The 112,785-nt window shown below is 46.5% G+C and overlaps 3 protein-coding genes, 1 long non-coding RNA gene and 6 other non-coding genes across 19 annotated transcripts; 7 read left to right on the forward strand and 3 right to left on the reverse strand.

Moving 5' to 3' along the window:
• Positions 1-18,596: 18,596 nt before the first annotated feature.
• Positions 18,597-40,067, reverse strand: BRI3BP (BRI3 binding protein). 4 transcript variants are annotated; one of them, XM_086347276.1, is made up of 4 exons: positions 39,751-40,067; positions 27,506-27,608; positions 19,808-19,891; positions 18,597-19,408 (listed from the first exon to the last, which is right to left on the reverse strand). In XM_086347276.1, the coding sequence occupies exons 1-4, from the start codon at positions 39,952-39,954 to the stop codon at positions 18,987-18,989; spliced, it is 813 nt and encodes a 270-aa protein (XP_086203402.1). In that variant the 5' UTR covers positions 39,955-40,067; the 3' UTR covers positions 18,597-18,986. The 4 variants fall into 4 exon arrangements, with proteins under 4 accessions (XP_086203402.1, XP_086203405.1, XP_086203403.1 ...); XM_086347279.1 differs by lacking the exon at positions 39,751-40,067 and adding an exon at positions 38,802-39,378; XM_086347277.1 differs by lacking the exon at positions 19,808-19,891.
• Positions 40,068-43,750: 3,683 nt separating this feature from the next.
• On the forward strand, positions 43,751-74,637 carry DHX37 (DEAH-box helicase 37). 7 transcript variants are annotated; one of them, XR_015144427.1, is made up of 28 exons: positions 43,751-43,964; positions 46,983-47,152; positions 50,088-50,200; positions 51,492-51,834; positions 54,913-55,061; positions 55,904-55,996; positions 57,178-57,274; positions 58,157-58,270; positions 61,074-61,175; positions 61,361-61,475; positions 62,080-62,175; positions 62,380-62,462; positions 63,291-63,438; positions 63,872-63,948; positions 64,274-64,506; positions 65,078-65,154; positions 66,311-66,422; positions 67,883-67,989; positions 68,080-68,268; positions 68,729-68,853; positions 68,948-69,064; positions 70,321-70,493; positions 71,405-71,519; positions 71,643-71,780; positions 71,978-72,072; positions 72,166-72,239; positions 73,868-73,965; positions 74,121-74,637. XR_015144427.1 is itself a non-coding variant. In XM_086347274.1 (27 exons), exons 1-27 carry the CDS (start codon positions 43,859-43,861, stop codon positions 74,204-74,206), a joined length of 3,468 nt encoding a protein of 1,155 aa, XP_086203400.1. In that variant the 5' UTR covers positions 43,751-43,858; the 3' UTR covers positions 74,207-74,637. The 7 variants fall into 7 exon arrangements, 2 of the variants coding, with proteins under 2 accessions (XP_086203400.1, XP_086203401.1); XR_015144423.1 differs by lacking the exon at positions 65,078-65,154 and having other exon boundaries at positions 71,964-72,072; XM_086347274.1 differs by lacking the exon at positions 65,078-65,154.
• TRNAR-UCU (transfer RNA arginine (anticodon UCU)) lies at positions 60,712-60,784 on the reverse strand. Its single transcript has one exon. It is a non-coding gene; the product is annotated as a tRNA-Arg (tRNA).
• A 5,021-nt stretch (positions 74,638-79,658) lies between the features above and the next one.
• Positions 79,659-79,730, reverse strand: TRNAA-UGC (transfer RNA alanine (anticodon UGC)). Its single transcript has one exon. It is a non-coding gene; the product is annotated as a tRNA-Ala (tRNA).
• A 259-nt stretch (positions 79,731-79,989) lies between these two features.
• On the forward strand, positions 79,990-80,061 carry TRNAD-GUC (transfer RNA aspartic acid (anticodon GUC)). The gene has a single exon. It is a non-coding gene; the product is annotated as a tRNA-Asp (tRNA).
• A 916-nt stretch (positions 80,062-80,977) lies between these two features.
• Positions 80,978-82,700, forward strand: LOC147355326 (uncharacterized). The gene is made up of 2 exons (XR_015144428.1): positions 80,978-81,993; positions 82,571-82,700. It is a non-coding gene; the product is annotated as an uncharacterized LOC147355326 (long non-coding RNA).
• On the forward strand, positions 82,384-82,456 carry TRNAF-GAA (transfer RNA phenylalanine (anticodon GAA)). Its single transcript has one exon. It is a non-coding gene; the product is annotated as a tRNA-Phe (tRNA).
• Positions 82,701-82,960: 260 nt separating the features above from the next.
• On the forward strand, positions 82,961-83,032 carry TRNAD-GUC (transfer RNA aspartic acid (anticodon GUC)). Its single transcript has one exon. It is a non-coding gene; the product is annotated as a tRNA-Asp (tRNA).
• Positions 83,033-86,465: 3,433 nt separating this feature from the next.
• Positions 86,466-86,537, forward strand: TRNAA-UGC (transfer RNA alanine (anticodon UGC)). Its single transcript has one exon. It is a non-coding gene; the product is annotated as a tRNA-Ala (tRNA).
• A 6,724-nt stretch (positions 86,538-93,261) lies between these two features.
• On the forward strand, positions 93,262-96,382 carry UBC (ubiquitin C). The gene is made up of 2 exons (XM_086347281.1): positions 93,262-93,328; positions 94,253-96,382. The coding sequence occupies exon 2, from the start codon at positions 94,256-94,258 to the stop codon at positions 96,326-96,328; it is 2,073 nt and encodes a 690-aa protein (XP_086203407.1). The 5' UTR covers positions 93,262-93,328; positions 94,253-94,255; the 3' UTR covers positions 96,329-96,382.
• The last annotated feature ends 16,403 nt before the right edge of the window (positions 96,383-112,785 follow it).

Raw genomic sequence — 112,785 nt, forward strand, 5'->3', positions numbered from 1 at the left:
TTTGCCAAGAGAATGCACTGGTCATAGCAAACGCCCTCTTCCAACAACACAAGAGAAGACTCTACACATGGACATCACCAGATGGTCGACACTGAAATCACATTGATTATATTCTTTGCAGCCAAAGATGGAGAAGCTCTATACAGTCAGCAAAAACAAGACTGGGAGCTGACTGTGGCTCAGATCATGAACTCCTTATTGCCAAATTCAGACTGAAATTGAAGAAAGTGGAGAAAACCACTAGACCATTCAGTATGACCTAAATCAAATCCCTTATAATTATACAATGGAAGTGAGAAATAGATTTAAGGGACTAGATCTGATAGACAGAGTGCCTGATGAACTATGGACGGAGGTTCGTGACATTGTACAGGAGACAGGAATCAAGACCATCCCCAAGAAAAAGAAATGCAAAAAAAAAAAAAAAAAAAAGGCTGTCTGGGGAGGCCTTACAAATAGCTGTGAAAAGAAGGGAAGTGAAAAGTAAAGGAGGAAAGGAAAGATATAAACATCTGAATGCAGAGTTCCAAAGAATAGCAAGGAGAGATAAGAAAGCCTTCCTCAGAGATCAATGCAAAGAAATAGAGGAAAATAACAGAATGGGAAAGACTAGAAATCTCTTCAGGAAAATTAGAGATACCAAGGGAACATTTCATGCAAAGATGGGCTCGATAAAGGACAGAAAAGGTAGGGACCTAACAGAAGCAGAGGGTATTAAAAAGAGGTGGCAAGAATACACAGACTGTACAAAAAAGATCTTCACGACCCAGAAAATCACGATAGTGTGATCACTCACCTAAAGCCAGATATCCTAGAATGTGAAGTCAATTGGGCCTTAGGAAGCATCACTACGAACAAAGCTATTGGAGGTGATGGAATTCCAGTTGAGCTATTTCAAATCCTGAAAGATGATGCTGTGAAAGTGCTGCACTCAATATGCCAGCAAACTTGGAAAACTCAGCAGTGGCCACAGGACTGGAAAAGGTCAGTTTTCATTCCAATCCCAAAGAAAGGCAATGCCAAAGAATGTTCAAACTACTGCACAATTGCACTCATCTCACATGCTAGTAAAGTAATGCTTAAAATTCTCCAAGCCAGGCAAAACATGAACCATGAACTTCCAGATGTTTAAGCTGGTTTTAGAAAAGGCAGAGGAACCAGAGATCAAATTGCAAACATCCGCTGGATCATTGAAGAAGCAAGAGAGTTCCAGAAAAACATCTATTTCTGCTTTATTGACTATGCCAGAGCCTTTGACTGTGTGGATCACAAAAGTGTGGAAAATTTTGAAAGAGATGGGAATACCAGACCACCTGACCTGCCTCTTGAGAAACCTGTATGCAGGTTAGGAAGCAACAGTTAGAACTGGACATGGAACAACAGACTGGTTCCAAATAAGAAAAGGAGTATGTCAAGACTATATATTGTCACCCTGCTTATTTAACTTATATGCAGAGTACATCATGAGAAACTCTGGGCTGGAGGAAGCACAAGCTGGAATCAAGATTGCCAGGAGAAATATCAATAACCTCAGAAATGCAGATGACACCACCCTTATGGCAGAAAGTGAAGAAGAACTAAAGAGCCTCTTGATGAAAGTGAAAGAGGAGAGTAAAAAAGTTAGCTTAAAGCTCAACATTCAGAAAACGAAGATCATGGCATCCGGCCCCATCACTTCATGGTAAATAGATGGGGAAACAGTGGAAACAGTGGCTGACTTTATATTCTGGGCTCCAAAATCACAGCAGATGGTGATTGCAGCCATGAAATTAAAAAACACTTACTCCTTGGAAGGAAAGTTTTGACCAACCTAGAGAGCATATTAAAAAGCAGAGACAAAAATAAAAAAAAAAAAAAAAAAAAAAGCAGAGACATTACTTTGCCAACAAATGTCTGTCTAGTCAAGGTTATGGTTTTTCCAGTGGTCATGTGTGGATGTGAGAGTTGGATTATCAACAAAGCTGAGTGCTGAAGAATTGATGCTTTTGAACTGTGCTGTTGGAGACTCTTGAGAGTCCCTTGGACTGCAAGGAGATCCAACCAGTCCATCCTAAAGGAGATCAGTCCTGGGTGTTCATTGGAAGGATTGATGTTGAAGCTGAAACTCCAGCACTTTGGCCACCTGATGTGAAGCGCTGACTCATTTGAAAAGACCCTGATGCTGGGAGGGATTGAGGGCAGGAGGAGAAGGGGACAACAGAAGATGAGATGGTTGGATGGCATCACCAACTCAGACATGGGTTTGGGTGGACTCTGGTAGTTGGTGATGGATATGGAGGCCTGGCGTGCTGTGGTTCATGGCGTTGCAAAGAGTCAGACACGACTGAGTGACTGAACTGAACTGAACCCAAACTCAGAAGCTGAAAAAGGACCAAGCCACTTACTTTTTTTTTTTTTTTTAGTATAGGAAAAAAAGTGAAGAAATTCTCAAATTGGGTTATGATGTAAATGTTTATATTTAATAAGATAATGCTTTTAATTAATGTTAATTATTTTAATTCAGACAATGTTATTATTTTTGTTCATTTTGGGTTTTTTTTTTTTTTTTGGCGTGCCGAAGGGTATGTGGGACCTTATTCCACAGTCAAGTGAATCCACACCCTTGGCAGGGAAAACTCAAAGTCCCAACCACCGACTGCCAAAGAAGTCCTCAGACAATGTTAGAATATGTACACAGAGCAATGTTTTGTGTTAGAGGAAACTTTCGGGATTAAAGATTTTGATTCGATACGTATATTAAGTTGCATGATAAAAATGCAACTTTAAACAGAAAACCTTGTGAATCTGTGACTGTAGAAATAATCACTCTTAGAGATAAATACACAGGCTACTTCTAGGCTTTTGTGAAGATGGGAGCCAGAGCCAAATTATAATAAATATATAAATATGACTGGAAATACTAAAGTAGAAGAAGGAGGAAAATGACACTCCAATCATATAACTTCAGAAATAAAAAGATAATCTAACCTAAGCTCATAGTTCTAATTCTGGTAGTGGTTACATAATGATGTTTCCTTTTCTGTTATTTTCTCCAGTTCTGTTCTTTTAAACATTTTCTAAACATAGATTATAGAATATTTGCATAGAGCTTATATTTGAATTCTCCAATTACTAAAATCAACACTTTTTAAAAATTTTATTATTTCTTTATTTTTGGCTTTATTTTGGCCCTAGGTCTTCATTACCACACGAGCACTTCCTCTAGTTTCAGGCTTCTTGTTGCTATAGCTTCTCTTGCTGCAGAGCACAAGCTCTAGAGCGCAGGATTAGCAGTGATGGGGCACCGGCTTAGTTGTCCCAGGGCATGTGGGATCTTTCAGGACCAGGGATTGAACTCCTGTCCCCTGTATTGGCTTCCCTGTGGTAAAGAATTGGCACAGTGGTAAAGAATCCACCTGCCAATGCAAGAGACATAAGAGACGGGAGTTCAGTCCCTTGTGGGGAAGATCCCCTGGAATAGGAAATGGCAACCCACTCCAGTATTCTTGCCTGGGAAATCCCATGGACAGAGGAGCCGGGCAGTGCTACAGTCCATGGGGTCACAGAGTCAGACATGACTGAGCAACTGAGAACACACACACCCTGGCACTGGCAGGTGGATTCTTAACCACTGGACTACCAGAGAAGTCCTAAAATCTGCCCTTTTTAATGATGGTATTATTTTATAATCAGTCTTATAAACAGAGACTTGCAATCATTGAGATAAAACACTCCCGGAAGAATTTTGACACTGAGAAACAAAATGTAAGAGAAGAGAGAATCCATTGTCATAATGCAGGCAAATTGTAGACACTCAATATTTATTTATTCACAGAGGCATTTTTACCCAGAAATCTGATTGAACACAAAATAGAGTTGGGGACAGTCTTTTTCCGACTGACTGGGGCCTTTCTGAAGATTCAGGCCAGTCTTCTAAAGGACTGGGGCCTTATCTAGGCCTGAACAGGTTTGATCATTTCATCCTTTCTTTAGATCTCTTTTCTTACTCCAGTTGGTTGACACAAATGCTGATTTCATGCTCTCTTATGAGATAGCTTCTTGTAGCAGTTTCTTTTGCTAATTCTGTTCATTTTTTATTGCATGGTCTATGACTTACATTTTCCAATGCTGACGTTTTATGATTTAATCAACATCCAGTTCAAACACTCAACCAGAGACAGGATATGGGCATGCGTACCTCTGCCACAGAACAAATAACATCCTACTCCACCTACACCACTGAACAGTAACCTGGGCCCCAAATGAACTTGGCCCACCTTAGGGATCCCTGGAATTAAACACTACTGCTCTTATTTCACTCTGGCTAATAATGCTATCCTCATTGCATTACAATGGGCATGCTGCTGCTACTGCTGCTAAGTCGTTTCAGTCGTGTCCGACTCTGTGCGACCACATAGACGGCAACCCACCAGGCTCCCCCGTCCCTGGGATTCTCCAGGCAAGAACACTGGAGTGGGTTGCCATTTCCTTCTCCAATGCATGAAAGTGAAAAGTGGAAATGAAGTCGAGCAGTCGTGTACGACTCTTCGTGACCCCATGGACTGCAGCCTACCAGGCTCCTCCGTCCATGGGATTTTCTAAGCAAGAGTACTGGAGTGGGGTGCCATTGCCTTCTCACAATGGGCATAGGTAGGACAAATAAAGTGTGGGGGGACGGGGGGAATGGGAAGCAAGTTTATCCATTAGACTAATGATGTAAATGCACCTTTTCATTCAATCTCCATAGATTGGTTTCAAATTTTCTGCAGCAAGGGAAAGATGGGTAAAATGAAATTAACAGCCTGGTTCCTAGAATACTATAGGCAGAACCAAATACTTAATGACCTTCTATTCTATTATATTATATAATAATATTTTGTTGTGTTATATATTAATGTTACAAAGTGGTATAGTTGCACTAAGTGCAACCACTTGCATAAAAGTCATAGAAACACAATGGGGACTTTTTTTTTCTTTTTTTTTAAATTTTATTTAATTTTTAAACTTTACATAATTGTATTAGTTTTGCCAAATATCAAAATGAATCCACCACAGGTATACATGTGTTCCCCATCCTGAACCCTCCTCCCTCCTCCCTCCCCATACCATCCCTCTGGGTCATCCCAGTGCACTAGCCCCAAACATCCAGTATCGTGCATTGAACCTGGACTGGCATCTCGTTTCATACATGATATTTTACATGTTTCAATGCCATTCTCTCAAATCTTCCCACCCTCTCCCTCTCTCACAGAGTCCATAAGACTGTTCTATACATCACTGTCTCTTTTGCTGTCTCGTACACAGGGTTATTGTTACCATCTTTCTAAATTCCATATATGTGTGTTAGTATACTGTATGTGTATACAGAAAAATAAATGACCCAATCAAAAAATGGGCCAAAGAACTAAATAGACAGTTCTCCAAAGAAGACATACAGATGGCTAACAAACACATGAAAAGATGCTCAACATCACTCATTATCAGAGAAATGCAAATCAAAACCACTATGAGGTACCATTTCACGCCAGTCAGAATGGCTGTGATCCAAAAGTCTACAAATAATAAATGCTGGAGAGGGTGTGGAGAAAAGGGAACCCTCTTACACTGTTGGTGGGAATGCAAACTAGTACAGCAACTATGGAGAACAGTGTGGAGATTCCTTAAAAAACTGGAAATAGAACTGCCTTATGATCCAGCAATCCCACTGCTGGGCATACACACCGAGGAAACCAGAAGGGAAAGAGACACGTGTACCCCAATGTTCATCGCAGCACTGTTTATAATAGCCAGGACATGGAAGCAAACTAGATGCCCATCAGCAGATAAATGGATAAGAAAGCTGTGGTACATATACACAATGGAGTATTACTCAGCCATTAAAAAGAATACATTGGAATCAGTTCTAATGAGGTGGATGAAACTGGAGCCTATTATACAGAGTGAAGTTAGCCAGAATGGGGACTTTTTAAAAATATTTATTTATTTGGCTGCATCAAGTCAGTTGCAGCATGCATGATCTTTTAGATATAGCATGTGGGATCTAGTTCCCTGATCAGGGATTGAACCCAGGGCCCCTGCATTGGGATCTCGGAGTCTTAGCCACTGGACCACCAGGGAAGTCCCTAGTATGGGGACTGAAGGTCAATAAGTTAATTGTTGTGAACGAGTAAACAAGTGCAGCTTCTGTTGATGAGAACAAATTTACTGACATTCTTCATGTCCATCAATAAAGGAATGGTTAAATACACTGTGGTATATCCATAAAAATACACCAAAGAATGGTACAGAACTCTGAGATATATGTACAAAAAAACAAAACAAGGTTCAGAAAGTGTACATAATGTGCTATTGTTAGTTAGATAATGGTACACACATACATGTTCCTGTAGTCCTTGGCTCTCCCTTGCCTGAGTCACGAGAAACTGATGAAGAGGTTTGCCTTGGGCAGGAGAATGTGATGGTCATGGGAGCAAGACCACTAGATATTGTTCACCCAACCCCCTTCTGTTCCTCTGAACTGTGTACTATGTGATTACTTATCTTTTAAAATTTTTTTATTTTATTATTATTTTAAATTTTTATTTATTTATTTGGGCACACCAGGTCTTAGTTTTGGCATTTGGGATCTTCAGTTGTAGCACGTGGGATCTAGTTCCCTAACCAGAGATGGAACCCAGGCCCCCTGCTTTGAGAGCAAGAAGAGTTAGCCACTGCATCACCAGGGAAGTCCCTGATTACTTACCTTTGCCAGCAGGTCTCAAACTTTTTGGTTTCAGGACTGCTAAAGATGAAATGTCTGTGTTCCTCCAAATTCATATATTGAAACACAACCCCCAATGTGATGGGCTTTGTGAGGTGAGTAGGTCATGCAGGTGGAGCCCTCATGAATGGGATTAGTGCCCTTATAAGAAGAGCTAGTTTGCTTTTTTCCTACCATGTGAGGACACAGAGAGAAGACAGCCTTTTCTGAACCAGGAAGCGGGTTCTCACCAGACACCACATCTGTGGGTGCCTTTATCTCAGACATCTCAGTTTCCAGACTGTGAGAAATAAATGCGCAAGCCACCCAATTGATGGTATTTTTGTTATGGATGCCCAAACAGACTAAGGCAAGGAGCTTTATATATACATATATACTTTGACTTACTGAAGACCCTGAAAGGTTTTGTTTTTGTGCTTTATTAATTAGAATTAGAATCTATCAGAATTAACAATCAAATTAGAAATAATTACCAAATTAGAATAAAAACTGAGAACCTACACACATGCGTGTGCGCGCGCACACACACACACACACACACACAGTGTTGACCAAATTTCTTTTGGGTTTTTCTGTGTAGAAAATCATATAGAAAAACCTGAACAAACTTTTTGGCTAATCCAATATATTTATTTAAATATAATAAGGACTTCCCTGTCAGTCCAGTGGTTAAGACTTCACCTTTCAGTGCAGGGGGTGCAGGTTCAATACCTGGTCAGGGAATTAAGATCCCACAAGTCTCCCAGCCAAAGGGAAAAAAAAAGAAAAAAAAAAATCAAAACATAACACAGAAGCAATACTGTAACAAATTCAATAAAAACTTTGAAAATGGTCCACATTAAAAAAACTTTTAAAAATTGATGATAAGTTCATTCCATAGTACTGTAAACAACGTATTTTTGGAAAAATAATTACACTTTGTTAAACAAAAAAAAAAAATTAGAAGAATGGCATTGTTTTCCATTTTTACAAATCTCTAACGTTTCACTTTGCCTTTGATGTTTCCCAGCAACAGGGTCTTTTCCAATGAGTCGGCTGTTTGCATCAGGTGGCCAAAGTATCGGAGCTTCAGCTTCAGCATCAGTCCTTCCAGTGAATATTCAGGGTTGATTTCCTTTAGGATTGACTGACAGAGGATGAGATGGCTGGACAGCATCACCAATTCAACGGACATGAACTTGGGCAAACTCTGGGAGATAGTGAGAGACAGGGAGGCCTGGTGTGCTGCAGTTCATGGGGTGGAAAAGAGGCAGAGATGACTTGGCGACTCAACAACAATGTCTCACTGAAGGAAAACAGCAGAATCTTCATCTCTGCTGGCAGAGAGAGAATGCAGCTTCACGAAGCCAGTGCAGGTGGAGCAGAACTGAAACACAGAAGGCCTATTTGTCAGAATCACCACTGTCACTTAAGGTGGCCGTGTCATCATCATCTCTCCTGTTACCTTTCATGTCGACCTGTGGGACCCTTGGTCTTAAGAACTCATCTAAGGGAAAACTTTGCAATATTGCTCTTTGCAGCATCGGAGCTTGCTTCCATCACCAGTCACATCCACAACTGGGTGTTGTTTTTGCTTTGGCTCCATCTGTTCATTCTTTCTGGAGTTATTATTCCACCGATCTCTAGTAGCATACTGGGCAACTACCCACCTGGGAAGTTCATCTTTCATTGTCCTATCTTCTTGCCTTTCATACTGTTCATGGGAATCTCAAGGCAGGAATACTGAAGTAGTTTGCCATTCCCTTCTCCAGTGAACCACATTCTGTCAGATCTCTCTACCATGACCCATCCGTCTTGGATGGCCCTACACAGCATGGCTCATAGTTTCATTTAGTTAGATAAGACTGTGCTCCATGTGATTAGACTGGTTAGTTTTCTGTGATGGTGGTTTTCAGTCTGTCTGCCCTCTGATGGAGAAGGATAAAAGGCTTATGAAAGCTTCCTGATGGGATAGATTGAGGGAGATACTGGGTCTTGTTCTGATAGGGCCATGCTCAGTAAATCTTTAATCCAATTTTCTGTTGACTGTGGAGCTGTTTTCCCTCCCTGCTATTTACCTGTGGCCAAACTATGGTGGAGATAATGAAGATAATGGAAACCTCCCTCAAAAGACCCCAGGCAAGTACTGCCACAGTCCATGCCCCCAACCCTGCAGCAGGCCACCACCGACCCACACCTTTGCCGGAGACTCCCGGACACCCACAGGCAAGTCTCCTGTGGGGTCATGTTCCTTTCTCCTGTGTCCTGGTGCACAAGGTTCTGTTCATGGAACAACAGACTGGTTCCAATTAGGAAAAGGAGTACGTCAAGGCTGTATATTGTCACCCTGCTTATTTAACTTATATGCAGAGTACATCATGAGAAACGCTGGGCTGGAAGAAGCACAAGCTGGAATCAAGATTGCCAGGAGAAATATCAATAACCTCAGATATGCAGATGACACCACCCTTATGGCAGAAAGTGAAGAACTAAAAAGCCTCTTGATGAAAGTGAAAGAAGAGAGTGAAAAAGTTGGCTTAAAATTCAACATTCAGAAAACTAAGATCATGACATCTGGTCACATTACTTCATGGCAAATAGAAACAGTGGAAACTAGTGTCAGACTTTATTTTCTTGGGCTCCAAAATCACAGCAGATGGTGACTGCAGCCATGAAATTAAAAGACGCCTACTCCTTGGAAGGAAAGTTATGACCAAACTAGACAGCATGTTAAAAAGCAGAGACATTACTTTGCCAACAAAGTTCTGTCTAGTCAAGGCTGTGGTTTTTCCTGTGGTCATGTATGGATGTGAGAGTTGGACTGTGAAGAAAGCTGAGTGCCAAAGAATTGATGCTTTTGAACTGTGCTGTTGGAGACTCCCTTGGACTGCAAGGAGATCCAACCAGTCCATCCTAAAGGAGATCAGTCCTGGGTGTTCTTTGGAAGGAATGATGCTACAGCTGAAACTCCAGTACTTTGGCCACCTCATGCGAAGAGTTGACTCATTTGAAAAGACCCTGATGCTGGGAAGGATTGAGGGCAGGAGGAGAAGGGGATGACAGGATGAGATGGCTGGATGGCATCACCAACTCAATGGACGTGAGTCTGAGTGAACTCCGGGAGTTGGTGATGGACAGAGAGGCCTGGCGTGCTGCGATTCATGGGGTCACAAAGAGTCAGACACGACTGAGTGACTGAACTGAACTGCTTTATTGACTACACCAAAGCCTTTGACTGTGGATTACAACAAACTGTGGAAAATTCTTAGAGATGGGAATACCATATCGCCTTATCTGCCTCCTGAGAAATATGTATGCAGGTCAAGAAGCAACAGTTAGAACCAGACATGGAGCAACAGACTGGTTCCAAATTGGGAAAGGAGTACATCAAGGCCGTATATTTTCACCCGGTTTATTTAACTTATATGCAGAGTACATCATGCAAAATGCCAGGCTGGATGAAGCACAAGCTGGAATCAAGATTGCCGGGAGAAATATCAATAACCTCATATACACAGATGACACCACCCTATGGCAGAAAGTGAAGAGAAACTAAAGAGCCTCTTGATGAAAGTGAAAGAGGAGAGTGAAAAAGCTGGCTTAAAACTCAATATTCAGAAAATGAAGATCATGGCATCCAGTCCCATCACTTCAAGGCAAATAGATCGGGAAACAATGGAAACAGTCAGAGACTTTATTTTCTTGGGCTCCAAAATCACTGTAGATGGTGACTGCAGCCATGAAATTACAGGATGCTTGCTCCTTGGAAGAGAAGCTGTGACCAACCTAGACAGCATATTAAAAAGCAGAGACATTACTTTGTCAACAAAGGTCTATACAGTCAAAGCTATCGTTTTTCCAGTAGTCATGCATAGATGTAAGAGTTGGACTGTAAAGAAAGTTGAGCACTGAAGAATTGATGCTTCTGAACTGTGGTGTTGGAGAAGACTCTTGAGAGTCCCTTGGACGGCAAGGAGATCCAACCAGTCCATCCTAAAAGAGATCAGTCCTAAATATTCATTAGAAGGACTGATGTTAAAGCTGAAGCTCCAATACTTTGGCCACCTGATGTGAAGGACTCATTGGAAAAAAGCCCTGAGGCTGCGCAAGATTGAAGCCAGAAGGGGACGACAGAGGATGAGATGGTTAGATGGTATCACCGACTTGATGGACATGAGTTTGAGCAAGCTCCAGGAGTTGGTCGGAGAAGGCAATGGCAACCCACTCCAGTACTCTTGCCTGGAAAATCCCATGGACAGAGGAGCCTGGTGGGCTGCTGTCTGTGGGGTCACACAGAGTCAGACACGACTGAAGCGACTTAGCAGCAGCAGCGGGAATTAGTGATGAACAGGGAAGCCTGGCATGCTGCTGTCCATGGGCTTGCACAGAGTTGGACACAACTGAGCGACTGAACTGAACTGATACTATCACATCATCACTCCCTAGGGCTATCCTCCCCTGCCACGCACACCTGCATTTGTCCAATTCTAGCTCTATAATTGGAAATCCTCCAGCCTTATCTTTATCTGATCCTCTGGCCATTCGACAGTGGTTTGCAGAACAGAGGACTACTATCAAGCTGGGAAAACTGATGGTGTGTTTAATTGTTTTGTTATTAGGGTAGATTATCCCACAATGAGACCATTTCTAGACACAGACTCAAGTATAGTTTGTATTGTGCAGATGAAATACTGTCCTGAATTATGAGATTCATTTTTTTCCCAACAAATATGACTTGAGGCTCTGTGTCTGGCGTTGAACCTCTGTTTTAACTTGCTAAGTAGTGTCAAATTCTTTGTGACCCTGTGGACCGTAGCTTACCAGGCTCCTTTGTCCATGGAATTCTCCAGGCGAGAATACTGGCGTGAGTTGTCATTTCCCTCTCCAGGGGATCTTCCTGACCCAGGGATCAAACCCAGGTCTCCTGCTTTGTAGGCAGATTCTTCACGGTCTGAGCCACACGGACTGAGCCCATGTCTTGCATAAAGATCCCTAAACTCACATTTCTCCCCTCCCTGGGGACCACATAAGCTCACAGAGCCAGGCATTACTACCAAGATGCTTCAATGTCATGAGCACAAGAACCTGAGTGATTCATGCTGGCCGTATTCTGGCACTATTTATATTAATATAATTCAATGATATAATTCAATATAATGAAAGCCACAAATGCAAGCCACATGTGCAATTTAAATTTCCAGGTAGGGACTTCCCTGTTGGTCCAGTGGTTAAGACTCTACACACTTCCACTGCAGGCTTCTTGGTCAGGGGACGTAAGATCCCACACGCCATGCAGCCTATTTAAATAAAATATTTTAGTAGCTCCATTTAAAAATTTTTTAATTGGAATATAGTTGCTTCACAATGTCGTGTTAATTTCAGGTGCACAGCAAAGTGAATCAGCTGTACAAATACTCACATACATCCTTTTCCAGATTCTTTTCCCATATAGGTTATTACAGAATATTGAGTAGGGTTCCCTGTGCCATACACTAGGTCCTTACTAGTTATCTATTTTATTTTTTGGCCGCACCTCACAGCTTGTGGGATCTGTTATTGAACCTCAGCCACAGCAGTGAAAACACTAAAAAACTAACCACTAGACCACCAGAGAACTAAGTCCCTATCTATTTTATAAATAATAGTGAGTATATGTTAGTCCCAATCTTCTGATTTATCACTCCCCCCCCCATACCTCCCCAGTGGTAACCATAAATTTGATTTTGAAATCTGTGGGTCTGTTTCTGTTTTGTAAATAACTTCATTTATATAATTTTTAATATTGATTCCACATATATGTGATACCATACATTTGTCTTTCTCTGTCTTACTTCAGTCAGTGTGATAATCTCTAGTTCTATCCATGTTGCTGCAATTGGCATGGTTTCGTTCTTTTTTATGGCTGAGTAATAGCCCATTGTATATATGTACCATATCTTCTTTCTCCATTCATCTGTCGATGGACACTCAGGTTGCTTCCATGTCTTGGCTATTGTGACCAGTGCTGCTATGAATATTAGGGTGCATGGATCTTTATTTTAAAAAGATGTGTGCTCTTGCAAAATGATGAACCACACATATTAACTCACTCAAATGAGTGATATTAGCATTTCTCCTTCTGGTCCCTACTTTCTCACCCAGCACTGATGCTGTGGCTCATTGCTACATTGTCTTTCACGATGTGGAATCCCGGCTTTTGAGGTGTTCTCTCTCCCAGCCAGGCCAGCCAGCGGGCCTCCAGGTAATGTCACAATGACTAGCCTCAACTGTCTTCTGGAGACCTCTGTGAGATTTTCTTTGCAATATAAATATTCTCAGGAGCAATACACTCCACTGATAAGCGCATTTAATGTCACCTGTGGTCTCACATGGCATGGTATGCCTGTTGTCTCTGGGGAACTGCGGGTCTTAACTGTGGGAACATTTGTCCCTGAATGTTGGCTAACGCTAAGGAAATAATTTTTAGCGCCCATGAGAGCATCTCAGTTCAGGGTCAGGTGGAGAGGCGTACATCAGTTGCTATACCCTGCTAGCATTGCCTGAATTAGCAAATAAAAATAAAGGACACCCCATTGCATTTGAATTTCAGAGAAGCAACAGCTCTTTTTTTTCCTCCCTTTGTTGTAAGTGTGTCCTAAATACTGCAGGGCATACACACACTAAAAAAGTATTTGTTGTCTATCTGACAAATAGACAGGTATCTTGTATTTTATCTGGCAACCCTACCTCCAGTTAAACAACTGAATTCAAGATGGTATGACCACTCTTCAGACTGGGGAACAGGATCATGGAATCAGCATGACATGTCAGGATTGGGAAAACTGCACACAGGCTTGGTTGGAAGTAATGAAATATATTTAAGAAGTCTGTACACCAAAATTACAATAAACATTTATTAAGATGTAATTTTCACAATATTTTAATTGTTTTGAAATTGGTCTACAAATATCTCTACATAACACCAAAGCCAGTGATTTAATAAATAAGAGAAATGTACGGATTGCTTTGCCAAAAAAATAAGCCTTATACATTTATGCTTATTTATGATATTTGTAGAATCAGTTTCCCAAGCTCATGAAACTAAAGTGAGCACACGCCACATAGGCACACGCACACACCACTATATTAGAATCAGATGGATTCAGAGTATCAAATTAAATGCCATGTAAAATGTATAACCAGATACACGAAATGTGAAGTTGACTCATGAATACACTGTGGATCATGGGTACCATACCTCACAAATATAATTTCCAGTTGAGAAGAGGGAAATAAGTGCTAAGCTGGATTTTAAGTGAGCGCTAATCACCACCACCATCACAAAGAAATCAATTACAGTATTCAAAGAGTTAACACACATGCGGATATTAAATTGACACTACAATAAAATCTTTAAATCTGCAAAAAGACATTAGAACATATGGTTGATAACACCACTAGCTGCCACAGATTTTCAGTAGATGGTGCAAAGGGCAATCAGGTTTTCATACCACCACCAGGGAAATACTGGTCCTGGTGTATCTCCTACTTATCAAGGAATCAGTGAAGAGCAGAGTGCAGATTTCAATAGGCTGGACAAGCTTTGTTTATTCCAGATCCTATTTATCACATTGATGGTTGTCCAAGTCTAATTTGAAGGCTACTGTGTTAGATTCTGCAAAAGTATATGCTTCTATTATTCACAATAAGGAGCAAAGGTTGAAGTACTCAAATGGCCATAAATAAAAATGTTGCAGAATAGTGATATATTATCCAAAAAAAGCTGGGGGAGGCGGGTGACACCTTTAGGTCTTGGAAATTCCTTCTATTTTTTTGGCCATGCTATTTGCCCCATCAGGGATTGAACCCATGTCCCCTGCATTGGAAGCATGGAGTCTCAACCACTGGACTGCCAGGGAAGTCCCCAGAAATGCCTGTTAAAGTGAGCTAGATGATGGCTGTGTGTGTGCTCAGTTGCATCCCCTTTGTGACCGCATGGACTGTAGCCTACCAGGCTTCTCTGTCCATGGGATTTTCCAGGCAAGAATATTGGAGTGGGTTGCCATTTCCTACTCCAGGGGATCTTGCTGAACCAGGGATCAAACCTGCAACTCTTGCATCTCCTGCACCAGCAAGAGGATTCTTTACCACTAAGCCACTAGGGAAGCCCCCATACTACACTTGATCTTAGCCAAAAGGCCGAGAAGTGATGGCAAGAGCTGGCTTTTTGGTTCAGTCAATTAAAAACCCATTGGGAGAAGTGATCGGATATCAGCCTATAAGGCAGATAGCCTTCCTCAAAAGCATCTTAAGAAGTAGCAGAGGGACTTCTTTGGCAGTCCAGTGGTTAGGATGCCATGCTTTCACTGCAGAGGACCCAAGTTCCATCCCTGAGTGGGAAACTAAGGTCCCATGAGCTATGCAGTGCAGCTGGAAAAAAAAAAAAAAAAGGAAAAACAAAATGTAGCAGGAAGCAAGAGGATGAAATAAAGCAGGATTCCCGATAGTGAGAAGGTGTCTTGTCCATGCTTTAGATTCTGCACTGGACGTCTGATGTCATATTCCTAACCTCTCTAGAAGGCTACTGAAACACCACCAAAGTGGTTTACATCTTCCCCACAAGCCAGCCCTGGTGGGTGGGTGTACTAAAGTCCTTTCACAACCCTCCCAAGTACTGACGCCACCCTGCATGTTCACCCTTAGTGCCAACAGGCAATGTCTCCAACTAGCTACCCCCCGCCAGTCAGCAGGGCACAGATCCTGCTCTCCTGTCTGCTTCTTGAGCCCATGTGTGACAGGCTCCCTGTGGTCTTGAGAGGCATGGTGTGCCTGTTGTCTCTGGGCAACTATGGGTATTTAAAATCTCTTTTAAAGGCACTAACCTCTCTCCATGATGTCACTCGGTCCCCTTCATAAATTAAAGACCCTGGCATAATTCACAAGGCCAGCTTTCAGGAAATTCTGTTGTTGCATTTTGCTACAAGAAATGATATGGGGTTGGGGGAAAAAAAAAAAGCAAGCAAACCAAAAAAACCCCAGAAGGCAAATAATGCTGATTGGTATTGGAAAATACAAAAATGGAAAATATGAAAGGCTGATGTGCCACAAAAGCATCTTTGCCAGGATGTCAAGGAAGAGATTGCTCCAAACATTGATCCCAAAATATCCACGGAAATCCAGCAAGGTGGAGATAACAGATTCTTTTTCTTTTCTGGGCTCTTTTCTGCTCTTGGTATTTACTGCGATATTGAAGCATTGGGAAATTAACACTGATGAACTTGAAGATATCTAAAAAAATGAGTTTTAACTATAAGAGAGATTCACAGTAGTTTTCGTCAGGATGTTTTCATATCACATCGAATGATGTTACACTAATATATTCTACAGCCCTGAAGATATAAAAAAAATTCTCCTCAAGGTATGAGATATGATACAAAAATACATTTCTCATGTACAAAAAGAGAGAGAAAAGGAGATGAGGGGTCCTGGGGGAGGTCAATTATCCTACAAGCTTCCATGGAAAGAAGAAAAAAAAAATCCAAACTATCTGAGGATAAGAGGACGTCCAAGCAAAAGTCGAATTTACGCATTAAAAGACAGGAGTTACGCATATCAAACCTCCGTGACTTTCATCAGAATTTCAAGGACTATTCTACCCTGAAGAGACACTCTTAAGGAACTAATTAACTTTTGTTAAAAATAAAGACATCTTTCATTTGGGTGTATCAGATTGTTCAACTGGCTTCATAGCCTACACTTAGCCAATCCAGAAAACAAGGTGCATATTATTTTTAGTATTTATTTATTCACATATTTGGTTGCATTGGGTCTTAATTGCGGCACATGGGCTTAGTCGCCTCACAGCATGTGGAATCTTCCTGGACCAGCAATTGAACCCATGTCCTTGCATTGCCAGGCAGATTCTTAACCCCTGGGCCACAGGGAAATCCCAAGGTGTATATATTCTTAACAATAATTTCCAGTTGATGATGAGGCCTCAGTCTACCAGTACTCAGATATGTGAGCCTTCCTCAATTTACTAGAAGTTAAAATGATTTTTCTGCCAGGGTCTCAAGACAGCACAGTTCCATCAGGTTTCCAGGTGTGAGAGTGGGCGAGAGAAGGGTGGATGTTGTACCCACACAGTAATTTAAAACTTAAAATCTTTGTGCAGAGAATGTCAATTATCCCACTGCCTAACATGAGCAAAGCAAACACCCAAACATGCCAGAAACATAGAAGCCAAATGCACAAGGGGAAAGAAGGCAAACACAACCTCCCTAGAGTTCTCTATACCCTGTGTGAAAACAGATCTGTCTCTAAGTATCTGCTGCTGCTGCTGCTAAGTCGCTTCAGTCGTGTCCAACTCTGTGCGACCCCATAGATGGCAGCCCACCAGGCTCCTGCGTCCATGGGATTCTCCAGGCAAGAGTACTGGAGTGGGTTGCCATTTCCTTCTCCAATGCATGAAACTGAAAAGTCAAAGTGAAGTCGCTCAGTCGTGTCCGACTCTTAGCAACCCCATGGACTGCAGCCCACCAGACTCCTCTGTCCATGGGATTTTCCAGGCAAGAGTACTGGAGTGGGGTGCCACTGACAAAACTGGAACGGCTTCAATGCAGAAACAAAGGGGTTTCCAATGCCCATGGATAAAGATTTGCCCAAGCAAATTCTAGAGGACATGTACATAATCTCAAGAAGTGAGCTGCAAATGCAAGAGAGTTTGGGTCCCGTTAATATGCACCTTAAAAACAGAAGTTTCATAAACATTCTTGAAAAACATCTGCTTCTCTTTTCCAGGTACTTGCAACCTCAAATAAAGCAGCACAGGAAGAGTTGGCAGGTGGCTGAGTTTTCCCTGAAAGGATACCTGGACCAGAAAGTCTTGGTTCTACCCTATCTGACAGGGGTCTCTGAAAACCTGTGTACAGGGGCTCTGTGAAAGGGCTGCCAGGATACGCGGTGAGCAAGGAAGGCCGATGGAGACAGTCATGAAGCCTAGTAGCAAAACCTGGGTCATCCTTTCCTTGATTTCCTGTGCTTGTTTGGTACCCAGAAAGGGGCATCTCCACTAGCGCCTGATCCAAGCCTTGCAAAGCCCCCTTTGTTCAGGACCCCCACAGCTGTCTGCCCCCCATGTAGTTCTCTTCACCACTAGAGACCACCTAAAATGAAGCCATCACAGATTCAAACCAAAAGCACCTAACACATATATTGTAAAAATTTCAGATAGAATAAATCGTATCTTCTCCAAGTCTTGTGGGTTTCTGCTTATTGTTCCTGAGAATGCTTTATAAGCAGCAACAGACTTGAAAGGTTATTAGCTGCTATGGTTGATTTTCCTTCTAAGGTCCTGAGTCAACCAAAAACCAAAATGAAATAAGTATACAAAAAACCCTGCAGAGTGTAGCTTTCCTATATCCCCCTAGCTGGCCAATGGTAAAATTAGGACTCAAATTAGATACCTGAATGAGCTTCGATGCTCACTCAGGCAGTTCTTGGTATCAAACTCCAATGATATTTCTTTGTCTGGTTCTTGAATTTTCCTTTAGAAAATGTGGAGGTTAAAATACATCAAAGTACAGAAAGGAGAGGGAATCTTAGGTTTTCTACAAATAATGACTTCTTCATTCAGAAATCTGATTGATGGGGGCTTGGTTGAATCATCTAGGATCTCAAAGACATTGAGTTTCAACCTTGAAACCCAAGAGTCCACATTCAGAAGCGACACGATTCATCAAATCAACATCAACCAAAAACAACATGAAATGAAGGTCACAGCTTTGGAACATGAAAAGAACGCACACAGACCTCACCCACCAATCCCTGTGCTGCAAAAGCAAACACCTGCCTTGAAACGTTCCCAAAAGGTCGAATTAGCAATTTCTTCCCCTCTGTGTAAAGTTTTAATAAACTCAACTCAATCTGCCTTTATTAAAAAACCTTACAAAAGATGTATTTAAATGCTTGAAAAAATTAACTTTATGCTCTATGCACAGATAAACTTCTCTTACTGTACAGCTAATATGGTTATATCCTTTGTTTAAAAAATATTTTTTTCCACTAACGACACTTGGCGGGTAGTCCTACAACAACGATCTTGTCAATTCCTCCCAGAAGATGTCCTAAGAGTTGACACGTGGCCGGAAACACCCTCACAAAGCGCCCCTCTCTTGCTCAGGCATGTTTATTAAGATTGTTTGGGGTTTGGCGTTCTTTTTTTTCTTCTTCTTTTTTGTTTCCGGAGAGAGGGCGCTGGTGGAGGGGGAGCCGGCCGGCTGGCTGGTTGTCACTTGCTGTTGGGGCGGTCAAGACTCTCCAGCACACGGGTGAGGCGGATGTTGAGCAGTCTGACCTGGTTCTCCAGTTGTTCCAGCTTCTCCTCCACGCTGGGGCCACTGGGGCCGCCTCGCCAGTAGAAGCCCATGGGACCGGTCATGAAGTAGATGGCCACCACAAAACACAAGGGCAGCACGGCATTCTCAGGCTCGCCCTCGTACTTGTGCAGGATGTACACGCAGGACATGGAGAACAGAATGACTCGCACCACCCAGAAGAAGCGGCCAAACACCACGTGCAGGGCGCTGAAGGTGAAGCCCAGGGTCAGAGACAGGAACCAGTAGGCCAGGAGAACAACGCCCACCAGCAGGAGGGCCCGGGCGGGGCTGCTGGCCACCGAGCTGGGGTTGAAGTACTGGGACAGGTTCGAGACTGCAGGACAGAACAGAGGGACAGCGGCCAGTTACAGGGAGTCACGGGGCTTCTCTGCGAGCTGGGCTGGGTGGCTCAGCTCACTGGCTGGGCCTCTTCCACACCCTGAGAAACTAAAGCTGGCTGCCTGGGTATAGAACCCTGGGAGAAGACAGGGCAACACTGTTCTATCATGGGTTTAAAACACCTTTCAGGTAGGGCAGAGCCTGCACACTGGCCTTCAGCTGCCTTCCTTCCTGTCTTCCATACCCAGCATTAGGCTGGGTGCACAGCTGCCTAGGAGAAGGGTGTTTCCCAGCCTCCCTTGAAGCTAGCTACATAACTAAGTTTTGGTCAAGGAGAGGTGGGCAGAAATGTTTTGGGATGGCTTCCTAAAAGTAGTAGGAATAGGCCCTTTACCTCTTCTTCTTCTGCCTGCTGGAATGTGGATGCGATGGCTGGTATAGGAGCAGCTGTCTTGGGTCATGAGGGAAGGGAAGTCACCTATTGGGGAGCAATAAGATGGACGGGGCCTCGGACCTGAGGAGAATGTGCTGCAAAGCCACCTACCTGCCTAGCCACCTACCTGTGAACTTTTCACATAAGAGAAATATAAGCTTCCATCTTGTATAAGCTGCTGTAATTTGGGGGTCTCTGTTACTCACAGCCAAACCTAATCGTAACTGGTACCCACACATGAAGTTCCATCTTAAGAATTGAGTGAAATGAAGAACGTGCATCTTCTGTGTGCCCGACGTAAGAAAATTTTCAAACAGAAAAGTTAAAAGGATGATAATATATAAATACTCCTATCGAAATCATCTAGGTTTAACGTTTAACATTTTGCTCCATCTCTAGTCACATAATCCCCCCTTTTTTTTAACCAAACCATTTGAAAGAGGCACACATCATACTTCAGCATGCAACTTTCTCTCCCATGTTTATTGAGACATAACTGACATACAGCACTATTTAAGTTCACAGTATACAGAATGACTTGACTTATATTGTGAAACGATCAAAATCAGTTTTGTTAATATCCATCATCTCCACAATAGTGTAAAGCAAATGTGTTGCAATTAAAAATACATAAGCAAAACAAAAAAATGTCCATCATCTCACAGACAGAAAAAAAAGTTTTCCTTTTCCCGAGAACTTTGAGGATCTCCTAACTCTAATAACTTTCAACTATACTGCACAGCAGGGTTAAATACAGTCATCATGCTGCACATTACACCCCCAGGATTCATTTATCCTATAACCGCAGTTTGTACCTCTTTACCATCTTCCTCCAATTCCCCTATTTTCCATTCACTGTCTCTGGCAACCACAAATCTGATCTCTCAACTTATGAGTCTTTTTTTTTTTTTTAAGATTCTATATATAAGTGAGATTATACAGTATCTGCTTTTCTCTGACTTATTTCACTTAGCTTAATGCCCTCAAGGTCCATCCATGTGGTTGCAAATGGTAGGATTTCCTGTTTTATGGCTGAAGAATACTCCATCATATATAGACACACCAAAATTTCTTTATCCATTTACCTGTCAGTGAACACTTAGGTTGATTCCATGCCCTAGTTATTCTAAGTAATGCTGCAATGCACATGGCCAGGGACAGGGTGGGGGTGGGGGCTGGCAGTGATGGCGTAGTTATTTCTTTGATGTAGTGTTTTTGTTTCCTTCAGATATATTCCCAGAAGTAGAACTGCTGGATCGTATGGTAGTTCTACTGTTAATTTTTTTTTTAATTTTACTGATTTATTTTTGGCTGTGCTGGATCTTGGATGCTGCATGCAGGCTTTCTTTGGTTGTGGCGAGCGGGGACTCCTCTTGGGCTGCAGCGTGCGGGCTTTTCATCGTGGTGCCTTCTCTTGTTGCAGAGCACAGGCTACAGGGCATGTGGGCTTTGGTAGTTGTGGCCCACTGGCTTAGTTGCTCCAAGGCACGTGGAATCTTTTCGGACCAGGGATGGAACCTGTGTCCCCTGCACCGGCAGGCAGATTCTTATCCACTGCACCAGCAGGGAAGTTCTCTGCTTTTAAGAGGAACCTCCATACTGTTTTCCACAGTGGTGGACTAATTTACATTCCCACCAACAGTGCCCAAGCGTTCCAACTTCTCCACATCCTCAGCAACATTTGTTCCCTCTTATCTTTTTGGTAACAGTCATTCTAATAACCAAATTAACATTTCACTGTGGTTTTGATTTGCATTTCCCTAATGACTAGCAATGCTGAATTACTGGTAATACAGTACCTTTTCATGTACCTGTTGACCATTCATATTGAAGGAATATGTTTCCTTTTTTTAATAAATATGAAAACATTCATATTCATATGTTTCGTTTTTTGGGAAACAATGTTTATCCAGGCCCCTTGTCATCCCCCCACCCTTTTCTTTTCCTGGCTGCACCATGTAGCACATGAGATCTCCATTCCCTGATCAAGGATTGAACCCGCACCCTCAGCAGTGAAAGCTCAGAGTCCTAACCGCTAGACCATCCGGGAATTCCTTTTTGTCCATTTTTTTTTTCTCTCTCTTTTTTTTTTTTTTGCTATTGAGTAGTGTGAGTTCTTTATCTATTTTGGATATAAACTCCTTAACAGATACGTTTGCAAATATTTTTCCATTCTGTAAGTTCATTTTGTCGATCGTTTCTTTGGATGTGCAGAAACTCTCTACCTGATGTAGTCCCACTTGTTTATTTTTGCTTTTGGTGTCAAATCCAGAAAATCACTGCCAAGGACAAGGTCAAAGAGCTGACTGCTTGTTTTCTTCCAGGAGTTTTATGGTTTCTGGTCTCACATTTAAGTCTTTAATCCGTTTCGAGTTAATTTTTATGAGTGGTGTGAAACAGAGATCTAATTCCATTCTCTTACATGTGAATGTTTTCCCAGCACAACTTATTGAAGAGATTGTCTTTCCTCTATTAAGCATGCTTGGCTTTGTCAAATACCAGCTAACCGTATGTGCATGACTTTATTTCTCAGCTCCACTGGTCTATGTATCTGTTTTTATGCCAATACTATACTGTTTTAAGCTCCATGTTTCTTAAAAATATATTTTTATTTACTTATTTGGCTGCACCGGGTCTTAGCTATGGCACAGGGAATCTCCAATTTTCATTGAAGAATGCAAAATCTTTAGTTGTGGCAGGCAAACTCTTAGTTGCAGCATGTGGGATCTAGTTCCCTGACCAGGGATTGAACCCTTGCCCCCTGCAGATAAAGTGCAGACTCTTAGCCACTGGACCACCAAGGAAGTCCCTGCTCTAGCAAATTAACTGAGCAGAAGGAGGTCATGGGAACTGCTAGTTTGCAGCCGGTTGCTCAGAAGCACGGGTGATGACCTGGACTCATGCTGGGCATCCAAAGTGGAGGGTGGTCTTGTGGGACTGAGCCCTTTGCCTGTGGAGTCTGATTCTGCCTCTAGATAGACAGTGTCAGAACTGAGTTGAATTCTCTGTCACCGCATGGTATCTGCACATTGCTAGCTGGTGGGGGGAAGCCTACACACACACACACACACACACACACACACACACACACACACTTTGGAATTTGGTCCAGGAACCTTTTTCAGTCGCACGCCTAGGGCACAGTGGAGCCGGTATTCCAAGGTAGAGTCTGGCTGACAGAGCCACCCAGTCCCTGCCCTGTCCTGAGGCAGCCTCCAAGAGGACTCCCTACTTCCCCCGTTTTGTCACAATGTCACAAGGGCTCCAAGGCTTCAGAGAAAGTCAACAACTTGAAGATGGGAGACTGAAATCCTTCCTTCTGACTCTGGATGCTATTTCCCAGAAAAGTGCCTTCAGCCAGGAGATCAAGGGTGGAGCTAACCGTGCTGTCATTATGGTGGACACCGAGCCCGGGAAACATGGCAAGTGTGAATTGAGATGTGCTGGGCCAAATACAGCCTAGATTTCCAAGACATTAGTGTGCCCCAAAATGTAAGACACCTCATTAATAATTTCCTATTGATTCCAAGATGAGATAACATTCTTTTTTTCTTGTGGCTGTGCTGGTGGCTTGTATCAAACCCACACTCCCTGCAGTGGAAGCGTGGAGGTTCAAGAGAAGTACCAAGATGGCAATATTTTTAATCTGTTGGGTTAACTAAAACACCTTATTCATTCCACTGGTTTCTTTTTACCTTTTTAACATGGCAATTAGAACGTTTAACGTCACATATGTGGCTGGCATTCTATTTCTACGGAACCACTCCAGGCTAAGGACTCTCCATTTTAACCAGTACCTTGAAACATTCTGAAGCAGGCAATTAAAGGATTGTGCTCATGGATGCATTCTGTACCAGAAAATCCAACTCTGGAGTCCAGTTTCCTGCAAAACCTTTTGCACCTTCAAACATCTCAGGGTAAGACACAGACTCCAGAGGTCTTCAGATGCTTTGAAACTTAACGCATCAAGGGGAAAAATACCACAACACAGAAGTGAGTTCTTTCACCTCCGAATGTGCCAGCCACCCTTCTCATGAACATGAGTATTCAGGGCCTCTTGGCTGTGGAAGAACTCTGATCTTTGATCTTCACTGCAGCATGCGGGATCTTTAGTTTTACCATGTGGGATCTGGTTCCCCGACCAGGAGGCTTACTTGACTCCAGTCTTTCATTTCAAGCCTAGTGCAATTTCTTGCAGTCAGGTTTGTTTCTCCAGGGCTCATTGGTCAGGGATGGAAATACCAAGAGTTTAATGATCTGGGCAGGCGGTGAAAATGGATTCCAAGCGGGATTGCACTCAATTGCAGGAGCCAGGTTCCGTGTTGACTCAGCCGGAGTCCCAGGAGGGGCCCTCGTAGCCCCAGGGGGCTTGGAGCTGCACAGCAGCCTCTCGAATGGCGATGCTGCTGCCTCTGATTCTCTGCCTAAGGCCTCTCAGAGACTGAATTCGGTGGTTCAAAGCTGGAGGGTGGGTTCCCAGGGACGGAGGGGATGACAGTGGGCGCGTACCAGGGTATGGGTTTGGGCCAGCAGCCAGCTCAACTCCAAGGCCTCGGTCTCTGATCTGTAAGGTGGGAATGTCAGGGCCAATGGAGAGGGTTGGGGGTGGTAGGTGGATTCAAAGAGACGGTGCGTGGAACTCAAAGAGTATATTGGTCTCCTCGGGCTTCTGTAACAAATGACCAGACGTGGTGGCTTCAAGCAACAGGAATGGAGCCTCACTGTTCTGGGGGCCAGAATTCTGAAGTCAAGGTGTGGGTGGGGCTGCACTCCAGCTAAAGCTCCAGGGGAGGCTCTCTCCCTGCCCCTTCTGGCTCAAGTCGCTCCAGCTGGTCCCTGGCTCATGGACTGCACCCCTCCTTCTCTGTCTCCGTTTTCACATTCACATGGCCATCATCTCTGTGTGTCTGTGTCTCTGTCCAAATTTCCCTCTTTTTAAAAAATATTTATTTTTATTTATTATTTGGCTGCGTCAGGTCTCAGTTGCAGCATACGGGATCTTCGATCTTCATTGGGACACGCGTGATCTTTAGATTCAGCATGTGGGATCCAGTTCCCTGACCAGGGATCAAACCGGGGACCCCTGCATTGGGAGTTCGGAGTCTCATCCATTGGACCACCAAGGAAGTCCCTTCGTCTTCTTATAAGGACACCAGACGTTGGATGGAAGGCCCACGCTAACCTAGGATGACCTCACCTCAGCTTGATTACATATGCAGAGACTTCATTCCCCAGTAAGTTCACATTCACAGGTGTGGGGGTCTTGAGGGGCACTTTTGGAGAGGGACACAACTCAATTCACCAAAGAATGAAGCAGTGGGGCCAACAGGCCTCCAACTCTTACTGACAATGGGCCTTTTTGTACCAGGGGCAGAGCCGGGGCCAAGGTTGCAGCCTGGAGAAGGCACACAAGACCTTGCTCACGGATCTCAGAGGGGAGATGAGTAACAAACACACACACGTGGGAGAAGGATAGGAGGTGGAAGAATGTGAGTGTGAGAACTGAGCATGAGGTTCCTCACACAAGGTGGTTAGGAGGGGCTGCTTGGAAGAGGTGCCATTTACCAGAGAACCAAGCATGGGAAAGACGGGAGCAGGCAAAGGGCTGGGAAGATCGTCCCCAGCAGGGAACACACAGAGACTGGAAGGCGTCAAGCTGGGTATATCCAGGGGCTAGGCAGCATCCTTGGTGTGAACTTTGTCAATTGAAAGTGCATCAGGAAATCACTGGGCAGTTTTAACGAGAGTGACTTAATCTGACTTTTACATTTTGTTTTTTTAAAATCACTAACCAAAAAAGTAGTAAAAAAAAAAAAAAAATCACTCTAGCTGATTTGTTGAAAGGGATCTTGTTAGGAGATAAGTACGAAAGCGCTCAGCCAGCAGGCCTAAGGCCACTTTCCAGAAAGGTTTGCAAGTTGGGCCCTTGGCCAGCATCTGGGAACTTGGATTTCTGGAGTGTGAGATTGGGATGCATAACAAATAAGTGGCCTCCATCCCCATTTCTGGCACAGGCTCCTAAAACCCTTGCAATTTCCTAAGTGATAAGAGCAGTAAAGGTGTCTTGATAATTCACAGCCCCTTTCACACATACCTGTGTTTGTTAATCAGGTGGTTCTGAAAAGCCTCTAAAAATGTAGGCTGGTTGCCAAGGGAACCAACTTGGTTATTAGAGGGTTGAGCCTTTCGATTGACCCTCCTGACCTCTTGGGAGGAGGTGAAGGTTGAATCGATCACCAGTGGCCAATGAGTCAACAGAACTCGGACCATGGAAGCTCCAAGTCCTGCCCAGAAACCCTGCCCCATGCATCGCCTTCACCTGGCTGTTCCTGGATTACATCCTATCATTAAAAAAGTTATCTACTGAGTAAACAGGTTTCCTGGGTTCCACAAGCAGCTCGAGCAAGTTACTTGAACCCAAGGCGGGGACGGGTCATTGGTACTCTTGATCTATGCCAGCCGGTCAGAAGCACTGGCGACAACCTGGACGAGTGTCTGAAGTGGGGGCAACTGTGGGACTAAGCCTTTGACCCGTAGGATCAGATGCTACCTCCAGGGAGGCAGGGTCAGAACTGAGTTCAATCTGGGCCTGGAGGTTTTGCAAACAATGTGGTTCACGCTGATATATGCTTTCCTTCTAGGAGTCTGGAATTTAGAAGGTATGAGACAGAGGGTACCTACATGACCAGCCCTTCAATAAATACCCTGGGTGCTGAGTCTCAACTGGATGTCCCTGGTTGAGGACACCTCACATGGGGAACAAAGCGTGTCCTGTGTGACACTCCCACCCCCATCCTGGAGAGGGCTCTGGGAGCTTGTGCCTGGTTCCCCAGACTTCACCCCACATGTCTTTCCCTTTGCTGAGTGCTGTGTGTCCTTCCCTGTAACCATCACAGCTGAGCGTACCAGCAAATGCTGGGTCCTGGGAGTCCTTCTAGAGATGCATGGGACCTGGGGGCGGGGGGTGGTCTTGGTGACCCTGACACAGATTGCTGCAGGCTTCCTGGAAAGAGGCAGCAGCCTGGACCAGGGCCATGAGCTTGAACTCAAAGGGTTCCAGCAGCTGCCTCCTGATTCCTGGACCAGCACATTGACTTCCTAGGAATCACACATTGCTCCTTCCAATGATTCTGTGAGCACCTCATTCTCTGTATTAAATCGCTTCCTGTCTGAGTAACTGGAGCAGTTTGTTACGGACCCCGACCACTCAGAGACTCCACCTCCAGTCCCCAAGGTTTGCCTGAGTGACAGTCGTGTCTGACTCTTGGCAATTCCATGGACTGTAGCACACCAGGTTCCTCTGTCCATGGGATTCTCCAGGCAAGATTACTGGAGTGGGTTGTCATCCCCTTCTCCAGGGGATCTTCCTGACCCAGGGATTGAAGCCAGGTCTCCTGCATTGTAGGCGGATTCTTTACCATCTGAGCCAACAGGCAAGTCTAGGGACAGACAAGTTGGCAATACCCACCTACACCTTCTAAGTAGCATCTGGGAATCCCAGCTACTTACAAACATAACTACGATAATAAAATAGGTTCTCTTGTATCCCCTCCACCCCTGTAGTCTTCTCCTGTACCACCCACCCTGGATACCACTCCCATAATTTGACAAGCACCAGAATGAAACACTGCCTTCAAATGAATGCCCCCCAACACCTACCGTCGAGTCCAAGAACTTCCAAGAGCTCTGCCCAAACTTTCCACACGGTTTCCACAAACATGTCCACTCCCAGCACGAACCTCTCGGTTAGCCTTGTCAGGAACTGAAGAAATGAGAGAAAAGTCATTACCAACTCGGCCACAGCTTCCTTCTTCCTAGTCTGGCCAAGTTTACAGTTGAATGAGAAAACTCAGCCAGCTGGTGAAAAAGGCCAACCCCAGGGCTTGGCCAAATCGCCCTGTGGATTAATGGAGCATAGGACTAGCTTGGGGCGCCAAGAACCAAGTGAATATGGTCAAATCTCCCTCCTGGACTTCCCTGGTGGTCCAGTGGTTGAGAACCCACCTGCCAATGCAGGGGACATGGGTTCGATCCCTGGTCTGGGAAGATCCCACATGCTGTGGGGCAACAAAGCTGGTGTGCCACAACAACTGAAGCCCATGAGCCCTAGAGCCCGTACTCTGCAAAAAGAGAAGCCACTGCAATGAGAAGCCTGCACACTGCAGCTAGAGTAGCCCCAGCTCTCGAAACTACAGAAGAGCTGCCTGCAGCAACAAAGACCCAGCATAGCCAAAAATTATAAATATTCAAAAAAAAAAAAAAAGGTCTTCTTTCTACAGGTGGAGGGATCCATCGGAGAAGCCAGAAGCCCTCTGCAAAAGTGCTCACTACACTTCTGATTACTCCCAGAGCCCTCTGCTGACTCTTGTCAAAGTCCCTGCCTGAATTCTCATTTCTAAATGGTGAAGGTGTTGCAACCAACCTATTTCACCCAGAGGCCGGGTGCTGCTGCATGGGAGCAACTCTAAAGGGCGAGAACGGCGGTTCTCACAGTTGAGTCCCATCGTCACGTCTCGGGCACGTGCAAACGACAGAGACGCACCTCCATCCCAGTTTTAAGGACCCAGGGGCCTTGGAGGGCTGCAGTAGCTCTCCCAGTATGAACACAAGGTGCAGCTTCATATCACTTTAAGCGATATGCTATACACATGGTATAGCAGCATGGTATAGCGATATGGTATAAAGTCTCACTTCCTACAACCTGAATCCCCTTCCAGAGACAGCACTGTTACCACTCGCTTATGGATCTTCCCTTATATGCCCAGGTGAAGAATGGCACAGACAGGGACTTCCTGGTGGTCCAGCAGATAAGACGACTCTGAGCTGCCAATGCAGGGGGGCCAGGGTTTGATTCCTGGTCAGGGAACTAGGATCCTGCCTGCCCTGCAGTGTGACCAAAAGATAAAAAGGAAATGACCCCACCCCCCACCTACTAAATTATACACTTTAAATGGAAGGACTGTATAGTATTAATATATGAATTATTCCTCAATAAGTTGCTATTTGAAAACCAGAAGGATACTAGCCTAACACTGCAAATCAACTATACTTCCTTTATTTATTGGCTGCATTTCATCTTTGTTGTAGCACTCAAGCTTAGTTGCCCTGTGGCACGTGGAATCTTATTGGACCAGGGGTGGAACCCATGTCCTCTGCATTGGCAGGTGGATTCTTAACCACTGGAGCACCAGGGAAGTCCTCAACTATACCTCTATTTTAAAAGAAAAATTTTTAACTGAAAGAGTAAAAAATAATAATAATGGAACAGTTGACATTAAAAAAAATCATGTGGGAATGACAGAAGGAAGAATTTATGTCAGGGAGAAGAAAGGGTCCCTGGACCTCTCTTGGATAGGGGTACGTGGGTGGGGGCATTTTGGAGAATGTACCATCCCCTGGAGAGAAGACACACTGGTGTCCATTTAGTTATAATTCTTTTTTTTGTTAGAGAGTTTCACTGATGTATCATTTACATACTATAAGGTTCTCATCTTTAAAATGCATGATTCAGTGTTGTTGTTTTTTTTTTAAAAATCCCTCATAATTGAATTTTAGAACATCTTCATCTCCCCAAAAGGAGTCTTGTCCCCATCTGCAGCGGCTCCTCATTCCCTCCTCCCCTCAGCCTGCTGCTGCTAAGTCACATCAGTTGTGTCCCACTCTGTGCAACCCATAGATGGCAGCCCACCAAGCTCCCCCATCCCTGGGATTCTCCAGGCAAGAACACTGGAGTGGGTTGCCATTTCCTTCCCCAATGCATGAAAGTGAAAAGTGAAAAGTGAAAGTGAAATCGCTCAGTCATGTCCGACTCTTAGCGACCCCATGGACTGCAGCCTACCAGGCTCCTCTGTCCATGGGAGTTTCCAGGCAAGAGTACCGGAGTGGGTTGCCAGTGCCTTCTCCCTCTCAGCCTAGGCAACCACTAATCTTCTTCCCGTCTCCACGGTTTTGCCTTTCCTGGACTTTCTGTACAAATGAAATCAGGCAATCCGTGACCTTTTGTGCCTGGCTTCTTGCACTCAAAATAATAATGTCTGGCTTCACCCATGTGGCTGCGTGAATCAGTACTTAATTCCTCTTTCTTGCCAAATAGCACTCCCTTCCAGGGTTCTCCACGCTTTGTTCCTCCTCTCCTTATTCTTTAAAAGCATCACAATTTGTGCCCATTTGTCCATAGGTAGCAATTTTTACATTTTGTTCAAGTGGAGGAATAGGGAAAGGACTCCCTGAGGCACCTGGGAAAAAAGTTAGCAGGCCTTTCAAGGGTACCAGCTCCCCTAGAAAGGGTGTGAAAAAGTAGCTATTTTGGGAAGAAGGGACATTACAGCTTCTGCTGCCGCTGACCTTCTCTGTGCCTTAGTTTTCTCAGCTGTAAAATGGGACTAAGGAAGAATGGACATTAGGGAACTTCCCTGTCCACCAGTGGGTAAGGGTCCATGCTCCCAATGCAAGGGGGCTCGGGTTCACTCCCTGGTCAGGGAACTAGATCCGAGATGCCGTAACTGAGTTTGAATGCTGCGACTAAAGATCCCACATGCCACAACTAAGACTCAGTGCAGCCCAATAAATAAATATTAAATTAAAAAAAAAAAACAAAAACGATGTGGGGACCCCTTAGGTTGCCTGTGTCAGATCTGAGGACAGCTGGGTGGCAACCCAGCGCACCCAGTAAGGTTGGAGGTCCAGTCCTCTTTCCAAAGGGAGTCATCTCCTTCCCACCAAACAACTGTCTTTGGGCAGGTGTTGGGAAACCCACAGGCCCAAATAGGACCTGGCTGTGCTCAGAGGAAAGGTGAGGCCCACCTTGGGGACCAGCCAGGGCAGGAAAGGGTGATACATGGAAAGGCTCAGCGGGGGCCTTTTGGACCGGGTGGGTGGGAACACTCTGCCCCCTGGGGCTGGCACCGCTCACTGTGGCTTCTGCTCCAGCAAGTTAGTCCTTGGCTCCCTGTCTGTATGAAGACACAGGAGCCCTGAGGGGGTGCTGTGGGCAGCACTGTGTTCCTCCACATCTCAGTGAAGGTGAACTGAGGCCAATGTGGAGGACCTGGACCCAACAGGACTGGGGGCCCTACAAGAAGAGATGGGGGGCTTCCCCGCAGGCCCCCCAGTGGTTAGAACTCGGTGTGGTCAGTGCTACAGGCGCACGTTCAGTCCCTGTTCAGAGAACTAGGATCCCGCATGCTGTGCAGCGTGGCAAAAAAAAGTTAACACTGCATTTGATGGGAAAAAAAATTTTTTTTAAAAGAAAGAAAATGAACCCACTCCAGTATTCTTGCCCAGGAAATCCCATGGACAAAGGAGCCTGGTGAGCTACAGTCCAAGGGGCTGCAAAGAGTCAGGCACCACCATGCCCATGTTTAACTGAATCTCTGCTGTACACCTGAAACTAACCCAACATTGTAAACCAACCATACTCCAATAAAAAAAATTGTTGAAAGGAAAAAGAAAAAAAGAAAATGGGGACACAGACATGCACAGAGAAAAGATCACGTGAGGACACAGGGAGAAGACAGTCATCCGTGAGCGAGAGGCCTCAGAAAGCAGCAGCCTGGTCTACACCTTGATTTCAGGTTTCCAGCTTCCAGAACTTCCAGACGGTATTTCTGGGTGAGCCAGCCAGACTGTGGCCCTTCCTCACGGGAGCCCTGCAGACTAAGGTGAGGTTCAACAAAGCCCAGAGCCTGAAGCAGTTCACAGAAATAGGTGAAAAGCCAAACCAAAGGCACAGGTTGTATGTTTTTCCTACAACCTATAAAATATAGCCAATATTTTATAGTAACTATAAATGAAGTATAACCTATAAAAAGTGTGAATGTTGTATACCGGGAACGCACTGTATAATCATATACTACTGTACATCAACTCTACCTCAATTCAAAAATTTAATAATAGAATTAAACAAACCAAACCAAGCTTGGGCATTCCCTGGTGGTCTAGTGGTTAGGATTCGGACTTTCACTGTGGTGGCCCAGGTTCGATCCCTGGTCAGGAAACTGGATCCCAATTCAAATGAAGCACTTTTGCATAAAGATGTTTTGAGTTGGTCAGGGAAATAGGAAAATGGACTTGGGATGGTTATTAAAAAATTGTCAGGAGCTCTGATGATGGTATTGTGGAGAACATTTTTGCAAAATGTTTATCTGTTAAAGACAGAGACTGAAATATTCAAAAGTGAACCAATATGTCTTGGATTAGTTTTAAAACACTATGCCAGGCTTCAAACATTTTTTTGATGGGGGAAGAGATACAACAAGAATGTCAAAACTGGGTGAAGGGTACAGGGGTTCATCATACGATTCTTTCTCCCTTTGTGTCTCCTGGGCAATATTCAGGATGAACAGATAAAATGAAAAAGATTCAAGTGAGCCAACTCAGGAGGCCCGCGGCCGTGGCCAGTCCAAGGGAGAAGACACAATTACTCCAGCTCAGCATTTCATCACCCCGTCCTAAATCTGGAGGGCGTCCTAAACTCTCCTCACCCCCATTACCCCCAAGCATATTTAAACTGGCGCCCAAGCATTTTCATAAGAAAAGCAGCAAAGGAGCAGTTTAGAGGTTGCCTAAGGATCTGAGAAACAGGAAGTAAGACAAAGTTAATGGGAACTGAAGTGCTGGAACACACATGAGGATCAGGAGTGAATTACAAAGGGGAAAAGGCACCTCTGGGAGGGTGGGTCAAAGCAATGGGACTAAATGACACCATATGTCCTGACATGCTGCCCTCTTAAAGACACAAGGCCCTCAGGTAGAATTCTTACTGGAATGCTAGGTCCTCAATCTAACCCTGGGGAAACAGATTAGATGCATCATGGGACAACTGAAAAACCAACAGGGTGTCAAAACCACAGAGAGAGGGACTTTTCTGGTGGTCTGGTGGTTAAGACTCCATGCTTCCAATGCAGGAGGCAAGGGTTCGATCCCTGGCTGGGCAACTGAGGTACCATGTGATATATGCTGAGGCCAAAAAGTAAGATAAACCACAGGGAGAAACCATGTCAGTCCTACTAGAATGGTTACACTCAAAAAGTGTAACCTACGTCAACAGGGGAATGGAGAAAGAAGTGATATACATACACACACATAAACCAGAATACTAATCAGTCATAAAAAAGAATGGAATTTCGCCATTTGCAACAACTTGGATGGACCTGGAGGGTACTCTGCTTAGTGAAATAAGTCAGACAGAGAAAGACAAATAATGAGACGTCCCTGGTGGTTCAGTGGTTACAACTCTGAGCTTCCACTGCACGGGGTGCAGGTCCTGGTTGGGGAACTAGGACCTGACACGCTGTGAGGCAAGGCCAAAGAGAAAGACAACTACTGTATGATAACACTTTGTGGGGAATCTAAAAAATATAACAAAGTAATGAATATAACGAAAAAGAGGCAGACTCACAGATACAGAGAACAAACTAGCGGTTACCAGCAGGGAAAGGGAAGAAGGGGGATGGACAAGATAGGGGTAGAGGTCTAAGAGATACAACTACTATGTATAAAGTAAGTCACAAGGATATACTGCCTAGTACAGGGAATATAGCTGATATCCTATTATAATAGCTATAAACGGTGTATAGTCCAAAGATACTGAATCATTGGGTTGTATACCTGAATCTAGTATAATATTGTAAATCAACTATATTTCAATTAAAAATAAATTGAATTAAATATATCCAAGGGGTGGTGGGGAAGACAAGAACTTATGTTGGCGCAGATGAGGAGAAACCGGAATCCTTATATACTGCTGATAGGAACGTCAAATGGTCTGAACAGAAACTCCTTGAGATGTCGGAGCTGCCATATGCTGTGCCGTGTGCTTACTCACTCAGCTGCCCAACTCTTTGAGACCCCATGGACTGTCCATGGAATTCTCCAGGCAAGAATACTGGAGTGGGTTGCCATGCCCTCCTCCAGGGGATCTTCCCAACCCAGGGATGGAACCCAGGTCTCCCGCATTGCAGGCAGATTCTTTACCGTCTGAGCCACCAGAGAAGCCCAGAAATTCCATGCCTAGGTACATACTCCAAAATAAACATATATTCCTGGAAAAACCTGCACATGAATGTTCAGAGCAGCACTATTCATAGTAGCCAACAAGTGGAAACAACCCAAATGACCATTAACTGATAAATGGATCAAAGGAAAATCCTAAGAAGGAATGAAATACTGACAAAAGCTTCAAAATGGATGAACCTTGAAAACAAGATGTTGCGTGAAAGAAGCAAGATGCAAAAGACCACCTACTGGCTGACTCCATTTACAGGAAATGTCCAGAATACATACGCAAATCCATAAGAACAAAGAAGATTATGGGCTGCCAGGGATTGGGGGAGATGGGGTGACCGCTAAGAAATTTAGGGTTTAAGGCGGGGAGGAGTGATGAAAATGTTCAAAACTGATTGTGGTGATGTACAGAAATGTGGTAAAATATACAGAATGTGGTGATGTACAACCCCGCTGAGTATAATAAAAGCCACTGAACTTTCAGTGAATGAATTGTATAGTATCTGAATTATAGCTCAATAAAGCTGTTAAGAAAAAGAAGACATAAACATCAATGTCATAAAAGCACCCCCGACTCCCATTCCCAAAAGGGTAAAGGGACTTTGATAGATTAAAAGGAACTAAAGAGGCATTAAAACCAATTGCAATGAGCTGTTGATTGGGTGCTGTATTTTTTTTTAAGCTATAAAGGAAATGTGAATATGGGCTGTATATTACAAAATGTTATTGAACTAAATTTAAGTTTGGGGGTGAAGGGGCCATGGTATTAGGTTCTGATCACTGCAGACAGTGACTGCGGCCATGAAATTAAAAGATGCTTACTCCTTGGAAGAAAAGTTATGACCAACCTAGATACCATATTGAAAAGCAGAGACATTACTTTGCCAACAAAGGTCTGTCTAGTCAAGGCTATGGTTTTCCAGTGGTCATGTATGGATGTGAGAGTTGGACTGTGAAGAAAGCTGAGTGCCCAAGAATTGATGCTTTTGAACTGTGGTGTTGGAGAAGACTCTTTGAGAGTCCCCTGGACTGCAAGGAGATCCAACCAGTCCATTCCAAAGGAGATCAGCCCTGGGTGTGCATTGGAAGGAATGATGCTAAAGTTCAAACTCCAGTACTTTGGCCACCTCATGCAAAGAGTTGACTCATTAGAAAAGACTCTGATGCTGGGAGGGATTGGGGGCAGGAGGAAAAGGGGACAACAGAGGATGAGATGGCTGGATGGCATCACCGACTCACTCGATGGACGTGAGTTTGAGTGAACTCCGGGAGTTGGTGATGGGCAGGGAGGCCTGGCGTGCTGCGATTCATGGGGTTGCAAAGAGCTGGACACGACTGAGTGACTGAACTGAACTGAACTGAGGAGAAAATATCATCATGTCCACAATTTACTTTCAAAAAAAAAAAAAAAGTGTATGTGTGTGTGTTTGTAGAGAAAAAGAAACAGTTTGGGGAGAATATGGTTATCCCAGGTAGAATGTCTCACTGTTAACTTATTAAATTCTTCCAGCTTTTCAAAGAAAAAGTCAGACAACATTATTTTGATGATGGTGATGTTTTCAGGGGTGTATCCATATGTCAAAATTTACCAACGCGTACACTTTTGTTCCACTTTAAATGTGTGTAGTCTATGTCGATGACACCTCAATAAACCTGTTAAAATGTTGGTGGGCGGGGGGGAAGACTGGAAAGTGTCAAAGTTATTCTGCTCGAAATATTTTCTTACAAAGCAAAAAAAAATGCCAGCCTCTTAAAAAGAAAAAGACTAACAGTTTCAGTAATGGCAAAGGAAAACAAAAATCAGTTCCCAGTAAAGATGCCACTGGATTCCGAAAAAGTGAAAAGATCATCTATCTCACAATAAAATAATAAAACCAAATAGTTTACTGACACCTCGTTAGAGAGGTGTTGGAAAGCAGCCCTCACATGTATGACAGGAATGGAAACTGGTATAACTGGTAAACATTTCAGTAACATCTCTCAGTACTCAAAATGTATATGAACTGGAACTGTGCATAAAGGACACAGCAGACAAAGCTAGTTTATGTTGTCAGAGTTAGGAGAGAGGTTATCTTGGAGCTAGGGGATTGGACCCCTATACTTCCAGTGCGACGTGTGGGTCACATGGGCATGTTTGGTATATGACAATTCATTTCACTGTATACTTAACACAGAAAAGTGCACTAATTATGTTTCAATTAAAATTTTTTTAATACACAGACCCTCTGGCTCAGCAATTGAATTTCTGACAATGTACAGATGAACTTGTATATGCGCACTCCCAAAAATTTAGATAGAAAAACCTTTACTGCAGCCAGGATTGGAGTGGCCAATCCAATCCAATCGGAAACTAACAAAACATGGACCATCAGGAGGAGTTGGTTAAATGAGGGTACATCTTTATACTACACACACCAGATGAATCCTTCTTATATCTTCTACCATTTTACTAAATACTTATTCAGTGCCTGGTATTGTACACCATGACTAGTCACATTCAACCTGCCAATTTATCTCCTTTGCACAAAGGAGACACACAGAGGTCAAGCAACCGGCCCAAGGTCACAGAGCTAGTAAGAAGCAGAGCTGGGATTTGAACCCAAGTCTGTGGGAGAGCAAGGCCTAGGCTCTGAACCAGAAGGGCTGGGGTTAATTTTAGACAATTCCTAGATAGAACATAGAGTGTTTCATTAAATACCCTCAAACTTTACAACCCACTAAGAAGGTCTGGCTTGTTGAAAACTATAGTTGCTAGCAGATTCAGTTTTCCTTTAATTATAATTAACAGAGCAATTTCCCTAAGCCTGGCTGGCCTAAGCTACACTCCACAGGAAATGTCAGGGAGCCTCATTTTGGATGCTGCACTGATTGAGGGGCTCAGGGAGGGTCGTGACACCAAAAGACCAGTGAAGGTACCAGCGTGGACTCCAGACCTACTGTGTACATGTATCCGTGCATACTCCGTCGTGTCCAACTCTTTGGAGCCCTCCAGGTTCCTCTTTCCATGGGATTCTCCGGGCAAGAATACTCGAGTGGGTTGCCATTTCCTACTCCAGGGGATCTTCCTCACCCAGGGATCGAACCTGCATCTCCTCCATTGACAGGTGGATTGTTTACCACTGCACCCCCTGGGAAGCCCCACGGTGCCTGGATTCAAATCCTGGCTCTGCCACCCAGGCTGCACTGAAGCCAGTCACTTTACCACTCTGTGCCTCAGTTTCCCTATCTGTAAAATGGAAATATTAACAGTACCAACCTTATAGGCCTGTTCTAAGGATGAAGTGAGTTATTCTATTTATAAAAGAACTTAGAACAGGGAGCACTTATATGCTAGAAAGGATGTCGCCCAATTCACAAATTGCTGATTAAAGCCAATTAGATCTTAAAAAAAAAAGGCATGGATTTCCCCAGCGGTTCAGTGGTTAAAACTCTGCACTTCCACTGCAGGGGGCATGGGTTTGATCTCTGGTTGGAGAACTAAGATCCCTCATGATGCTTGGCCAGAAAAAAAGGAGGTGTATTTTAAACAAATGTGCGTGCTAAGTTGCGTCAGTCGTCTCTGATTCTACGAGACCCCATGGACTGTAGCCCACCAGGCTCCTCTGTCCATGGAATTCTCCAGGCAAGAATACTAGAGTGGGTTGCCATTCCCTTCTCCAGATATTCCTGACACAGGAATCGAACCCATGTCTCTCATGTCTCCTGCATTAGCAGATGGGTTCTTTACCACCTGGAAAATCCCATGGATGGAGGAGCCTGGTAGGCTGCAGTCCATAGGGTCACTAACAGTTGGATACAACTAAGAGACTTCACTTTCACTTTTCACTTTCGTGCACTGGAGAAGGAAATGGCGACCCACTCCAGTGTTCTTGCCTGGAGAATCCCAGAGACAGGGGAGCCTGGTGGGCTGCCGTCTATGGGGTCACACAGAGTCGGACAGGACTAAAGTGACTTAGCAGCAGTTAGTATTATGGTCATCTCTATTGAAAGCACAAACCTTGGTTTACCTCAAAAGGAATTCTGATTTCAAGATTCTCAGATACTTTGCTAGAATACAGCTGTCTTATTGATACCAACCCACATCTGAACCCCTAAATATCTACTTTGTATTTCATGTCTATGAATCTCAGATTCCCAGATAGAATAATCAGCCTAGACATGGTGGCTTGTGCTTAACCCTCCCCCAAAAAGGCCAGACTTCTTTTTGCTGTGAGCGAGTGAAGGTAGCTTAGCCATGTCCAACTCTTTGTGACCCCATGGAAGTCCATGGGATCTCCAGGCCAGAATACTGGAGTAGGTAGCCTTTCCCTTCTACAGGGGATATTCCAAACCCAGGGATCGAACCCAGCTCTCCCGTATTGCAAGTGGATTCTTTACCAGCTGAGCCACAAGGGAAGGTCTTTTTGCTGTAAAACAAATGATTTCTGCCTTCAAATGGCTAAGGGACACAGCAGGAGGGAGGTGCAGATTCACCCTGCATACTCAGGCAGTCTGGAGGCCACTTCTCTGCACTCAGTTGTTCTATGCTCTCCCTCTGTAGCCAGCTACAAAGAGATATTCCCCCGCCCCATTACCCACAACCTTTACGGCCTCTCAGAACACCCACAGGAGAGGACGCTCAGAAGTTAACAGCTTTCCTAACAAATTAACCTATATTTCATCTCATCCAATTAGAATGTTCAGTCAGTCTGATTTGGGGTTTAATGTTTTCTTTCCCCTTCATCTCAAGCAGCAGAAAGCATTTTTTAAAAACCTGAAAGCACTGCCAGCAGGGCTAAGCAATTGAGATTTGAGCCTTGGCCAGGATATAACTAACAACAGTATCTGACACTGATTCAGCCATGACTCTGGGCCAAGAAGGGACCTACAATTCATAATTACAAGAGGGTATGATTACTATCCCCATTGAAGGAATAAAGAGACTGAGCCTCAAAAAAGTGAAGCCACTTGCCTGAAGCCATCCAGTCAGAGGTGGAACTTTTCTCCACTCCAAAAGCCCAGGGCTGGTGCAGAGCAAAGCGCTTAAGAGAAGGAACAGTATGGGCTGTACTCCAGGAACCGCCTGACCACATTCAACAGTCCCCCTTATTCACTTCCCCTTGCTCGGTGGACTTTTTAACCCACAGTGGCTCACCCAGCTGCCGAGGGCAGAGCAGGGAGAGAAAGGGCTTCTCCGGAGCGCTCAACACCATCCCCAGGGGCCAGGGGCTCCTCAACAGCTCCAAAGTAAATAAAACGCTCTAAGTGAAAGGCCCAGAACACAGTAGGTGCTTAAAAGGGTTACTCTGCCAGGTTGCCAAAGCAACGGAGCAGACTGCATTACTCTCATTCTTAAAAAAATAACAGTAAAGTAATAAAAAGCCTAAATATCTTCAAAGCAGAAGGAGGAGGGCCTAAGGTGCTCAGGGGAAGTGGGTCGGCGTTAAGGCTACAGGAAATTCGGGGTTGCTGGGGAGAGCGCACCAGCGTGGGGAGAGGGCGCCGGCGAGCAGGGCGCCCTCTGGGCAGCCGCCACGGTGCCTGGCTCACAGTAGGCGCTCATTCAAACGTGTTGAATGAATGAATGAGAGGCGCGGCGGCGTCAGAATTGCCGAGGGCAGGCCCGGACCGAGTGCCCCCGGGAGCAAGGTTCAAGGAGAAGTACCGCATGGAACACAGGGCGCGCCGAGGCCCTGCGCACTAGACCTGCGCCGGAACTCGCCCCCAGACACGACGCTGGCCTGGCCCGGCTCGGGCCACAGGCTGCAGGCCCGGACCCCCCGCCCCAGACCCGGGCCTCCCTCTTTCTGAGCCCCGGCCGGCCTGCAGCCCCGGAGGCCGCGCACGGCCCAGGAGGGCCCTGGGCGCCAGGTGCGCGGCGGCCGAGGCAAGGTGACCGCGGGCGCGGGCCCAGCGCCCACCTTCTGAGCGGCGCGCACGTTGTCCTCGCCGAACAGGCTGCTGACGCTCTGCGAGAAGGTGTTGACCGTGCGGCGGTAGCTGTTCTTCTCGGTGCCGCCGCGGCTCCGCGCCCCCTGCGCGCCCGGGGCCACCAGCCCGAGCAGAAGCAGCAGCAGCAGGAACCCTGTCAGGGCCCGGGGTCCTCCCGAAGCGCGCGCGCCCATCCTGGAGCCGGCGGGATGTCGGGTCAGGAAGAAGGATGAGGGCCGCACGGTGGGACGCCGCGGCTCCGGCGGGGATCGCGTTGGCGCGCTAGGGGGCCGCGCGCCTCACCTCTGCCCGCGCGCCGCCGCCGCCGCGCCACCTGCCCCGCCCCGCGCGCAAAGGCGCGACGGCCCTGCCTACGCCTTGCCCCGCCCCCGGACGCGGGACCTGCGGACGACCTGGCGGGAGCGCGGGACAACTGGCAGGTTACCGATCTCCCCGCCGCCCTCCCCACCCAAGCCCTCTGTGACCTGGGGCCTTTAAATCTTTCCTTTAAAAAAAACCAAAACTTTATCTTAAACTTTTCTATAAAAAGCAACTCAAGATTATAGAGGTGAAACAGCCCCAACAGGAACAATGACTACCATTGATCGGGAAATATGAATTATATATATTTTGCATATCGTTGAATTTATAACACCCAATAATTGGCCACTTTTGCCGATGGCAGGGGCACCAGCTTACTCATTCATTCTGAAATATTTAAAAGAAAAGCATTAAGCACTCGCTCCTGCCCTTCTTGAACGAACTCTATTTCAGACTCAGAAAATAGTTGAGAACGGGAAGTTCTTTTTAGGAAATCCAGGTAGTAAACGAAAAGGGAGTGAGAGAGATTAGAAAATAAGTTTGCACTCCTTAATGAAATGATGGATCCAGGCCATGATCATCAACAGACTGAAACCCAAAGGTGACATGTTGGTGGAGAACTTGAAAATGGAGGGGCCTGGACCCACCAGTCTTGGTGGTAGAAGTACCAAAGCCACCTGTGTGATGGATTCTTCCCAAAACATTTTGGACCCTAACTTGATGTGACCTCCACATCTAACTCACAGTTTACAGGAAACATGGGGGATGGAAGCAGAAAAATTAGAAACAGCAGAAGCTAAAGTCAGAATGTGGAACGTTCAACAGGATAAACAACCTTAGTTTCTTCAATAAGTAAATGATATAAAAATAAAACTTAACTTTTGTCAACCCAGAGTGAAAAGTTATCTTTTTAAATATTTACTTTATTCATTTATTTGGCTGCACCAGGTCTTCATTGTGGCAGGCAGGATCTTTCAACTGCAGCATGCGAACTCTGACTTGCAGCATGTGAGATCTATTTCTCTGACCAGGAATCAAACCCAGGTCCCTTTGCATTGGAGGTATGAAGTCTTAGCCACTAGACCACCAGGGAAGTCCCTGTATCTTGTTTTGAACTTACATTTTTCCAGATTTCTGGTGAGGTTTTCATATATTCACTGGTGTATATTTCATCATCATAAAAAATATATTGTATTTAAAGTAAACTTTTTAAAATGAAGTACAGTATACAAGACACCCTAGTGGTTCAGGTGGTAAAGAATCTGCCTGCAATTGAGAACTAGGGTTTGATCCCTGGGCTGGGAAGATCCCCTGGAGAAGGGAATGGCTACCCACTCCAGCACTCTTGCCTGGAGAATCCCATGGACAGAGGAGTCCAGTGGGCTACAGTCCATGGGGTGGTGAAGAGTCAGACACAACTGAGTGGCATACAAGCAGAAAATACTCAGTCATAGGTGCTTCTCTATGAATTTAAACAACATACAAGGTGACCAGTACCCAGGTCAAGAAAAGGAACATTATCAGTTTTGCCAAAAGGCTTCCTTTGCCCTCTCCTGTTCACTACACCCCCTCCAAAATTTAGGGGATTCATTTTGCCTGTTTTTGAACTTCTGTGAATTGGATCATAAAATATGATCTTTTGTGGTTGGCTTCTTTTGTTCAACATTATATTTATGAGATCCCTGCTGTTGTGTATTTTCCTTTTACTTTATAGAATGTTCTTTATATCTTCTGGATGTAATCCTTTGGTATATAATATTTTAGAAGAAAATATAAGAGAATGTACTATTACCTACCTAATAATAACTTTATTTACTTAAATAAGCCCATTTAAAGAAACTGTAGACTGCTATTATCCTAAGCAATAAAATCCATGAAAATACAAGTTTGATTTGCTCATTTTAACTTCCCCCCCAAATCCTTTTTAATTAATTAAAAGAATGTTCATATATATGCTATCAAAATCCTTTCATGCTCCACCTGTGTGTTTGTGGGATTTGTTTTTGCTTTTCTGAAGAAGAAGGGAGCTTGTCCAGATTAATCATAGTTATCATTCATTCTTACCTTCGACAACTGTTACTTACCTACTTGGCAGCCAGCTGCTGTTCTGGGTTATTCAAATGCTTTTCCTGGGGCAATGACTTTAATTCTTGAAAATAACTTTATCCTCTCTAAAATTCTAAAATAACTTCTAGCGCCTTCACTTTTTTTTGATGATATAATTTATTTAGCCTTAACCATTTATGCTTTTAATAGAAAAAAATGGAGACACAGGTTCTAATCAAACAAGCTGCTATATAAAGAGGCCCACGTGGCAAGGAACAAATGGTGGCCTCTGGTCAACAACCAGTAAGGAATTGAGACCCTGAGTCCACCAGTCTCCAAGGAAATAAATCTTGCCAACATCAACACAAGCTTGGAAGCATTTTCTCCCCAGTCGTGGCTTCAGATGTGACTCCATCCCTGGCCAACATCATGACTAAAAAAAAAAAAAAAAAAATGGAGACACAAGTTCAGTTCACTCAGTCATGTCTGACTCTTCATGACCCCATGGACTGCATCACGCCAGTCCTCTCTGTCCATCACAAATTCCCGAAGCTTGCTCAAACTCATGTCCATTGAGTCGGCGATTCCATCCAACCATCTCATCCTCTGGCATCCCCTTCTCCTCCTGTCTTCAATCTTTCTCAGCATCAGGGTCTTTTTCAATGTGTCAATTCTTCGCATCAGGTGGCCAAAGTATTGGAGCTTGAGCTTCAGTATCAGTCCTTCCAATGAATATTCAGGACTGATTTCCTTTAGGATTGACTGGTTTGATCTCCTTGCAGTCCAAGGGATTCTCAAGAGTCTTCTCCTTTCGACACTCAGCTTTCTTTATGGTCCAACTCTCACATCCATACATGACTACTGGAAAAACCATAGCTTTGACTATATGGACCTCTGTCGGCAAAGTAATGTCTCTGCTTTTTAATATGCTGCCTAGGCTGGTCATAACTTTTCTTCTAAGAAGCAAGCATCTTTTAATTTCGTGACTGCAGTCATCATCTGCAGTGATTTTGGAGCCCAAGAAAATAAAGTCTGTCATTGTTTCCACTGTTTCCCCATCTATTTGCCATGAAGTGATGGGATTGGATGCCATAATCTTAGTTTTTTGAATGTTGAGTTAGTGAAGACACAGTATAGCTGTTCTGTTCACAAAATAATTACAGAATTCAGAAAATACAATATTTCCGAGTGCAATGCAGAAAATTTGATGTGGTCATGAAAATGCAAAGTTGTCTAATTGATGCCTTCTTTTACTTTTTCTGTCTTTGTAATGAAAATATTTAATGCCTTTTTTACTACACAAATAATGTTGCTTGTAAGAATATCAGAAAGTACAGATAAGCCAAAAAAAGAGGGAAGAAGACTGTATTAGGAGTAGGTTATATTTTTAAAGCCGACAAAACACTCTCATTCCCAAATTAATATTAGTAGATAATTCAGATTTAGTGGTTTCATTCCTGCGAACAGCCCTGGGCTGAAACAGAAGACTCTTGGGCACCTCAGGCCCCGCCCCTCCCTAACTTGGCCCCGCCTCGCTCCGCCCCCAGCGGCCTTGGTTTTTAAGGTGACCCCGCCTCTAGCCCCGCCCGCAGGAGATCTGTTAGTACCAGCTCTCGCGAGAGCGTAGCCCGGAAGTTTTCCGTCCTGAACCTTGGTGGGGGCCCACGTGAGTTGGGCTTAGAAGTGCTCGGGTCTTGCTACCCTACCTTCAGGAGCAGGAGTTCGGGCGCCATGGGGAAGCTGCGCCGGAGGTACAACATCAAGGGGCGCCAGCAGACGGCCCCCGGCACCTCTAAAGGCCCTCCCGAGCCGCCCCCCGTGCGGCTGGAACTGGAGGGTAAGAAGGCCCTGGACAGGGGCTGGGTTTCGGGTGAGAGACCAACCAGGGCCTTGAGGCCAGGGCTGGCTAGTGGGGCTGAAGGACGCCCGGACTATGTCCTGCGTCTGCGACTCCGGAACGCTCCCGGAGAGAGGCCTCCCACCTCAGATGATCCAAAGAAAGGGGGAATGGTGACAGTTTTCGTTTTAACTGAGTTTGGAACAATACCTGGAGTTTCTTTCCAGTGTGGTCGTAGTATAGCAACGTGGGGAATTTGGACAAGAAAATAAGGTAATTCCATTCATTTTGATGGCATCAATTATATCCTCCCTACCAGCGACTTTTAAGTTTGTATTTTTCAGCCCAGATCTGTCTGTTTAGCTCTAGGCTGCTTGACATTTCTGCTAAGACCCCTCCGTTTTGTTAGGGAAGACTGGTGTGCCAGTCTAGGAGAGTAACAGAAGATGAGATTAAGGCGGAAAAAAATCCCTGTCGTGCACAGTTTATATGCTTTTGGGAAGAGACAAGTAAAGAAAAACACAGAATATATAGAATATTTTGCATACATTCATACTAAACAGATAAAGTACAAGAGGTGTTTGGTGAGTTGCAGAGTTTCGTGCGGTAGAGGGGGAAGACCCCATTGAGAAAGCATTGGATCCTTAAGACCTGAGGGCCATCAGAATGGCTGAGTGGAGATGAAATATTAAGTGGGGCCAGGATGGGTAGGACCTGGTGGGTCATGGTGAGGACAGTGAACCTGTAGGGTTTAGAGCAGAGGAGGAACAAGGCATGGGCTTAGGTTTTAACAGCATAACTCTGGTGCTGTGTTGAGGAAGAGCAGTAGAGGGCAAAGAATCAGGGCGATTGGATAGGGGGCTGCCGAGTACAGTCAGTAGGGCAGAAGTTGATGCTTGGTCCGGGGCGGCAGCAGCCGAGGGTGTGAGAGGTGGTTGAATTCAAGATGTATTTGGAAGATGGAGCTAATAGGATTTGCTGGCTGACTGTGCACAAGAACAAAGGAGATGTCAAGAATGAATCCCAGGTGTGGGGTCCAGTGGCTGGCAGCTGGAGAAGGCGGGGAGGGGCCAGCTTGGGAAGAGGCCAGGAGCTTGGTTTTGGATATGTGTGTTTTGGGGGCCCTGTTATATATCCAAGTAGAGGGATAGTCAGGCAGCTGTTGACTCAGATGCTTAGAGGCAAGTCCAGGGGAGATAGCAGTTTGGAATCATCACTGTGTATAGATGATATTTATTTAAGTCTGAAGACTGGACCAGCTCTCACTGAGCAGTGAGTTTAGCCCAGTGAGGTGGGAGGAGCCCCTTGGGAGTGTGGTTGTCCAGGGACCATGAAGAAGACCCACCATTTGTGTCATGTTGCTGTGGGGTCAGGGAGGGAGAGAAAGACCCCTGGATGTAACACCAGGGAGGCCATCAGTGGCCTTGATGGGTCCAGTTTCGCAGGAGAGTTGAGGATGAAGTTATTGAGTGAGTTCAGTTGTCTTGCTGGCCCTTGAAATTGAACACACTCCAAAGTTAAACTCATCCGGCTGCTTGTATAGGATCCCTGAAGCTCAAGCTGATTTAGGCATGAGGGAAGAGTGAGCCTAGATTCTGGAGGTGGAGGGAGAGAGAACCAGGCCCGATGGGGAAGCCTACTTCACTTCACCCACTAACCAGCCTCCTCTTCCACACTCTCCTCTTGGACCCTGAAGGAAGTGAAGTTATGGGAAAGATTGTCAAGGTGGGAATCTGGAATCTGAATTCCCTCCTCAGAAGTTGCAGGGATTGGCTGGGAGTTGAAGTAACTCACCTGATATCTCCATGCCTTAATTTTCTCAGCTGTCACATGGATCCAGCAGTTACATACTTGTTCATGGGGGTGGTAGTTTGGGAGAATATGTTTGTAACTGAGAATGCTTTGAAAAGTAAAGACAGGCTGTGTCTTTACTGACTTGTCCTGTGATGGGCACTGTTCATTCTAACAGCAGTGACAGCTCAGGAGGTGAGATAGACTGACAGTGAAGTGAATGCAGAGGAGCCTGAGGTCTTTTAGACCCAAAGATTTGGGAAAAGTTTCTCACCCTAGAACAAGACATCTCCATTTATCCTTGAGACTTTTAGGGGCCAGAGGGACCTTATAAGATTATAAAGCAGCTTGCCTTCTGCAAAGAGCCTTCTCTGATCACTGATCCAATGTTGTTACCCTCTTTCTTATTTTTATTTTTAGCATGTCCCCCCTTTTTCCTTCCTATGGCACATTGGTTCTCAAATGTTTTCCTCTAAGGACATTTTTTTAACATTCTTAAACATTGAAGACCCCAAAGTGCTTTTGTTAGTGTGAGTTCTATCGAAATTTATCATAGTAGAAATTAAAACAGAGATGTAAGGGTTTGGGGTTTTTTTTGTTTTTGACTGATTTTTGGCTTCAGTGGATCTTTACTGTAGCACAGGGGCTCTCTTGTTGCGGCACATGGGCTCAGCAGCTGTAGCACGCGAGCTTAGTTGTGAGGGGGGTTTTAGTTCCTCAACCAAGAATGGATTTGCACCCCTTGCGGTGAAAGCATGGTGTCTTAACCACTGGGCCACCAGGGAATTCCCAAAAACGCCGACATTTAAAAATAAATATAACACAAGCTCAGTACTTAGTTCACTGTACACCCAGAAGAGAGTATCTTTTAGAGTTATTGTAAAAGTGGTTTTGATCTCACAGACTCTCTGAAAGCAGGACCCTACGGGAGGAACGCACTGGTGTAGTTTATTCCCTCCTTGCTCTACCTCCTTCTGTCTTCCCAAAACACAAGGGTGGAGGTACCCGACTCATGGCGGAGGCTGACCTGTGGCAGGTGCTGGATGGACAGTGTGGTGAAGGTGCGGCGGCCCTACATCCCCGTTCCTGTGCAGGTGCTTGGATGGCTCGCACAGAGGGCAGAAGGGCCCCCCCGGAGGAAAACAGCATTAAGATAGCGTCTTGAGACCCTAGGCATCCTCGCTCTCTAGCCCCAGGGCTGTGGGTCAGGCGAGCATATCTTTTCAGATAAGGACACGTTGAAAGGAGTCGATGCAAGCAACGCTCTTGTCCTTCCCGGGAAGAAGAAGAAAAAGACCAAAGCCCCTCCCCTGTCCAAGAAGGAGAAGAAGCCGCTGACCAAGAAAGAACGGAAAATGCTGCAGAGAATCTTAGACCAGAAGGAGAAGAAGAGCCAGGTATGCATTCTGCGTCTGTACTCAGCCCTCCAGACTGGCAAGGGATGGGGATGGAAGGGGTCTGTGTCCCCTGACATGATCTCTTCAATAGGACCATCAGATAGAACTTTCTGGAATGAAGGACAAGTTCTTTGTCTGCAGTATCCAATATGGTGGTCACCAGCCATGTGTGGCTGTTGAGTACTTGAGATGTGGCCAGTCAGACTGAGAGATTGATTTTTTTTTTTTAATGTATTTATTTGGCCGCACCCAGTCTTAGTTGCAGAATGCGGGATCTTTAGTTGCAGCATGTGGGATCTAGTTCCCTGACCAGGGATCGAACCCAGGCCCCCTGCATTGGGAGCATGTCCAGCCACTGGACCACCAGGGAAGTTGCAGAGGAATTGAATTTTTAATGTGATTTGGTTTTAATTTAAATGCAAATAGCCACATATAACTAATGCCCCTTGTGGGACACGCAGAATCAGAACCTTCCAGCCCTCGAAGGAGGACATGCTTCTGGGGTGTCTGTCGGTCTGGAATGGGTTCAGGTTTGTAGAGACCGTGTTTGTTGAACCAGGAGTCAGTCGATCAACGTGCTCACTGTTTATTCTCCACCCCACATTCATTTTGTTTATTTTTTAAACTTTATCCTAGAGAGTTTTGACCTTTTTTACTTAATATTTTTTTAAGGAGAATATTTTATGTTGAGAAATTCTAGCATATATAAAAGTAGAGACATTAGGGTCACGAGCTCCCATGTACCTACCAGTCACCAACTTCAACAGTTGTCGAGCCCATGGTCAACCTCAATCATCTCCACGGCCAGTCAGTTTCCTACCCCATAGATCAGAGCCCAGGCAGCCTCAGTCTGTACTGTTTCTTTGGCTATCCTGACAAATGACCACCAGCTGGGTATCTTAAACAACAGAAATGGGTTCTCTTGCTGATCTGGAAGCCAGAAGTCTGAAATCAAAGGGTGGGCAGGGCTGTGCTCCTTCTGAAGGTTCCAGGGGAGGGCAGTACCTGGCTTCTTCCAAACCCTGGTGGCTCCAGGTTTCCTTGGCTTGTGGCCACATCACTGCATTCTCTGCCTGCATCTTCACATGGGCTGCTCCCCTGTGTGTCTCTCCTCTGTGTATCTCTGATAAGGACACTTGTCTTTGAATTTAGGACTCACCTGGTTAATCCAGTGTCTCATCTTGAGATCCTTAATTACCCTTAACTTGAATAAGATCCCATCCTGGGACACGGGCTTCCCAGGTGGCGCTAGTGGTAAAGAACACGCCTGCCAGTGCAGGAAACATAAGAGACTTGCGTGTGATCTCTGAGTTCAGAAGATCCCCTGGAGCAGTGCATGGCAACCCACTCCAGTATTCTTGCCTGGAGAATCTCCACGGACAGAAGAACCTAGCAGGCTTCAGTCCATGGGATCGCAAAGAGTAGGACATGAATGAAGCAACTTAGCATGCACTGGGACATGGATGTATGTTTTTGAAGGGCCACCATTCAACCCATTATGTAGCATTGTATCCCTGAATATTTCAGTTTGCATCTCTAAAATAAAAGACCATTTCCAATAACTGCAGTGCCTTTAACACGTCCAGATTTTTTCAAAACACCATCAAATAGCCAGTAAATAGTCAAACTTTGCACCATTTCATTGCGCTGTCCACCCCATCTCTTGTCTTTCCCCCTTATCATTTGTTGCAGAGATTGGTTTGTTTGTCTCAAAGACTTTCCCATGGTCTGGATTAAATTTTTTTAATCTCTGTAATTTAAAAAGTATTCTTCCACTGTCCAGTTTCCTATAAATTGGTATTCGGGTCCGGGGCAGTGACTCAACAGAGACAGTTTTGCCCCCACTGAGACCATTTGGCCAAGTCTGGAGACTTTTGGAGTTGTAACGATTTGGAGGATGGTACTAGCATTTTGCAGGGTAGAGGCCTGGGATGCTATTAAATAGCCTGCAGTGCCCAGAACATCAAAAAATTATCTGACTCTAAATGCTAGTGTGTGGAGACCAAGAAACTTGATCTAAAGGCTTCAGGAGACTGCCTCCTGACAGTCTTTTGAAATTGGAGTATAATTGCTTTCTAATGCTGTGTTAGTTTCTGCTGTATAACAGCGTGAATCAGTTATAAGTATACATATATCCCCTCCCTCCTGAGCCTCTCTCCCATCCCTCCTTAGTCTTTCTGACAGGGTGACCACACAGGGTGCCGTGACCACCAGGGGACACACAGGCCTGCCATTAGCAGCTCTGCCATTAGCAGCTCTGCCATCAGTCCCTGGAGCTCTTCATCCAGGGGAGGACTCACTGGCCTGTGAGTGTGTGCTGTTTTTCATCCTGCGAGCATCTTTGCTTGCTGTTTTGTATGTTGTTTTTTCTTTTCTCAATTAGGAAATTTGTGCACGCGTGTATATATGTGTGTGTACATATATACACAAATATGAGCACATATTAAAGTATCTGTATAATTTCAAGAATAGTGAAACAAATACTCGTGACTCGTTCACCCAGAGGAAGGAAGCCAACTGGGCCCATCTTTCACTGCTTTATTCCAGATAGCGTGGGGACTACTTGCCATCACACAAAGAGCTATTCCTCCCTTGTAGTAACTGCCGGGGAGTCTTACATTATACAGATGGGCCCTATTTTATTTATTCCATCTCCCTTTGATGGGCATCTGGCTAGTCGATAATCTCTCATGACAAACCATGGGGCAAAGAGAACCTTGTTTATCCAACCACAGACTCTGTAAGGGGACGAGAAGCCCAAGCTCACATGTCTGTCAATGTTAAGAACACTGTGATGCCAGGCAATTGAAGTTCAGCCTTTGGTTTAAAAAAGACTGTGGGTGTTAGAGATGCTGTAAATTTATTTAGAGTCTCAACTTCCCTTCTAAAGAGGCTCATGATGCCAAATGTATAACACACTCGTTTCCTTCCCCAGCGAGCTGAGATGCTACAGAAATTGAGTGAAGTCCAGGTTTCAGAAGCTGAGATGAGACTCTTCTACACCACGTCCAAGCTGGGCACTGGAGAACGCATGTACCACACCAAAGAGTAAGTCACCAGGTTCCTCTCGGAAGCCCGTTCCTCCCTCCAGGGCTCCCAGGGCGGGGGAATGTCTTGGGAGTCATGGGGTCTTCTGGGGTTATGAGAAAATACATTTGTAATGACCCGTGTGCTAAAATACGTCCAATGGGTAGAGACCTCACATGCTGCTTAATATGCTGGTATCTTTTGCCCACGTGTGGGTCTTCTAGAGCTTTAGTAACCAGGCACCACAAACCAGGTACCTTAACACAAGAGGAATTTATTCTCGTGGCTCTGACGGCCAGAAGTCCAAAGTCAAAGTGTCAGTGGGGTTGTTTCCTGCCAGAGGCCGGAGAATCTGTTCCATTCTGTCCCCCAGCTCCTGGTGGTGCCAGCAGTCCTGGGTGCTCCGCAGCCCATGTCACCCCAGTCTGTGTGCCACTGCAGTGTCCTCCGTGTGTCTCTCTGAGTCTTCCATGGCTTTCTTCTGTCTGGGTCTGGGTCCCAGTTTTCTCTTCTTATAAGGACACCAGGCACTGGATTTAGGGCCCACCCTAACTCAGTTTGACCTCATCTTCATGACATCTGCAAACACCCCGTTTGCACATAAGATCACATTTTGAGTATCTGGGTGGCCACGAATTTGGGGAAGACAGATACTTCCACAGTCAATATTTAAGAATTAGGAGATTTCATGTTAAAATCCTTGGTTCCCCTTCCTGCCCTAGTCTTGACCCGTTGAAGGATGTGGCCACACCAGCTGGCATTCCCACAGGGCAGCTTGCCTTAGGTGGGGCCCATGTGTTCCCTCAGCTCAGGCCCCTGCTCCCTGCTCTCTCACACTTGGCCCACTGTGTTCATTTCCAGTACCGTACCATAAGACTTGTGGCACATTTAATGACTGCTTGTTGAATGCAAACTGCATCTCAGGCTCTCCTCTGGGCCCTAGAAATAGAGCAGTGCACAAAAATAAAGTTTCTTCCCATAAGGAGCTTACGTTCTGATAGTGGGGAGATGGGCAGTAGTTAGATAAATAGTAGAAAGAGCTTTTTGCTCAGTAGCAAAGAACAGGGCGAAGAGGATGGAGGCAGTGGGAGAGGTGATTGAGGCTGCAGTCAGGGGAAGTCTTCCTGAGAGGCGACCTTTGAGTCAAGTGAGGGAGAAGCTGCCTGCAGGGACCATGGACAGCGGGTGCAAAGGCCTTGAGGCAGGAAGGGGCGTGGCTCCTGAGTCCTGCCTCTGATGAGCCTTCAGCAACTCAGAGCTGCCTCAGGTTGGCTGGCCCATCCTAGAGCCTGATTTTGTGCCTTCCCTGCAGGAAACCAGATGATGTGGCAGCCCAGGGTTCAGAGAAGATCAGCAGCCTCAGTGGAGCCCACCGGAAGCGCCGCCGCCAGGAGGCAGAAGAGGAGTCTGAATCCTCAGTGGACTCTGAACCCGAGGAGGCCCCAACAGACAATCGGTCAGAGGCCAGTGCAGGGTCGGCCCCAGCACACGTGCCACCAGCTCCATCTGGGGCCAGGGGCCAGAACCCAGCACCCAGCGGCCCAGCTGAGACTCCTGCCCCTCCAGCAGCTACTCCCACGGCAGCCTCTGCCCTGGTCAGGCCCCCATCGAAGCCCGCAGTCTTCATCCCCGTGAACCGCTCCCCCGAAATGCAGGTTGGTCGCTCCAGTGTTTGATGGAGAGCTTAGGGGATCAGGTCAGTACAGTGAGGGGCTGTGGGTGCAGCGAGAAGGCATCTCGGGATCTGAGCAGGTTGCCTCGCCTTCTGTGTCTAGGTTTCGTCATCTGGAAAAGGGGGATAGCTGTACCTGCCTTGTCAGGCTGATGAATGAGTACCTGGCCTGTGGTGGGGCTCTTGAGATGGGTGTCAGCTGCCTTTCTCATCTTCTGGTCACTGTCCCCTGCAGCCTCTGACCACGGTTCCTGGCCCAAGTGTCCACTCTTCGGGACAAGAGCTTAGGCTATGGAGTCAGTTGGCCTGGAACGGAGTGCTGATCCCTCCACTGCCCAGCTCGTTCCTGGGCCCCGTTTTCTTGATCTGTGGAATGGGAGTACCTGTCTACTCACAAGGGTTCCACCTCTCTGCACTTGGTTTCCTTGTCTGGTAAAGTGACTGTCTTACTGGGTTGTCACAACAACAAGATTAAGGGACAGGAAGCTCAAGGCCCATGGAAGAATAGAATAGAAAATATTAGTACATTGTTCCAATTTTACTTGTTAGCACATAGAATAGTGCCAGCATGTATCAGGCATTCAAAAAATATTTGTCATATAAAGTAATGCAATAAAGCCCTTTGAGGATCATGCCTCTAAATTGAAAAAATCCCCTAAATTTTGCAGATTATGTTTTCATTCCTATTTCTTATTTAAAAAAAAAAAAAAGAATAAGTCATTTAATGAGACTGCTTTGAGGTTGGTGATGCCTCAGGGTTTGGCCCATTGTAGATGGTGGTTACTCCGTCCACCCGCCAGCCCAGGAAGTAGAGCAGTCTACAGCCTCTGGAGCTTTCAGTCCAGCAGACGAGACCAAGATGGACAACACAGTGTCACACAAGGGGAGGAACAAGAGCCACGGAGGGGAAGATCGGGTACCATGAAGGGGAAGTGCAGGAGTACATAGGCTCGATAGGGAAAGTATCTTCTGGGATAAGAGCTCGGTGACCAGCTGAGAACAGGGGGGCCGTCCCATACTGAGAACTTCGTGAGCAAAGGCCCTGAGGCAAGAGGGCTCATGGGTCTCAGAGCAGCAGTTTCAAACCACAGATTAGATTGTGGAAACGTGGGCTGTGACCAGCTTTTTTTTTTTAATGGAAAAGAATAGAAAATATTAGTCACTGTTCCATACGAAAAGTAGTAGTTTACTGAGAGGTCTTCCCAGGTGGTGCTAGTGGTAAAGAACCCACCTGCCAGTGCAGGAAACGTAAAAGACGCAGGTTTGATCCCTGGATCGGAGAGATCCCCTGGAGGAAGGCACAGCAACCCACTCCAGTATTCTTGCCTGGAGAATCCCTGGACAGAGGAGCCTGGTGGGCTACAATCCATAGGGTCGCAAAGAGTTGGACACAACTGAAGCAACTTAACATACACAGTTTAATGAGATTGCAATTCCAGTCACAGGTACATTTGTGTGCTTATATACGTTAGGTAGTTAGAATAGGAAAAAGGAGTCCAGAATGGCGGTAGCAAAAAGACAAGGAAGGGAAAAGCCCATGAAAATAGAACAAAGGAAGGTCCGAGGACCAGAGTGAAGACCTCAGGTAAAACAAACGGCACTTCTGGCTAGCCCAGTTTACATAGGGCAGGCCCAGGGGGAGGAGGAAAAAACATATAAAAAGAAGAGCCAAAATTGGGCCGGGGGCCTCTCTTCTCTTCTCGTCTTTTGGGTTGCATGCCCTCACGCTTTGAAGATGTATTTTTCTTTACTTTCTGAATAAAACTGAGCTGTAACACTGGTCCATCCAAGGGCTTTTGACCCTGGTCCATCCAAGGGCTTCAAATTTTTGCTGGAATAAGACAGAATTGAGGAAATTACAAATTCCCTGGACACATATAAAGAATTAGGGTGGGCTCACTGCTATAACAGACCTTGAAGTGCCACTGGCTTCACGCCACAAAGGTTTCCTTGTAGGTGATGTCAGAGCCTGATGCTATCCACTGGCAAGTGAGGGGTATGGGATTCTGGTCCACACACTGATTCAGCGACCCAGGCTCCACCATCCAGCGTCCCTGGTGCCCCCCGGGGTTCCTCCCTTGGCCTTTCACTGTGGTTTTTCCACAAGTGTATTACTGAGGCTAGGTTTGTAAGTGGCCTTGTATCATATATGTTTTCCTGCACTTTGTTTTTTTGTTAATCAGCATTATGTTCCTGGGATTTACTTATTTGTGAAGATGTATGTCACTGAGGTCCGTTTGGTTTGGTTTCGGTTTTGAAACTGCTATAGAGTATTCCTCTGCTTGAATAGAGCTCGGTTTAAGTAGTCATCTCCGGCTGGACATTTGAAATATTCTTGCTTTTTACTCCCATCTTCTCTGCTGCTTTACATTTTCTTGTCCTTTTCTCGTCATCACAGATACAAAACTTTGGGGGACAGGGTTTGCAAACTGGAGGTCACAGCCATCATGGGGTCATGAGATGGCCAGTGCTGCTTTTTTTAACCAATAGAATAGAAGTAGAGAACAGAATTTTTAAAATTAGGCATGCTTCACACATAATCAGAGCAAGCAGGGGTTCACAAAACCCCTCCCTCACTATGGAATACTTGTGTGTGCATGTATGTGTGTGCATGTGCATACACTCATGTGTGAGCACCTAGCAGAATCACACCTAGGATGTGATGCTGTGTCTCACATCCTGAATTTTGGTAAAATTAGCAGCCAGTTGTTTGCTGAATTGACTCTTCCATAAGTGTGAACTCCCCCAGCAGCAGCGGAGGGGTCTTGTGCCGCACAGGGGCTTCTCTGCACCAGGCTGACCCTTTGGATGCCGGGTGTGACATTCCAAAGGACCCAACCCATGTCTCTGGGCCCCCTCCCCAGCCGTCAAGGCTTCCATCCTCCAGAGTGGCCCTCCTGTTCCCCCTTGACTGGGTGCCAGCTGCTGCCTTTGTAGGAACCACATCACCTGTATAGTCTTGCTTTGAGCAAAGACCCCTCATCCCGTCTGCCCTTCTGCAGCAGCTGCAACCCCCCTCTACCCCTCATTCCCTGAGTTCTGACTTCCTCTCTCTCACCAGGAAGAGCGGCTGAAGCTCCCGATTCTCTCTGAAGAACAAGTGATTATGGAGGCAGTGGCTGAGCACCCTATCGTCATCATATGTGGTGAGACCGGCAGCGGGAAGACCACCCAGGTGCCGCAGTTTCTCTACGAAGCAGGCTACAGCAGGTGAGGGCTGGCCACAGGGTCCCCCGCAGGTCTCTCAGCTGACAGTGGACGTGGTTCCCCAAAGTTGTTAGGAGCACGGGCTCCTGGAGATCTGATTCCAGTTCTGTGGTTGACATGCTGTATGACTTGGGGCAAGCTCCTTAACCTCTCTGGGCCTCAGTTGCCTCAGCTGTGAGATGGGGGCTCATCATTGCCAGCTACTTCATAGGGTTGTTATGTAAATGAAATGACTGGATTTGTGTAAAACACTTAGATCAGTTCCTAGTGGGAGCGGCGGTGTGTCGTCTCCTGTTAGCCCTTTTGACCCGTGTATGTTGAGGTCCCCAAGACCGCCCCCAAGTCAGCAATTTTCTTGGAAGACTCCAGGTCCTACAGTGAAGGACACAATGTTCCATCAGCAAAGGAGGAAGGCACGTGGGGTGAAGTCTGGGGGAACCAGGCGCAGCCTCCCAGAGCCCTCTCCTGGGCAGTCACACAGGACGTGCTTCATTCCCCCAGCAACGAGTTGTGATAACACGTATGAGTGTCCTTTACCAGGATGCCTGTAGACACTCAGCGCCCAGGGTTCTTCGTTGGGGGTTGGTCACGTGGGTACTCTCTGCCTGGTACCTGCCAAATTCTAGACTCCCTGAAGGAAAAGCAGTTGTCAGCATGAACCATGTAGTTTGTACAGACAGTCCAGGCCCAGGGAGCCCCTCTTATCCATCAGGGAGAGGTGGGAGCCCCCCTGAAATCCAGGATCCCAGACACCAGCCAGGGACATTTGTAGGGACAGCAGCCTCGGGCCTGCTGGGTCAGCTCCTTCCTGCCTGAAATTCAGCCCTGTGTTCTCCCCCTCACAGCGACAACAGCATCATTGGCGTCACGGAGCCCCGCCGAGTGGCTGCCGTGGCCATGTCCCAGCGGGTAGCCAAGGAGATGAATCTGTCGCCACGGTGAGTGCTCTGCTTCATGGAGGAGGGTTGAAGATGGCCCTCCAGGCCCACCGAGCTGAGCCGTGACACACGCCCTCGTTCACCCTGGAGGCCGTTCACAGATGTCCGTATCTTTCCTATGCCATTTCACTGCATATCTTGAAATTTATAGTATACACAAAGCTGCCCCCACTTTCTTTCATCCTCTTTATTTAACTCGTTAGTGTTAAGTTTCCAACCACATGCCAAAGTGGAAAGACTAGTATAACGAGCCCCCAGGTACCCGAGACCCGGTTTCAGGAATTGTCACCTCGTGACCAGCTCTGTTTCATCTGTGCCCCATGCTCTCCCTCAGTTCTTGGGGAGCAAGTTTCAGATGTCTTATCATCTCAGCCTCAATATTTCATCGTGTAGGTCTGAAAGATCAAGACTCTGTTTTGGGGATTTTTGTTTGTTTTTGGCTGCCCCTCGTAGCTTGGGGATCTTAGTTTCCCAACTGAGGACTGAACCTGGGCCCCTGCAGTGGAAGCTCGGAGTCCTAAACACTGGACCACCAGGGTGCCTAGTTGCTCAGTCTTGTCTGACTCTTTGCGACCCCATGGACTGTAGCCCACCAGTCTCCTCTGTCCATGGGGATTCTCCAGGCAAGAATACTGGAATGGGTTGCCATGCACTCCTCCAGGGGATCTTCCCAACCCAGGGACTGAACCCGGGTCTCCTGCATTGCAGGTGGACTCTTTACCGTCTGAGCCACCAGGGAAGCCCTAGGACCACCAGGAAATTCCCTGTAACTTTTTTTTTTTAAGACAACTATAAACATAATTGTAGTACTGTAACCATCACTAAAAAGTATGTCCTAACTCCTGAGTGTGTTCCTTCTGTGTTCCCATTTCCTGGATTGCCTCCTAAAAAGTGTTTAGAGTTGATTGTTTACATCAGGCTCCAGCCAAGATCTGTGTGCATGTGTGATTAATATGCTCTGGACTTGTCTGTGAGTTCCCCTCACCCCTCACACTGGAGGCCAGGGTCCTAGAGAGGGAGGCAGAGTGGCCCAGTGTCTGGGCCTTAGTAGGTGAGCTGGTGGGCCCTACCCTTAGCCGCCTGCCTAGAGGGACCAGGCCTGCTCTGCTGGTCTCCTTGGAGTAGCCACCACCCCAAGCAGCCGCAGCTCTAGGGGACTGATCCGTAGCTTGTGCCTGCAGGGTCGTCTCCTACCAGATCCGATATGAAGGAAACGTGACCGAAGAGACCAGAATCAAGTTCATGACTGATGGTGTCTTGCTCAAGGAAATCCAGAAGGTTGGTTGCTTTTCTCATGTCACAGAGCAAGGCTGCTAAGCGTAAGAGTGGGAAGATAGGATGTCACCCAGGGTGTGAGCAGCCAGCGTGACAAATTTTGGCAAAGCACTGCATTTACTGTTGTGTTGCTGTGTGACCTTGAATAAGTTACTTAACCTCTCTGGGCCTTGGTTTCTTGATCTGCAAGCTGGTACTTTCCTCCTAATTGCTTTAAATCATGTGAAGCATGAAGGCACTTTAGCAAAACACCTAATAGGTGTTCATTACATGTGAGCTTGTATGTTTGTTGCAGTTTGGTTCACAGACTTTATGCATTAGCCAGAAGCACACTACTACCCACTGGCTGGCTGAGGTTCCCCTGGGCAGGGGTCTCTGGGGAGGGCAGAGGTGACTCCTGCCTCCTCTGCCTCGAGGCCAGCCAAGATCACTGTGAAGGCGGCTGTGAGTGTGTTTTGGGGTCTGATGGCCCCTGTCTGTGTGGCGTGTGCTGCCCTGGTCCCCGCCCAACATCCCCTGGTCCCTGTTTCCTGCCTGCCTCCCCACCACCCGCATTGGTAGCTCGGCTCTAATAGATCACAGCTGCCTTTTCTCTAGCAGTTTCTCTGCCAGGCCCCAGGCTCTGTGTTGTCTGCTTTACAAACAGTAATTGTCATCGAAACTTCTCCATGACCTCTTGAGATGGGTCCTCTTGTCCCATTTTACAGATGAAGAAGTAGGCCTGGGGTCGTAGGCGACGACCCCCTGCAGGCCAAGTGCTCTTGAATCTGTGTCAGCTACCAAAGGGGTTCATTGAGTGGGTGCTTTGGGAGGCACACTCATCCTGGGGTGCTCCAGCCCAGATGGCCGTCCTCATCCCTGGACCTCCTCCCCACTCCTCCCTAGGACTTCCTGCTGCTGAAGTACAAGGTGGTGATCATCGACGAGGCCCACGAGAGGAGCGTGTACACTGACATCCTCATCGGCCTCCTGTCCCGCATTGTGTGTCTCCGGGAGAAGGTAGGCCGGAGGTGCCGGGGGACCCCGAGGCCCACTCAGCCCACCCCCATCCACACCCGGACTGCTGCTGTGAGAGGGTCTCCTAGAACAGCCTCCTCCAGGCCAGGAGCCGGGGCTCTGGGTCTTGGTGTAAACAGATTCCAACCCTAGGTTCAGCTTCCTCGTCATCTGTTACTTTTCCCTCTGTCAGAGCAAGAGGCTCAAGCAAAGAGTTCACTGTGGGCCAGGCGACACTGTGGGCTTCCCGGCTGGCTGAGTGGTAAAGAACCCACTTGCCAATGCAGGAGATGCAGGTTTGATCCCTGGGTCAGGATGATCCTTTGGAGAAGGAAATGGCAACCCACTCCAGTATTCAATGGACAGAGGAGCCTGGCGGGCTATAGTCCATGGGGCTACAAAGAGTTGGACATGATTGAGCATGCATGCACTTAGCCAGACCCCACTGTATCTGGCTTTAAGACACCAGCCAGGTCTTTGAAATCCACAGAACTGGTGGAGCCAGCCACCAAGCCCATATACTCCATGTGCTGTGAGACACCCTGCGCCCGGCTTGGGGTCAACTTTTCCCTCCACCTGCCCCCTCCCTCGATTGGGCAGGGATGGTCGTCAAAGGGATGCTGTGCTAGGATGGGGTGCCATGGAACAGTTCCCGCCAGTCCCACTGAGAAGTTGATGCTTTTTCATACCCCCTTCTTAGAAGTGCAGAACCTTTGTCATCAGACATCAGTTCTGTGTGTGCTGTGTGCAGGGCTCTCAGTGAACAAGACAGAAGTTCCTGCCCTCATGGGGTTTCCATTTTAGTGAAGGCAATTGGCAGTAAGCCACTCAGAAGCCTGTGAATTCCCGGTGGACAAAACCAGGAAGAGAGAGCAAAATCAGGCAGAAGGTAGAGGGTTGGTAGTGTGATGAGATTCACAGAGAGTGTGGCCTTTGAGTGGGGGCGGTTGGAGGAAGGGAAGGAGTGAGAAGCAGCTGCTGAGAGGAGGAGATTCTAAATGTCAAGAAAAGCAGGTGCAAAGGCCCTGGGGCAGGTGTAGGGCTTGTGTCGGGTTTTCGTTTTGGGGTTTTTTTGGTTAACTTTATGTAATTGATGCATTTAATGTGTGCAATTCAGTGGGTTTTAGCATATTCAGAGTTATATGCCATCACTGCAGTCAACTTTAAAATATTTTCATCACCCTGAAAAGAAACCTATTAGCTATCTCCATGGTCCTCCCCCACTCTCCCATCTCAAGGTATCCATAGTCTATTTCCCATCTCTGTGGATTTATCTATTCCATATGTTTCACATAAATGAAATCACACAATATGCGTGTTTTTTTAAAAACTTTATTTATTTGGCTCACCAGGTCACAGTTGTGGCACGCAAGATCTCTGCTCTTGGTTGCAGTGTGCAGCGTCCAGTTCCCTGATCAGGGTCCAAACCCAGACCCCTGCATTGGGAGCACAGAGCCTTGGCCACTGGACCACCAGGGCGGTCCCAGCACGTGGCCTTCTGTGGTTGGCTTCTTTCACTTGGCACATTTTCAGAGTTTATCCCCATTGTCGCGTGTGTCAGTGCTTCATTCCTTTTTATGGCCGAATCATCATCCATTGTGTGGCTGGACCACATTTCACATACCCATTCATCTACTGTTGGAGACTTGGGCTCTTCCCACTTTCCATCTCTCGTGAATGTCTGTCCAAGGGCCGTTTTCTTTCTCTTGGGCCTGTCCCAGGAGCAGGGTTGCCAGGTCCCACAGGGGCTCCTCATGTAATCATCTGAGCCGCTCCAGACTGGCTTCTGCAGTGGTCACGCCTCCCGTGTTCTCGCCCACGATGTACAGGCTGCCTTCCACATCCTCACCCACACTTGACATTTTGCATGTTTTTAGTCCTCAGCCATTCTAGCAGCATCTCACTGTGGTCTTGATTTGTGCGTTGAGGATGGTCAGGCAGCTGAGGGTGGCAGAGCAGAGAGAGTGAGGTGGGAAGAACAGGAGACGCATGGGGTCATAGAGGTGCATGTGGTGGGGCCACACAGAGGAGATTGTGTTGGGGAGGAGGCAGAACCTTTGGTCTACACTGTGCCTCTCATCTTGGCTTTTGTTTACCAAAGACACTGAACTTCCGGGGTTTGCAGTTTATAAGCTTCAGAAGACAGCTTCCACGGGCTTGAGAGCAGAGCCCACCACGGGGGGCACAGCAGGTGCTGCTGAGGAGGCTGAAAACCAGGCACACCCACTGCACCCATCCCTGAGTCAGGCTGCACCTCCTTGTCCATTTTGGGGACAGACAGACAGTCATGATGTCGGGCGGGGGCTGACAGCAGCCATACCCACTGTTCCCATGTGTGGGGTGGACCCCAAGCTAAGCCCTCCTGTCTCGCCTAACGTCATCAGAGCTTACTCGGGAATCTTTTTTTTTTAAGCCTTTGTTTTTTCCCATGACACACTGCTTAGTTCCCCGACCAGGGATTGAACCCCGGTCCTCAGCAGTAGAAGTGCTGAGTCCTAACCACTGGACCACCAGGGAAGTCCCTCAGGGGGGATCTTAAGGGCTCCTTTAACAGGCCACTACCATCCACTTCAACTTTTTCTTGGATCTTTGGCATCCAGAAGAGGGGCTGAGGAGCAGGTTTGTGGGGCTGGAGATGAGACCAGGAGGGCAGAAGTCTCCCCCGACCCTGCCGTCAGTTTTCCTGGCCCCAGGTGGCCATGGGTCCCCAGTCTCTTGTTCCCCAGAGGGCAGAAGTCTCCCCTGACCCCGCCATCAGTGTTCCTGGCCCCGGGTGGCCATGGGTCCCCGGTCTCTCGTTCCCCAGAGGCACCTGCCGCTGAAGCTGCTCATCATGTCGGCCACGCTGCGAGTGGAGGACTTCACCCAGAACCAGCGGCTCTTCACCCAGCCACCCCCGGTCATCAAGGTACCATCCAGGCCAGGGTCTCAGGGCTGCCAGGGGGAGGAGGGCCCCTCTGTCAGCCACAGCAGAGCTTGGGATTGCCTGAGGGTTGGGATGGTAGCAGCCTTCATGGTCAGAGTTCAGGGAAGGGGGAGGGCTCAGGTCTGGCTCAGGTCATCCCCCACCCCTGACCCCGTGCCTCCCGGTAGGTCGAGTCCCGGCAGTTCCCGGTGACAGTGCACTTCAACAAGCGGACGCCACTGGAAGACTACAGCGGGGAGTGCTTCCGGAAGGTCTGCAAGATCCATCGCATGCTGCCCGCAGGTGAGACCCTGGTGGGCTGGGGCAGGGGGTCCTCCCCTTCCAGACCCAGGGGTGCAGGCAGTGGGGGCTCGGGGTAGCACTTGGCCTCTCTGTACCACAGTGTCTGCAATGGTCCCAGGGCACTCACCGCACCTGCCCTGCCTTGTTCTGCCCCAAGGATTGCAAGGCTTCAGGGACTAACCAGACAGTGGGGCTGTGAGTGCCTTTTGTCCCCACAGACACAGAGCAAGTGGACAGGTGTGTTTCACCTGAGTGTCCCTCCTGACCCCCGCCCTCACAGTTCTCTCCACATCCCCATGACGCATACTCTGATAGTTCCATTTATCCATTTACCAGGTGATGAATACTTGGGTTGCGCCCACTTCCTGGGAGTAGACCTGCTTTCCCAGTGCTCATGTCCAGGAATTCAATGCCTGTTTCCATGGTATAGGTTTAGCTCCTTGTCCCAGCTCATCCTGTTGCTCGTGTGGGCCTCTGCAGCCTTGATTTGACCAGCACTTCCTTGCGCCCCAGCTCTCAGATGAGGGCCTGGCACATGGTCATCACCAAGGCCACGTCTGCCACGTGAACAAGCGGGTCACGGCGGGTCTGGTTCTCCCTGCAGGCGGCATCCTGGTGTTCCTCACGGGGCAGGCGGAGGTGCACGCGCTGTGCCGCAGGCTGAGAAGAGCCTTCCCCCTCACCAGACACAGGCCCCCAGGTAACCCCAAGTGCAAGCCCATCACCCAAGAGGCTGGGGGCAGGCGGCCTGGCCTTCGGAGCCTCCCTAAAGGAGCCAGTCCCTTGCTTGCCCTCCCTTCCCCGTGAATGGTGATTAATGACCCTGGACAGTGAATGATGGATCCTGCTTACCTGGCATGAGCCTGGAGATATCTTTCTTCCTAATTGGTTCATCTTTTCCCAGAAAAGGACGATCAAAGAGATTCAGTAGAAGAAACAAGGAGGTTTAAGAAGTCACGGGCACGGGCGAAGAAGGCCCAGGCCATGGTACGTAGAGGCCAGAAAAGGCAGCCCAGACTCTGAAGCTGCCTTGTCCGCGTGGTAGGCACCAGCCCTGTGCACCTGCACAGATGTAAAGTTAATTAAAACCACATAAGGGCGTTCCCTGGTGATTCAGTGGTTCGGATTCAGTATTTTAACTACTGAGAGCCTGGGTTCAGTCCCTGGTCAGGAAGCTAAGATCCTGCAAGCCACACAGCATAGCCAGAAGAAAACCCAAATAAAATTAAGATTCAATTCCTTGGTCATTTTAGATACTTTTCAGGTGTCCAGTGGGCCCCCAGGGCTGCTGGTGACCTTGTTGGGCAGCAGGGATCTAGAACCTTCTTGCTGAAGAGAGAGTGGTTGGCTGGTGCTGCTTCAGGGCCTGGAGGGTGGGCTGGGATTTCCCATTCCAGGCTCCCTATGCTGGGGGCTGGGAGGAAGCTTCTGGAAGGCCCAGCCCTGGGGCCTTGAGCAGGGCCTGCAGAAATGCCCAGGGTGGGTGGGACAGAGAAAGCGGCCCTTGGGGTTTGCTGGAGAGCTGGGGGTGGGCGGGCCGGGCACTGGGGACTTTCACCCCAGGGCATTTGCAAGACTTCACTATTGCTTCTACACCGTGCTAGGCAGCGGTCTCAGGGCTTCACGTGTGTTAGCTCTGCGTCCTCAGGGCAGTCCTGCAAGCAGTCCTGTGACCACCCCTGACTCCCAGATGACACTGAGGCAGGGGTAGCACGTGACCAGCCTGGGGTCATGTGGCCTCGGACTCTGCTCGTGACGCCAGTGTCCACGTAGGGCCACCTCCAGCCCTCCATCCCGACGTCTTCTTTACCATAGACCCTGCCGCAGATCAGCTTGGACAGTTACTCGGTGCTGCCAGCGGGCGACGGCGATGAGGATAGGGAGGCAGAAATGGACGACGAGGAGGAGGCGGCCCTGGCCTCCGACCTGGACCTGGACTTAGGGGACCACGGAGCGGATGGAGGTGGGACCTGGCAGGGACTCGGCTGGTTCCTGCTGCACGGGCTGGGGTCGAGCGAGGAATCCTCCCTGGGCACGACCCGCAGGGGAGCTGGGGTTTCTGCCTGCTCCACCCTTTGCTGTCTCCTGAGCTCCTGAAACCACGGAGCACAGAGGAGGCCTTCAAATATCTCTTGTGCTGGTTGTCATGGGGGCGACGCTCCCAGGCTCGGCTTTGCAGGCAGTGGGGGGTTAGAGAGGCTGAGATCAAGCCCTTGGGGATCCCCATGCAGGACTAGGGGCTTTCCTGAGGAGAGACTGCAGTGTGCCCACCCTCTCTGCCAGTGCCCGGGGTTGAGCCCTGGCAGTGGAGCTGCAGGGGAGCCTCTCTGGCAGAGCAGGCAGGGGTGCCAGCAGCTGGGGGCACAAGATACAGCCGACCTCTGCTGCCCCTGCAGGTGAGCAGCCCGATGCCTCTCTCCCCCTTCACGTGCTCCCTCTGTACTCGCTGCTGGCCCCGGAGAAGCAGGCGCAGGTAACCGGGTGGGCCCTGGAATGGATGCCCAGCAGGGGTTCCTAGGATGTTGAGATGGGGGCGGGTCAGGCCCTGGGTCACCTCCCCATCAGCTGTTAGATCAACACTCCAGGCTTTTGAAAGGGTCTTGGGGTCTCCTACTTGGAGAGCATGCCCACGTTCAGTTTGGGAGCAGTGGCTGTAGGCAAGGAGAGAACCTATCAACCTCGTCACCTCCGGGCCCTGCCCTGCCTGCTGACTTCCTCTGACCTCAGTCCCATGATTTCTTCCCTGACTGGCGAGACAGTGATCAGTTTTCTTGCTGCCACCCTCCCGTCCATCCTAGGTCTTCCAGCCTCCCCCAGAGGGGACACGGCTGTGTGTCGTGGCCACCAACGTAGCCGAGACGTCCCTGACCATCCCGGGCATCAAGTACGTGGTAGACTGTGGAAAGGTCAAGAAGCGGCACTACGACCGTGTCACTGGCGTGTCCTCCTTCCGCGTCACCTGGGTCTCCCAGGCCTCAGCTGATCAGCGGGCGGGCCGCGCGGGCCGGACAGAGCCTGGCCACTGCTACAGGTGGGGCTCCCTGGGGTCCCCCAGTGTCCTTGGGCTACTGTGCACTGGTCACCCACCCTCGTCCGGGGAAAGGGGGTCCCATGTCCCACTGGAGACTGTCCTTCCTTGGGGTCCACACACCCTTTCCTGTTGGCTTTCAGGCACTTCATTATTCATTATTCTGCTGCTGATAGCAGGCCCTGTGTTTATTAGCACCTTTGTTTTTATTTTATTAATAGCTTTATTGACATCAGATTCCCATAGCATAAAGCTCACCATTTTGAAATGTGCAGTTCTGTGGATTTTAATATATTCAGAGTTGTACAACCATCACCACTATTTTCTTTTTAAAAAAATGTATTTTTACTTATTTATTTTGCTGTTCCGGGTCTTCGTTGTGGCGTGTCGGATGTAGTTCCCTGACCAGAGAGTGAACCTGGGCCCCCTGTACTGGGCGTGTGGAGCCTTAGGCACTGCACCACCAGAGAAGTCCCACTACTGTTCATTTTCACATATTCTCATCACTGCAAAAGAAACCCAATACCCAGTAATCAGTTTCTCCCCACACCTCCCTACCATCCCCACCCCCCAGGATCTGGCAGCCACTCTCTCCTTCCTGCCTGTATGGATCTGATCATTCCGGACATTTTCTGTAAAGGAAATCAGACGGTATGTCACCTTTTGTATGTGACTTCTTTCACCCCACATCATGTTTTCAAGGTTCATCCACAGCCTGTGTCAGTGCTTCGTTGCTTTTAATGGCAGAACAACATTCTGTTGCACGTTGGATGGACCACATTTCCCGTGTCTGTTCATCAGCTGATAGACACTTGGATTGCGTCCACATTTTGGCCCTTGTGAATTGTGCCGCTGTGAACACTCATGTACAAGTATTTGAATGTCTGTTTCCATGTCTCTCGGGTAAATACCTAGGGAGTAGAATCTCACAGTTATGTGGTGATGCTGACATTTTGAGGAACACGCCAGACTGTTTCTGCAGCAGGCACCCCATTTTATATTCCCACCAGCAGTGTGTGAAGGTTCTAATTTCTCCACGTCTCTCCAATGCTTGCTATTTTCCACTTCATGAAAATGAAAGTACAAGGTGGTATCTCGCAGTGGTCTTGGTTTCCATTTCTCTAATGACAGTGAGCATCTTTTCACATGCTTATAGGCCATTTGTACGTGTTGTTTATTTTTCAGTCCTGTCTATCTTTTGATTGGTGAGTTGTTAAGTATTCCCTGATGATCCTGATGTTAGATCCTTGTCAGAGGTATCATTGGCAGATAATTTTCTCCCAGTTTATGTGCTGTTTTTTTTTTTTTCCCAATAACTAACTTCACACCATTCTTTTCAACCTTGCTTTAAATTACAAAAAAAAAAAAAGAAAATTGAGAAACTATGCAAAGAAAAGTAGTAAGAAATAAAGTAGTTGAGTGCCATGTGCCAGGCACAGTTCCAAACACTCTGTGTGACACCTAAAGTATCTTCACTGGGGACTTCCCTGGTGGTTCAGTGCTAAGACACCACACTCCCAGTGCAGGGACCGCAGGTTCGATCCCTGGTCAGGGAACTAGGATCCCACATGTTGCACGCCTCAGCCAAATAAATAAATAATAATTTTAAGTAATAAAGTATCTTTCCCAGTCTCGATGGGGTAGCTGCTGTGTTAGCCCATCTCACAGGTAAGGCAAGTGAGGCAGGAAGAGGGTAAATACCTTGCCTAGTAAGGTGGTGGAGTCAAGATTCAATCCCAGGTAGTTTGGCTGAGTCTCTTTTTTTACTTCATTTTTTTTTTAATCTCTGATGCTTCCCTCTGCTCAGACTCTACTCATCTGCGGTTTTCGGTGACTTTGAGAAGTACCCCCCTCCTGAAATCACCCGGAGGCCGGTGGAGGATTTGATCCTTCAGATGAAAGCTCTCAACATCGAAAAGGTCAGTTGTAGCCACAGCCCTGCCCTCGCGCCACTGACCTGCCATTGTCCCAGGGTTCAGGCTGGTGTTCTTGGGCAGCCTGAGCCCCCTCATGGGCTGTTCCCCTTTCCTGGGCTGTTCCCCATTCCTTGTGGCCCTGAGAGCTGAGCCTTGTGGTGCTCACCCAGCCCCTCCCTGGTGGTCTCTTGTGAGACCCCCACCTTCCCAGTACTGTGCCTTCTAAGGAGAGGGCGGTCAGTGACCTTGCGGCTCAAGGGATGTTCTGCCCACTTGGTCCTCTAAGGGAAGGGTCACTCGCCTCTCCCCTGCTCCCAGAGGGGTGGTGTAGGCAGAGAAACCCCCTCCACATCAGCTGTCACTCTCAAGCCTTCCTCCCTTAAGCCCCTGGCAACCATGAGTCTACTTTTTAATCTCTGTGGAATTTACATTTTGGACATTTCATAAAAATAGAATCCTTTGATACTTATTCTTTCTTATCTGACTTCTTTCAGTCAACGTTGTGGATTTTTGTTTGCTTGTTTTAGCCAATTTAAAACTCATTTATCAATCAGCTCAATTCACAATAAGATAACATCATAAAAGAGAGGATCATGCTTTTCATTACATTAGTATGTTTGGGTTTTTTTTTCACTGTCAAAGAACCTGTTGATAGACATTTGGGTTGTTCTCACCTTTTGGCTCCTACAATTAATGCTGCCATGAACATTTGTGTACAACTATTTATTTGAGCACTGGTTTTGAGTTGGTCACTCTTTCTAAGCAACCCTCAGGCAATCCCTGAGGCCGGTCACTCTGTGCCCTGATCATCACATTGTCTGGGCACATTTTCTCCCGTGAGACTGTTTATTCACATGTATACTCACTGTTCATCTGGAATGAAAGCTCAGTGGGGCCAGAGCCCTTGTCTTGTTTTTATTATTTTTTTCATTTTGTTTTTATTGGCGTGTGGTTGCTTTACAGTGCTGTGTTTATTTCTGCTGTACAGCAAAGTGAATCAACTATATGTATATGTATCTCCCCTCTTGCTTGGATTTCCTTCCCATTTAGGTCACCACAGAGCACTGAGTAGATTCCCTCTGCTATACAGTAGGTTTTTGTTAGTTAGCTATTTTATGCATAGTATCAGTAGTGTTTCCATGTCAATCCCAATATCCCCGTTCAGCCCTTGTCTTGTTTTATCAACCTCTGTCACCAGGAACAGCTCCTGGTGCACACGAAGTGCTCAGTACATGCTCTTGAGTAAGAGATGATGTGAATGAATGAACAAAGAGGGCCTTTGGGGTTCCCCTGGCACAGGGACTTTGAGTGTGCCCAGGCCCCCATGTCCCATGTTCTGAGCATGAGTGGTGCTTGGAGGGTAGGCAGTGGGAGCCCCATCCCCTTACCAGACCTGCCCTCGCCCCCTCCTCCAGCCCTCCACTGCGTTCACATGTCTCCCGCCATGGCTCCCTGTGTCCTAGGTCATCAACTTCCCCTTTCCAACACCCCCCTCCGTGGAGGCCCTCATCGCTGCTGAGGAGCTGCTGATTGCACTGGGTGCCCTGCAGGCTCCCCCAAAAACAGAAAGGTAGGGGAGGGACTTGAGGGAAGCGGGGAGCCCAGCTCCTGCCCCATTCTCGGCTCTGACCCCTCTCCGAGCTGACCCTCCATCCTCCAGGGTGAAGCAGCTGCAGAGGTCCCGGCTGAGCTGCCCCATCACCGAGCTGGGCAGGACCATGGCCACGTTCCCTGTGGCGCCACGCTACGCCAAGATGCTGGCGCTGAGCAGGCAACATGGCTGCCTGCCCTACACCATCACCATTGTGGCTGCCATGACCGTCCGGGAGCTCTTCGAGGAGCTGGACAGGTGGGGGGCTGTGGGACGGGCATTCAGGGATCGGGGTGCGTGGGTGGGGGGAGCCCACCACGGGCTGAGCAATGCTGTGAAATCCAGCCTCCTGGGGCATAACTGACTCAGTGAGTGGTCTTATATGAAATCTGCATCCTCCCTGCGCCCTGCCAGTGTTCCAGTCTTTACAGATCTCTGGGTTGGGGGGTAAGGGGGGTGTGGTTTGTTTTTTATTTTTGCCCTGCCACAAGGCTTGTAGGATCTTAGTTGCCTGACCAGGGATCGAACGAACCTGTGCCCCCTGCAGTGGAAACCTAGAGTCATAACCACTGGTCCTCCAGGGAATTCCCAAGACCACGATCATGGTGATCAGAGACCCCACCAGGCATTTTCTGGGCCCTCTCTGAGTAACTGGCAGGTCCCCTGCCCCTGTGGCCCAAGCATCAGGGCAAAAAGCCCAAGTGGCGTGTGCTCATAGGCCAGCTGCCAGTGACGAGGAGCTCGCCAGACTGAAGGGCAAGCGGGCCCGCGTGGCTCAGATGAAGAGGATCTGGGCAGGGCAAGGAGCTTCTCTGAAGCTTGGAGACCTCATGGTACTGCTGGGTGAGTGCCCAACGTGGGCGTGGCCTGGGGGTGGTGGGGAGGGTGGGAGGGCGGGGCGGGGCACCGAGCAAGCGCTCCCCTCCTCTTTGCACAGGCGCCGTGGGAGCCTGCGAGTATGCAGGCTGCTCACCCCAGTTCTGTGAGGCCAACGGACTGCGGTACAAGGCCATGATGGAGATCCGGCGCCTGCGGGGCCAGCTGACCACCGCAGGTACCCCCCACCCTCCAGCCTCCTCCCATCCTTGGGCAACACCCGGCAGAGAACTTGACCCTGTTGACATTCTGAGCCATGTCATCTACATATAGTCGGTTCTCATTATGCATAGATTCAGTATTTGCGGATTCACATTTTCAGTAAAATTTACTATAGTGTGCGGCACTTCTGTGATCCTCTGAGGACACACACACAAGCAGGGCAGTGATACGTGGACCCTCTCTCATCAGGTTGTCTGTCAATCTCATCTTTTCCTTGATGATGTCCCTCTCATTGCCCTCTGTCCCAGGTCTAGTGTGGACCAGCTGCTGGCTGCACCTCCTGCCCAGTGGCCACATCCAGGGGTCTCTACTCTCAAGTAGGGTCCAATCCTGGTTTGTTTCTCCAGCAGTGGAAGGGGCCCCTCTTGTTGAAGTTGGGGAGCAGGTGGCGGTTCAGCCCTCCATTTTCCACCCCTCTTTAGTCTGAACTGTGAGGACCAGACCTGTTTGAAGCCACATCAGGGCCTGGCGTGGGTGGCAGATCTTTGTCCAGCCCAGGGATCTGCTTCCTTCCCCTTTTTTCCTTCTTCTTCTTTCTTTTTTAAGTTAAACAACATGGGTTTCACTGAAGGTTTTCTAGAGAAGACAGATTTACATTGCAAACCTCATAACAGAAAGCCCTTGAATTCCCTGGCAGTCCAGCAGTTAGGACTTGGGGCTTCCGCTGCAAGGGGTGCAGGTTCCATCCCTGGTCAGGGAACTAAGATCCACAAGCCCACTCTTCCCTCCTGCCTTCCTGGTCCTTCTTGTTTTCACCCTTCTGCTCCCTCCCACGCAAACAGCAAGGCCCAAAGCCCCATCTCCTCCCTGCTGCACAGTGGGCTTCAGATCCTTCTTATGTGGAAGGAGGAAGCCTCGCCCTGGGTCTCACGCCAGGGCCTTGCAGCACAGGGCACTCGGGAGAGATGGTCTGTCTCCACATTGTCCTTCTCGGAGAGCATGGCCCGTGCACTGGGTTTCCTGGGTGGGTGTGCTCCCTGCCCCGAGGCCGACAGGGAGGCGGGTGTAGGCTGTCTCAGCATAGTCTGCTGCCCACAAGGAAACTGGGGTTTTGTCCCAAGGAAGGAGCAGACGTGTGAGCAGCTGTTTCTGTCCCACTGGGGGCCTTGTCTCCCGGCAAGCTCTGTGCACAGGGCCTAGATGCACAAGTGGCTGAGGCCAGGCAGAGCCAGCCCCGGGCCCGGCTGCACTGACAACTGGCTCCCCTCTCAGCCAACACCATGTGCCCTGAGGCCGGGCTCTTCGTGGACCCTAAGATGCAGCCGCCTAACGAGGACCAGGTGACCTACCTGCGGCAGGTTGTGACAGCCGGCCTGGGTGACCACCTGGCCCGCAAAGTCCGGAGCGAGGACCTGGTGGACGACAAGTGGAGGAATGCCTACAAGGTTCGCCGCTGTCTCGGGGATGGCCCGCAGGGCGGCCGTGCCTAGGGCCCCTGCCCTCCTCATCCTCCCATCTGTCTCGTGTCCTAGCAGCCTGGGCGCTGAAGACACCTGGCCCTGGACAGTGTCAGGATGCCTGTGAGCGGCAGCTGGGGGGACCCTTGGCTCTGGGTGGGCCTCTCGTCCTTGGTCACTGGCCCCACCGTCCCTGGGAAAGTTCCCACCTAGGACCAAGGTGAAATGACAATGCAGCCGCTTCTCCCTTTGGGCGTGAGCTTCCCCGCAGCTTCATTGAACAGAGACAGAAAGCACATCCCATACTCGCCACTGTAAAATGTACAATTCAGAGGTTTCTGGTCTATTCACAGAGTTGTGTAACCATTACCGTAGTTAATTTCAAAACATTTTTATCACCCCAAAAAAGACACCCTGTACCCATCACTGTATCACTCCACATTTTCCCTGAATCTCCACACCCCCCCCTTTTTTTTTAATTTAAATTTATTTATTTTAACTGGAGGCTAATTACTTTACAATATTGTATTGGTTTTGCCATACATCAACATGAATCCGCCACGGGTGTATCCACCCCTTGAGTCTGCTTTCCGTCTACATGGATTTGCTTTTCTAACGCGTTTCCCATGAATGGGATCCTGCCCTGTGTAGCCTTTTACACTGGCTTTTTTAGCTCAGTCTCCCATTTTGGGCGGGTCATAACTGTGGCCTGTGTCTGTACCTCTCCCAGCAGGCTGCCTGCTCCATCGGTGGACACACCCTGCTGGTATAGCCATTTGTCTTTTGATGGATGCTGTCCTGCTTTTCTGGCCGAGGATGTAACTGAATTCACAGGGGTCAGCCTCACGCGCTGCTCATGTATCTCCCAGACTCATGCCCACCTACCATCTCTCTTGCAGACCCCTCTCCTCGATGATCCTGTCTTCATCCACCCCAGTTCTGTGCTCTTCAAGGAGCTCCCTGAGTTTGTGGTCTACCAGGAAATCGTGGAGACCACCAAGATGTACATGAAAGGTAGTGCAACTGGCTGGACCCTCACCTGACCCCCCTGCTCTGGTGAGCTGTGTCACCGGACCTGTGTGGGGAGAGCCCACAAGCCCCTCGCTGAGACCCCATCCTTATCTTCTGGGCCCCCAGGTGTATCGACCGTGGACATGCAGTGGATCCCAGTCCTGCTGCCTTCTTACTGCCAGTTTGACAAGCCCCTGGAGGAGCCGCCCCCCGCCTACTGCCCCGAGAAGGGCCGGATGCTGTGTCACCGGGCCAGCGTGTTCTGTGAGTCAGGGTGACTTCCCAGTGGCCTTGGGCTCCAGTGGACACGTGGTTCCCCATCCTGTGTGCCCTGGGAAGTGTCTGCGTCCTGGGCAGTGTCATCCCAGGCTGCAGGACCCTGCAGATGGGTGGGGATGGGACTGAGTGGGGAGCCATGGGGATCCATCGCGGCCCCTCGCTCACCAGCTCCTGTGCTCCAGATCGCGTTGGCTGGCCGCTCCCAGCCGTCCAGGTGGATTTTCCAGAAGGCCTTGACTGCTACAAACACTTTGCCCGGGTTCTGCTGGAGGGGCAGGTAGGCAGCCCAGCAACTCCCTTGGCCTCTTCCTTGGCACCATGGGCAGGATATGAGCCCTGGATTCCCCACCGTCCTGTGATCTCTCCCCAGGTCTTCCCCAAGCTGGCCTCATACAAGGGCTGTTTGCTGTCCAGCCCCAGCACGATGCTGAAGACATGGGCCAGGTATGGGCTTCCCTTGGGAGCATCAGATCAGGCAGGTGGTGGTGGAGGAGCTGTGTCTTGGGGCTGCCGTAACAGATCCCTACCCACTGAGGGGCTTAAAGCAGCAGACGTGTATTCTCTCATAGTCCTGGAGGTTAGAAGTTCAAAGTTGGGGTGTCAGCAGGGCTGTGCTCCCTCTGCAGGCTCCAGAGGAGGATCCTCCTGGCCTCTTCCCACCCCTCGTGGTTCCAGGCACTCCTTGGCCACCACATTCCTCTAGTCTCTCCCTCTCTCTTCCCATGGCTTTCCCTCGTCTCTGTGTCTTCTCAGGTTATCAGATCCAGGGTCCACTCTCTCCCGTTTGACCTTGTCTTAATTACATCTACAAAGACCTTCCTTCCAAATAAGGTTACATACTGAGGTTCTAGGCAGACATGGTCTTTGGGGGAGATACTAGCCAACCTGTTTGCTTCCCAGATGGCTCAGTGGTAAAGAATCTGCCCGCAATGCTGGAGACAATCCCTGGGTCAGGAAGATTTCCTGGAGAGGGAAATGGCAACCCTCTTCAGTAATCTTGCCTGGAGAATCCCATGCGTAGAGGAACCCAGTGGGCTTCAGTTCATGGGGTTGCAGAGAGTCAGACACGACTTAGTGACTAAACAAGTCAGCCTATTATAGAGCTGCCAGGTCTGAGCAGGAGGCACCCTGTACACCTGTGCCCCTGGGGGCTTCTGCCCACTGAGCATGAAGCCACCCCGACCCCACCCATCATCTTACTCCTGCCCTTCCTCCTGGTCTCTGCTTATCCCTGCTCCTCTCTTAAGGCTTCCCTGGTGGCTCAGATGATAAAGAATCCGCCTGCAAAGTGGGAAACCTGGGTTCGATCCCTAGGTTGGGAAGATCAGTTGGAGAAGGGAATAGCAACCCACTCCAGCATTCTTGCCTGGAGAATCCCCATGGACAGAGGAACCTGGCCAGCTATAGTCCATGGGGTCACAGTCAGATATGACTGAGCGACTAAGCACACACACTCCTGTCTTTTTCTTCTTTCTGCCCATGGAACAGTCCCAAGAAGCTGCCTCCCTCTTCCTGAGGCTGGCACCCCAGACCAGGCAAGGGGCTTGAGGCACACACACCTGCACCCCCCGGGGATTCAGGATGGGGCTGTGGTTCCAGGAGCCCCTGCCTACCAGGTCATTCACCAGCACTTGGTTTTGAGCATCCACTCTGTGCCAGCGGTGTTCTCGTGCTGGGATCGAGCCACGACCATGTCCTGTGCGATGTTCCAGTGCAGGGAGGTTGAACAACTAGTACAAGGGGCAGGTGGTGGCCCAGCCACGAAGGGACAGAGCAGGACGTGGGGATGAGGCACCGGGCAGGGAAAGAAAAGGAAAGCCTGACTGAGCAGGTTCAGGGGAGGCAGGGCTGTGAGGCAGGCAGAGGTCTGGAGGAAGGTTCTAAATGGGATGAGCAGCAAGTACAGAAGCAGCCTGGGTGGGTGGATCAGAGGCAAGTGGTAGGAGGTGATGGAGTCTAGATCCTTTCATGCACCCGGCACCCCTAGTGAGAGGAGGGGAAGGAGACCTCATGGGCGGGGCTGGCCTGGCAGTGGACTTGAAGAGGCCCCATGTCCTGCATCCCATCCACAGGCTGCAGCCCAGGACAGAGAGCCTCCTGAGAGCCCTTGTTGCCAAGAAAGCCAACTGCCGAGATGCCTTGCTGGTGGCTTGGAGCAAAAACCCCAAATGTAAGCCTGATCAGGGCGGGTGTCCCACAGCAGGAGGGTTGAGGGGAAGATGGGATGGGGCCACCCAGGGGACCTGGGGCTGGTGGGAGGGTCTGCCCTGCAACTGGTAGGCGGGCACACAGCCACTCTGACCGCCCTCCCTCTCTTCTCTGCAGACCTGCTGACCGAGTACCTTGAGTGGCTCCCACAGGCCGTGCACACTGATGTTGAGAAAGCCTGGCCACCCACCCGTGACCACTGATGCGGCGCCTGCCTGCAGGCCAAGGGGGCCTGGCAGCGATCAGGGTCCACTGTGGCCACCCTGAATCCAGACTGCACCCAGGAAACAGGTGGAGCCCTGGGACACCCTCTTGGCTCAATCCTGGGCACAACTTGCTGCCATCCTGGGAAGTCCAACCCAGGGTGACTTTTTTTTAACTATTTATTACAAAATGGATAATGGTTTTATCTCCCATGCTGGTCCTGTTTTAAACATGCTCTGTGGACTACATTAGTCCCTTGTAGAGCAGCAGGGCCTCCTCTGCTCTTCGTTCCCTGCCGGTATGGTGCAAGCCCCTCCCCTGCCCCAGCCAGGGAGGGCCCCCAGGGCTCCAGCTGGCTCCTGTGGAGCTGGCGGGGTCAGCTCCCCGCCGTCTACATTGCTGTGTAATAAATCCTAACTGACAACAGCTATATACTGAGTCTAGTGAGTTCTTTTGGTGAATCTCCAAATTGGGGGGAGCAGGGGGAGAGGGGCCTGGGAACATCCTGCCTGTGCGTGCACTCAACACATGCACGCACACATGTGGAAACTAGTCTGGGTAAATGCTCACAAACATCTTAGTGGTGATACAGGGCACAGTGAGCCTATAGAAGTTGATCATTTTTCTTTTACTTAGGTTTTTGCCCTGAATCAACTTGCACTAATAGAAACACATAAATTCGGGAATTTCCTGGTGGTTCAGTGGTTAGCACTGTGCACTTTCTTTTTTTTGTTTTGTTTTTTTTTTTTTTTTGGACCCTCCAAACACGGGGAAAGGCTTTCGGCGATTCCTCTCCCTGCACTATCAATGACCAGGGCACAGGCAGTGTGCACTTTCACTGCTGGGCCCCAGGTTTGATCCCTGGTCAGGGAACTAAGATCCTACAAGACTTGCAGTGCAGCCAAAAAAATAAACATACATTCCATAATATATATACAGAAGACAAAACAACAAAGATACATGGGGGTTAATATTTCCAAAACTATTCACTTTCTTCACAGCATGGCCCTGCTAAGTCGCTTCAGTCGTGTCCGACTCTGTGCGACCCCACAGACGGCAGCCCACCAGGCTGCCCCGTCCCTGGGATTCTCCAGGCAAGAACACTGGAGTGGGTTGCCATTTCCTTCTCCAATGCATGAAAATGAAAAGTGAAAGTGAAGTCGCTCAGTCATGTCTGACTCTTCACGACCCCATGGACTGCAGCCTACCAGGCTCCTCCATCCATGGGATTTTCCAGGCAAGAGTACCGGAGTGGGGTGCCACTGCCTTCTCCGAGCATGGCCCTAGTGTTCCCCAACCAGGAGGTCTCCCCTACTCCTCTGCCCACATCTAAGCCATCTGCCAGGTCTGTCTATTGGTTCACTTCCAGGATCTGCCCCTTGCGCTCTCCACTTCTACTACTGGGCCACCCCCACCTCCACTGCCAGGATGCCACCACCAGCTCCCACTTGGGCCGTGGCAGTAGCTTCTTGGCTGGTCTCAGGTCCCCTCTGCCCAACTATGATGAATTTTCCACATGGCAGCCAGAGGGAACCATTTAAAACATATCACATCCTTCCCCTGCAACAGGTCTTCAGTGTGTTGGAAGAGTCAACCCTCTCCTGTTGTGCTCAGTTGTGTCCAAGTCTCTGTGACCCCATGGACTGCAGCATGCCAGACTTCCCCCTGTCTTCCACCATCTCCTGGAGCTTGTTCAAACTCATGTCTATTGAGTAGGTGATGCCATCAACCATCTCATCCTCTGTCATCCCCTTCTGCCCTCAATCCTTCCCAGCATCAGGGTCTTTTCCAATGAGTCAGTTCTTCGTATCAGGTGGCCAAAGTATTGGGGTTTCAGCTTCAGCATCAGTCCTTCCAAAGAATACTCAGGACTGATTTCCTTTGAAATCAACTGGTTTGATCTTGCAGTCCAAGGGACTCTCAAGAGTCTTCTCCAGCACCTCAGTTCGAAAACATCAATTCTTTGGCACTCAGCCTTCTTTATGGTCCAACTTTCACATTCATACATGATTACTGGAAAAACTATAGCTTTGACTATATGGATGTCTCTGCTTTGTAATATGCTGTCTAGGTTTGTCATAGCTTTCCTTCCGAGGAACAAGTGTTTTAATTTCATAACTACTGTCACCATTCACGGTGATTTTGGAGCCCAAGAAAATAAAGTCTGTCACTGTTTCCATTGTTTCCACATCTATTTGCCATGAAGTGATGGGACCAGATGCCATGATCTTTGTTTTATTGAATGTTGAGTTTTAAGCCAGCTTTCCACTCTCCTCTTTCACCTTCACCATGAGGCTCTTTATTTCCTCTTTGCTCTCTGTCATAAGGGTGGTGTTATCTACATATCAGGTTATTGATATTTCTCCTGACAATCTTGATTCCAGCTTGTGCTTTATCCAGCCCAGCATTTCTCATGATGTACTCTGCATACAAGTTAAATAAGCAGGATGACAATATGCAGCCTTGACGTACTCCTTTCCCAATTTGGAACCAGTCTGTTGTTCTGTGCCCAGTTCTAACTGTTGCTTCCTGACCTGCATACAGATTTCTCAAGAGGCAGGTAAAGTGGTCTGGTATTCCCATCTTGAAGAATTTTCCACAGTTTGTTGTGACCCATACAGTCAAAGGGTTTAACATAGTCAATGAAGCAGAAGTAGATGTTTTTCTGGAGTTCTCTTGCTTTCTCTATGATTCAACTGATGTTGGCAATTTGATCTCTGGTTCCTCTGCCTTTACAAGTTCTCTGTTCATATACTGTTGAAGCCTAGCTTGGAGGATTTTGAACATGACCTTGCTAGTATGTGAAATGAGTGCAATTATGCGATAGTTTGAACATTCTTTGGCATTGCCCTTCTTTGGGATCGAAATGAAAAATGACCTTTTTCCAGTTCTGTGGCCACTGCTGAGTTTTCCAAATTTGTTGGCATATTGAGTGCAACATTTTAACAGCATCATCTTTTAGGATTTGAAATAGCTCAGCTGGAATTCCATCACCTCCACTAGTTTTGTTTGTAGTGATGCTTCCTAAGGCCCATTTGACTTATCACTCCAGGATGTCTGACTCTAAATGAATGATCATACCATCGTGGTGATCAGGGTCATTAAGATCTTTTTTGTTTAGTTCTGTGTATTCTTGCCACCTCTTCTTAATCTCTTCTGTTTCTACTAGGTCCATACCATTTCTGTCCTTTATTGTGCCTATCTTTGCATGAAATGTTCCCTTGGTATCTCTAACTTTCTTGTCCTTGGAGAAGGAAATGACAACCCATTCCAGTATTCTCGTCTTTCCCATTCTGTTGTTTTCCTCTATTTCTCTGCATTGTTCACTTAGGAAGGCTTTCTTATCTCTCCTCGCTATTCTTTAAAACTCTGCATTCAGATGGCTGTATCTTTTCTTTTCTCCTTTGCCTTTCACTTCTCTTCTTTTCTCAGCTATTTGTAAGGCCCCGTCAGACAGCCAATTTGCCTTTTTGCATTTCTATTTCTTGGGGATTGTTTTGATCACTGCGTCCTGTGCAATGTTATGAACCTCTGTCTATGGTTCTTCAGCCACTCTATCAGATCTAATCCCTTGAAACTATTTGTCAATTCCACTGTGACAAATAGTGGATGATTATTATATCTATTACTGTGGGCAAGGATCCTTAGAAGAAATGGAGTAGGCCTCATAATCAACAAAAGAGTTCAAAATGCAGTTTTTGGTGCAATCTCAAAAACAACAGAACGATCTCGGTTTGTTTTCAAAGCAAACCATTTAATATCACAGTAATCCATGTCTATGCTCCAACTACTAATGCTGAAGAAGCTGCAGTTGAATGGTTCTATGAAGACCTACAGGATCTTATAGAACTAACACCAAAAAAAGATCCTCTTTTTTTTGGGAATGGAATGCAAAAGTAGAAAGTCAAGCGATACCTGGAGTAACCAGCAAGTTTGGCCTTGGAATACAGAATGAAGCAAGACCAAGGCTAGCATAATTTTGCCAAGAGAACACACTGGTCAAGAAGAAATACCTTCTTCCAACAACACAAGAGATGACTCTACACATGGACATCACCAGATGGTCAATACCAAAATCAGATTGGTTATATTCTTTGCAGCCAAAGATAGAGAAGTTCTATGCATAGTCACTCACTTCAGTCATGTCTGACTCTTTTTTTTTTTTGTCTGACTCTTTGCAACCCTATGAATTGTAGCCCACCAGGCTCCTCTGTCCATGGGATTCTCCAGGCAAGAATACAGGAGTGGGTTGCCATGCCCTCCTCCAGGAGATCTTCCTGACCTGGGGACCCATCTCATGTCTGCCTGCTTCTCCTGCATTGCACACAGATGGATTCTTTACCCACAGGAGCCAAGAGAAGCTCTACAAAGTCAAGAAAAACAAGACTGGGATCTGACTGTGGCTCAGATCATGAACTCCTTATTGCAAAATTCAGACTTAAATTGAAGAAAGCAGGGAAAACCACTAGGCCATTCAGATATGACCTAAATCAAATCCCTTACAATTATACAGTGGAAGTGAACTCTCTCCTACTCTCATTCACTGAAGGCAAATTCCATCCCCCACTGCTCTCAACCTCAGGGCCTTTGCATCTGCTATGCCCTCTGTTTCTGCAGACAGTGTCCCGCCACACACTTTATCTATGGCAGCTCCCACATCCTCCCCCTTTTGTCTCCATGTCATCTCTATTACTGTCTTAATAAGATTCACTGCTCCTTGCTTATTGCTAGCTTCCTAAACTAGAATACCAAGTCTGGGAGGGGTATGAAATCTTGCATGCCATATCTGGGGATACAAGGGAGCACACAGTAGGTGCTCAATGTGTCCACTTTTCTTTGCACTAGGTGCTTAGGAGTCCTTGAATGAATGAATGGCCAGTTGCAAAACCCTCCTTAGAAAGTTAGTGTTTTCTAACTGCTTGATGACCCGAATCACTAGGAGTGTTAGTTTAAAATCGCAGGCTCCCTGCTGACCTAAATGGGAATCTTCAGGGGAGGGGACAGGGGCATCTGTGATTGAGACCAGGGGCATTTGACTAGTACTGCCCTCTCCAACGGAGAAGGCAATGGCACCCCACTCCAGTACTCTCACCTGGAAAATCCCATAGACGGAGGAGCCTGGTAGGCTGCAGTCCATGGGGTCGCGAAGAGTCAGACATGACTGAGCGACTTCACTTTCACTTTTCACTTTAATGCATTGGAGAAGGAAATGGCAACCCACTCCAGTGTTCTTGCCTGGAGAATCCCAGGGACTGCGGAGCCTGATGGTCTGCCATCTATGGTGTCGCACAGAGTCGGACACGACTGAAGCGACTTAGCAGCAGCAGCAGCAGCAGCCCTCTCCAATGAAGCCCACTTCTTAAGTCAGATGGTACGGAGAATTTAGGTCCCCTTTCCTGGTTTGCTGTGTGACTGATCCAGAGGAGGTGGCAAAAAAAGAGAAAGAAAATGTGGAGATGCCGGGGATTGAACCCGGGGCCTCATACATGCAAAGCATGCGCTCTACCACTGAGCTACATCCCCTTTCTTAGGATGGTCTGTTCTTGGAATGAGGATATAGAAAATCGTATTTTCTCTTTTCCCAAACATTGCGCTCTTTCTGGACACTCAGAATTCAGTCCGTGAGTGCCTTTACCAATTCAAATAGGTCCACATCCCGGGGAGCCCGCTAGCCAGGGACGCCCAGCACTGAGCGGGTGGAGATCGTAGCGCGGAGTAGATGTGGCAGCGGAAGAACGGTGTTTCTTTATGGGTCCGGCTGGAGAACGCTGTATAAGTTGCATCCTCGTTAGTATAGTGGTGAGTATCCCCGCCTGTCACGCGGGAGACCGGGGTTCGATTCCCCGACGGGGAGGCCAACAAGACGTTTTAATTCACTACAATCTCCAAAAGGTCTCCTTATAATAGTGTACGACGTACAGGTAAATTAAACGAAAGCATGCTAATCGCATTTGTGACCAGTATGTGTAAATCTCGAAGGATGTCCGTGGCCCCAAGAACATAGCGAAAAGGATTTGGTACTCAACCAGAGGTAGTACAAGCTCTCCTTTATGTAAGAATAAATACGCAGTGAGTGTATTCATATTTGTATGTTTAAGAAAATTTATTTTAACACATCATTATGACTATAGTTTAAAATGAAAATTGCTCAAAGAGCAGATTTCACATGCTATCATGACAAAAAAAGAAATGGTTATTGTGTCAGATAATGAAAAACTGTACTGTGGTTAATTTCAGACTATATAAATTTATCTGCAGAAGCGCTTAGTAGGTGTACACTCATTTAGTCCTCACAGCAAGTCCGGTGGGGGTCAGTTTATGATATTAAACAGATCAAATGCAGGCACAGAGAAAGGGTTCAATAACTGGTCTGCTGCTGCTGCTGCTGCTAAGTCACTTCAGTCGTGTCCGACTCTGTGCAACGCCATGGACTGCAGCCCACCAGGCTTCTCCGTCCATGGGATTCTCCAGGCAAGAACACTGGAGTGGGTTGCCATTTTCTTCTCCAATGCATGAAAGTGGAAAGTGAAAGTGAAGTCGCTCAGTCGTGTCTGACTCTTCGCGACCCCATGGACTGCAGCCTACCAGGCTCCTCCATCCATGAGATTTTCCGGGCAACAGTACTGGAGTGGGGTGCCATTGCTCACATAAATCACAATCTGGTCTAGACACTGGTTACTTCTGGGGAAACTGGGATAAGGTGGGAGTGACTCTGCCTTTCCAAAATTCTGTACTTCCGTGAATTTTTTCACTCTCCTTCCCTTCCTTCCTTCCTTTCTTCCATACTGGATTTTTATCAAGTTGATACACTACTATGCTTTCGTGAAAAGCAGCAGGGTCTCCTGCCATATCCCCTCTCTCCTGAAGGAATTCTGGAGATGCTGCTTTGGTGTATTGTTTATTTTGAGTTGTCAGCATCTCACTGGTCTCCTTGCTGCCACTTGAGTCCCTCCTGCCCATTCTCCACAAGAAAGCCAAGGGAGACTTTAAGACATAAATAATATCACTCTCTCCCCAGAGGCCTTCCCACACAGAAGAAAGTACAAACCCTTTACCATGGCCTTCAAGGTGGGCAAGACCTGGCCTCTGTCCACCTCTTTCTTCTTGCCTCCTACCTTCTGCCCCCTCACCCTCTTTGCCTCTTCCATACCGGCTTCCTTTCCATTCCTACAAATAGCCAGACTCTTTCAGCCCCAGGGCCTTTGCATCAGCTGTTGCCTCTACCCCAGAGGCTCTTCCTCAGCGGGCTCTTCATTCTCCAAGTCTTCCCAGCATTCCCTTCCTCTTACTGCCCCCATAACCAGGTATTCCACCCCCGCACTACCATTTATTTTGCTTCTTAGCATTCCTATCACAAGGAGCTATTTTGTTACCGTATTTGTGACTGGATCACATAGATATTAAGTGCTTCGCAAACACTTAATAAACGACTTCACATCATGAAGGACCTACCCACTTGCTCAATCTCTCCCAAACAGTACTCCCCACCCACCCATCTCCCAGAGGGCAGGGAAGCAGAGAGAGCCGAACCTGGATGCCGACCTGCTGATTTCTTGGTGTCTTGAAGCTGAGCGGGTGTCACGGGTGAGGTGGCTATGCTTAGAGTCTGAATTTGAGTCACTTACTGCCGCGAGGAAAGCCACAATCTGGCCCATAGGGCATCCCCACGCCTTGGCGTGGTCAGCATCCTTGCTGTGCCTTGGGCTGCTCCGGGAGCTGCACCCAAGGGGAGACCTTACTCTTTTGCTCAGAGAAGGGATCCTGAGAAAGCGGAACTCTGAGAAAGGTAAGATTCAACTAATATTTTTAGGCACCTATTAAGTGCCAGGCACTGTTGTCGGCCTTAAGCGATACAGCAGTGACCGAGGCTGATGACTTCTCTGCCCGTCGTGGATCTGTCATTCTAGCTGGGGAAGGGAGGCCACAGATGATGGACAAGGAAAACAGTACCTAGGCTAACAATAAACAATACAGGGCTGGGGTAGTGGTGGGAGGAGTGATCAGGGGAAGCTTCTCGGAGGCGACGACCTTGAAGGACGAGAGGGGTAGGTGCGGGGCAATCCTGAAATGCGAGCATTCCAGCTGATCCAGGTCCCCCAGCAGGGGATCTCCTGGTCGATGACGCGGGGCCCTTAGATCACGAGGAGGAAAGAAATGCAGCTTAATGCCACCAGTAGCCGAAATAGCTCAGTTGGGAGAGCGTTAGACTGAAGATCTAAAGGTCCCTGGTTCGATCCCGGGTTTCGGCAGCGGCGCTCATTTTTTCTTTTTTTTCCCCCTCTTTCCTCTTGTGTCGGAGAAACACAAGACGAAACGATTCTTTCGAATTAATAAAAGGATTTAATTTTCTTTGTTTAAAACAGCTTCGAGTACTATCAAAGGGAAGCCAGACGGTATGGGAACTTCCTCGCACTTCTCCGACTGGAAAAATCCAAGTCCAAGAATTACTTGACTCCATTTCTTTCGTTTCATAAACTACCTCTGTTAAACGTTTGTTGACGTCTGTTGGTTACTTTTTGCGGGTTATTTTTTGCTGCTTATTAATTTCTGTTCTCAGAACCCTCGCGACTAAATCATGAGCCGAGGAGGAAACGGACTCTTGAAGACAGAATTAAATGAAGTGGAACTTTGCCTTTTTGTATTTTGTAAGAAAAGATGAGATATTTAACCGTTTAGAACATGTCACTAATTAAGGAACGCTAAGGAACACTATACCTTTAAGGGCTGAGCTGAAAAGCTACTGGCAGAGCTAGTCCTCGTTAGTATAGTGGTGAGTATCCCCGCCTGTCACGCGGGAGACCGGGGTTCGATTCCCCGACGGGGAGGCAACTTATTTTCTATCGCCTATATCTTATTTTCATTTCTCTTTCAAGTGAATTCTTCAACTTTCATAAAAATTCCTTACTCTTCTCTAAAAAAATAAACCTGGCAAGCAAGCGAGATTTGGTCAGGCAGTTGTCTTATTAACTGCTTGGTCACAGTCACCCACGAGCGCCCTCACTTCTTCCCTTGGTTACAAGAAAAAGTTCTCACATTGAAGCGGAATTTTCCATTTCCGGCATGCCACAACGCGGCTATCAAGTGTTTGGTTTATATAATGGTTTCCCCAAATAAAACTGTTTCCCTCTAAAACCAGAAGATGCTCTGCCGCTGCTCAGTCGCTTCAGTCGTGTCCGACTCTGTGCGACCCCACAGACAGCAGCCCACCAGGCTCCCCCGTCCCTGGGATTCTCCAGGCAAGAACACTGGAGTGGGTTGCCATTTCCTTATCCAATGCAGGAAAGTGAAAAGTGAAAGTGAAGTAGCTCAGTCGTGTCCGACTCTTAGCGACCCCCTGGACTGCAGCCTACCAGGCTCCTCCGTCCATGGGATTTTCCAGGCAAGAGTACAGGAGTGGGGTGCCATTGCCTTCTCGGAGAAGATGCTCACTCTGCTGCAAATATTTCATCTTCTTAGGTCTTGCGCCAGCCCAGAGGTTGGCCTTCAGAAAATGTTAATGGATTTGAAACAGAGTGACTCTAAACCGAACTGTTTTCTCGTCTTAATTCACTTGCAGACTGAACTTTTTGAATATAGCCATCATTCTCCCCAGGCTCTTGGTCTTCATTCATTTATTTGTCTGTTCATTTTTTTTTTCCCCCACACTAATTCTATGAATATCTACTGAGTAGTTGTCTGTCAGGCACTGTTCATGACACAGAAGTTAGAGCAGAAAGCAAGACAGAGGAGGCTCTGCTCTCATGAACCTACCAAGTCAGGGACACAGACGATAAACAAACAGTGTAAAAACAGGTTCTGAGACCGATATATACTATGAAGAAAAACAAAACAAAGTGAATGCAAAGGATTCATGGGTGCCTTTTTTATTAAAAACCTAAAAAAAAAATTTTTTTGGCCACCAGCACATCAGGTGGCATCTTATTGCCTCGACCAGAGATCGAACTCACCCGCCTGAAGTAGGAGGGTAAAATCTTAAGGACTGGACCGCCAGGGATGTCCCCTCAGATCCTTTCAGAGAGGTAGTCAGGAAGGCCTTTCTGAGGACCCTGACAGTGAGAAAAAGATGATCATGAGTGTATCTGCTTTCCATGCCAAGAGAATGGCAAGTGCAAACGCCCTGAGGTGCAGGAAGTCTGGTCTGCCTGAGGAACAGCAAAGACAGGTGTGTGGCTAGAGTCTCCTAGAGAGGAGGAGGGGAGTAAGGGAGGGATACTGGCGGGGCAGGGGCCCCCAGATGCCAGATCACAGAGATGCCAGATCACTGAGAGCCTTAAAGGCCGCAGTTAGGAGTATGGTTTTGATTCTAAGTTTTACACAGAGAGGAAACGTGATTGGACTTGTCTGGAGCAGAGCACTCAGGGACACCTACTGAACTGACTGCTGCTGCTGCTAAGTCGATTCAGTCGTGTCCGACTCTGTGCGACCCCACAGACGGCAGCCCGCCAGGCTCCCCCGTCCCTGGGATTCTCCAGGCAAGAATACTGGAGTGGGTTGCCATTTCCTTCTCCAATGCATGAAAGTGAAAAGTCAAAGTGAAGTCGCTCAGTCGTGTCCGACTCTTAGCAACCTCATGGACTGCAGCCTACCAGGCTCCTCTGTCCATGGGATTTTCCAGGCAAGAGTACTGGAGTGGGGTGCCACTGCCTTCTCCTACAACCCCTCAACTGGCTTCCGAGCCAGGTCCAGAATACCTCTGCCTAAGCCACCATCCTCTTCCTTTCTGCAGGTAAGGTCGCTCTTGTGGTTGTCCCCTTGAGCTACGGGAATAAGGTCAGACGATGGCTTTCTACAGAGCCCCATTCCACACCTCACCCCAGTGCCCTCATGTTCTTTCTCTGTTTCACCAAACAGCATCAGCAAAGCATCAGTCCACACATGGGGTGATTATGCAAAGCAATAGGCCTTTGCTGGAGTTCAAATAACAGCATTTTTAATAATGAGAACTGGCATTTTAGGGTACGGGTCTTGTACCAGGCACTGTTCTAAACCTTCTCTGTGTGAAGGAGACATGTCATTTGACATCCCTTATATGTGGAATATAAAAAGAAATGATACAAGTGAACTTACTCACAGAACAGAAAGAGATTCAAACTTAGAAAATGAACTCATGGTTGCCACAGGGAAGGGATAGTTAGGGAGTTTGGGAAGGTCATGCACACAGTATATATTTTAAATGGATAACAATCAAAAGCCTATTGTACAGCACATGGAGCTCTCTTCAATGTTATGTGCTGGCCTGGACGGGAGGGAGCTTTGGGGGAGAATGGGTACATGTACGGCGGCCTCCCTTCACTGTTCACCTGAAACTAACACAACATTGTCAATTGGCTATAACCCAATACAAATTGTTTCTGGAGTCAAAATAAAAATGAAAAAATAATTAAAAAGATCAACCTTCTCTGTGTAACTCATTCAATGGTCACAACCACTCTATGAAGTAGTTACTATTCAAATCTCCATTTCACAAAGGAGGCCCGGAGAGGTAAGGTAATGAAATCACAGCTGCTGGCTCCAGTGTCCTGGGTACCAGTTCATTTGGACTTTACTGTGAAGAGTTTCAGGTATCCACAGACTGGAAGAGAGATGATCAGTTGAGGATTGAGGTAGCAGGGTATTTTCAGGTGTGTTCTGCACATCATTGTAAGTGACTCTTTCTGCCAGGAAATCTCAAGTGCTGGTGGGAAAAGGTGAAGAAGCCTGTTTTCTGCATTCTCCTTGTCTCTCACCTAACCGGTGAATGGCAACTTGTTGACTTGAAGGACACTCCATTTTCATCGAAGTATAGTTAATTTACAGTGCTGTGTTAGTTTTAAGTGTATAGCAAAGTGATTCAGTCATATATATATATATATTCTTTTTCAGTTATACATAGATAAAAATATAAGTCACTGAAAGTTGGAATGATTGTAAAGAACAAGAAACCAGAGATTTCTGGGTGGGGGTACAGTGGGGGCAAGTCCTTATTCGTTGGAAAGAAACTCTATTTTCCTCTCCTTCTTTTCTGATTGTGAGGAGCAACATTCACAAATAGGCCTGTCTCCCTTTGGTTCTTGGTTCTGGTATCAGTTAGAATTTCGGCTGTAGAGCTATGAACCACAGGCCTAGTTCAGAAACATAAAAGTCAAGTCCGGATTTATTTCGGTTTGTTTTTGCTAAACTGGAAACCCATGTAAATATACAAACTTTTATTTGAAAAAAAAAAAAAATCTAAAGAATAGACTATAGCAGAGAATTTCAGAAACCATATCGAGGAGGGAGGGGGATGTAGCTCAGTGGTAGAGCGCATGCTTTGCATGTATGAGGCCCCGGGTTCGATCCCCGGCATCTCCACTACAGTGTCGTTTATTCTTCTTTGTGATTTCATTTTACTTCAATTTACGCAAGTGTTCACCATACAAACACCTCGGATGTGATTATAACACGTGGTATTACACTCAATCCTAAAGGATCAGCCCTGAATATTCATTTGAAGGACTGATGCTGAAACTCCAATACTTTGGCCACTTGATGTGAAAAATAGACTCATTAGAAAAGACCCTGATGCTGGGAATGACTGAAGGCAGGAGGATAAGGGGATGACAGAGGATGAGATGGTTGGATGGCATCACTGACTCAATGGACATGAGTTTGAGCAAACTGGGAGATGGTGAAGGACAGGGAAGCCTGGCGTCCCGCAGTCCATGGGGTCACAAAGAGTTGGACAGGACTGAGGGACTGAACTGATTACTCCTCCAGTCACTACCTGAAAATGAGATTTTTACAATAGATGTGACCTCCCCTTGCTTAACTCCCTAACACTCCCAAAGTAATTTTGTTAGAAGAGGCAAAGGAAACAGTTACAAGAAACATGTCAAGGCAAAACCTAAGGTGATGACTGAAACCACGGCAAAAGTGAGAACAATCATTTAGGGAGTTTACCCCCTGCTTCCTGGCATTTGACTGCAGTTAGAGGCCTGGTGACTCATTCCAGGCCGTGAGACGGCAAGCTTGGAAGTCCTTCAAAGGTCTGAGCGACTGTGCTGGCCTTTGCCCTTTTTTCTGCTCTCAGTAACGACCATTTTTCAAAGGCAGCCACCCAAAAGGAAACCAGCAGTTCGAGGAGGTGGCATTTTGCTTCCCGCTTCCTCCCTAACAGGCCACAGATGAATGCATGAATGGCTCTGGTGCACAAACCTTTTCAACCTATATTTGTACACTGTACTTTATCATTAAAAATAAAAGCTATTTTATTAAAAGAAGGGATCCTGTTGCACTCTGTGGGCTTGGCGGTTCTTTGCAGTAATAACGAATTTGTCAGCCATCAAATCCTTTCTCTCATTTGATCTGACCTCATATTTTAAATCATAAGAACAGCTCAGCTTAGAGCTGGCGGGATCTGACTCTGCACAGCCCTCATGTTTTGAGATGAAACTGAAATTCATGAAATGACTCACCAGTTGGGGTGTGAAATACCGGTGACAGCTTCTCTTTGTAAGGAAATTCCATGAAGGTTATTTCTCCCTAAATGTCAACAAGGTTTTAAGAGATTAAAAAAAAAGTTGAGATTAAAGTTATCAGACCTCACACGAAATGAATCATATGCTTCTGTTTTATTGTGTATCTTATGATTAATATTTCTAATGGCACAATGATAAAGAAAAAAACACCATAAGGAAGAAAGAACAAGGCTTGTGCTGGGAAATGGAGCTTTCTAGAAAAGACGTCTTGAATCTTTGGGAAAAAAAATGTTTTCCAATCATTAGATCTGGTTTCACAATTTAAAAAAAATCAAAGCCCTTTTTCTGAGGTACCAAAAGTAGTCACATTCATGGGACTGCCCTTATGGTCCTCTGGGTAAGACTCCATCCTTCCACTGCAGGGGGCAGGGGTTTCATCCCTCACCAGGGAACTAACATCCCTGCATACACTCTGCCAGGAGTTAAAAACAAACAAAAAACCAGTCAGATTCATGGAGACAGAAGGAATGATGGTGGCCAAGGATTGGGCGCGAAGGATTAGCATTAGTGTTTAATGAGTACAGAGTTTCAGTCTTGCAAGATGAAGAGTGGAGACAGATGGTGGTGATGGTTGCACGTGAACTGAAAATTGAAGGGTAGTAGAATATACCACCCGAAAATATGTTCCTTTGATATTATTTTGAGCCATTGGCACTTGAAAAACAGCAAAGCAAGGTTTTCACAGAACTCCCCTTATCTGCCCAAACACAGATCCTTCAAAAGGAACTCAGTGGTCCTAGATCCTCTTACCAAGAGTTTAACTAACCAGAGAAGATGGCTTTTGACATAGGAGAGACTAAAATGACACTGAACTTTGTCACAAACTATCATATCTCTATCTATTCTTCTGTTCTCCCAGTAAAAATCATTTACTCTCCCTTAAGAGACCTTTCTGTATTAAGAGGATGTGCGTGTGTTAGTTGCTTTGGGACCCCATGGACTGTAGCCTCTCAGGCTCCTCTTGCATGGAATTCTCCAGGCAAGGATACTGGAATGGGTTGTCATTGCCTTCTCCAGGTGATCCTCCTGACCCAGGGATCAAACTCCGGTCTCCAGCACTGCTGGCATATTCTTTACCATCTGAGACACCTGGGAAGCCTGTTAAAATGGTATGTAAGCCTAAATTCTAAAGTCTCCTCTCTGAGTGACACATTTTCCCTCTGGAGTATCTCCCTAACATACACGAGGTGTGCATGTTAATAAACTATTGGTTTTTTGTCTGTAATATCTCTTGCTAAATCTTTCATTACAGGTGTTTTGGCTAAGAACTCAGAAGGGTAAAAGGAAAATAATTTTTCCTCCCCTGCAATATACTTAACACTACTGACTTGTACACTTAAAAGTGGTTAAGAGGATATATTCTGTGTGTATTTTGCCACAATCTAAAAACAACAAATTAAAACACAAAACAAAGCAAAGACCCAATAAGTTAACTAACTGCTTAACATTCCTATACTAGGCAAAATTGGGGACTGGAACTTCAGTATGATTTTCTCACTGGTGGGTTATGAAATGGGTTGTTTTGAAGCTGGGCAAGTTCGTGTTCTGCCCACACAATGCAAATGCACACATGTACGCAGGGAAAGGAACAGAGTCTCTAGGGCTTCTTTTTTTCCCCCAAGCAGTAGGTTTCCTTGACTTCCTTTTATAGTTATATAACTGATGACACTGCAAGGCAAAACTTTCCCGTTTAGCTCTCCGATTTCACCCTCTCTCTTGGGAGGAAAATGTTTGTTGGTTGTTTTGTGGACATTCTCATGATGCTGAGTTAAGTCCCATACAGTGTTGTGACCTTCAAGGGGGACTGAATCTGTTGGGGGAGGAGGAAAGGCAGGCAGTCCAATCTCCTGCAGCCCAACACCCAGGCCCTGTGTGAGCTCAGCTCATCACACGCTCGTGCCTGCCTGCCAATCCTGCCCTGTTGCTGGGCCTCTGTCACTCTTCCACTGGTGCCAGCTCTGAAGCAGTCCTTTCTGGGGTGCTTGCAAAGGACGGATAAGTGGGTGGAGGAGACTGAAAATGGATCCGGTGACTCATCCTGCTTCTGGCATGTTCTAGCACATTGCTTTCTAGGTCAGGGGATTTTAGGAGCGTGACTTGGATTACTGAATCCAAGTGGGACATTTAAATCTTGGGAGCCCTTCTCAGCAAAAAGAAAAGCAGTTGTAACAACAACAATAATCCTCTGTAGATCAGGGTTTGTCAACACAGTGGATTACTGACATTGGGGGCCAAGTTAATTCTGTATCGTGGGGGAATGTTCACTGCAGATTGTTTAGCAGCATCCCTGGCCTTTCTCACTAGATATCAGTGGCACCCCTCAACCCCAACAGCATAGTGTGACCACCAAAAATGGCTCCTGGGAACTGCCTGGAAGTCCACTGGTTAGAACTTGTGCTTTCACTGCTGTGGCCTGGTTTCAATCCCTGGTTGGAGAACTGAGATGCTACAAGCCTAGTGCTGGGACAAAAAAAAAAAAGGTCTCTAGACATTGTCAAGTGTCCACCCAGGGGCCAGATCTCCCGTGGTTGAAAACTACCGCTCTGGAGAAATAGCAGCCACCTGTCTTTGGAGAGGTCATTTTTCTCTCCCCTCCCTCTTACCTCAGGGCTAGACCTTGGGCAAATTTTTATTTCTATTTGCTTCAACCAAACCCACAATTAGACTTAAATTAGAGACTGCAAAGGTATTGCAGAGAACTCTTCTGATAGAGACAACATCCGTGTTTTCAGTTCATAAGAATATAGTTTTCTCTTTGGAGATAACCCCTGGCCTATTCCCGCCTCCCCTCCCCTCCCCCTCCTTTGAGCCTCTCTTCTCTCTCCTCTTTATCCTTCTTTCCTCCCATGTCTCTGAAATCAGGCCTGTTTTTCTCTGTACCTTTTGGATTCTAAAAAAAATTTGTGACTCAGGCTTTAAACAGCATGAATCACAAGGCTTGCAGCAAAGGAACAGCCCAAAGCAAACAGGGTGTGGTTTGAAGCCAGGCCTGGTCATCTGAGAAAGAACCTCACCTTTTTGTTCTTCTGTAAATTTCTTTCTGAAATTTAGGGAGCCTGGCGGGGAGGGAACAAAAACAAAAACTTAGAGCCTCAATGTTTTGTTCCTTTAAATCCCCTTTCCAAAAATTTAGAAATAACTTTCACAGAAATCTGTATTAGAAGTCGTTGTGAAACCACAGAAATGTGGTTTGCAGGGAGAAGGGGCTCCAAGGAGCTCCAGTTCTGTAAGTTTCAGTACAGAAAAAAATTTGGTGAGAGGCAAAGTGATAAATAAAAAGTGATTTATTAGACTAAGATGATTGTAAGGCTTACAAGTGGCTGGGTGAGAGGTGCTGCACGCCAGGTACTTAGTGGGCTACAGTTTTATAATCAAAAGAAAATTGGGGAGGGGGAGAAAACCATCTTCCTCATTCTCACGTAGACATAAAGCTTCCATCATCAGTTCCTCCTCCACATCGGGCAGTGTAGTTTTCTTATCCCTAAGTGGTCGAGTCAGGATGGTCATGGCATGACAGAGATGAGCAAAAAAAGGTGGTAACATATACTAAAAATGGTAAAACACGTCAGGTTTCAGTATAATGTCACCCTTTCTTTATATTTTTTAGTGTGCCCAGAGGAGCATGTCCTAGGAATCAATGTTATTGAGCTCAGTGGGCAGGATGTCGGTCTCATTCTACCATTGTTTCATTGGTTTGGGGGCCTGCCTGATGCTTCTGTTGCATGGTTTTATTGCTGAGAAAGCCTGCTTGCTTTCGTGGTTAAGTATAGCTGCTTTCTTGAGTGAAAGACCCCTTAATTTATAAGGATCTCCCTTACTCTTTTCTCTTATAACCCCTTAGGGGATTAACTATTTAATCACCAACTTTGTCTCTTAGTCCCTAGGGTCTACTAACATGAAAAATGACATTTTAAATTTTAACTTCCCAGTAATAAACTCATCCTGAAAAATGTTAAAAATTGACAGAGGCTGTTAAGAAAACTGCTTGGATCTTTTTCGTAACTACATATATATGGGTTACCAAAGAAAATATATACCAGTTTTGTTTTTATTCACATTTTATGTATAATCTTTAAATTATGTAATACAGGAATGCAGTCTTTTCCTAATGGCAGAATATTTCTTAGTTGGTTGCCTCTTTTTCTATATACATATATTTTTGAAGGCGTTAGTGGTAAAAACTTAACACTCTCTCTCATTTATAGAAATAGGAAATATTCTAGAAGAGTCCAGAAAGAACAGTAGCTGGGGAATTGCAGACAGGAGGAAGATTTTTCACTGTAAATTTCATGTAAACATGTTAAAAGTGTTTTAAGGTTTCATTATATTCATATGGTTTAAATACGTTTAAAAATCTGCTACAGAAATGACATAGAAATCAACCACAAAATACACTGTCATAAAAAATAAAAAAGACTAACTGGTAATCCTTTTACCCAAATGAAATTTGCCTATAGAATTAAGTTTTATGTTTGGGATATTAATTTCACCCCCAGGAATAAACAGGACTTAGATTCAATTAATATCTTTTTATATCTTTTTAAAGTCTTGGGCTTAAACAGGTTTGATTTTTGATTTCTGAGCTCAAATAAATATCAACAGAATTCAAATCCTGACGCCTCCCTGTTTACAAATGAAGCACAAACCAGGAAGCCTAAAGAGCAATCTGGAAAGTTCTATCAGCTTCCAGGTCCAGCTCAAAGAGTTTTACACAGCTGTGTGCAATTTGTGCTTTTCTTTTCAAAATTCAATGTACACCCGCCATAGGGATTTCTCCCTTGGAAACTTATTTTTTATTCCTGTTCGGAGGAATTCCTGAGGGTTCTGACGACCTGTCTGAGGCGAGCTTTAGACCGTAGCCCTGATATTTGCCGAGTCATTCACCTTGTCCCGGTGCCCGCCCGGTGGGGGACGGGCTCGGCCGCCATAAATTGGGGGCTGGACCCCCAGGGAGGCCTCGCGACGGGCTGAAGATAAGGGGGTTAGGGAAATACTGTCGTTGTCTAAAGTAGATCCAGAATAAAGACCCCTCTTTATTCGCGAGGTGGGGGGAGGGGCAGGGAGGCGTCCGCGCCTGGGGACCCGGACCCTGGCTTGGCGTGAGGCGCTTGACGGGACCACTGTCCGCCTAGGGCGGGTCTCGCGAACGGCGGGACCCGTCCGGGCTGAGAGGAGGGGGTAACGGGTCCGGTTGGCTGGACAGCCCATTCCGGACGCCCAGATAAATCCGTGCCGGGTTTTCGCGCCTGCCGCTCCCCGCCTCCTTCCGGGCAAGTCGAGGTCCGGCTGCTTCCGTTGTCTTCTGTTCAACGAACGCGCTGATCCCTCCGCTCGGCCGCTCAGGACGGCCGCCCGCTCCCTAGCAGAATCGGTCCCAAAGCCCCAGTCTTCATAAGAGAGCATCTTAAGAGGAGAATGAGTCGATTCTTGGGGACTGCTTTTCTCTTTAGAGGGTGGGAGGCCTGCGAAAAGTAGTCCCTTCCTGGCTTTTTGCGGAAGAATCCATCGGGGTGGGGTTACCCATGACTATATAAGGAAGCCCCGGGTGTGGCGCAGGCAGTTGCGTCCGGACCGGGAGTTCAGTCTTCGTTCTTCTGTGTTCGCTGCTGCCACCACCACTAATTGGTGAGGAGGGGTCCCGGGGGTCTTGCGGCCGCGCAGCCGCTGGGGACGCGGGTGGTTCACCGGCCCACCGCGGGCCGAGGGGCATTCGGGGCCTACAATTCCCCCGGGCGCGCGAGCAACAGGGTGGCCCTGAGGGGTAGGAACGCGGCAAAATGGCGGCCGTCCCTGATCCCTCAGTGGGAGAAGGCAGGCTCTGAAGGTGGTTCTGAGGTGGGACGCGAGGATGGGGGGTAGGGAGGGGACTGCGAGTGTCAAGTGAACGCGAGAGGCCCGTAATCTCTCCATGGCGGCGGGATTCAGCTTTCTGTGGGACGAGGGTTGAGTGACGTGTGAGGGAGTCGAATATTAGGTCACGGTTTGACAGGTGCGACTACTCGATTTCCCGTCGCAGTGGTGGTGGTGGTGTTCAGTCGCTCAGTCGTGTCTTACTTTGCAAGCCTATGGGCTACAGCACGACAAGCTTTCTTGTCTTTCGGGGGCTACTTACTGCAGACGCCACTGAGCCGTCCTACGCCCGCGATGGGGGAGGGGACGCGCTGGCCACCGCAGTTAGGAGACATCAGCCCTTCTGTGGGCTCATAATCTAGGGTGGGGCCATCTCCCGGCGTGTATGTGGGGAGGTGTTTACTCGTCTTGGGACACAGGGTTTGGGCCTGGGGTGGACGCTGCAGTGCTGACAAAGGACAGACATCCAGTGAGGGGGGAGGATAAGTGAGGCCCATTAATTGATTTGGGTCAGGCTTCCCTGCTTCTCTCTCTCAAGTACCTGAAACTGTTTTTGAGCTTGTTAAGCTTGTGAGTTGTTGGGCAAGTTAGTTGTTTGGCTGGTACGTAGTGAAGTTTTTAACATTAGGCGTTGGTTGAGCCGTGAATTAACTGCTAAATGGTGGGGCTCTTTTTTGTGTTACTTTTTTGTTCCAACAGACAATGCAGATCTTTGTGAAGACCCTCACTGGTAAAACCATCACTCTGGAGGTGGAGCCCAGTGACACCATCGAGAATGTCAAGGGGAAGATACAAGAAAAAGAAGGCATCCCCCCAGACCAGCAGAGGTTGATCTTTGCCGGGAAACAGCTGGAAGATGGGCGCACCCTGTCTGACTACAACATCCAGAAAGAGTCCACTCTGCACCTGGTCCTCCGCCTCAGAGGTGGGATGCAGATCTTCGTGAAGACCTTGACCGGCAAGACCATCACCCTGGAGGTGGAGCCCAGTGACACCATCGAGAACGTCAAGGCCAAGATCCAAGACAAAGAGGGCATCCCCCCAGACCAGCAGAGGCTGATCTTTGCCGGGAAACAGCTGGAAGATGGCCGCACCCTGTCTGACTACAACATCCAGAAAGAGTCCACTCTGCACCTGGTCCTCCGCCTCAGAGGTGGGATGCAGATCTTCGTGAAGACCTTGACCGGCAAGACCATCACCCTGGAGGTGGAGCCCAGTGACACCATCGAGAACGTCAAGGCCAAGATCCAAGACAAAGAGGGCATCCCCCCAGACCAGCAGAGGCTGATCTTTGCCGGAAAACAGCTGGAAGATGGCCGCACCCTGTCTGACTACAACATCCAGAAGGAGTCCACTCTGCACCTGGTCCTCCGCCTCAGAGGTGGGATGCAGATCTTCGTGAAGACCTTGACCGGCAAGACCATCACCCTGGAGGTGGAGCCCAGTGACACCATCGAGAACGTCAAGGCCAAGATCCAAGACAAAGAGGGCATCCCCCCAGACCAGCAGAGGCTGATCTTTGCCGGGAAACAGCTGGAAGATGGCCGCACCCTGTCTGACTACAACATCCAGAAGGAGTCCACTCTGCACCTCGTCCTCCGCCTCAGAGGTGGGATGCAGATCTTCGTGAAGACCTTGACCGGCAAGACCATCACCCTGGAGGTGGAGCCCAGTGACACCATCGAGAACGTCAAGGCCAAGATCCAAGACAAAGAGGGCATCCCCCCAGACCAGCAGAGGCTGATCTTTGCCGGGAAACAGCTGGAAGATGGCCGCACCCTGTCTGACTACAACATCCAGAAGGAGTCCACTCTGCACCTCGTCCTCCGCCTCAGAGGTGGGATGCAGATCTTCGTGAAGACCTTGACCGGCAAGACCATCACCCTGGAGGTGGAGCCCAGTGACACCATCGAGAACGTCAAGGCCAAGATCCAAGACAAAGAGGGCATCCCCCCAGACCAGCAGAGGCTGATATTTGCCGGGAAACAGCTGGAAGATGGCCGCACCCTGTCTGACTACAACATCCAGAAAGAGTCCACTCTGCACCTGGTCCTCCGCCTCAGAGGTGGGATGCAGATCTTCGTGAAGACCTTGACCGGCAAGACCATCACCCTGGAGGTGGAGCCCAGTGACACCATCGAGAACGTCAAGGCCAAGATCCAAGACAAAGAGGGCATCCCCCCAGACCAGCAGAGGCTGATCTTTGCCGGAAAACAGCTGGAAGATGGCCGCACCCTGTCTGACTACAACATCCAGAAGGAGTCCACTCTGCACCTGGTCCTCCGCCTCAGAGGTGGGATGCAGATCTTCGTGAAGACCTTGACCGGCAAGACCATCACCCTGGAGGTGGAGCCCAGTGACACCATCGAGAACGTCAAGGCCAAGATCCAAGACAAAGAGGGCATCCCCCCAGACCAGCAGAGGCTGATCTTTGCCGGGAAACAGCTGGAAGATGGCCGCACCCTGTCTGACTACAACATCCAGAAGGAGTCCACTCTGCACCTGGTCCTCCGCCTCAGAGGTGGGATGCAGATCTTCGTGAAGACCTTGACCGGCAAGACCATCACCCTGGAGGTGGAGCCCAGTGACACCATCGAGAACGTCAAGGCCAAGATCCAAGACAAAGAGGGCATCCCCCCAGACCAGCAGAGGCTGATCTTTGCCGGGAAACAGCTGGAAGATGGCCGCACCCTGTCTGACTACAACATCCAGAAAGAGTCCACTCTGCACTTGGTCCTGCGCTTAAGGGGAGGTGTTTTAAGTTCTCCCTTTTAAGCTTTCGATAAGTTACATTGCACTTTTCTTTCAATAAAGTTGTTGCATTCCAAATAGTGTAATTTGTTTATTTAGTTAGGGGTGGGTTAGAGGTCAAGGTTTTTGTTCTACCAGATGTTTTAGTAGTAACCTGGAGATAAGAAATGTCAAGAAAACATGGCCTTAATTAGAACTGTAGTGGGTGAGTATAAATAAAAAATTTGGAGGTTGTAGTTAGAATTTTCCATATGTACACTCATATGTAGATCTACTTATAAGCTACTGATTTTTAAAAGCACACGTTTGGGAGTTGTGCTTAAGAGTGGGAAAGTTTCTGGAATACCAGCAGGGAGGTGGTATTAAAAAGAGGGTGGGAATGGTGGAAGAGAGCCTGCAGAAAAATCACCTTTAGTACATAGTTGCAAGTTCACCTTGAGGTGCCTAGAAAATCGTTTGACCAGATTTTTGAAAAAGATGTGGCATAATCTCATTAGACTTTATGCTATAAAGTTTGGGATTTAGTAATTAAAGCTATTGTCATTTTTGCTGTGTCAAGATTCCTTAATTTTATATGACTATATAAAGAATTTATATACAGCTTAATTGTGCTGGATAAAGCAGTTGGCTCTTGGTGTTCTATAGTAGTGACATTTACCAAATAGGTGCTCTTGGTATACTTTTTAAGTCATAACGAGAGCCAAAGGTTTTTGAAAGTTGGAAGGAGTTTAAGAGGTTGTTTACTCCAAAGAACAAATTTACTCCAATTTCTCCTTTCCACTCTCCCATATTTAGGGTATGCACATGTAGAATCTGTGTAGAGAAAAATTTGTGTTACTGAGATAGCTAAGTAAGGCCTAGGTATGGGGGACAAGAAATGACATTTGGTAAATTTGTAAATTAGGCAAATTCATTACTTAAAGTTTTTCATTTGTCATGTATGCCTGTATATTTCATTGGATTTCCATGACTCACCCATACAAATGAATACATAGGTCAAGAAGCAATATGACAAGAGTATGTGGAACTTCACACATCCAGTCAACTATGTGAATCTGGTCAATGTGAATAGACCTGTAACTACATCTAGTCACTATGTGAATAGGTTTTGTATAGTTGTGTTACTCATTGAAAATGAGTGGTCATAACTAGGGGGGAAACTTCAATAGCATCTTGAAAATGGCCATTCTGTGGGATAGGTTTTGCACAATTCCTCCATCAGTGTTATCAAATGATGAGTTCTTTGTCTTCAAGTATGAGTGTGTCAATGGCTAGTTAGCACTCGAGAAGGTGGGGCTGGGTCATTTCACCGGGACACATGTGCACTGCAGTTGGAAGGGTCTTGGCTCTGAAGCAATTGTGGGTATTGCAGGGTGGGGATGCTTACTGGAGAGATGGAAGAACACAGTGGCTCCTTCCTGTCAAGTTTAGTGAAGGAAATTGTTAATCACAAATGTAAATACTTGAAAAGTTTTGAAAAACAAGTACAGGTTAGTGCAAACATTAAAATTGATGTAGAAATTGAAAGTTCCATATAAGCTTATTCAGGGGGGTGGGGGGTGGGGGTGGAAATTAGTATATTTGCCTCTGTTTATAGTTAAAATGTTTACGCATGTGTTTTACAAAGTCAAAGGTAGCCCATGTAAGTCCCGAAGTGTGTGTGTGTGCTCAGTTGTGTTGGACTCTGCAAACCCATGGACTGAAGCCTGCCAGTCTCTTGCCATGCAACTTTCCAGGCAAGAACACTGGCGTGGGTTGTCGTTCTTACTCCAGGGGATCCATGTCTCCTGTGTTGGCAGTCGGATTCTTGACTAGTTAACTACATCTTACCAGTTAACGACATTTTTTTTGGACCACTCCAGCATGTGGCAATCTTAGTTCCTCAACTAGGGGTTGAACCTGTGCCCCCTGAAGTGGAAGCAGAGAATCGTAACCATTGGACTGTCAGGGAAGTCTGCTAGGGATAACTAAAATTAGTTTGGTGGTATTTTGGACTCCTGTGTAGTAAATACATATATGCATATATATGTATACATACATACAAATAAAGTAGGACAATTCACATGGTGTTTCTCAGCTATTTTAACTAGGCAATTGTGGACATCTTTCTGTGACAGCATATCAATATTGCTGTCATTCTATTTAATATTCTAGTATTCAATTGTATAGATGCCCTATGATTTACTTAACCTGCTCACCAACATTGTTTCTAGGTTTTTGCTGTTAAGATCCTGGTGAAGTACATCCTTATACATGTATTTTTCACATGCTAATACTTGGATAGTATAAAATCAAGATTTCTATTTAATGAAGTTCTTGGTGATAATTTAAAAATCAGTCAAAACAGTTTTATAAATACCATTATCATATTTTCCTACTTTTTTGAGTAATTTTTGCATGTGTTATATAAACAGTATATAGTGCAAGCTCTTCCACTTTTTTCTCCCAGTTCTCCACCTGCCCTAGTATATATATATATACTTTCAGAGTTTCCCCATGCATGTACAACAAGCAACTACTGATTTCTCTTTATACACAGGGAAATGTGTATAATTGTGTGTATATATATATGTGTGTATATATATATATATATACACAGTTTGTACACAAAAGGTATAAACTGGTTTACAGTCTCTTGCACCATGCTTTTTCACTTTATATCTTTTATAGTTTGATAGAGCTCTTACACCCTTTCATTCTGTATAAAGGAAAAATACACTTTTCATGTGATTTTCTCAAAGACCACGAGAGCAACACAATCCCTAGTGAATATTTACAGGACTCTCCAACAAATATAAGCTTGTGGGGAACAATAATGATAAGGTGATGAATGAGAAGCATTTCTAATATCAAGGGATCTAGTCTCTAGTTAGAGAACAGAAATGTTAGACTTGTTCAGTTTCTGAAAGTTGGATGATTGCTAAATCCAAAAGTACCCCAAAGTGAGGTTTCACACATGAGTTAATACTATGTAAAACCTAGATAGCATGTTGAAAAGCAAAGACATTACTTTGCCAACAAAGGTTGTCTAGTCAAGGCTATGGTTTTTCCTGTGGTCATGTATGAATGTGAGAGTTGGACTGTGAAGAAAGCTGAGCACCAAAGAATTGATGCTTTTGGACTGTGGTGTTGAGGAAGATTCCTGAGAGCTTGGATTGCAAGGAGATAAGCCCTGGGTGTTCATTGGAAGGAATGATGCTAAAGCTGAAACTCCAGTACTTTGGCCACCTCGTGTGAAGAGTTGACTCATTGGAAAAAACTCTGATGCTGGGAGGGATTGGGGGCAGGAGGACAAGGGGACGACAGAGGATGAGATGGCTGGATGGCATCACTGACTCGATGGACGTGAGTTTGAGTGAACTCCGGGAGTTGGTGATGGACAGGGAGGCCTGGCGTGCTGCGATTCATGGGGTCACAAAGAGTCGGACACGACTGAGCGACTGAACTGAACTGAACTGAAGGATTCAGTTACATAGATGTGATCATGTGAATGTTGAATAAACCAGAAGAAAAATGAGTGGCTCATATTTTTTAATACTCTTTTTTTTGTCTGAAAGCACAGCAAAATCCTCGTCGCTTTATTATAAATATGGTTCTCACAGAGGTATGTGTATTGATTGGCAAGCGCTTTTTAAAGTGATATCATCCTTAGTGTGTAGCGCCTACCTGCCGGAAGAGGGAGCTACGGGGACAGATTTTTGGTTTAGTCATGTAGCTTGCAACGCCCTCAAGCGGTTGTGGTTGGCCAGGCAGTTTGTGCTTTTAATACTTCTGTATTTCTCAGAAGGTTGCTTACTCATCAGTAAAAGTTAACTTACTGTTCTTCCATTTCCTTTTACTTTATCCTTTTTCTGCCAGTCCTGAAGCCATCTCTTTTTTGATTTCAGCTGGAATGATTCCACAGCATCTAATGTAGCTGTTATTCAACATAGACTCCGTTTCTTACAGCATCTCATCAGGTCTGACCCCTTAAAATACTCTTCTGCCTGCTTCTCTTAACTGCTGGTCACTTTCTTTTTTTTCCATATGCTCTCTGACATTTTCCACTTGGTTCCATTCTAGCTGTTCCCTTTTCCTAATATACCACCATTACCCTATCTCTGACTTAAAATCTTTATCCTTGGCTGTGGTGAGGAAAGAGCTGGGTTCCTGGGACAGCACAGAGAGATTAAGTAGCTTCTCAGAGAAGCCACATATAGGATGGCAAGAGGTCACTGGCAGAATTTCCTGGGGCAGGAGGCTGGCAGAGAAACAAGTGACTATCAGCACAGACTTGTGGAAAGTATAAGTATTCCTCAGAAACCCCCAAAAATACCAGGAAAGGGGAACTGGCAAGTGGACTTCCTAGAGGGTAATATACAATGCAGAACAGACTTGTCATACAGGCTTTAAAGGAAATGCTGATCCCTCCACACTGGTTTACACACTCCCTGCCCCCTCCTCCTCATTGGGAGGGACTGGATGGATGGAAAGAAGAGATTAAGGCTTTGGCTGGAACAAGAAGACACGGAAGAGGTACTAGCTGAAATGATAAGATGAGAGGTGGAGATGTGCAAATTTGAAGACAGTAAATGTGTTCTATTATATATCTTTCAGAATGGTCCACATGCATGAGAAAACAGACAAATCCAGAATGGGAGACTTTTATTAAGTCTGCTGGTCTGGTTCTTCAAAGTCTGTCTTTGGAAAAAAAAGCATAGGGTTGTTCTAGATTAAGAGAAGGGAAATTCCTTGGTGGTCCAGTGGTTAAGAATCCACTCTCTCATTGCCAAGGCACCAGTTGAATATCTGGTAAGATCCCCTACCCGTTAGGATACTGATAACTCAGTCCTCACCATGCACTGGGCTCACTTCAATCTGAAATTTTCTTTAAAAGCTTTTTATGATATGGACCATTTTTAAAGTCTATTGATTTGTTACAATACTGCTTCTGTTTTATTTCATTCTGTTGTTTTTGGCTATGAGGTGTGAGGAATCTTAGTTCCACAACCAAGGATTGAACCTGCACACCCTGCATTGGAAAAGGATGTCTTAACTGCTGAACCATCAAGAAAGTCCCTCAATCTGAAACTTCTTAGTGACTCTGCGGCAAAGGCAAATTGGAAGACAAGAAATGTGTTCCAGATTTTATTGATGCAGAAACTGAGGCATAGCGGGTAAAGGGAGGGCACCAGACAGTCTGGCTCCAGTTCCATGCTCTTTTTTTTTTCCTGTTACATATTTATACTGATTTTTTTGGTATTTTTAAATGTTTATGCAATTTTTAAAGGTTACTTCCCATTTATAATTATGAAATATTGGCTATATTCCCTGTGTTATACAATACATCCTTGAGCCTGTCTTATACCCAATAGTTTGTACCTCTCTTATCATCCACATATTCTTCCTCCCTTCCCTCCCTACTGGTAACCACTAATTTGTTCTCTGTATCTGTGAATCTGCCTCTTTTTGATTTTATTCATTGGTTTGTTATATTTTTTAGATTCCACATGTAAGTGATAACATACAGTGTTTGTCTTTGTCTGACTTATTTCACTTAGCACAATGCCCTCCAAGTTCATCCATGTAATTGCAAATGGCATTATTTCATTGCTTTTATGGCTGAAGAGTATTCCATTGTATATATATAGTATACCACATCTTGAGCCATTCATCAGTTTATGGGCACTTAGGTTGCTTCCGTATTTTGGCCATTGTAAAGCTGCTATGAACATTGGGGTGTGAGTAATCTTTTTGAATTAGTGTCTTTGGTTTTTTCAGATATAGACCCAGGAGTGGAATTGCCCACTCTTAACCATTGTGCTCTCAGATCCCCGTGGAAGCACCATGAAGATTGAGGCTTTTTCTGTTTTATTGCTCTGACCTTGGCTCTCAGTGCTAAGAACCTAAAATGTCTGAATCCGGGTACAGTTCCAAGAAGAAGCATTTTATCTCCTTGCTGGGCTGGGTGGTGGAGCCATTGCAGCACGCTCTGGGCCTCAGGAATAGTCAGCCAGGTCACGCGTTTAGGAGAATGAACAGCTTCAGGGAAGTCTCAGGCATAACTCATTGGTGTAGATAAATGAAAGTCAAAGCGAACTTGTTAGAAGTTTGTAGCACAATTTCAAGAAGCTAACCACATATGGCTATTTACATTTAAATTAATTAAAATCAAATAAATGTGTTCATCTATTGCACAAGCCACATATTAAGAGTTTGGGATGGGGGAATTCCCTGATGATCTGGTGATTAGGATTTGACCCTTTCACTGCTGTGGCCTGGTTTCAATCCCTGGCCAATAAGATCAATAAGATCTCTTCAAGCCTTGTGGCCTGGCCAAAATTAAAAAAAAAAGTTTAGTAGAAACATGTGACTAGTGGGCATGTTCGCATCATGGCAGAAAATCCCGTGGAATGGTGTTGGTGCAGATGGACCATCATTTAGCTAAGCATTCTTCTACTATTAGATATTCATGTTGCTTCCAATATTTTGCTACTATAATCAGTGTGACAAGATTATAAAACTATTCTTTCATTAAAATAAAGTTTTCTTTTTATAAAGGTTTTTGGTTTTTCTTTTTTGTCCTCCACTTGTGGTTTGTGGGATCTTAGTTCCCTGACCAGGAATTGAACCCAGGCCCTCAGCAGTGAGAGAACAGAGTCCTACCCGCTGGACTGCTGGGGAATTCACTGTAAGACTTCTTACACACAGATCTTTGCCCATGTGTGCGTGTATGTCTGATAGCTACACTTCTCAAGGGAACTTGTAGGTAAAAGGGCACATGCATTTTACATTTAGACTTTGCCAAGTCCCCCTTCAAAGAGGTTACTCAAATTTACTCAGCCAACAAGAATCAACACCCATAGCCTGGCCAGAACTGGGGCTTCTCAACCTTTGATCTTTGCTTGTCCACTAGGTGAATAATGATATAATAGTTTTAATTTGGAAATTATTTTAAGTTTCTCCTAACACCATTAGGACCTCATTCATTATTCCACTGACAAAAGTACTTTCAACATGACAAACATTTTTCCAAGTCATTTGTATCTTAGTGGGGGACTTTGTCCTTCAGGACAGTGTCTACTGTTTATATTGATTGCCTCACCCATCACTGGTTTTGAACTGTGTGCTGCTAATTATTAGCTATGGTGGATGCAGAGGGAAAGGCAAAATTGGATATGGAATGCCCAGAGCTATGAAACTATAAAAGGGCCTGGCTGTCACTTAAAAAGAGTATGTTTCTCATAAGACATTCCATTTCACAAACAGCTTGTAACTGGACAGATAAGGGGCTATCACCTGATTCTTATCCTCTTGAGTGGTTGACTGACTTGCTCTTAGAATGCAAATCTGCAGAGACATATACACAGGACTGTTGTTGATTTTTAGGACTGTTGATTCTTAAACTGTATAGGGACTTCCCTGGTGGTCCAGTGGTTAAGACTCTGTGCTTCCAATGCAGGAGGAGGTACAGGTTTGATCCCTGATTGGGGAACTGGAATCCCACATGCCAGTCAGTCAAAAAAAAAAACAAGACCCCAGTGAGGTGAATGAACCTAGAGCCTATTATGCAAAGTGAAGTAAGTCAGAAAGAGAAAGACAAATATTGTATATTAATGGATACATATGGAACCTAGAGAGAGGGTACTGATAAACCTACTTGCAGGGCAGCAAATGAGACGCAGATATAGAGAACACACTTGTGGACCCAGCGAGGGAAGGAGAGAGTGAGACGAATTGAGAAAATAGCATGGAAACATATACATTACCATATGTAAAATAGATTGCAAGTGAGAATTTGCTGTGTAAACCAGAGAGCTCAACTCAGCGTTCTGTGACAACCTAGAGGGGTGGGATGGGGTGGGAGATGGAAAGTTGGTTCAAGAGGATGGGACATATGTATACCTATGGCTGATTTGTATTGATGTGTGGCAGAAACCAGCACAGTGTTGTAGGGCGATTGGCCTCCAATACTTGCATTTTGTTCTATACTTCTCAATATTGTACAGTTATAATCTTGATAATTATTAGTTACTCAAGAACAGTTGCTTTATGAGTATTGTTCAATTGTCATCACCAATAGAATGATACTCAAATGTGTTCTTTCTATAAAACTTAATAAGTAATAAAAAAAAGACCCCCAAACTGTGTAACATTTAAAGATAATTATGGTACACCCATGTCCATAGCAGCATTATTCCATAGCCAAAAATGGAAAGAATCAAAATGTCTATCAATAAGAAAAATGGATAAACGAGATGTGGTATATACATACATTAGGATATTGTTTAGCCATGAAAAGGAAGAGGATTCTGACAAAGGCTGCAACATGGATGAATCTGGAGTGCATTATACTCAGTGAGATTAGCCAGTCATAAAAGGACAAATACTGTACAAGTCCAGTTATATGAGGTCCTGCTGCTGCTGCTGCTAAGTCACTTCAGTCATGTCTGACTCTATGTAACCCCATAGACAGCAGCCCAACAGGCTCCTCTGTCCCTGGGATTCTCCAGGCAAAAATACAGGAGTGGGCTGCCATCTCCTCTCCAATGTATGCATGCATGCTAAGTAGCTTCAGTTGTGTCTGACTCTGTGTGACCCTATGGACAGCAGCCCACCAGGCTCCTCTGTCCACAGGATTCTCTAGGCAAGAATATTTCCTACTCCAATATGAGGTCCTAGAGAGGTCAAATTAATAGACACAGAAAGTAGAATGGGGGTTTACCAGAGGCTGGGGGAGGGGGCATGGGGAGTTGTTTAAGTAGGACAGAGTTTCAGTCACCTATGGAGATCATGGTGATGCTTTCATGAAAAACGTGAATGTACTTAATGTCACTGAACTGTACACTTGGAACATATTAAAATGGCTATTTATATGTGTGTGTGCGTGCGTGTATATACATGGAAAAGTGTTTAGGAAATAGGTGGAAAAATAGAAAATAGTCATAGAGGCTCTTGCTTGGGAAGATTTTTTTTTCTTTTCTTTGGACAGGCCAAGTGGCTTGCAGAATCTTAGTTCCCCCACCAGGGATGGAACCTGGCCTTGTAGTGAAAGCACTGAGTTCTAACCACCAGACAGTCAGGGACTTCCCTGGGAAGATTTTAAAATGTTGTCTGGAAAATGAACCATCTGTGATTACCCCCATGTATAGGTTTCTCCCAGATGCTCAAGGGGATGGAGCATCGGGGTGGAAGAGGGTGCTAGTGAAAAGCTTTACAACCTAAATGGAGAGTCCAGTTCTCTCCAAGGTCAGCCGCAAACTTCAACAGCCACCAGGGGCCGTGGTAAGGGGTTTTGTACCACAGTACTCAACACCACTGCCCTGTACACTTATAAGTGGTTAGATGGTTCATTTTATGTTGTGTGTATTTTTAAAATTACAATTAAAAAATTTTTTAATGTACTTTCAAAAAACAAGCAGAGCAAACATGTACTATTAAGGTTTGAGCTTCCCAGGTGGCGCTAGTGGTAAAAGAACCCTCCTGCCAATGCAGGAGGCAAGAGATGTGGGTTCTATCCCTGGGTCCCGAAGAGCCTCTGGAGAAGGAAATGGCAACCCACTCTAGTATTCTTGCCTGAAAAAAATCCTATGGACAGAGGAGCCTGGTGGGTTACAGTCCATTGGGTCGCAAAGAGTTGGACATGACTGAAGCAACTTAGCAAGGAGCACATTGAGGTTTGTTAGAGATGGATGCTGGTTATATTATTCTCTGTCCTTTCTTGAATGTTTAAAATATTCCACAATTAGGAAAAAACTCTGAAAGTAGTTCGTTAGGACACATGGGCAAAAAACTGTGAACTAGAATCCTTTTAGCTTTTATGTAAATCCTTAGACTTTAAAAGGAGCAATAAGGCTTTGATTATCTTTTTCAAGTTAAAAGCCTACCTATTCCCAGGTGGCACAGTGGTAAAGAATCTGTCTGCCAATGCAGGAGGCAAAAGAGGCATGGGTTTGATCCCTGAGTCAGGAAGATTCCCTGGAGGAGGAAATGGCAACTCCACGGAAGTTTGGTGGGCTACAGCCCATGGGTTCACAAAGAATTGGACACAGATGAGCACAATGGGGGTCCAGTGGTTAAGAATCTGCCTTGCAATTCAGGGGACATGGGTTTGATCTCTGGTTGGGGAACTAAGATCCTGCATGCAATGGGCAACTAAGCCCATGCACCACAACTAGAGAAGCCTGTGCGCCACAGGAAAGATCCAGCGCAGCAATCCCCCCCCCCACACACACACACAAAAAAAGATCAACAGTATGGTTTTGATTATCTATTGCTGCTTTGTAAGCCATTCTGAACTTAGTGGTGGAAAATAATTATGATTGTTTATGATGATATCGCATGGTTTTTGGGCTCAGCAGGGTGGTTACTGCAGGGATGTCTCATGTGCTTGGGGTGGAAGATGGCTAGAGGAATCAGGGAAGCTTCCTCACTCACTCGTCTGACATTGGGAGCTGGTTTTGGCTGAGACCTCAGTGGCAGCTGTTACCAGAACACTGCATGGATCAGCTGCATGTGGTTGGGGGTTCCTCCCAGTACAGCGGCTGGCTTCCAAGAGCCAGCTGCCATTGAGAGCCAGGTGAACAATGCATGACTTCTACCACATTCTATGCATTAGAATCAAGTACAGCTAGAAGGTACAACTTCAAGGTCACGTTATTAAAAAAGAACTGGTTGTCCTCCACCCTTTCTTTCCTTCTTCCCTTGGGCTTGTTAACAGGGTGCCAGTGCGCCAGCTTTGACCCCAGGGAGGGAGTGGCAGAGCTGTGAGGCAGCTGTCCACATTCAAGGGGAAGATAATCAGTTTCTACATTTTTATTCTGTTTTTTGCCTCCCCCTACCCCCACAATGTGGTTAAAAAAACACATAACATAGAATGTACCATCTTAACCATTTTAAAGTAAGAAGCTCAGTACTGTTAACTGTATGCACATCATTATGACAGAAGCCCAGAACATTTGCATCTCATAAAACTAAAAGTCATTAAATAACAACTCCCCACCCACTTCCACCCAGCCTTTGGTAACCAGCTTTCTACTTTCTGTCCTTAAGAGTCTGACTACTCTAGATACTTCATGTAAGTGGAATCTTACAGAATGTGTCTTTTTTTTTTGTAACTCTCTTATTTCACTTAGCATAATATCATGAAATTTCATCCATGATAGGATTTCCTTCCTAATTTTTAAGGCTGAATGGTATTCCATTTTATGTGTATACGTTTTGCTTATCTGTCTGTCAATGGACACTTGGGCTGCTTCTATCTCTTGGCTGCTATGAACATGGATGTATAAATATCTCTTTGAGATGCTGCTCTAAATTCTTTTGGGTATATTCTCAGAAGTGGAATTCCTGGATCATATGGTAGTTCTGGGTTTCCCAGGTGGCCTACTGGTAAAGAACCTGCCTGCCAATGCAGGAGACATAAGAGACACAAATTTGATCCTTGAGTCAGGAAGATCTTCTGGAGGAGAGCATGGCAACAAACCACTCCAGTATTCTTGCCTGGAGAATCCCATGGACAGAGGAGCCTGGTGGGTCCCAAAGAGTTGGATACCACTGAAGTGTTGGAGAAGACTCTTGAGAGTCCCTTGGACTGCAAGGAGATCCAACCAGTCCATTCTGAAGGAGATCAGCCCTGGGATTTCTTTGGAAGGAATGATGCTAAAGCTGAAACTCCAGTACTTTGGCCACCTCATGTGAAGAGTTGACTCATTGGAAAAAACTCTGATGCTGGGAGGGATTGGGGGCAGGAGGACAAGGGGACGACAGAGCATGAGATGGCTGGATGGCATCACTGACTCGATGGACGTGAGTCTGAATGAACTCCGGGAGTTGGTGATGGACAGGGAGACCTGGCGTGCTGCGATTCATGGGGTCGCAAAGAGTCGGACACGACTGAGCGAATGAACTGAACTGAACTGAACTGAAGTGACTTAGCATGCATGGTAGTTCTATTTTAATTTTTTGAGAAAGTACCATACTGTGTTCCATAATGGCTGTACCATTTTACATTCCCACCAACAGGTCCCAAAATTTCCAATTTCTTCACATCCTTCCCAACACTTGTTATTTTCTGTGTGTGTGTGTTTTAATACAGTAGCCATCCTAATGGATGTGAGGTGCTATCTCACTGTGATTTAGATTTCCATTTCTCTGACAGTGATGCTGAGAATCTTTTCATATGATGTTTGGCTATTCGTGTATCATCTTTTCAGAAATTTCTATTCAAGTCCTTTGTCTACTTTTAAATTGGGTTATTTGATTTTAGGGATGTGGAGTTGTAAGATTATATTCTGGATATTAACCCTTTACTCAGTTCAGTTCAGTTCAGTTCAGTCACTCAGTCGTGTCCGACTCTTCGTGACCCCGTGAATCGCAGCACGCCAGGCCTCCCTGTCCATCACCAACTCCCGGAGTTCACTCAGACTCACGTCCATCGAGTCAGTGATGCCATCCAGCCATCTCATCCTCTGTTGTCCCCTTCTCCTCCTGCCCCCAATCCCTCCCAGCATCAGGGTCTTTTCCAATGAGTCAACTCTTCACATGAGGTGGCCAAAGTACTGGAGTTTCAGCTTCAGCATCATTCCCTCTAAAGAAATCCCAGGGCTGATCTCCTTCAGAATGGACTGGTTGGATCTCCTTGCAGTCCAAGGGACTCTCAAGAGTCTTCTCCAACACCACGGTTCAAAAGCATCAATTCTTCAGTGCTCAGCTTTCTTCACAGTCCAACTCTCACATCCACACGTGACCACTGGAAAAACCATAGCCTTGACTAGACAAACCTTTGTTGGCAAAGTAATGTCTCTGCTTTTCAATATGCTATCTAGGTTGGTCATAACTTTCCTTCCAAGGAGTAAGCGTCTTTTAATTTCATGGCTGCAATCACCATCTGCAGTGATTTTGGAGCCCCCCAAAATAAAGTCTGACACTGTTTCCCCATCTATTTCCTATGCCAGCAAATTTGGAAAACTCAGCAGTGGCCACAGGACTGGGAAAGGTCAGTTTTCATTCCAATCCCAAAGAAAGGCAATGCCAAAGAATGCTCAAACTACCGCACAATTGCACTCATCTCACACTCTAGTAAAGTAATGCTCAAAATTCTCCAAGCCAGGCTTTAGCAATATGTGAACCGTGAACTTCTTGATGTTCAAGCTGGTTTTAGAAAAGGCGGAGGAACCAGAGATCAAATTGCCAACAGCCGCTGGATCATGGAAAAAGCAAGAGAGTTCCAGAAAAACATCTATTTCTGCTTTATTGACTACACCAAAGCCTTTGACTGTGTGGATCTCTATAAACTGTGGAAAATTCTGAAAGAGATGGGAATACCAGATCACCTGACCTGCCTCTTGAGAAACCTGTATGAAGGTCATGACGCAACAGTTAGAATTGGACATGGAACAACAGACTGGTTCCAAATAGGAAAAGGAGTATTCAAGGCTGTATATTGTCACCCTGCTTATCTAACTTCTATGCAGAGTACATCTTGGGAAACTCTGGGCTGGAAGAAGCACAAGCTGGGATCAAGATTGCTGGGAGAAATATCAATAACCTCAGATATGCAGATGACACCACCTTTATGGGAGACAGTGAAGAGGAACTAAAAAGCCTCTTGATGAAAGTGAAACTGGAGAGTGAAAAAGTTGGCTTAAAGCTCAACATTCAGAAAACCCTTTACTAAATGTAGGATTTGCAAATATTTTCTCTCCCATTCTGCTGCTGCTGCTGCTGCTAAGTCGCTTCAGTCATGTCAGACTCTGTGAGACCCCATAGACAGCAGCCCACCAGGTTCCCCCATCCCTGGGATTCTCCAGGCAAGAACACTGAAGTGGGTTGCCATTTCCTTCTCTAATGCATGAAAGTGAAAAGTGAAAGTGAAGTCACTCAGTCGTGTCCGACTCTTAGCGACCCCATGGACTGCAGCCTACCAGGCTCCTCCATCCATGGGATTTGCCAGGCAAGAGAGATTGTCTTTTCACAACCTCTCCCATCTTTAATGGAGAAATGTCCAAGAATTCACAAATATATTTTAAAGTCACCACAACATGAAAGAGTTTGGGGGAAGAAAAATTCTTGCTGTGTTCTGATTGCCCTCCCTAGAGATCACCTCTGTTACCGATTTATTGTGAAGCTTTCCAGAGATTTTCTTTGAGGCTTTGGGATGTAATGTCTCTAGAAATTGTGCAGAGTTTGTATTCATGCAAAGTGAACTGTGAAGTAGACACTGGCTTCTCTGTGACAGGTTTCTCTGAACCTCATAATGCTGATTTGTAACACAGGACAGTTGGAGTGGGTGATTTGTAAATACCCTACATCCTGAGTGAACATGGGCCGCATGCTGGGCAAGAGTGCTTTCCCACAAGCTTCTGAGCCTCCTTTCACTCGATTGATGGAAGTTTGGGCTTGTCTTGGAAGGTGATTTCTTAAAGGAGAAAGCATTCACTCTGAGCAGAGTCTGAGTTGCTGTTATGTGAGAATCTGAGGCTGTGTTTCATTTCATTTAAATAAGAGAACAGTTCCTCTTGTCAGTTCTTCAGTTCTGTGCTGGGCGAAACTCTCATTTCAGTTCTTATTTTTCAGAAATTACAAAGGATGTGAAATATGGCACAGGAAGAAAACGAATCTGCTGCTCCGCCCTAAAATTCTTCCCCAATCTGAGATTCATAGTGTTGAATAAAAAGTTTCTCAGGCTCCAGTCAGGGAGCATCATGCTGGACTGCATCTTGGATTAACAGTACAGAATTTTTTGAGTTTTGACTCAAACCTGCAGAATCAATCTTTCGACTTGGCTATAAATATACAATTTTACTTATCATGGAAGAAAAGATCCAATTTACAATAGCAACCATAATGATGAAATATTTAGTGGCAAACTTCTCAAGGTATGTGGAGGATATAAATATAAAAGATGTTAAAATTCTACTGTCACATATAAAAGAAAGTTTGGATGAATAGCTAGATGATCTTTGTTCTTAGAGAATTTTTTGGAACAATGTCAGTTCCTAGATTTAGCCAGAAATTGATACAATCCCAATTAAATAATCAACAGAAAATTATGGGTGAATATGAGAAAATGATGCTGAAATATATTAAAAAGTGAACATAAGGTTCCTTCCTCAACATAAGGAACTGAATGGTTCATTCAATTCTGTGCCCTGACATTCAACTGAGAAAAACCAGTACCTGAGTCCTTGTGGTGATATTCAGATACTAAATTAACCCCCACTGGAGCAGCTTCATTTCTGGCTTCTTGTTATGCAAAGTAGCAAGTCTCTTAAAAAACTGTTTCGTTTATTTATTGGCTGTGCTGGGTCTTAGCGTAGCATGTGGGATCTAGTCCCCTGACTAGAGATCGAACCTGGGCCCCTTGCATTGGGAGCATGGAGTCTTAGCCAGTGGACCATAAGAGAATTCCATTCTCTTCCTGGCATAAGAATTGCCAGGAAAAGTGGGAAATGGAGAATAGTGAGGGGAAATTCGCTTTACAGAGCAGAGATTTAAAAATAGAAACACCTACTAAATACTGGAAGAGAATGTAGATTTTTAAAAAATTCTTGGTTTGGGAGCCTTTTCTTTTCTTTAGCAGACTGTCTTTTCGAACGTTGTTTTCTTTCTTTCTTTCTGGCTGTGCTGGGTCTTTGTTGCTGGATACAGGCTTTCTCTAGTCACAGTGGGTGGCAGCTACTCTCTTGTTTCAGCGTGCGGGCTTCTCATGTGGTGTGTCTTCTATTGTTACAGGGCACTGGCTCTTGGGTTCTCAGGCTTCAGTAGTTGCAACATGTATGTTCAGTAGTTGTGATGCAGGGGCCTAGCTGCTTCTTGGTGTGTGGGATCTTCCTGGAGCAGGGGTTGGACCCATGTCCTTGCATTGCAGGCAGATTCTTTATCACTGGACCACCAGGGAAGTCCTGGAAGCCTTATCTGAATATAACCCAAAACTAAGAATTCATAGAAATAAATCTGATCATGAGAAAATAAAATTTCGTCTTTTGCAAAATATCAAAAGCAAAGTCAGCTTGGAAAATATATTCAGAATTCCTGTGTTAGGCAAAGAATTGTATATGTCCTTCATATACAAAAGTGAGCACTAACAAACAAGCCAGTAGAAGAAATAATCACGGGAGGTCAAAATGAAGTTCACAAATGGCTGATAACTATATGAAAAAATGTTCAGCCTCATTTATAATGAAAAGAAGTGCAGAGCAAAGCCATTAGTAATCTTTTGTGTATCCAGTATGTGAAAATAAAGAGTTTGATGATAATTCAACTGTTGAGGATACAGAGAAAACACTGAATATATTGTTGGTGGAAGTATAAACAGTGATACTTTTTGGAGACTGGCTTGGGAAAGTTTTTCAAGATGAAAAAAGTGCATACTTTGGATCCAGCGGGCTCACAGTTGGGTATTCAGCCTAGGTGGCATTGATGGTTGCCCCACCAGAATCTTTTTTTTTTAATTAATTTTTATTGGAGTATAGTTGCTTTTTTTTTTTAATTAATTTTTA

The sequence above is a fragment of the Bos grunniens genome, chromosome 17 (assembly GCF_055505025.1).
Source record: "Bos grunniens cultivar Pamir isolate PY7600 chromosome 17, Bosgru_T2T1.0, whole genome shotgun sequence".
Taxonomy (NCBI): Eukaryota; Metazoa; Chordata; class Mammalia; order Artiodactyla; family Bovidae; genus Bos; species Bos grunniens.

What these genes read in the sequence shown, in the direction of transcription:
- DHX37 (XM_086347274.1), top strand. Translation starts at nt 43,859, where the DNA reads ATGGGGAAGCTGCGCCGGAGGTACAACATCAAGGGGCGCCAGCAGACG. An exon ending in GGGCCAGCTGACCACCGCAG is followed by an intron (nt 69,065 to 70,320) that starts GTACCCCCCACC and finishes CTCCCCTCTCAG; the next exon opens with CCAACACCATGTGCCCTGAG. An exon ending in AGTGGAGGAATGCCTACAAG is followed by an intron (nt 70,494 to 71,404) that starts GTTCGCCGCTGT and finishes TCTCTCTTGCAG; the next exon opens with ACCCCTCTCCTCGATGATCC.
- UBC (XM_086347281.1), top strand. Translation starts at nt 94,256, where the DNA reads ATGCAGATCTTTGTGAAGACCCTCACTGGTAAAACCATCACTCTGGAG.
- BRI3BP (XM_086347276.1), bottom strand. Translation starts at nt 39,954, where the DNA reads ATGGGCGCGCGCGCTTCGGGAGGACCCCGGGCCCTGACAGGGTTCCTG. An exon ending in ACGTGCGCGCCGCTCAGAAG is followed by an intron (nt 27,609 to 39,750) that starts GTGGGCGCTGGG and finishes TCATTTCTTCAG; the next exon opens with TTCCTGACAAGGCTAACCGA. An exon ending in AGCAGGCAGAAGAAGAAGAG is followed by an intron (nt 19,409 to 19,807) that starts GTAAAGGGCCTA and finishes TCTGTCCTGCAG; the next exon opens with TCTCGAACCTGTCCCAGTAC.